At 44.5% G+C, this 144179-nt stretch overlaps 1 pseudogene; it reads right to left on the bottom strand.

Annotated features, from left to right (window-relative positions):
* Positions 1-122334: 122334 nt before the first annotated feature.
* On the bottom strand, positions 122335-123463 carry LOC146789761 (uncharacterized; annotated as a pseudogene).
* Positions 123464-144179: the final 20716 nt, after the last annotated feature.

The following is a 144179-nucleotide window of genomic DNA, read 5'->3' as shown; positions in this document are numbered from 1 at the left end:
TTTTTAAATGCTAATTTCTAACTATAATGTCCCTGAAACCTATAGGTTTTTCAGTGAATTTCAAATGTTTTTTTAAATCCTAATTTCTAACTATAACGTCCCTGACACGTGTGGTTTTTTCAGTGAATTTCTAAGGTTTTTTACATGCTAATTTCAAACTATGCCTACAGAGGTAGGACATGTGCAGAAAGAGGAAGAAAGGCACAGACAGAAGCAAGAGAAATGCAGAAAGAGACAACAGAGGTACAGAAAGAGGCCTTGTTGCAAAGCTATTTTGTGCCCTGGACACCCCCCAACTTTTTGCTGACTGGTACTGGTGGTAACTGACTCTGAGCTCTGCGTAACCAGGCCCTGAGCCAGAGTTATGCTGAAAGACACTTAGAATACAGTGAAAACACCTACATACAATAGGGTACACTATGGGTTGGGGTACCTCTGTGATTGGCATGATCTCCGCTATAAGGCCCTAGTACATAATAGGGAAGGGGGATTAAAACTACCTCTAACTCCCTAGCATATAATAGGGCATGGCAGTTTAGAGGCCAGCAGCCCTTTTCTGCACTTGCATGTGTGCATTGCTGAGCCTGAGGTCAGTTTAAAAGTAGCCCTGCATGTGCAGAAAGAGGCAAGAGAGGTGCAGAAAGAGACAAGAGAGGTGCAGAAAGAGGGAAGAAGGGTAAAGAAAGAGGGAAGATGGGTACAGAAAGAGGTAAGAGATGTTCAAAAAGAAGCAAGATAGGTGCAGAAAGAAGCAAGAGAAGTGCAGAAAGAAGCAACAGAGGTGCAGAAAGAGGCAAGAAGAGAAGTTCAGAAAGAGGCAGCAGAGGTGCAGAAACAGGCAGAAGAGGTGCAGAAAGAGGGAACGGGGTGCAGAAAAAGAGAAGAGGGTTGCTGAAAGAGGCAAGAGGGGTGCATAATTTTGCAAGATAGGTACAGAAAGAAGTGTAAGAGCAGTGCCGTAAGAAATAACAGAGGTTTAGAGGGAGGCAAGAGGGGTACAGAAAGAAGCAAAAGAAGAACAGAAACAATTAAAAGAGATGCGGAAAGAGGCTAGAGGGGTACAGAAAGAGGCAAGAGAGGTACATAAAGAGGTAAGAAGGGTACAGAAAGAGGCAAGTGGGGAGCAGAAAGAAGCAAGAGAGGTGTAGAAATAAGCAAGAGAAGTGCAGGAAGAAACAACAGAGGTGCAGAAAGAAGCAAGACTAGTGCAGAAAGAACCAACAGAGGTGCAGAAAGAGGCAAGAGGGGTGCAGAAAGAAGCAAGAGAAGTTCAGAAAGAAGCAAAAGAGGCACAGAACGAGGCAAGAGGGGTGCAGAAAGAGGCAAGAGAAGTGGAGAAAGAAGCAACAGAGGTGTAGAAAGAGACAAGAAGAGAAGTTCAGAAAGAGGCAGCAGAGGTGCAGAACAGGCAGAAGAAGTGCAGAAAGAGGGAACAGGGATGCAGAAAGAGAGAAGAGGGTTGCCGAAAGAGGCAAGAGGGGTGCAGAATTTTACAAGAGAGGGACAGAAAGAAGTAAGAGCAGTGCAGTAAGAAATAACAGAGGTTTAGAGGGAGGCAAGAGGGGTACAGAAAGAGGCAAAAGAAGAACAGAAACAAGTAAAAGAGATGCGGAAAGAGGCTAGAGGGGTACAGAAAGAGGCAAGAGAGGTACATAAAGAGGTAAGAAGGGTGCAGAAAGAGGCAAGTGGGAAGCAGAAATAAGCAAGAGAGGTGTTGAAATAAGCAAGAGAAGTGCAGGAAGAAACAACAGAGGTGCAGAAAGAAGCAAGACTAGTGCAGAAAGAACCAACAGAGGTGCAGAAAGCGGCAAGAGGGGTGCAGAAAGAAGCAAGAGAAGTTCAGAAAGAAGCAAAAGAGATGCAGAAAGATGCAAGAAGGGTGCAGAAAGAAGCAAGAGAAGTTCAGAAAGAATCAAAAGAATCACAGAAAGAGACAAGAAGGGTGCAGAAAGAGGCAAGAGCAGTGCAGAAAGAACCAGGAGAAGTGCAGGAACAGGGAAGACGGGTGCAGAAAGAGGCACAAGGTGTGCAAAACAAGCAAGAGAGGTGTAGAATGAAGCAAGAGAAGTGCAGAAAGAGGCAAGAGAGGTGCAGAAATAGGCAAGAGAGGTGCATAAAGAGGCAAGAGAAGTGCAGAATGAAGCAACAGAGGTACAGAAAGAGGAAAGAGGGGTGCAGAAAGAGGCAAGAGAAGTGCAGAAGGAAGCAACAGAGGTGCGGAAAGAGGCAAAAGAGGTGCTGAAAGAGAAGTGCAGAAAGAAACATCAGAGGTGCAGAAAGAGACAAGAGAGGTCAGAAATAAGAAAGAGACGTGCAGAAAGAAGAAACAGAGGTACAGAAAGAGGCAAGAGGGGTGCAGACAGAGGCAGGAGAGGTGCAGAAAGAAGAAAGAGGGGTGCAGAAAGAGGCAAGAGGGGGCAAAAATGTACAAGACAGGTGCAGAAAGAAACAAGAGCAGTACATAAAAAACCAAGAGAGGTGCCAAAAGAGGCAAGAGGGGTGCAGAAAGAGGCCAGAGACATGCAGAAGGAAGCACCAGAGGTGCAGAAAGAGAACTGTAGAAAGAGGCAAGAGAGTTGCAGAAAGAGGGAAGAAGGGTACAGAAAGAGAGAAGAGGGGTGCTGAAAGAGGCAAGAGGGTTGTAGAATTTGGCAAGAGAGGTACAGAAAGAAGCAAGAGCAGTGCAGTACGAAACAACAGAGGTGCAGAAGGAGGCAAGAGGGTCACAGAAATATGTAAAAGAAGAGCAGAAAGAGTTAAGAAGGATGCAGAAAGAGGTAAGTGGGGAGCAGAAAGAAGCAAGAGAGGTGTAGAAAGAAACAAGGGAAGTACAGGAAGAAACAACAGAGGTGCAGAAAGAAGCAAGAGCAGTGCAGAAAGAACCAACAGAGGTGCAGAAAGACACAAGAGGGGTGCAGAAAGAAGCAAAAGAAGTTCAGCAAGAAGCAAAAGAGGTGCAAAAAGAGGCAATAGGGGTGCAGAAAGACTCAAGAGCAGTGCAGAAAGAACCAAGAAAAGTGCAGGAAAAGGGATGAAGGGTGCAGAAAGCAAGAGAGAAGTAGAACAAAGCAAGAGAAGTGCAGAAAGAAGCAACAGAGCTGCAGAAATAGGCAAGAGAGGTGCAGAAAGAGGCAAGAGGAGTGTAGAGTGAAGCAACAGGGGTGCAGAAAGAGGCATGAGGGGCGCAAAAAGTTGCAAGTGAAGTGCAGAAGAAGGAACAGAGGTACAGAAAGAGGCAAGAGAGGTGCAGACAGAGGCAAGTGAGGTACAGAAAGAGGCAAGAGGGTACATACATTAACAAGACAGGTGCAGAAAGAAACAAGAGCAGTACAGAAACAACCAATAGAGGTGCAGAGAGAGGCAAGAGGGGTGCAGAAAGGGGCAAGAGAGGTGAAGAAAGAGATAAGAGAACTGTAGAAAGCGGCAAGAGAGTTGCAGAAAGAAAGAACGGGATGGAGAAAGAGGCAAGAGAGGTGCAGAAAGAGGAAAGAGAGATGTAGAAAGAAGGAAGAAGGGTGCAGAAAGAGTCAAGAGGGGTACAGAAAGAAGAAACAGAAGTGAAGAAAGAAGCAAGTGAAGTGCAGAATGAATCAACACAGGTGCAGAAAGAGGAAAGAGGGGTGCAGAAAGAGTAAGAGAAGTGCAAAAAAGAAGCAACAGATGTGCAGAACGAGCCAAGAGAAATGCATAAAGAGATAAGAGAACTATAGAAAGAGGCAAGAGAGTTGCAGAAAGAAAGAACGGGATGGAGAAAGAGGCAAGCGAGTTACAGAAACAGGCAAAAGAGATACAGAAAGAAGCAAGAGCAGTAGAGAAAGAACCGACAGAGGTGCTGACGGAGGCAAGAGGGGTGCAGAAAGAGGCAAGAGGGGTGTAGAAATTTGCAAGAGAGGTGCAGAAAGTAGCAAGAGCAGTACAGAAACAAACAAGAGGGGTGCAGAAAGAGGCAAGAGGAGTGCAGAAAGAAGCAACAGAGGTGCAGAAAGAGACAAGAGAGCTGTAGAAAGAGGCAAGAAAGTTGCATAAAAAGACAAGAGATGTGTAGAAAGAGGGAACAGGGGTTCCCGAAAGAGGCAAGAGAGGTGCAGAAAGAGGGAAGAGAGGTGTAGACAGAGAGAAGAAGGGTGCAGAAAGAGTCAAGAGGGGTGAAGAAAGAAACAACAGAAGTGCAGAAAGAAGCAAGAGAAATTCAGAAAGAAGCAACAGAGGTACAGAAAGAGGCAAGAGGGGTGCAGAAAGAGGAAGAGAAGTGCAAAAAAGAAGCAACAGAGGTGCAGAAGGAGGAAAAGAAGTACAGAAAGAGGCAAGAGAGTTGCAGAAACAGGCAAACGAGGTACAGAAAGAAGCAAGAGCAGTACAGAAAGAACCAACAGAGGTGTAGAATGTGACAAGAGGGGTGCAGAAAGAGGCAAGAGGGGTACAGAAATTTGCAAGAGGGGTGCAGCAAGAAGCAAGAGCAGTACAGAAGCAACTAAGAGAGGTGCAGAAAGAGGCAACAGGGGTGCAGAAAGAGGTAACAGAAGTGCAGAAAGAAGCAACAGAGGTGCAGAAAGAGACAAGAAAACTGTAGAAAGAGGCAAGAGAGTTGCAGAAACAGGCAAGCGATGTGCAGAAAGAGGGAACAGGGGTGCAGAAAGAGTCAAGAGAGGTGCAGCAAGAGGGAAGAGATTTGTAGAAAGAGGGAAGAAGGGTGCAGAAATAGGCATGAGGGGTGCAGAAAGAAGCAACAGAAGTACAGAAAGAAGCAAGAAAAGTGCAGAAAGAAGCAACAGAAATGCAGAAAGAGGCAAGAGGGGTGCAGAAAGAAGAAAAGAATTGCAGAAAAGAAGCAACAGAGGTGCAGAAGGAGGCAAGAGAAGTGCAGAAAGAGGCAAGAGAGTTGCAGAAACAGGCAAAAGAGGTGCAGAAAAAACCAAGAGTAGTGCAGAAGGAACCAAGAGTAGTGCAGAAAGAACCAACAGAGGTGCAGAAGGAGGCAAGAGGGAAACTGAAAGAGGCAAGAGGGGTGCAGGAAGAAGCAAGAGCAGTGCAGTAAGAAACAACAGAGGTACAGAAGGAAGCAAAAGGGGTGTAGAAAGAACCAAGAGACGTGCAGGAAAAGGGAAGAAGGGTGCAGAAAGAGGCACGAGGGGTGCAGAATGAAGGAAGAGAAGTGCAGACAGATGCAACAGAGGTGCTGAAAGAGGCACAAAAGGTGCAGAAAGAGGCAAGAGAAGTGGAGAAAGAAGCAACAGATGTACAGTGAGAGGCAAGAGTGGTGCAGAAAGAGAGGTGTATTTTTTTGATAATCAATTTTATTGACATTTTTAAAACCTAGAACAAAGAAGGGCAGCCAAGGAATACACAGTACGGCAAAAATCATCACCTTCAATACAATAGGAGGCACAAGCCAAGGAAATCTTCTGTAAGCACAGTGTGTCCTGTAGAGGGAAAGGGAAGTCGTATGAAGGAGGAGCTGACACAGACTTCAAAACAATACATTTAACCACTTGCCCCATATCTTTTCAAACTTTTCAGGGCATCCCCTGGCCTCAAAGAGGGGTTCCTCCTGGGCCGCGCACCCATCCACCCCTTTGTGCCATTTACGAACAGTAGGACGCCCAGCTTGGGACCGAGCAGTGGCAATATTCCGCTTGGCAACCGCCACCGCAGTACCTAAGAAGCGTTTGTTGGCTCGAGAGCCATCCAATCCATCAAAGACTCCCAGGAGGAGGTATAGGGGGTCGTGGGGGACCTGCCATCCAAGTGTTTGTGTAAGTTCATATTCTACACCCTCCCAGAAGGAGGTAACACCGGGAAATTGCCAGATCATGTGATAGAAATTGGCCGGGACATGGCCACAGCAGGTACAGTCAGGTAAGGGACGCAAGCCCGCCTTGTGTAAGCATACCAGAGTCAGATATGCTGTGTGGAGGTAATAGAGTTGTATAAGGCGCAATTTGGCTGAGGTAGTTAGAGTTTTGGGTGCCATGAGGGCGTCCCGCCAATCTGCTTCCTCTAGGGGGCCCACCCATCCCTCCCATCATTCTCGCAGCGCATTTAAAGTGGCCGGGCTGTTGTTCACCAGCGAACAATAGATCTGTGACACTCCCCCCTTCCCCAAGTCGCCCATCATGACCTACACCTCAAGCGGGTTGAATTCGGGAAGTGAGGTACTGGGGGAAACCTGTGCCAGGAGGGCGTGGCAGAGTTGCAAGTATTTGTAAAACTGTGTCGGGTAGAGGGAGTGACGTTGGTGAAGATCTGAGAAGGCTTGGATGTGGTCCCCAACCCAGACGTCCCCAAGAAGTGTAATGCCAATCCGGTCCCACTGGCATAACCCACTGAGGGTCCATACCTCTGACAGCCAGGACCCGTGCCACAGGGGGGTATGTTGGGTGAGTTTCTTGTCCCAGTGTGTGTAGCGCAGGGCCGAGCGCCATGCTGTTAGGACCGCCCTCGTGATGGTTGGAATTGTCTGTGGGATAGGGGAGCTGTATAGGTAGGCCTGCAGTTGAGGGAAGTCCATGGTCCCAAGCTCAATCCGGTAAGCCGGGTCAGACCACCCCTAGCAAACCAATCGTGAACAACAATAAGCAGGTTACAAGGTAGTAGAGGTGGAGGTTGGTCATTCCCATACCTCCATCAAAGGAAGGTATCCAACAGAGGGCCAGAGCCATGCGTGGTCTGCCATTCCCCCACAGGAACTTTGTAATCACACCATCAAACTCACAAAACCAACTACCTGGGAGATGAAAAGTAATGTTCTGTAAAATGTATAAAAAACGCGGAAGGACCATCATTTTGAAAAGTGCTCCTCTACCAAGAGGGTTAAGCGGGAGGGACTGCCAACGTTTGAGATCGGATTTGGCTTTTGTAACCAAGGGGTAAGATTGAGAGCCCATTTCAATTCAGGGAGCAGGATTATCCAAATCCCCAAGTATTTAAATGCCTGTCGCCGCAGAGGGATTGTAGACTGCCAATCAAAGCAGGACCACGAAGAGTTAAGGGGGACCAAAGTGGATTTCGCAGGGTTGAGTCACAGGCCCGAGAGGTCTTCGAAGGACCGGAGCACCTCCAGACAGCGCAGGCCGGAGTTCTCTGGATCGGCCAAGAAAAGCAGAACGTCATCTGCATACAAGGCAATTTTGTCGGTCTGCTGGGAACCCCAAGACCACCCTTGAATCTTGGGATCAGTACGTATGAGGCATGCCAATGGCTCCTTCGCCAGTGCGAATAAAAGTGGTGAAAGGGGGCAGCCTTGGCGGGTGCCTCGTCGAATGGGGAACGCCTCAGAAAGGGCACCATTAATCAGGACCTTTGCCTGAGGGTTTGAGTACAGGACCTGAATGAAGCTTCGAAAGCGGGGGCCGAAGCCCATCTCGATCAGAAAATCCCCTAAGTAGGACCAGTCTACTGTATCGAAGGCCTACTCAAAGTCTATTAGCAGTAGGGCTAAGTACAGGGTGAGTCGGTGGCAATGGGCTAAGGCCAAATGGAGGCGGCGTATGCAGTGTCAGGTGCCACGTGCAGGCATAAAGCCGCACTGGTCGGGGTGGATAAAGTCATGTAACAAGGGTCTAAGACGTAGGGCTAGGACTGTAGTGAACAATTTCATTTCAGGGGTAATAAGGGAGATTGGGCGATAGTTCGTACAGGAAAGGGAGGGTGGTTGAGTCTTTGGAATGACCACGATGGTGGCCACGTCAGTCTCGGAAGGGAAGGACCCCGCCTTGACCACTTGTTGGAAGAGATCGGTGAGAGGAGGGACCAGTAGGTCCTGATATGCCACATAGTATTCCTGTGGGAAACCGTCAGGCCCTGGCGTCTTCACGGAGTTTAATAAGGAAATAGCACCCTGGATCTCCCCTGGGGTGAAGGGATGGTCAAGGTCCACCGAGTCAGACTGGGAAAGACACGGAAGTCGGACATCCACACGAACCAGTACTGCGGCCAAAGATATTGCGGGGAGTTGAGACGGGTAGAGCTGGGCATAATACCCCGAGAAGGTCTGGGCTATGGCTGCAGAGGTACAGTGGTGGGTACCGGTGGCATCATGGACTTCGGGGGACAATCCTGTTAGCTCTAGGAAAGGAGACCAAGTTATGAAGCAGTTTGCCGTTTTTGTCTCCACACCCATAGAAACAGGCCCCAGAAGAGCGCCAACGCGTCTTGGCCGAGTCAAAGGAGATTTGACGGATCTCCTCACAAAGCAGTGCAAGTTGGCTGCCTGAGTGGGCATCCGCCACGGCGCCAGATGCGGCCTTCAGTCTCGTGGCCTGCGCTTCGAGCTGAGTCAGGTGGGCGGTCTGTTCCGCCCTCTTTGAATGGACTAGACCTCTGGCCACCCCACATATGGTGGCCTTCCCGGCTTCCCACAGCGTGCCGACGGAGGGGACCGAACCTGTTTTGGCCAAGAAATAGTTTCATAACTCTAGCTCGAGCACGTCTTTAGTCTCTGCGTCCTGCAGAAATCAGGCATTAAACTGCCAGACCAAGTGTGTCCCCCTGGAGGAGGTACCGAAACAGAGAGAAATAGCGGAATGTTTTGAAATGCCTTGTGGAAGGATAGAAACACCGGAGATCAGTTGGCAGTCTGTGGCGGGAAGAAGAAGCAAATCATTATGAGAGTGGGTATGGTGAGCTGCGGAGGTATGAGTGTATTGTGTCACCTGGGGGTGCCATAGCCCGAGTGCAGATGACAAGTCTGAGAATCGTTTTGAACAGGTGAGGCATGAGGAGAAGGGGGTCCCTGTGGCCTCCAGGGCTGGCTGCAGTACCACGTTAAAGTCCTCGCCGATTATGGTATGGCCGTGGGGCAGGGCGGTGATCACCTCCATTAGGCAGTGGAGGGTAAAAGAAAGCATGGCGGGGGAATGTATATTGAGAGGAAATTAAAGACCTTTCCCTCGAGCCTGCCGAAGAGGGATATGTAGCATCCCTGTGTATCAGTCGAGACATGGTGGGTGTGAAGGGGAGCCCGCGCCGGATCAATATAGCCACCCCTAGTTCGGCGCTGCGGTGTGAAGGCTCGACCTCAGAGCAATGCCAGCCGGGCAGGGCAACACACAGGAGTCAGGCCAGCCACCGCAGAGGGTTGCAGGCAGAAAGTGGTTTAGCACCGCTGGCTTCACAGGGCGGTGATGCTGCAATTATTGCTAGGATGCGGTGGCCGCAGCCACCTTGCAGCCGCGGAGCAGAATCCAGGACCAGGTGCTGAGGGGCCAAAAACACCAGCCAAGCAGACCAGAGTGACCCCCTCAGCATAGGGAACCACCACAGGGAGGTAGGAAGAGCAGATGGCTGGTGCTGGCAAGAGAATGTGAGGCGGATGACGGAGTGGTCCGGAGCACTCTTAGAGTGCGACCGCCATCTTCACGCCTCAAGCCACGCCTCCAAGAGAGGTGTATTAAGAGGCAAGAGAGTTGCACAAAGACAGAAGAGGGGTTCAGAAAGAGGCAAGAGGGGTGCATAAAGAAGCAAGTGAGGTACAGAAAGAGGCAAGAGAGGTGCACATAGAGGCAAGAGAGGTGTAGAAACAGGCAAGAGAAGTACAGAAAGAGGCAAAAGAATTGCTGAATGAAACAACAGAGGTGTAGAAAGAAGCAAGAGAAGTGCAGAAAGAAGCAAGTGAGAGGCAGAAAGAGGCAAGAGAGTTGCAGAAAGAGGGAAGACGAGTGCAGAAAGAGACAACAGGGGTGCAGAAAGAAGCAAGACAGGTGCATAAATAAGCATGGGAAGTGTAGAATGAAGCAACAGGGGTGCAGAAAGAGGCAAGAGAAGTGCAGAAAGAAGCAACAGAGGTGCAGAAGGATGCAAGAGAACTGCAGAAAAATGCAAGAGAGTTGCAGAAACAGGCAAAAGCAGTACAGAAAAAGGGAACAGGGGTGCAGACAGAGGCAAGAAAGGTGTGGAAACAGGTATGAGGCAAGAGGGGGGCAGAAATTTGCAAGATAGGTGCAGAAAGAAGCAAGAGAAGTGCAGAAAGAAGCAACAGAGGTGCAGAAAGAGGCAAGAAGAGAAGTTCAGAAAGAGGCAGCAGAGGTGCAGAAACAGGCAGAAGAGGTGCAGAAAGAGGGAACGGGGTGCAGAAAAAGAGAAGAGGGTTGCTGAAAGAGGCAAGAGGGGTGCAGAATTTTACAAGAGAGGGACAGAAAGAAGTAAGAGCAGTGCAGTAAGAAATAACAGAGGTTTAGAGGGAGGCAAGAGGGGTACAGAAAGAGGCAAAAGAAGAACAGAAACAAGTAAAAGAGATGCGGAAAGAGGCTAGAGGGGTACAGAAAGAGGCAAGAGAGGTACATAAAGAGGTAAGAAGGGTGCAGAAAGAGGCAAGTGGGAAGCAGAAATAAGCAAGAGAGGTGTTGAAATAAGCAAGAGAAGTGCAGGAAGAAACAACAGAGGTGCAGAAAGAAGCAAGACTAGTGCAGAAAGAACCAACAGAGGTGCAGAAAGCGGCAAGAGGGGTGCAGAAAGAAGCAAGAGAAGTTCAGAAAGAAGCAAAAGAGATGCAGAAAGATGCAAGAAGGGTGCAGAAAGAAGCAAGAGAAGTTCAGAAAGAATCAAAAGAATCACAGAAAGAGACAAGAAGGGTGCAGAAAGAGGCAAGAGCAGTGCAGAAAGAACCAGGAGAAGTGCAGGAACAGGGAAGACGGGTGCAGAAAGAGGCACAAGGTGTGCAAAACAAGCAAGAGAGGTGTAGAATGAAGCAAGAGAAGTGCAGAAAGAGGCAAGAGAGGTGCAGAAATAGGCAAGAGAGGTGCATAAAGAGGCAAGAGAAGTGCAGAATGAAGCAACAGAGGTACAGAAAGAGGAAAGAGGGGTGCAGAAAGAGGCAAGAGAAGTGCAGAAGGAAGCAACAGAGGTGCGGAAAGAGGCAAACAAATGCAGAAAGAGGCAAGAGAGTTGTAGAAACCGGCAAAAGGGGTGCAGAAAGAAGGAACAGGTGGGCAGACTGAGGTAAAGGAGGTACAGAAAGAGGCAAGAGGGGTACAGAAAGAGGCAAGTGAAGTGCAGAACGAAGCAAAAGAGGTACAGAAAGAACCAACAGATGTGCAAAAAGAGGCAATAGGGTTGCAGAAAGGGTTAGGAGAGGTACACAAAGAGGCAAGAGGGGTACAGAAAAAGGCAGGAGGGTGTAGAAAGAAGGGAGAGAACTAGAGAAAGAAGCAACAAAGGTGCTGAAAGAGGCACGAAGGGTGAAGAAAGAAACAAGAGATGTGTAGAAAGAAGCAACAGAGGTACAGAAAGAGGCAAGAGTGGTGCAGAAAGAGGAAGAGAGGTGTAGAAAAAGGCAAGAGAGTTGCAAAAAGAGGGTGCATAGGCAGGCAAGAGAAGGGTTGAAAGAGGCAAGAGAGGTGCAGAAGGAGGCAAGAGAACTGCAGAAAGAGTCAAGAGAGTTGCAGAAAGAGGCAAGTGAGGTACAGAAGGAGGCAAGTGTACTGCAGAAAGAGGCAAGAGTTGCAGAAACAGGCAAATGGGGTACAGAAAGAGGGAACAGGTGGGCAGACTAAGGTGAAAGAGGTGCAGAAAGAGGGAAGAGGGTTGCAGAAAGAGGCAAGTGAGAGGCAAGAGAGGTGCAGACACAGGCAGGAGAGGTGCAGAAAGAGGGAACAGGGGTGCAGAAAGAGGCAAGTGGGGTACAAGAAGAAGCAAGTGAGGTGCAGAAAGAGGCAACAGAGGTGCAGAAAGAGGCAAGAGAGTTGCAGAAAGCAGAAGTGATGAGCAGGAAGAGGCAAAAGAAGTATAGAAAAAAGTTGCAGAAAGAAGCATAGGAAATGGAGAAAGTGGCAAGAGAGTCGCAGAAAGAAGCAGGACTGGTTTCCACACCATTAGTACCTATTTAACACCCACATTTAGTAATAAGTAACAGGTGACCATTCTAGGTTTGCAAAGGGCCTCCCACCACGCTGTAACACTTGTTGCTGCAGTTTTGGTAGCGTTTGAGCCATGTGAGCTAGAAACAAGGTTTTTCAGTTATTTTCTAAGGCTTTTTAAATGCTAATTCCTAACTATAACATACATGAAACCTGTGGTTTTTTCAGTGAATTGCGAAGGATTTTCAAATGCTAATTTCTAACTATAACGCAGTAGTCATGTTTGCAGAGTGGTGCAGAAAGGGGGCTGGGCCTCCGACCAGCTCTCAGGAATTACGCTGCGTAGGACTTACCGGAGGTACCAGGAGCTCTTCTTGGCCCCCAAAGTCTCTCAGGAGTAAAGTGAACTTCATTTCCCAACCCATAGTGTGCCAGGAGGCGTGTATGCAGAGTGGTGGATAAAGGGGGCATGGCCTCCATAGACCTCTTAGCAATCCCACTGTGTGGGACTTACTGGAGGTAACAGGAGGAGTAGTTGGCGCCCAAGGTCAACCTTGGCGGCCAACTACACCTTCTATTACCTCCAGTAAGTTTCACACTGCAGAATTGCTAAGTTCTTATAGCAGGCCATGCCCCCTTTTCCCACCACTCTGCAAACACGCTCCGTGGGGTGCTCTAGGAAGGGGATTAAAGTTCACTTCGCTGCTGAGGGTCCATATGGGCCAACTAGCCTAACTGATACCTCCAGTATGCCCCAGATAGTGGGATTGCTGACAGGTGGCCACAGGTCACGCCCCCTTTCTCCACCACTCTGCAAATGTACCTCCTGGCGTGCTCTTGGTTGGGGGGATGAAGTTCCCTTGCCTCCTGAGTGTCCCTGGGGGCCAACTAGCCCACCAGGTACCTCCAGTAAGCCCCACACAGCTGGATTACTGAAAGTGGTCCGAGGCCACTCCCACTTTTTACACCACTCTGCAAACGTGCCTCCTGGCACACTGCTGATCAGGGTATGAAGACCACTTGTGTCCTGAGGTCCGTTTGAACTGCGCTGCAGGAAGGGGGCGTGGCCTCCAGCAAGATTCTGTTTTTTTCCCTTTTTTGGGGGGTTGGAATGGGGGCTGTGTGGCCCCCTTCTCTCAATATTTTCTGGGCCCTGGGGACCCCATCCCCAGGACCTGCCACTATTATTTTATTTTACGTTGCCTCGTTTTTCTATTTTTTTTAATTCTGGAGGGGGGCTGCGTGACCCTCCTTTCCTAGTCCACTTCTGGCCCCGGGTGCCTGGCCTCAGCATTGGAGACTGTGGGGGGAGCCCCAATGCCCCCATGGTCCCTGCTGGCTCCCCGCCTTCTGCGGGAGCCGGCAATGCTATTGGACAAGGGGAGCTGCTAACATACAGCTCCCCTGATCCAAAAGCTATTCTGCTTTGCTTCGTGGAAGGGAGAGCAGGTTTTCTGCTCTCGCTTCCACGAAGCAAAGCAGAAGTTTGCTATGACAGGGCAGGAGCAGTGCTCCTGCCCTGTCATAGCACACTGCAATGTCCCAGGGTTGGGCACCCCGGGACACTGCTGGAGCCAGCCCTGGGGGGTGGTGGTACCCCGGGCCATAGAGGGCTCCAGGAGTTGTGTGAACAGCCCTGGGAAGGCAGTGGTCCTCCCCGGGGCCGCAATGGACCTCCATCTGTAACTAAAGGGAGGTGGTGGTCCCCTGGACAGTGTGGTGAGGGGCAGGAGCCCCCCACACTTTCTAAATTTATATGTAAGCCCTGGGGGGGTGGCGGTCCACGGAGCTTGGGTGGGCCCGTGAGACCCCTGCACATAACTACAGATGCTCCGGGGAGGTGGACGTCCCCCGGGCAGTGTGAGGAGGGTCAGGAACCCCCTCACACTTTTATTATTAATATTTAAGCCCCAGAGGTGGCGGTCTTCGCAAATAATTACGGATGCCCCCGGGAGGTGGCAGTCCCAGGGCTGTGGAAGGGCCGCGTGGCCTCCGCACATTAAGAGCAAAGCTCTTAATGTACTTTGCCCCACAGCTCCAGAATGATCCCTGGGACTCTGGGGGCCCCCACAGGACCCCACACCATAATTATGAATTGCCCCAGGACCTGGCCTACCCGGGGGCTTAAAACAAACTAAGCACGGGAGCCCGGGCTTCGTTTATTTTTTTCCGTCCGGATTCACGCACACAGTGTAAATTTGGCCAAAATTATTTTTAAAATTGCCTTATGGGACCCCCGGATCAGGCCTAGGGGGTCAGGGTCTACCCTGCCCCCTTTTCTTGTTTTTTATACTTTTGTTTACTGTCTTGTGACTCGGTTTTACAGAGTCACAAGATGGCTGCCAACACTTCCTGGTTTGGAGTGTTGGCAAAAACAAGGAGATGATAGACGGATCGCTAAAATTTTCAGACACTCACACCCAGTCACATATCTGGGTTGAATCCATCATCATTCTTTAGCTCACTGCGCCAACTCAGTTCAGACCCAGCTATATCCAAATCAGTCTTGACCCTGAGCCTCATGGGAACAGTCAAAGCCCGAATTGCCAAGCCATGTCTTCCCTGAACCGGAAACAAGCATCCTCGGACCGGTTTCTGGGTGACATTCTTCATCAGCCGGGCTAGCTTGAATCCAGTGGCAAAGTGAGCAAGGGACCCACGTCTACCATGCCAACTTAGGGCGAACAAAGCAAACATAAGGAGATAATGGACGGAGCGCTGAAACTTTTCAGACACTCACCCCCAGTCACAGATCTGGGTTGTTGGCAGCCAATAACAATGAAGCTTGTGCTTGAGAGGATTTGTGAATCCTCCTTGGCCCTCAGATATCGATATTTTTATTTTTTGAAATTTCTCAGAAACTACTGAACGGATTTACCCCATTTAAAATAAAGGGCGCTTTCTCAACCAAGGGCTACCTTTTTTCCAAATTTGGTGTAATTCCATTCAGCAGTTTGGACTGTAGCCATGTCTAAGGTTCATATGGAAATTAACATTGAGAAAGCACCTTTTGGGACCCCCCTTTTTTCTCGGCCCCCCTTGACGATTCACCCCGAAACTTTCAAGACAAGAGCTGACCTGAGTGAATCATTAGTTTTTTTATATATACACACACACACAAAAGGAAGCAAGGAACTGCCAATTATCACCATCTCATATGAGAAATAATTTGTGCTCCGTATATCAGTGTCACATTAAAATTACCTGTGGTTACTCATATCACAACCCAAGTGGGCATATATATGTTTATATACGTGCTCAAAGCAAGCTAACTTAATAACTAACCATGTCTTTCAACTTCCATCCTATTTGTCTTGCCCTAGAGACCTACTCAAATTGTATTTCTATAGTTTATTACCATATTATTATATGTCCCATTCACCCTTTGTCAAAAGGGATTTCAAAACATGTACATGAAAATATATTGTGCTCACATAACTTATGCAGTTTTCTTACTCCATATTTTCTGGCAGCTTTCAAAAGTTTAATTTCCATATGTAGTGTGGAACTGACAATTCTTCTTGGACATTTAACCTCTCCAGGTATCTTGTATGCAGTTCAATGATGAACCTGAATTCAAGTTTACCCTCTGCAATTTAATTCTGCCATCAGCCCTTCTATTTGGCAATACCCTCTCAATACCAAAAAATGACAGTAAATCAGCATTAGAACCAAGTTCTTGTGTAAAATGTTGTGCTACTGGATAGGATGGACTCTTGCTCTTAATTGCCTGATGTGTACTTGTTAATGAATTGGGAAGATCCTACTTCCTACATATTGTGCCCCACTTGGACATGGACATAAGTATATGCAAAGATCTGAATTACTCGTGAGGCATTTGTCAATTTTCTTTTTTGTCCACTTAGAGTGTAGTAATCCTTTACATTTATGCTATTCATACATCTCCCACACTTCAGGAATCCTTTTATAGGCCCCCATCCAATTTTCCTCTTCTCTTGGTTTCAGATCACTTTGTATCAGTAGGTCCTCAAGTGACTTGGATCTCCTACACGTGATGAATGCAGTTCTGCTCAGTTAAGTTTTCAACCCAATTGGCATAAGCTAACTTACTTAAAAATGCCTAGTACATGGTACCCAGGCCTATAATTTAAGCTCTTCCTCAAGACAGGAACACTTATTGTGCCACCCTGAGTGTGACAAAGTAAAACATGTCTCTAAGCCTGCCACTGCAGACTAGTAGAGCAGTTTTAAACTGCTAACTCAACATTGCCATTTAAACTAACGAGAAAGTCTAGACCTCCCTTTCAATTATATATGTCAGCCCTACAACAGGCCTATCAAGTCCTAAGACAGAGTGCTGTATATTAAAAATTAGAACATATAGACGTCCTAACAGTAAAAAACTCAATAGCGAGTACAGGGTTACACACACACAACTCAGTGGTGCTAACCATTGAATGGGATTTCTAAAATTGGTACTTGAAGGTATCAAAATAATCGATACATGAAACCAACTTGAGCCCAAGTAGAATTTAATATAACTTTTAAGTAAAAGGCAACTTTAGAAAATTACAACTCTATTGCCCAATCTTTCCAATGTCTATTCACAGATGCTGGCCACACAACAGCCTTCTGCTTTCCTGGGAAGAGGTGTAAACAACTGTCAGGAAAGCAAATAATAGAGGACTGCCATTAGAAGAGATGTTACCTTCTCCTGGTGAGAATCCACACAAGGTGTGAGCCCATGAGGCGAGCTTCAAAGGGGAAGCTGCCTTTGAAGGACAAATGGTGGACACACATGAGAGGGGTTGCTCCTTTGTCTTGGTAAACATGTCGTCTATGGAGACAGAGAGGGGTAAATAGTTGCCAATCTGATCTTTCCATGGGTGTGTCGCCCCCCAGGTAGCCACACCTCTAGACTTGGCTACTCCACACTCCAACAGAGAGGTTCTGCTTTTTTAAGTGTGCACAGAATATTGCATTCTGCGGTAGCTAGATGCCACACATGGCAGAAAGTTCTCCTCAGATGGCTAGTAACCACTCCATCCCATGAGAGAACTTTCTGGACATAAATATGGCATCTCTGAGATCCAGATCTCAGATCATGTCTGCACTGGAGCGAAGACGATAGAAGGATTGCCCTTCTGGTCCTTTGACCTGGCAAGCAAGGCTGCACTGACTGACGGACTGCACCTGCTGATCCTTGGGCTAGCACAGAGAAGACTATGGGGCATATTTACCACAGGATGGCGAAGCGTGGCCATTCTGAAAATGCAGAGATGCGTCGTATTCACACGCATGTGGTGCACCCTTGTATTCCTCCTAGTGCATGCGTTAAATCTAGCTGCCTAGCACCAATGCAGGCACTCTTGCACCATAGTGCGAGGGTGTCTGTGTTGGGGGAATGATTGTGTATGTGCAGGAAGGTGTCTCTTCCTGCATATAAACAATCCAGATTGCTTGTGTGTGCTGCATTGTGCAGCACACATAGAAGCTGCAAATTGTTATTTTTTTAATGCTTGTTTATGTGCACGAAGGGACACCTTCCGGCACACACACAATAATTCATGGCGATTTTCTGTTTCTATGTGTGCTGCACAATGCAGCACACAGAGAAACAGCACAAAGGATGAGAAAATAATATTTTATCCTAGTTTTGCCATGTTAAGACCAGGTTTTCCTTAGTCATAATTTTGGTGTTGCCTCCTATATATGTCACTCTTTTAAATAGTGGGCAGCATCAAAATCAATGGGTGTTACGGCACCACGCCCACTGCAACACCCATTGTCCACTCCTTTCATGCTAAGTGTAGCGTGAAAGGGGGCTTATTTACAAGGCGGCGTTAAACCTTTTAATGTGGCTTTACACTGCCTTGTAAATAAGGCAAAGGACTTAACGCCACAGGAACATCAACAAAAGTGATGCTCATGTGGTGCTAAGCCCTTGTAAGTATGCCTCTGTGTCTGTTGTGATTGGCTAATCGAAAAGTCACCCCCAAGCCCCAGACAAAAAAGCTACTGGGCCGCAAAAGCTGAAGTGGCCCCCTTGGCAAGTCAGTAGCCACAATCGTTTGGCTGCCACTGACTGCTAACGTGCAGCCTGGGAGACGAGTCCTGATTTTCAAAAGTTGCACCCGAGTCTGCTGGACCCGGGAGAGTCATCAAAGTGCAGTTTAACCAGCCTAGATGGACACTAGCCTCCAGTAAATGGAACAACTGGTTTTGCTGTGACTGTAGATCAGTAGACTAATGGCAACTGGACTTTTGCTGGACCCACCAGGACTTCGAGGGACATCGACCTTTGTGGCCAAAGTCCCCCCTCCAAGACTGTGGATTGAAAAATAGCCCCAAGAAGCCCCTCATCAACCACACAGCATCCTCTGCATCCTACAGCATGTGAAGCATCCTGTATCCCTTGCATCAGGACCATTCCATGGAAATCTATAGTCCCTTGAACTGGACTGGAGACTGCTTTGGCTTACTGGCCCCCTTGACCTGCTCCCTTATGGAGTTGGTCACACAAAACAGGCTGGAGTACCCAAACACAACACTTCAAAAGTTTTCTTAAGTTTCCACTGACTATGGTAATTGCCAATGCTTGTTTGCATTTATAGTGAAAAGCAGTGATTTACCTTTTATATAAAAATATATATCTCCGGAATCCTCTGGTCAATTTTGTTCATATTGGTGCCTAAAAATTCATAAAAAATAAGATCTATTTTTATGAATTGGTATTAGATTTCTTTCATGCTGTGCGACTTTCTTATTTTGTTGTTTTAGTAGCTCTAAGGGCCATATGCATGAACACATTTTGCCATAGACACAGAATGGGCAAAACCCTTTGATGCATCTGGCCCTAAATGTTTTACACTTGTTTCTTTGTTTAAGACTGACTGCTCGAAGCCACAGCTACCCAGGTTTGAGCGTATGTTTAACAAACAAGCCAAACTGGACCCAGGATGGCATTGTGAGTGAATTACACAGTGGGGCCACACAACCACACCGATAATACACCACTTTCCTCACATACTTTCATTTAGGTTCTATCTGAGCTACATTTTCTTCTACCTCTGATGAGCTCTCCATATGGCATACTCTATTTTAGTTAAACTGGGTGTTGGCTGCAAGCATGTAAATGCTGCGGCCAGCTGTTTCTTTTCAGTATATACTGGTTTCTGGTTGTACACTGTGACATGTATATCAAGGAAGCCTATTTGTGAGTCATGTATATGAAAAGTGACAGTTACATTTTAGTCATTTTGACCTTGGGTTTTAATGAACCTTTCTGTTGAACTGCTGTCACCATATTAGCAGAGGCGACTCCTCCGCTATGGCGGAGGAGCGTCACTCCCCGCCAGCACCCTCCAAAACATGAAAAATAAAACGATAATAAAATGGGTTTGAAACCCATTTTATTATCATTTTATTTTCCTTGTGCCGAGCCTTGGGGGCAGGGCCACAGTGATGACAGGCATATAGGGGAGTAGTATGTGCACTCCCTTCACTGCACATGATGGTTTGGCCAGCCATCTAGGCCGGCCAATCTGTCATGCGTAGGGAAAGTTCTCCCCAACCCAACAACACAGCTGGATTGGAGCAGGCACAGACTCCCAGTCCTTCCTGGAGGGCACTCAGGCCAATCCTGAGGCTGATCTCATGCATGAGTGCAGCTTCAGGATTGGCCAGAGGGCAGTCTGGGAGACTGTGCCTTCAGAAGAGGAGAGGAGCAGGCAAGCGTGACGTGATGGTGGAGGGCAGCAGGCAAGTTCTTTTTTATTTTTTACATTCTCTCCCTCGTCCCCCTTTCCACCCCTTCAACCCCCTGCCCCACTTCTTTTTCCTGACACAAGCCACACCTGTATATTAGAGTGTTTAAGTATCTGATCCATATCATCTCATGCTTAGTAAATTCCAGATCACCTGCTCTTCCCACTTCCTCATGAAAAAATGGAATAGCTGGGGGCATAGCAGTTACCCATTGCAGTCCCAGATGTCGGTCTAAAATAATCATGTTAAAAATATATATATTATTAATCAAGCAGAAAAAGGTAACTTCTATCAGCATATTGCTGTGTTCATATAAGTACAATAGTCAGCTCATAAAAAAGGGCCTGCATGAGATGAAAACTTGTTTATGTACAATGCATGTGTAAAAGGATGTGAGTGGCATCTAGTGCGATCAGTTAAAAGGATGTCTTCCAATTAATTTCCGAATTTAAAAAAAATCAGTACTGTCACATTACGATGGGAGATACAATGTAAATGACAACATAAAGTGGGTAAGGTAGATTGCTGTATTTTCCAAGAGGCTACCTATCAATGCAACCATACGTGTCCCAAGTTACTTAGATGGACGTTTGTGTACCTTTGGTAGACATTATAAGACAGGATTGTTAATTTTTAAAAAATTGATATTCATCATAGTGTAACCATTCTCTCTTGTTCTACTCCGACAGTAGATCATAATGTGTTTACGGTGTCCCAATATTTTGATGCATGGATACTCGCATGGCAGCCAAAGTATCTAAATTGATGGTATGCTTCCTCCTTATATTCTTTGATACTCTAAAGAACATCATTACCACCCTTGTCTGAGGTCTTAAAAAACTTTAGCACCAAAAACTCCTCAATTAATTACATCATGGAGCAGTAGCAGCATTCATCATTCCAATTCCAATTCAAAAACTTTATTTCGACAATTAAGTCATAAAAGTAACATACATCAGCCATCAGTATCAACATAAATTAAAACAAAAACAATTTTCAGCAAAAGACCAAGGCGAAGGTTACACTAATCACAATTTAAAATGAGCAATATTAAGACTAATATATACCTTCAGCTAGACACATTTCATATCTAGATATCAATAAATGATTACATTTGGGTACCTATTCGTTGAATACTTTCGTACGGTTCTGCCTGGACCGTATTATCCAAGCCCACTTTATGAATTTGGCCATTGCTATTGCAATAGTCGGGCTTGGGTCAGTACACAAAATTCTTAATGCCTCCTCGTGCTTTCTGGTGCCTATAAGCCGACAAACGGGTAGCACCCATTTTCTACGTGGAAGCACGTAAAGGGGACAAAAGAACAAAAAATGACTCAAGGATTCAGGTAAATCTCTACAATTCGGACATTTGTCCGTTGATCCTTTTGTCCATTTTGATGTAAATATGCAAATTGGAAGGGTACCTATCCTGAACTGGAAATAGAGTTTACGATCGGATGGAATTTCGATCAATCCCCAGTATAATTCAAGTCTAGGGTAGGCCTTAAATTCTAGAAATCTGGCTGTTAGTTGCGATGTACTCCCTTTGGAAGCTACTTCCATAGCGATCATTTCCCAGTACATGTTTTTCAAATTTTCTTTAGAAGGGAAAGCCGCATTTTGGGGGTCATCCCATAACTTATTCAATCCTAGTCTATAGAGCAACAGTTTGATAGACCTCAGCCAGTCTATTTTGCGAGAGATATCTTTATCCATTATTTCCTTTAGGCCCAAGGCATAATGTTTAAGCTCCTCTGTCGACCAGACCCTACGCCAATATAACAAAGGCCGCAAATTAGCGGTATCTTGTAAAGTTTTCAAACCAAGGTCCCAAAAAAGAGGTAATAAAGGAGTGCTTTGAGGCGCGCCAACCACTTTTCGGATAAACGCACTCTCCATGACATTCAGACGTTTTGGGTTATTGCCATACCCCCATAACTCTGACCCATATAGAGATGAGCTTCGTACCTTCATTGAATAGATTTCAAGGAGTGGGCCTATTGGCTGTGTTTTTGAGGATTTGAATCTCTTCAGGAGGATGCCTGCCTGTTGCTGGAACTTCAAGATGGATAAATCTAAATGGCTATTCCAATACATGTTCTTCTGCAACGTGACTCCTAGATAAGTAAATGCATCGACCTGCTCCAGGGGCGAGCCGTTCAAAGAGATTACACCATTAAAGGGTTTGTAAGATCTGCACGGGTTAGGGCCATTGAGAACCATAAACTTTGTCTTGGAAACGTTTATTTCCAGTCCACGCAGCAAACAAAACTCTTCGAAGCGTCGGAGGGTGAGCTGTAGGCCACTCGGAGTTTTAGAGATCAGCAACGTATCGTCGGCGAACATGAGGACTGGAATTCGGCTACCAACCATAGCCGGTGCATCCGAGGGGACCCGGGAGAGGAACTCTGCTACCCCGTTCACGAAGAGCGAGAACAGGGTCGGTGCCAAGACACATCCCTGCCGGACTCCCCGCTCCACGGGGAAGCACTTCGTTACCTCACCCTGACGACCCCATCGGACCCGAGCAAAATTGTCCTCATGTAGGCGGACGATTAGTGCCAGCAATTCCGGTGCCATCCCCAACTCCTCCAGTACCTGCCAGAGTTTGCTACGTGGAACCAGATCAAAGGCCGCCCGCAGATCGACAAACACGGCATACAAAACCCCTTTTTCTAGGACCACCGTCCTCCAGTAGAGGACAATAAACCTAAAAATCTGATCTATGGTGCTGGTTTTTGGGCGAAAACCAGCCTGGAGGGGACTTAGAATGTTGCTAGCCTCCATCCATGTCTGGATCCTGCCCAAAACCAGACGTCCCATGATTTTTTTGCATAGCATCAATCAAACTAATGGGTCTGTAGTTACTGGCCAGAGATTTGTCCCCTTTCTTGTATATCGGGACAATCTCAGCACCTTTCCAAGAATGGGGGATCGGCATTCCCTGTGCTATTGCATTGGCTAGGTTTGTAATGTATGGACTCCATCTTTGTCTGTCGTGCAGGAATAAATCGGCCGGGATACAATCCATGCCAGGAGCACGACCCTGGGTGACCATGTCAAGAACAATGCCAACCTCCTCTGTGCTGAACACAGGACTGTTATAAAACAACCTCTCCTGGGGATACGTACTAACGTCCACATCACCTTTTGAGTATTGTGGCTTAAAGATTTTTACCCAGGAGCTCTGGGGAACGTAGTTATGGGGGCTATCAGTAATTTCGCCCTTCTTCCACTTAAAGATGTTCCAGAATTTCTTCTGGTTTTTATCTGTACATGCTGCTTTTAAATCTTGCCACTCACACTCCTCCCATTCCTTTTTTGCTTTCCATTGGGCCTTTCTGTAGAAACTACGGGCTGTTTTGATCTTAATTGGTTCTTTTGTTTTAAGTGCAAGTCCCAAATTTCTACGGGCTTGTTTACAGGAGGCATTATACCAACCCTCCTGTTTGCTTCTCGCAGCTTGTTTTCCCAAGAAAGGCCTACAGAAACAGGATTTGAGTTTGGCAAATAGTTCTTCGTGTATATTACCAAAAGCGGCTAAGGGACGGCTATTATGACTCACCGCCCTTATAGACATCAGAGCCTCTTCGACATAGTTCTCAATGCTGTCTATAAGATCAGGGTGCTCTGTAACGTTATTCCACTTAAGGTGGCGTTCATCATTTGTTAGAGCATCAACTGGACCTACCATTTCTACAACTCGGTCCCTGTTGGATCCCGTCCCAAGATTAAAAGTAGCAACTAGTGGATTATGGTCGCTTTCGATCCGTATCTTAACCTCCATATCCACAAGGGTATGCCACATCTCCAGGTGGACCAGGATATAATCTATATTACTTGCCCTGATACCATTGTTAAACGTCTTGGTACATGTCCTATCAGATGTGGTTCTGCCGTTGGCCGCCCTCAATTGGTTGCCTAGGCAGAACCCTTTCATGTACAGAGCTGCCTCAGTCCATTTACTCACTATCTTTGCCTCGAGCTGTGGGACACCCCATCTTAGGTCCTCATCCTCAGTTAAAAGCAAATCTTGTGGCCCTAATGGCTCAAAAGTTGTGTTAAAATCTCCGGCAATCAATGGGAGCACATCGTCAGGGCTGGATTCCACTAGAATGCTTAACACTGACATCACCTCAGATTTTTTTCCGCCTGGTAAGCCCCTAGCATATACATTGTATATATCGATCTTGAATTTTAGCGGGCAAGTCAACCTGATGCCTAGAATATCGTCACTCTGGGTTAAAATAGGTTGGATATTACACTGCATGCTTTGCTTAACCCAGATGACCAGGCCTCCAATTGGCTGGCCCTTAGGCCTTTTTCCCGCTGGGACAAAAAAATTCAAGTAGCCCAACATGAATACAGGCTCTAACGTCCATGTCTCCTGAAAAAGACAGATATTATGCTTGCTAATGAAATCTGCCCAGGCTGGGGACGATATTTTTGATCCCATACCCGCCACATTCCAGGATGAAAACGATACATGTCCCATTAGGCTAGTTTCCACTGCAATACTCCCAAGGGCTGATATTTGGGAAGGAACTACATCTGATGGAGAGCATGATAGTTCCTTAATACTTGGGATTTCCATTTGATGTACTGTTTGTTGGTCTCGATCCCTGTCCCCGATAGGATTTATTTGATCAGGGGACATATCAACCATACCTTCACCCACAGTTCCAGACTGTTCACGTTTCTTTAGGCCTTCTTCTATTTCGAAAGCTACATGAGACTTTACATGATTATCCCCTGCCAATAGAACTGTATTTAACATGTCACAATTAGAATGACCATTCATCATTCCATTATGTTAAAGAAGCTAAAATATAAAACGTATAGGCTATGTCCCTAAATGATTCACTAATTCCTTCATTTATATTTCTTTTCATTTTACTTAACATTATCTTAATAAATCTAAATAAATTCATAAAATAAAGGAATATTAAAAAAATTCAATATATAATCTAGCCTTGCCATGAATGAATGAATACATTTTATTGGTCAGCTAATTAAAACTTTTGCACTTAAAAAAATCATTGCAACAACACCGTCAACTGGGAACTTCTTTTCTATCTATCAAGCCAACACCATGGTACAGAACGTCAAATGCCAAAAGCAGCTCATCAAGTTTTGGCACTTAAACAATGTAAACAGCAGATAAGTCTCTTTATAAATACATTCTGTTCAAAAGCACTTTAAATCAAAATTATTATACCGATTGAAAGAAGAAACTTCTCTTGAGATTAAAGTGCGGGTTGTGAAAAGAAAGTGCATCTCACAAAAAAAAGAACAAAACATACTAAAAATTGAATTGCAGCAGTTTTCCAACATTTGAAAGAAATCTCGTTTTTAAAGTGCTAGTTATACAAAAAAAGTTTACCCTCAAGAGTATTGGCACATATTTTAAACATTCCCAAAATTTAGTTATATCAATTTCCTTCTGCAGTTCGCCATTCAGGCCTCAGTAATTACGACAATGAGGTTTAAGGATCCTACCCCACTGTTTTTTTGTATCGAAAATACGGTCCGATCTTCGGTCATCTGGGTTAACAAAGGTTGTACCATTAGCAGTTTTCTTTCGGCTAATACTATACATTTAAAAAATCTTCCACTGAGCACTGAGTCATCTCCTTGAAGGGAGTCTCTTAGTGCCTGGTTAAAAAGTGAGAATATTGTTTCTTTTAGTAACCATTTTCGTTCTTCCATCAGTGCTGGGCATATGAATAAAATGTGCAATGAATCCTCCCTCATGCAATTGCACAGGCGACAAGCTGTCTTAATAGATGGTCTTATCCAAGAAGGGGACTTATGTAAAATAATAAAGCCACCCAATTTATAGCCCATCAGTTTCAGTTTCGCTTTCATGCCAAAGAATTGCCTCAAATATCTTTGTGGTTTCAAGTGGCTATACGTACCAATCGTCATCCATGCATAGGACCTTTTGTCTATCATTATAGAGGTCTTTTTAACCACTGAGCTCACCACTTTATGAAAAGCAGCTTGACTGATAGAAAGCGCCTGCCCACACTGGTCCAATCTGCAGCCTTTGCCCGGCATAATTCATGGATTCGCTTGCTTGGGTTTTGCCTGCGCTGAAAACTGCTTTCCACAAGATGTTGTTTAGTGTGCCTTCCTGCGCTCTTTTAATTTTATAACACATATATGCACCCAGGCTTGCCAGGTTTCATCTGCACAATCTGAATTCTAGCCTTAGATGCACTGGGGATGGATGGCATAACAACCAGAACACCCGTCTGTAAATGCCGAAAATCAACTTTTCAATGATTCCTACTGCCCTCCCCTAAGTGCTTCCAAACCGTGTGCTAAGGTGGGGGCTTGTTTCGCAGCGATGACCTGTGGCAGAGGTTGAAGAGACCGGCCATTTTGAGAGTTCCTTAATCTGCAGCATGCAGCTAACAGGGTATTGCTCCTTTTCATTATTGAACGTTTGTGCACTGCAAATATGCCTCTTGCATCAAACATTACCCCAGGTACTTTTACTCCAATACTGATTCCAGCGGGTCATTGTTCAAATAGTATATAGGCACTGGAGACCTCCCCGTGCTGACAGACATTTTGTTTTATTCAGATTGACTTCTAACCCGTGTGCTTCTGATAACTGTTCTGTGGAGATTATTAGCCTCTGGAGGCCCACCTTTGTATGGCTTAGCAAAACAACATAATCAGCACACATCATGTTTGAAGCGTTAAAACCAGCCACCTTTAGGGAGTTCCAGTTTACCTTCTTAAGTGTTACTGTTAGATCTGCCAGGAATACATTGAAAAGGAACAATTCAAGAGCAAAGGTTTGTTTCAAGCCATTGTTAGTGTGCATTTTCCATGAGAAGGTTGTTCCCGTCCCAACCCTGATTCTTATCATGTGTCGGAATATGAGAGCTGAATAGTGTTCAGGAGTTTTGGTGCAATGTCACCTTGCTGGAGTTTGTACCAGAGTGAGATACGCTGGACTGCATCAATTGTAGACTGAAAGTCCACAAAACATAGATGTAAGTTCTGGTGCTGGAGCCTTGGCTTGTCAATTTTTAGGGAGAGCATTAAGGTATTAGTTGACATTCCTGTATCCCTGATAAAGCCAGTTTGGTTCTGAGGCACTAAGGATTTTTTCTCTGGCCATTCAGTGAGCTCAGCCAATAGCACTGATGCAAAATATTTTGCCTCCACATCCAACAAAGCAATCAGCCTATTATTCAATGGCAAGGATTTGTTCCCAGCTTTATAAATTGGGGTTATTATCGAACTCCGCCATCTCTTGGGGATCACCTGATGGAAAAAAACATAATTGAAGAGTGAGCACAGATGTTTTCCCCAGCATTGCTGATTTTCTTTGAATATGGCTTGTGAGTTGCTGTTGGGGCCAGGAGCCCTGTCTCGGCGCCCTGACATGATTACGTTTGTGTCGGCTTCCGAGATGATAGAATCCTGAGCAAAAGGGAGTTCTAATCCAAGAGGGTCAATGGGCATTTTTGTGGTCCCTCTGTCTGGTGCCTTTACATCGCAAAACGTTTCCTGAAGGTAAACCTCCCACAATTCTTCAACTATGTTGGATGATGCTGGTGGTGGAGTCCCACTGCGTTGTTCGCGAGTCTACAAAACTCACGTGCATTTTTCCTTCTTGAGGCTTCAAACAGTTTCTGCCAGTACAAAACGCTCTCTTTTTTATAGTCCTCCCATATTGTTTTTTTATGAGCCTCTCAGCTTTCTCAAGCTAGTCGAATGGGCCAGAAGTATGAGCTTGCTTTGGGATATCCTCAGAGCATGATTTAGTTTCTTTATTGCTGCCGCCATCTCAATTGATTGTTTCATGGGGTGGGCATATAATCGAAGATTTGTGACTTCATGGCCGTATGTTTTTACAGGCATTAGTTCAGAAGGGAATTGGGTCGATTGTGCCATCGTATTTATGTTGGCCATAGTTATGTGCTCCCATAGAGATCTTGAACGAGCTTCAGTGTGGGTGATTAAGCTTTCTGTCCATTTGAGCTTTCTGTAATTTGTGATGGTGATCATGCCAGTTTCCGGCTTGGCTTGAGCATAGCGCTGATGTCTTGCATTTAGGTGGATCCCTTGCAGTTGGTGTTGCAATTGGGTTCCGGCCATTCAGTATGTCCCGATATTTTGCTTTTTGGATCACCTGGTTTTTGACTTTTTACTTTGGGTGAGTCTCACTACTGGTGTCTCACCCACGGTAATCACATGACAAATGGATTGCGCGTGTTTACCCACAGTGCCTGCCTTTTAGGATAAGACCACTGCGATGCAGCAAGGGTAAGGGGCACTTGGCAGGTTGCACGTGAACACGTGTGCACACATGTGTACACAAATTAGCGGGCTGCACATGGGAGACTACTGTAGTGCGCAGCCCGGTAACTGCACACAGGTAGCCTGAAGCAATGGGGACTCAGCAGAATTAGAGGAACCCCCTGATCTTCCACACAGGGCTGAGGACTCTGACCAGTTGACCCCAGGAACAATGGGTCTCCCCAAGGGCCAGTGAAGCTGGTCCCTTTACTCTCTCTGAGGACCAGTTGGTGGAAAGCTCTGGACATTTGCGCCTAGAAACCAGGAGGAAGGCTGTTGCAGGGAGCCAAAAGAACCAGCTCACTTAGGAATGCACTGCACTGGGGGTCTGCTGCAACTGCCCCAGGTAGATAAGCTTGTCTCCAGGAGTAAAATGAGCCCAAAATTATCAAAATCTGCCAAACGGCCCAGATTTATTGCATTTTAAGTTTAGTGACCTTTGACCTTTCCTCGCAAGGAGTGTGTGGGGCGCTGCCACATCATCATGTAAATACCACTGGGGTGGCCAGGGCCTGGGGGTCAGCGCAAAGACTAATGTAAATTTCCCCCGGGAGGGGGCATGTGTAGGGGCCTCCTCTCCTTACTCCCCTACTTGCCCAGGGACCCCATACCCAGGCATACTCTTTTCCGGGGGCTGGGATCCTATCCCTGACCGCTGCAAACAAATGGGGGAGTACCACCGTGTGGCCAGACTCCCGGTGCCGTGTCTGAAAGGGAGCAGGAGGCCACCACAGATCGCCACGTCTAACTTCAGAAGCGAGCAGTCAGTGAGACCTTGCCGGCTCCTATTGCAGGGACGGAAGAAGACTGCCTGGGTGGGGAGCCAGCGAGGGTGGCCAGGGTTGGGCTCCTTGGGCTGCCCCCACATGGAGTGTGGGATGCCCATGTGGGACTCAGCACCCCTTGAAAAGAAAAAGGCTGCGGGTGTGATGCTATATGGCCAAGAAAATTCCAAGTAACCCGAAGGCAAAAAATGCAGCTGCTCTCTCTGGCACAGCAGGAGAGCCGCTAATAAAGTTTTCACTGCTCCCCAAGAAGTGCCCCATAATGCCCTGCGGGTCTGAATTATTCTTGACTGTTTTGGCCCTAATTTTGGTTGTTATTCTGTTTGGGGGGGCCCTCGGATGGCAGGGTCGCAACCAAGAACATCAGGAAGTGTGCAGTTTTCCCCAGAAATGGACTTGAGGAGTCCCCACCCTGAGTTTGGTGGGACTCAGAAAGATTAACCTCTCCCGGAATTTTTTCATATTTTTAAACACTCCTAATGTTGGAGCTTTTGTTCCACAGTAAGGAGCGCTATGCCTTCTAGGGGCTATGTCTGTGGTTGCAATTGTTATGGCCTGAAGGTGATTAAATGAAGTGCATGCCTTGAAACTCTCTCCAGGGGTCAAGTGTATGGCTGCAATGCAATTTTATTACAATATGATACTCTCTAGGGGCTGATTTTATAATTGCAGTTCTATGGCTGAAAATTATCTAGAAAAAATACATAAACGCATAATTTGCTCACTTTAAATGTGTTATTGATTTAACAATGTTGTCAATAATTAGGGATCAAAGTGAAAACGATTTAGTAACATTAATGGGTGAATTTACACAGGATTATTATTTTTCATGGTTGCATTTAAGTACAAAATGATGATTTAATATTTGGATTGTTACTCTTGAACCTTGACATAACCAATAGACTCACAATGGGGCATATCAACAACAACCGGCGATAATTATCTCTAAGCGCACTTAGCGCTAGGATAATTATCGCCGGCTAGCGTGAATTTTTATCGCTGAGATAGCGTGCTATTAGCAACGCTTATCTCAATAGCGATAAAAATCCTCACGCTAACTGCCAAACGTGAGATTATCGCTGGAAACCCAGCGATAATCTCACGTTACCTTGTTGATAGGGACAGGCAAACTTAGCCATGATATCCTCCTTCCATAGGATATCATGGCTAAGTCAGAAAAATACCAGACGTAAAAAAGCAGCGTTAACCGCGGTTAGCGCTGCTTTTTTTGTCTCTAACAGGGTTAGCGACATTCTTGATAATAGGAGAAATGTCGCTTAGCGACATTTCTCCTATTATTTTACTCTGGAACACCCCCTTTGCATCTCATTAGAGATGCAAGGGGAAGCGTAGAGTAAAAGGGTGCTAACATGCAAATTTGCATGTTAGCACCCTGTTGTTGATAGGGCGCTAGTTTTATCTCTCCTTTTTTGGCTTTTAAAGCCAAAAAAGCAGAGATAAAGCCCTTGTTGATATGCCCCTTGATATGTTTGTGTAACCCCTTAAGGAGGGTGAAAAGTGATTATGCCATGTCATATATGGTTTTTTCCATCTGCCAATGTACATATTTGTAAATTTTTGCAGAGTGTGCGTGTAATAAATGTACTTCTCCTTTTTCTAAAGAAAAAGTATGGACTGGACATCATTTATTGAGTGTTATTATTGCGTGCCAGTGAATGGTGATTACTAGCCCACACCGCCTCCCCAGAGTAGGCCTTGGACTGCTCTGCCTCACTACCCTGAGAGAGTCAAGCGCTACTATGGGGTGCTTGGTTCACAGTGAGGGGATTGTGGACCTATTATTTGTGCAGGTCACACAACTAATAACCCAACTTCCTACAGTTGGTGATCACTTTCAAGGCGGGTATCGATCTTAAAATATGTTATCATTTGGTACAGTGGTAAGGTCACCAAGGTATAGCCAAGGGTCGAATCTGCTTTCCCTGAGTGGAAGGTGTATTCTGCTGGCACTATTTCCCCCTTTTAAGGTCCTCAGGTCCAGGTACTTCATGTCTTCCATAAAGGTCTGTACTTCCTTGACAGCCGAGTTTTTAAAGGTGGTATCTGCTGGGATCGTTTTGAATGTCCATTGCTTGATCAGCCGGTACCTCCTATAGCAGGTTCATATTGAAGTCCCCTGTCAAGAGGATACATGGTGTAGGTGTATCTGTTGTTTGTGCTATGATAAAGGCCTTCAATATTTCAATTGTTGCTTTCTTTTTTGCCAGTGTGTGAATATAAACATTTATTATGAGCAGCGGGTTAACATTGTATTGAAAGCATTCCGACAGCTGCACGGCCTGTAAGTTTGGAGTGTATACTTGCATCTCTGTTACTTTACTGTTTATATCAACCAATACGTAGATGGCAAGACCACCTGCTGGGTGTCCCCGGACATATGAGTTTTTACTGCCGGCATGTTGAATCCTACGAATGCCAGGATATGTGAGAGTTAGTGCCCATGCTTCCTGCAATGATACTAGGTGAAAGGTGTTAATGTATGATGACAGGAAATGCCCTTCTTCAATATTGCTCTCTATTACCTCCATGTTCCATCAGCAAGTTTTCAGTTTTTCCAATGGCTGAGATACAGGAATTACATTTTCTTGTCAGTGGCTAGCATTGCAGTTGGCGCTACTGTGCAACTCTAGTTACAAAACGGTTAAATACCGGAGGGTCAAAGGGAACATATTTAAAGACCGCACAGGATTGAATCCCCAAACAAAGTACTAAAGACACTGAAAATCCTGAGGTCTAAAATGGCAAAGAAAAAAGGTGGTCTGTGAAATGAGGAACAAAAGCCTAATGTACGTGGTGCAAGGGCGAACCCTTAGAAACGTGGTAGTTCACTCACCCCGGGTAACAAACCCCATCACATGGGATTCTCATCCCAAAGAAAAATCTCAAACTCTCAGGGGGCAGCAGGCCCCTCAACGAGAGGTAAGAGCTTAATGCTGTTTGTGTTATGCACCGAAAGGTGGAGTAAATCCACATATGAACTGGGTGTGAGTGGGGGGTGCAGTGCTGATGAAATAGTAGTGCAATAGGAGTGTGTTTAAAACTAGTTACGGGACGGCCAGGAGGACTCTCTTGGACACCGCCGTACCGATGCTAGATTAAAAGAAGTGAAAGCCCCACTAATTCGATGTAATCAATGGAGCAATGTACAAGATGGTGGTCAACATGTTTCAGCCGTGGCGCCTAACTTGGCTCGGCTTTCATCAGGACCTGGTAAGCTACTGCAAAAATGAAAAAATGACATAACAAAGGATACAGAGGGCACCCTCAAATTTGCTTGTAGGGTGTGCGTCTCCTCAAGGATACAAACATCACCCGTATAAACTGGGTGGAAAATGGACCTCCACCTGGCAACCGCTCAGGAAGGAACACCGCTCTCTCCGTCGGGGAACCGGGCTGGAATGAGGCTCATTCCAGCCCGGTTCCCCGACGGAGAGAGCGGTGTTCCTTCCTGAGCGGTTGCCAGGTGGAGGTCCATTTTACACCCAGTTTATACGGGTGATGTTTGTATCCTTGAGGAGACGCACACCCTACAAGCAAATTTGAGGGTGCCCTCTGTATCCTTTGTTACGTCATTTTTTCAATTTTGCAGTAGCTTACCAGGTCCTGATGAAAGCCGAGCCAAGTTAGGCGCCACGGCTGAAACATGTTGACCACCATCTTGTGCATTGCTCCATTGATTACATCGAATTAGTGGGGCTTTCACTTCTTTTAATCTAGCATCGGTACGGCGGTGTCCAAGAGAGTCCTCCTGGCCGTCCCGTAACTAGTTTTAAACACACTCCTATTGCACTACTATTTCATCAGCACTGCACCCCCCACTCACACCCAGTTCATATGTGGATTTACTCCACCTTTCGGTGCATAACACAAACAGCATTAAGCTCTTACCTCTCGTTGAGGGGCCTGCTGCCCCCTGAGAGTTTGAGATTTTTCTTTGGGATGAGAATCCCATGTGATGGGGTTTGTTACCCGGGGTGAGTGAACTGCTACTGTGCAACACCCATGGGAGCCATGCCTAATCCAGTGTATCCACAGTTAATTTGCACTTCCACTCGCTTTTCCTGTCACAGTTGGTAACTACCACAACTGATGATGAGAGTGAGTGGCTTCTTGCTCCTCAGCACCAATATCATAGGAGCACCTTTTCCCATTAGCCTTGTGCCTGATTTCTCAGAGGTGCTGTCTACTACCAGCAACAGTGCAACCATGCATCTTTGTTGCCTTCGACTTGGGGCTATGAATTATGAATATGCTATTTCCTTGTGTTGTATAATTTCTATGCCCCACTTCAGAAATTTCTTTTTTCCTTCCAGACCTGCTGTGTGATTTGGGTATTTACCTAAGTAATAATGGTATATTCTTCCAAATTATTCCACGCTGGTCACCAGAATACAAATGTTAGAATGTGCCATAGGAAAGGCATTTCCTTGGTCATAAGTAACATTGAGCCCCTATGAATTACGTTGTTCTTTCCCTGAGACTTGTATCTAGGGGAAAACATTTATTAGATCCGCAAAGTACAGGTGTTTTGCACCTTCACTTCCTTCTGTTCCTTGCTCTCACCTACTGAGTGGCTATGGTCAACATTTGGTGGGAGTCTTATTGTGACATGGGGGAGACACTGTTGCAGGGTTACTCTGTTGACTCTGTGATGCCTGGTAGATCTGGAGGTACCTGGCTTGTACTACTCCAAGTATAACATCTTCCTAGGCTGGTGGTTTTATGAGCTGCAGTGCTCTTTGGTCTGGACTTAAGATCTAGTGTGCTGCCCATTTGGTGAATTGCAGTGGTCACATTTTCACACTGTCTAATTGCTGTTGGTGGTCTTTGGGTCCGCCAGACTCAACTTCCAGAAAGGAATGCAGGACGTCGCAGTCTGTATGACCAACAGCTGCCTGAAGCTCAATGCCGAGAAGACAGAAGTCCTCGTCCTCGGGACCACCCCTTCAGCATGGGACAACACCTAGTGGCCCACTGCCCTCGGCAGCCCACCTACTCCCTTGAACCACGCCAGAAACCTTGGCATCGTACTCATCATCTCATCCCTCTCCATGAACCGACCGGTCAACGCCTTCCCCTCCAGCTGCTTCAACACCCTCTGCATCTTCAGGAATATGTTCAAATGGATCTCCCCCCAAGTCAAGACAGACAGTCACCCACGCACTCATTACCAGCAGACTGGACTATGGAAACGCACTCTACGCCGGCATAAACAAGTCCCTACTCTACAAACTCCAGACGACACAGAACACCGCCGCCAGACTCGTCCTCGGCATCCCTTGGCACGAGCACATCAGCCAACACCTAAGGAAGCTCCACTGGCTCCCCCTGGAGAAAAGAGTCACTTTCAAAATCCTCACCCACACCTACAAATGCCTAAACAACACCTGACCCAAATACCTCAATGACAGATTCACCTGCCACATACCCAAAAGAAACCTCCGATCAGCCAACATCGTACCGGATGAAACCCCGCGCATTCACAGAGCCAGAGCAAGCAGAAGATTCTTCTCTTACATCATGTCCAAAACCTGGAATGAGCTCTCGGCAGGCGTCCCCTCCCTGAAAGCATTCAGGAAAACTCTCAAGACCTGGTTCTTCAGCTAAACAGATCTGCTGACCCCCCATACCCACCCCAGCGCCTTGAGACCCTCTCAGATGAGTAGCGCACTTACAATTCCCTGGTAAATTGTTTCCTTCTAAGTAACCTGCGGTTCTGTTTCCATCTCTTGTACACTGAGGACTATATTAATAGCCAAGTCCCGCAGTGCAGTGCAGCAAGTCACCTTACTGCGCTGCACTGTGGGACAGGGAAAGGGCAGAAATGCATCGCATTTAAGTCAATACAGCACATTCCTGTCTTTCCTGTGCGCTAGCACCCTTTTAGCTGCCTAGCGCAAACACAGACACCCATGCACCCTGGTGCAAGGGTGCCTCTGTTGGAAGGAGGATTGTTTTTGTGCAGGAAGGGGCACTTTGCTGCACATAAGCAATCACCTCAGGTTTTTTTCTCTTTCTATCTGTGCTGCAGAACGTCTTTATTTCTCCTCATTACACCTCACCTGGGGAGTTGTAGGGCTTTGGAGCATTCCCATGTCTACCACTTCTGGTAAATCTGGGAATGTGTCAAAATCCATGAATGTTTTATGGGAACACCAACGCAACCTCCCTGGGGCAGAGTAATGCAACACAGCCATTTGTGCTGCATTGCATTACTCAAGATTTATGAAGCCACTCAGGGCTACACAAGGTGGCCTTAAGTGACTTCATAAGTCTCATTTTTAAGTTGCATTGCTCCTGCACCATGTTGCATGGTGCAGGATCAACACAAAGGGACATGACACCCCCCTCTTTTTTACATTACAGTAGTTTTGCAAGGTGGACCTTGCTAATGTTGGAGAGCTCCAGCTTGCTCCTGTTGCTGCGATCTGTGTTGATGGCTCCTGAGCTGGAACTATTTGTTTGAATGCTGTCCTGAAGATTGAGTATATCTGATCCAGCTGTATGGTTTTGTCCCCTTGAGAGGCATGCTTATTGTGGGCTTTTCTTTGTCATTTGGGCTCCTTTTGGGATATTAAAGGAATAATGCATAATGGTAGCCTCCGGTCTTGTAATTAAATCAGGTATTCCAATAACATGAGGAGATCTCTTGGGAGAGGCCATTTGATACTATTATTAACTGGATATTGATGCAGGTAGTTTGTAGATTGTTTTTTTTTGTGGTTGCGTTGTTTCTGTCTTGAGTTGGAGTTTTATTTCATTCAGCTCTACCTCACGTGTTGCAGGAAGGGTTGATTGTTTGTCAATCACTGACCGCAAGTACAGGCCACTACCGGTTGTACCGCATCTGCTTTTGCTTGCTGAATCAAATGATTTTAGGCCCCTATTTTGATATCTCAATATCAAGAATATTGTATATCCATAATGCGCAGAGCACTCCATGCCATATCTGGGTGACAATTAGAGTGTCTACCCAAACCATGCCCGTGTCCAAATTTGTTAATCAGAGACGCCCAAAAGCAACATCCAAAAAACAGCAAATCCCTACAATGAGATATCTTCATATAGATCACACAGTCCTCATAAGTAAGAAGAGCAATATTCATAATGTTCCCATAAAAAATCGGTATTAGAGGCCAATTAATCCATAGAAGTGTCATTTGTAATGATCTTGATTGACTTGAACTACAGAGCGAGGTAAAACAAAACAAGACAAGGTCCCAACAGAGAAAAACCACAGGAATACCACTCTGGCATTCATGAGGATTCCCAGCAGGAATGCCCTCGAAGAAGACTTTAAGAGGGGCCATTGAGGTAGATGGTGGAGCGAGTCTCAAAGTTGGTGAGCTGGATGGAAAGAGATCTACGGTAGATGGGGTGGGAGTGTGTTCAAAGGTGGGTGGGCTGAGTTACGAGGGACGACAAACGGCCAGATTTGTTGATAAACTGGACAGAGATGCATTTGGGTGACACACAAATACAATTTAAAAACAAAACCTGGACAACCACATAAAAAACCTTTGTGTGGTCTAGGTTTAATGCGTATTGGGACAATCCTCAATAAAGTTGCCCTTTTCAGGTGCAGTGATTTCGAATGGCCCTTTTGTACATACTAATCTTTCATTTATCCCACATAACCGCGGGTTTTGCAGGATAAATGAAGTCGACAAATGTCCACACAAATAACATTTGTGTACCAGTGTAGGATATCCCACAAAGCATTTTTGAAAATGAGCCTTCCCATACAGAAATAAGTCGGGTTTAAATATTATTTTGTTATTAAAAATGAAAGCAATAAGTCAAAGCAAAAATAATAACTAACTTTTATTGCATGTATTCCTTCTTATCCAATATAACTGTGTGGGGCCATCATTGATCACTATATGTCAAATTACGTTAGTCTAGCCATAAATACATTGCCTGCGCGCATTTTTTTTTTATTAAAAAAACTGTTTTCGTTTAATGCTTGAGACACTGTTATTTACAACGCCGAAGAGTCGAGTCTGCCCTGAGAGTTATTAAGCTGTCAGCCACTCTGCTTTGATAAGTGATGTCCACCTTCGCCTCAATGTTAAGTGGCATTACTCGAGCTTAGTCATGTTTGAGAATAAATTAAAACTTGCTTGAGAATTTAGTTCAAATTGGCAATAATACAGATTTCCGTTGTATTGACTTATCAGCAATATGCATACATTTCATTCGTTTTTCCTCAACCCTTGTTACAATATCTGACCAATCCTATATTCAACAAGTTTTAATGTTCCATACGATCAATGTCTAAAACATACAATATTGGGGAAAGAGGAAATCCTTTTCATGTGTCAACGATTATTCCTGGTGACCTATCACCTCGAAAATATTATATTCCACATTTGTGGAGTTATGGCTCACGGCACCCACTTGTCAGCCTCCTGAAACGCAAGAAATGAGTGACACTTTATCCATGGGTCTAATTATCTTTTCAAGGAGATCATTTTGCTTGAGAAGGAGATGTCAGCGATTTTGAAGGATGCATCTAAAGCAACCTTCTGGGATCTGATTCAGTGCACACACATCTAATACTGGGGACATCATTGTAGAACTAGGTCTTTGTTTCTATCTCCCTTACCTTTGTGGTGTTGATAAGTCATCAATATTAACAGTAGAATCAATTACCATCTAAAGATGCAGAAAGGCAGTATCAACAATCAATTCAATAAAAAGCAGCACGTGTCACTATTGCAGTTTTACACTGCTCTATACATATATTTTTTTTTTGCAGACATATTACGCAAACTTGACCCGAAGGTATTGGAGCACATTGCATGAGCACCAGTTACGTTACACAAGGCCACACCACATACATTTTGTTTTGGGTAGGCACAGGGAGATTAAGGCCCTGATTACTTCTCAAATTTATTTTTTCCTTCCAGACCTGTTGTGCGATTTGTTTATTTACCCAAGTAATAATGGTAGATTCTTCCAAATTATTCCGCGCTGGTCACCAGAATGCAACTGTTAGAATGTCAGTGTTACTAATGTGCCATAGAAAAGGGATTTCCTGGGTCATGAGTAACATTGAGCCTCTGTTAATTACATCGTTCTTTCCCTGAGACTTGTATTTAGGGAAAAAATGTATGTGATCTGCAAAGTACGGGTGTTTTGCGCCTTCACTTCCTTTTGTTCCTTGCTCTCAGCTACTGAGTGGCTATGGTCAACATTCGGTGGGAGTCTTATTGTGACCTGGGGAGACACTGTTGCAGGGTTCCTCTGTTGACTCTGTGATGCCTGGTAGATCCAGAGGTACCTGACTTGTACTACTTCAAGTATAAGACCTTCCTGAGCTGATGGTTTTATGAGCTGCAGAGCTCTTTGGTCCAGACTTAAGATCTAGTGTTCTGCCCATTCGGTGGATTGCAGTGGTCACCTTTTCACGCTTGTCTAATTGCTGTTGATGGTCTTTGCGGCCATTTTCCTTGTAGGTAACCTGCGGTTCTGTTTCCATCTCTTGTACACTGAGGACTATATTTATGGCCAAGTCACGCAGTGCAGCGCAGCAAGTCACCTTACTGCGCTGCACTGTGGAACAGGGAAAGGGCAGGAATGCATTGTATTTAAGGCAATTCTGCGCATTCTTGCTTTTTCCCGTGCGCAAACACAGGCACCCTTGCACCATGGTGCAAGGGTGCCTCTCTTGTAGGAGGATTGTTTTTGTGCAGGAAGGGGCACTTTGCTGCACAAAAACAATCACCTCAGGCTTTTTCCTCTTTCTATCTGTGCTGCAGAATGTCTTTATTTCTCCTCATTACACCTCATCTGGGGAGGTGTAGGTTTTTGGAGCATTCCCAGGTCTACCCCTTCTGGTAAATCTGGGAATGTGTCAAAATCCATGAATGTTGTATGGGAACACAGACGCAACCTCCCTGGCACAGAGTAATGCAACACAGCCATTTGTGCTGCTCTGCATTACTCAAGATTTATGAAGCCACTCTGGGCCATGCAAGGGGGCCTTGCGCAGCTTCATGAAGAGCATTGCGGTTGCACCATGTTACATGGTGCAAGATCGTTACAAAGCGGCTCATGAATAGGCCCCTTAGTGACTTATTTTGTGCCGAAGAGGCATGCCGCACCCCCCTTTTTTACATTACAGTAATTTTTGCAAGGTGGACCTTGCTAGTGTTGGAGAGCTCCAGCTTGCTCCAGTTTCTGCGACCTCTGTTGATGGCTCCTGAGCTGGAACTACGTGCTTGAATGCTGTTCTAAAGATGGAGTATATCTGATCCAGCTGTATTGTTTTGCCCCCTTGAGAGGCCAGGTTGGTTGTTGTGGGCCTTTCTATGTCATTTGCGCTGCTTTCTTGATTTTTAAGGAATAATGCATGATGGTAGCCTCCCGTCTTGTAATGAAATCAGTTATTCCAATAACATGAGATCTCTTTGGGAGAGGTCTGTGGACTCGACCTACTCTGAGGTTGGAGGCCGTTTGATACTATTATTAACTGGATATTGATGCCGGTAGTTTGTGAATTGTTTGTTTTTTGTGGTTGCGTTGTTTCTGTCTTGAGTTAGAGTTTTAGTTCATTTAGCACCACATCACGTGTTGCAGGAAGGGTTGATAGTTTGTCAATCACTGACTGCACTACCGGTTGTACCACGTCTACTAGTGCTTGTTGGATCAAATTATTTATGGCCCCTATGTTGGTATCTAAATGTCAAGAAAATTGTATATACATAATGCGCAGGGCACTCTATGCCATATCTGGGTGACACTTTGAGTGTCTACCCAAATCATGCCAGTGTCCAAATTTGTTAATCAGAGACGCCCAACAGCAACATCCAAAAACAGCAAATCTCTACAACGAGATATCTTCATATATATCACACAGTCCTCATACGTGAGAAGAGAAATATTCATAATATTCCCCTAATAAATCGGTATTAGAGGCCAATTATTCCATAGAAGTGTCATTTGTAATGATCTTCATTGACTTGAACTACAGAGCGAGGTAAATCAAAACAAGACAAGGTCCCCAACAGAGAAAACACCACAGGAATACCACTCTGGCATTCATGAGGATACCCAGCATGAATGCCCTCCTAGAAGACCTTAAAAGGGGCCATTGAGGTAGATGGTGGAACGAGTCTTAAAGTTGGTGAGTTGGATGGAAAAAGATCTACGGTAGATGGGGGGGGGCGTGGTGTTAAAGGTGGATGGGGAGAGTAAGGAAGACCCACAAACAGAGCATATTTGTTGACAAACTGGAAATAGATGCTTTTGAGGGACACACAAATAGAATTTAAAAACAAAACCTGGACAACTACATAAATATGTCTTGCTGGGTGATATAATAAAAACCTTTGTCTGTGTGGTCTAGGTTTCATGCGGATTGGGGCAATCCTCAATAAAGTTGCCCTTTTCAGGAGCAGTAATTTCGAATGGCCCTTTTGTGCATACTAATCTTTCATTTATCCCACATAACCGCGGGTTTTGCAGGATAAATGAAGGCGACAAATGAGCCTTCCCTTACATAAATAAGTCGGGTTTAAATATAATTTTGTTATTAAAAATGAAAGCAATAAATCAAAGCAAAAATAATACCTAACTTTTATTGCATGTATTCCTTCTTATCCAATATAACTGTGTGGGGCCATCATTGATCACTATATGTCAAATTACGTTAGTCTACTCATAAATACATTGCCTGCGCGCATTTTTTTTTTATTAAAAAAACTGTTTTCGTTTAATGCTTGAGACACTGTTATTTACAACGCCGAAGAGTCGAGTCTGCCCTGAGAGTTATTAAGCTGTCAGCCACTCTGCTTTGATAAGTGATGTCCACCTTCGCCTCAATGTTAAGTGGCATTACTCGAGCTTAGTCATGTTTGAGAATAAATTAAAACTTGCTTGAGAATTTAGTTCAAATTGGCAATAATGGAGATTTCTGTTGTATTGACTTATCAGCAATATGCATACATTGCATTCGTTTTTCCTCAACCCTTGTTACAATATCTGACCAATCCTAGATTCAACAAGTTTTAATGTTCCATAGGATCAATGTCTAAAACATACAATATTGGGGAAAGAGGAAATCCTTTTCATGTGTCAACGATTATTCCTGGTGACCTATCACCTCGAAAATATTATATTCCACATTTGTGGAGTTATGGCTCACAGCACCCACTTGTCAGCCTCCTGAAACCCATGAAATGAGTGACACTTTATCCATGGGTCTAATTATCTTTTCAAGGAGATCATTTTGCTTGAGAAGGAGATGTCAGCGATTTTGAAGGATGCATCTAAAGCAACCTTCTGGGATCTGATTCAGTGCACACACATCTAATACTGGGGACATCAATGTAGAACTAGGTCTTTGTTTCTATCTCCCTTACCTTTGTGGTGTTGATAAGTCATCGATATTAACAGTAGAATCAATTACCATCTAAAGATGCAGAAAGGCAGAATCAACAATCAATTCAATAAAAAGCAGCACGTGTCACTATTGCAGTTTTACACTGCTCTATACATATGCATTTATTTTGCAGACATATTATGCAAACTCGACCCGAAGGTATTGGAGCGCATTGCATGAGCACCAGTTACGTTACACAAGGCCACACCACATTATGTTTTTTGGGATAGGCACAGGGAGATTAAGGCACTGATTACGATGCCGGTCGGACCCTCGTCCGACTAGCACTGAGGCGGAAGCAGGACTGCCCGACCAGAAGTCGTGATCCTGCTGCCCTGATTTGGAGTGGTTGCAATGTGTATATTTTCTATTCCGGCATGTGCTGCGGGCTGCAGCACACGCCCCAATAGAAAATAAACACATTAAAAACATCCCTGCACTATGTAGCAGGCACCATGCATGGTGCAGGAATGTTTAGGGGGGCCCCTAGGCCCCGTAGCAGAGGGCCAGGGTCCCTGCAAGAGGCTCCCTAAGCCACTTTCTGCCCGCCTTTTCATGGCGGTTCAATCGCCATGAAAGGGCAGGAGGAAAGGGACATTGTAATCCCTATGGTGATGCCTGAGCAGGCACCGCCCTAATTGTAGGGATTACTAACCCTCCGACGCCTCTATGAGCCCGTCGGAAGCACGGAGGACGGTCCCTCCGCCAGATGCCTCCGCCCGCTGCAACATAATGCTGAGGGTGGACTGCAGGTGCCAATATCAGTGGGCCAGCCACCGACGAGCCGTCGTTGTCGGACTCACTGACATCGTAATCAGGCCCTAAGTGATTTGCCCAGAATCACAGGATGCTGAGCAGACACCAAGGCTTGAACCTGGTTCCCCAGCTCCAAAGTCAACAACCCTGGCCTTAAGACCAGATCCTCATCCTATTAATGAATTCATTGATTAACATTAATCAATGTTCAGTTCAAACTCATTTTATCAAGCAATGTGATCTGTTTTGAATCAGTATCTGATTTTCCTTCAGGTGCCTTTCCGAAAAAGCATCGCAATTTGTTTCTGGTGCCGTACACAAAATATAGGGCATGTGTACACCACCTTCTCTGCTGTACATCACAGAAAAAGGAGATTGCCAGCCAGACACATTTGAACTATCTTGACACACTGCAGTGTGATTCTCTGTTTCTGAGAACACAAAGTCAAATTAAGTCTACTTTCTGCATTAATGCCCTTCTACAGATGTGAAAGTTACAGTTCTAATTTATTTTAAAGAACAGGAACTTTGTGATCAAAATTATGATTTGAGAGTCAAAAGGTTTTTGTATGTCACCATCACAGGTGAGAAAGATTAACACGAAAATACACCAAGACTTGTGGAATAAGTAAACGGAAATATTTATAGTGCGAAAACATATTTGAAAATTAATACATCTGAACGGCAACAGCGCCATAAAGAGAGAACAAAGGAAGTTACATCACACTCCCATTTTAGCGGTCTCTCTCCTCAAATTAGGTGCTAATTAAACTGACCTAGATTTCTTTATGGTCACAAATTATCATAAAATGTGGGTCAGGAGAGCATATAATGATATAACCGAGAAAAAGAGAAAGACAAAAGGCATGGTTGCCATAGAGAAGGGAAGAAGGTTATTTTCTGAAGAAGCCCCTGCGGGAGAGTGAAGGCATCTGCATAAACCCTTGTATGAAAAGATGGAGTGTTTCAGATGGGCTGCATCTTAAAATAGCAGAAAACTGTATATTCTATGGATTATAGTTCCTTTCTTTTGTAAACGGAAAGGTGTTATTATAGTGTTCTGTACAAATAATGTATGGTGTCCAGGTCATCCCAAAATTAGGTAGTCGTGCTTTGCATTTTACAGAATGGATTCGAAATGTGGGGCCTGACTCACAAAGTCAGAAGTCTATTTGCTGAAGGTATCTCTTACAATGTTGCTAAATCACAAGGATTGCATGGAAATGTATGTTAGTCATGTATTTCTATGCATACTCCTTCCAACATATTTTCTTCTGTGGATTGTATAGAGAGACAGTAATACGAAGTTATTAGTATAATGGACACTTGTGTTAGTTGTTTTACTTTCGCTCTTGGTGATAGCTTTTTCATACACCAACACAGAAAATGGAGGTGTCCCATACCCTTTCCCACTGAGGAAATGCACTAATTTCTACTTTTTTGTAGTAGTATTTTGAAAAGTGTTTTCTGGATGCGAATGGCCATACAATGTTTGACAATGAGAACAAGGTGTAGACTTAGGGACTCATTAGGAAAACCCTGGTGGCCACATGATAAAATTCAACACCAAGGTATTCTATTTTCATCATGTGTGATAATTGTATGTACGTATTGGTATTTATAGAGCGCAAACCTAGCTCTGAAACAACGGAGCGCTTTATATAGCGCAAAGGGTAATGAGACATCTACAAGATCATGTACATCAAGTGGGAATTAATTAAATACATTTTACAGACATTTAGGGATAGAGAGATTATGGGCCTGATTATGATCTTGGCGGATGGAATAGTCCATCACAAATATGAAGGATCCTGTCTGCAGTATTACAAGTTCCATTGGATATAATGGAATTGTAAATTGGCCAATGGGATGACGGAGTAACTCTGCCCACCAAGATTGTAATCAGGCCCTATCTAATTTCCTGTGAATTACAAGATGTTGAGTTTAGAACCGTGGAATGTTGCAGGACACAAGCAGACTTGTCTCTAATGAATGGATTGAATATATTAGATGCTTTCAGGAAATAATGTCCAGCGAGTTATGTCTTCTACATAGGCATTTAATTTTCTTTCTAATCAAAAGGTCTAGTTGGAGGTCTTAGATCTTGAGTTTGGTTTTGACCAATCTTGCAAAAGTGAAGTTATTGTAGTGAAATCTGATAGCATTCTTCAATAGAATAGAACACGCTACAACGCAAACTTTTACAACGTATGCCTTTACAACACGGTTTTTACATCGCAACATCCATTACAAAACATGATTTTACAACGCATGCCATCACAATGCAATTTTAAGAAACTACACTTACAACGCATTCCATTACAACGCATTCCATTGCAACGCATACCATTACAACGCATAAAACTTTTAGGGCAACAGTAGTGTAAGTGTTGGATAGTGTAGGGGTAAACATTAGAATTCCCACTCCAGTGAGTGCAACAGTAGGGTAAATGTTGGATAGTGTAGGGGTAAAAATAACTGTTTCCCATTACTTACCTTATAATGCATTGTAATGGCATATGTTGTAGTGGCATGCGTTGTAATGGCAAGCGTTGTAGTGACATGTGTTGTAATGGCTGCGTTGTAATGGCATGCGATGTAAAGGATGTTGCGTTGTAATGACTGCACTGTAGATGTAGTGCGTTGTAATGACTGCGTTGTAATGGTTTTTTCCCTGTTCAGTTACTTTTGTGTGATTATTTTTAATAGGAAAGTATTTTAACACCTATTCTTTTACAGTACCTATGTTATTGATCACGTATCTTCTGCTAGGTACGTCTATAGTTTGTCAAATGTGTTCATTATGTTGTGTGAGGACTTTGATGCCGAGTACCCGAAGGTTAGCCTATAGCTAAGTGGACACACACCAGAAGGGTGCCTGTGCTGTTCCAGCTATACGGCCGACAGATACACGAGCTACATTTCAAGTCTATTTTACAATGAAATGAGTGGGCAAACAGCATAGTTGCTTTGCTGATAATAATTTTGAAGCTAGGGAGGCATGTAGGTAATAGCATATGCAATTGTACATACAAAATGTTTTTATAGATTAATATCATTTGCTTTCCCTGAAAGGGAGAATCTTGATTATAATCTCATTATTCCTGTTAGCACTGAACCATGTTGTTTTTTTAGGTAACTACAATTCCCTGAGGGGCGAAATTACGGATTGCTGTACGTGGAACAGCAAGGGTCCACTTAGAAACAATGAATTACTGTGGTAATGTGTAATTCCAGGTCCGATTGCAATAGTAAATCCTTATTTTCCCCTGATTATTTCTTTTAGTAGCCAAAATCACTGAGTGATACTAAACATATCTGCAGTGTTCGAGCAGATATCGCAAGTACATTTTTCACGGGACCTATCGGACGTACAGAGAGACCCTGATTACTCCACAGGAGAAGCCTCCTCCAACAACATAAGAAGATTAAAAAAAATGGGATTGTAAAAATCGATCAATATTATATTCCAGAGTTCTGCACACTGCCTTGAAATCAATCTCAGAGCATTCATCATAGAAAGCAAACAATGCTCAGACTCTACCTAGTTTTGACATTGTTGAATTTTTCATGAAGGAGGCTCCAGAGTGACTTCTAGACCAGTAAGGTGTCACACCACAACTGCTAATAAATGATTTGAATGTTACCAAGAGCAAAGGTAGCAGTGCAGGGCTCATTCCTGACTCAAAGGGCTGATTTGGGGGCTACCCTCCTCATTTGGAGATTAATTGAACTTCAGTTATCCACCGATAGAGCCCTCTACGTAAAATTTGTTCCGATGGGCCAATAGAGTGAGGGCCACCAGAGGATGGACATTACACCTCCGGCCCTATTTATGGTGGACGGTGTAACGTATATTTTTTTCTTGTGCATCACTGCCGGTAAAAAACTGGTGGTGAGGGACATAAAAAAACTACTACCCACACCATGGAAGAAAAGTGGTCTGATGTACGGCCATAAAAAACGACTGCGGCTGTTCGCCATACTTTTTGTATATTGAAATGAACTAGTGTGAGAACAGTTCCTTTAAATATACAGAGATGACCATTGGGCTGGTGGTCGTCTCTATGTCTGACATACAGTGCCATCAGTCAATAGCTAAATCAGACCCTCAGGTCTGATAAGTCAAAACAAGCCAGCATAAAAGCTATGTAAGATAAAAGTAAATGAGAAACATCTTGGGGCAAAGCCTGGAAAGTCTTTTTTGTTTCTAACACTTTGAGCACTTTAAACTCTTGAAACAAGTGGCAGCTGCCTCAAAGGGCTCAAAAGTGGATGAAGCAATGGATGGTGGTATTTCCCCAGAAACCTGGGTCAATCATTATTCTAAATGCTACGTTTCTGATTTTCTTTTATACCTATTGTACATTTTCCTCCACTAAAGATGTTGAGATAAAATATTTGCACCTGGCTATGTATCCCTCCTTGAGGAGAAAGTTTCTCCTGTCTTTTCCTTAACAAGGGTTATTAAATCCTTTAGTGATAGACAAGGGTATAACTCTCCTAAATGCCATCTTGCAGTGCCTGTTTAAATGAACAATTTATACAATGAATCAGTTCCTTCCTCTTCTTTTAGGAAATCAGTTATTATACCTATCCTCAACAAGGGAGCAAGGAAAAGGTAATATTTAAAAAGACTGTTTCTTGAATTGATTCCATCATTAAAATTCTTAGATGGATCTTACTGATTCTTATTTTGGAGAGATATACAATAAGGGAACTTTGACTGATGTTCAGCATGGCTTTAATCAGGAGATAGAAATTATTCAGGAGGACTTATTCGTAACTTACTTATTTCCGAATATGAAGTATACAGTTTTAAATATACAGTTAGAAAATATATTATTATATGGGTTTCATGGATTTGGCATCTACATTTGACCTAACACTTTCATTACCAGGATGTTTGAGCATCTCAAAGCCGGAGCTTTGAGATCAGCATTAAACACATACTTCTTTGGTCACTTTGTACATCTTTACAAACTACTTGTTTTTCCAGCACGATCTAGGTATTGTTACACACCTTGTATCATTGTTGCATTGCTTCATAAATATATACAATGAAAAACACAGAGATAACATAGGGGCATATCAACAAGGGCTTTATCTCTGCTTTTTTGGCTTTAAAAGCCAAAAAAGGAGAGATAAAACTAGCGCCCTATCAACAACAGGGTGCTAACATGCAAATTTGCATGTTAGCACCCTTTTACTCTACGCTTCCCCTTGCATCTCTAATGAGATGCAAAGGGGGCGTTCCAGAGTAAAATAATAGGAGAAATGTCGCTAAGCGAAATTTCTCCTATTATCAAGAATGTCGCTAACCCTGTTAGAGACAAAAAAAGCAGCGCTAACCGCGGTTAACGCTGCTTTTTTACGTCTGGTATTTTTCTGACTTAGCCATGATATCCTATGGAAGGAGGATATCATGGCTAAGTTTGCCTGTCCCTATCAACAAGGTAACGTGAGATTATCGCTGGGTTTCCAGCGATAATCTCACGTTAGCCTGTTAGCGTGAGGATTTTTATCGCTATTGAGATAAGCGTTGCTAATAGCACGCTATCTCAGAGATAAAAATTCACGCTAGCCGGCAATAATTATCCTAACGCTAAGTGCGCTTAGAGATAATTATCGCCGGTTGTTGTTGATATGCCCCTTAGTTTTTATATAACACATTTTCTCAATTTTTTGCTGCTTTTCTGAAATGCAAATCCTAGAGCGCAGACCAAGAAAATGTTGCACTGAATATCTGGAGTCTGACAATACTAACTATATGTGTGCTTTCCCAGGGATAATCATCTACACTATCAATTATGTAATAATAGTGCAGGTCACCTAACTATGGCAGAATCACATTTTATGACGCGCTGTTCATTTGATGACGGATAACAAATTTAGGACTATACGTAAAGTACAAAAACAATGTATTTTCTAATTTTTTTCAGACCTCTCTTGACCTTACTGGTGGCCAGTAGGACACGCTGAATGTGACATTTGTCAGATTTTAAGCATTTTTCTTCCTACACATGGTAATTCTCTCTAGTCTATCTCGAGGAAGACTTGACCTCCAAATTAGTTTCTCTGGGTCTTTTGAGAATGGGAGTGCCAGACATATATGGATTATCCTTGGGTTTTGAATATCCACAGGCGATAAACTGGGTGCAGTGTATTTTGGAAATTTGGACGACACATGTCAGCAAAATGCTGGTTTAGGCAACCAGTCTTTTAAGTACAGGTATCATCCTCAGGCTGCATCGCAACATCCCAGAACCGTATACTTTGAACATCTACTCATTCTAAGGTTTCTATCACTGGGTACCAGACCTCCCTCACCTTGATCGACTGACTAGAAGATCATGTCTAACATTTGCCAGACTTTTAGAATTTATTTTCCAAAACATGACAATTCTCTCCAGTCTCACTCGTCTATGAACATAACCCCTGAAGGCATGACCCCTAGTGTTATTCCTTGTGATCTCCAGAGCATAGGAGTACCAGACATGTATGGGCTTTGAATGGGTTTGGGTTGGTGGCAAGCAGTAAATTGGGTGCAGTGCATTTTGGAAATTTTGAAAGCAACTCCTAAAGAATGGTTTTTGGACAAAGGTCACACCCCTGGGGTGAATATAAACATACCACAACCATCCTAGGGTTGGTATTGCTGGCTGTCTGATCTGCCTTGGCCACATTGGATATGCAAGTTTCATATTTCCTTGCATAGAAAGCAAGTTTTGTTCTACTTTGCTCAGGAAAGTGCATTATGACCTGGTGTATATATATGTTCTTTTTTCTTGGTCTCACAAGTGTAAGGAAACCTCATATGCATACTTTTACATATGAGCCCTGTTTTCTCCTGTACATAAATTGAGCCTTTCTTCCAGTTGAGTCTTTGAAGCTGGTGGGATTTAGCTCACTGTTTGTTTCGAAACCCTGTGCCAAACAAAAACATTCCAGAACTATATAGCTTCAACCTCTGCACATCTAAAGGTTTTCCTCATTGGGTGCCAGATCAACCTCACCCTGACTGGCTGGCCAAAAGGTCACGTTAAATATGTCAAATCTGTGTTTTTTGCCATGCGCTTCCATAAAGCAAATATATGTTGTTTGCCTCCTTCTCCCAGAAACTTGTATGTTTTTCTGGTGTGACGATACCTAACATCCATAGCTTCACACTGGACTCATTTGCACTGAAACTGGGCCTCTCCAAGTGGACCCTTGAAAACTGTGTAGTCTTTAGACCTCTCTTTACTTGGTGAAAAACCCCAGTTCCACAGGGAAATATACCACAACCATATATTTTTCATATCTGCCCATCTTAAGGTTTCTATCGTTGGGTGTCCCTTGTCGTGATTGAATATGCAGATTGTGGTTTTTTTCCATGAACTTGCATAAAGCAAGTTCTTTTTTGATGCCCTAGGCCCAGACCATGTTTTTTGAGCAGGCACATGCACATCTTTTTTCCCTGGGTCTCCAGAGTGTCAGCCTCCTTAACATGAGGAAATAGATTAATATTGTTTCTTCGGCACATGATCACGAAAGTTATGCGATACTTGCGAAATGATTGTTGCTAAATTTGCGTAAAGCTACTGTATGGTCCAGTAATCTTCCAGTATCATGAATAAAGAAAAGTTATAAAAAACCATACCATATATTGACATGAATGCCTAAAATATTCCTTCTTGTAAACTGCAGTGTTCTACATCGTACCCCACTTCTGTATAATATACAGGAATAGTCCATCAATACAGAGGTCATGCTTTCATGGCAAGTGAGAACAACTCTTTTCTTTCAGCTCATCATCCAGCCTTTTTGCAAGCATGCCTTCTTTCCAGTAGATGACACCATACTGGCACAATGCCACTCTGTAAGCCTCTGGGAGGCTCGGTTCTCGAACATGTCTGCTTCTGTCATAACAAATTGGTCATAAACCATACCAGAGGTGATAGAAATATGAAACTTAAAAAATCTCGTCTTGTGACTCTTTGATTCACTCTAGCAGAGGATATATGGATTGTTCAGACTCATTTCCACACTGTAGATGCACTGTGTTTAATACCATACTATAGATTTTCTTGTCACATTGTGTGGGTACGTCATTAGATCTGATCAGTTAACACCATCGATATACTGGACATACAGAGTGTTAGACCTAACAGCCTTAGGGTGGCCTTCCCCCCAACGTTTTACCTACCTCCTTCACATTTTCTGACCTTGTTTTTACTGGCTTTAGGACTCTGTGCATTTTACCACTGCAAATCAATACTAAAGTGCTTGTGCTCTCTCCCGTAAACATGGTAATATTGGCTCATCCCCAATTGACATATTTAATTTACTTATAAGTCCCTAGTAATGTGCACTACATGTGCCCAGGGCCTGTAAATGTAATGCTGCTAGTGGGCTGCAGCACTTATTGTGCCTCCCACTTAAGTAGCCATCTAACCATGTCCAAGGCCTACAACTGCAGAGTCTCTGTGTGCAGCTAACACTACCATTTCGACCTGACAAGATAAACCATGTTTGCTGATTGGCTTCTTTTTACATTATACTTAAACCTGACAAAGGGCTTGTAGCCTGAAATGCATTGGGTGTATGTTATTACGTTTGCCCAGGATGAAACGTGATTTTCGACATGCTGTGAAATAAAGCCTGGACTGGCATCTCTCATGCATTCAAAGATTGGAATCATGTTGCCTGTATATGAACTTTGAAACTTTTGAAGAAAATGGAATAGAACTTGGATTACTTGGTTCAAATTCAACTAATGTTACTAGGCTGTGCGTCTTGGGCCTGGTGCGCTCCTTGATCACCATCTAGTTTATGGAATATTAACTTTGCTGTGGGTAAGGGCATAAACCTAGTGCTGCATGCCAAATTCTTGCCTTTAAGCGTCTTAGGGGCATATCAACAAGGGCTTTATCTCTGCTTTTTTGGCTTTAAAAGCCAAAAAAGCAGAGATAAAACTAGCACCCTATCAACAACAGGGTGCTAACATGCAAATTTGCATGTTAGCACCCTTTTACTCTACGCTTCCCCTTGCATCTCTAATGAGATGCAAAGGGGGCGTTCCAGAGTAAAATATTAGAAGAAATGTCGCTAAGCGACATTTCTCCTATTATCAAGAACATCGCTAACCCTGTTAGAGACAAAAAAAGCAGCGCTAACCGCGGTTAACGCTGCTTTTTTACGTCTGGTATTTTTCTGACTTAGCCATGATATCCTATGGAAGGAGGATATCATGGCTAAGTTTGCCTGTCCCTATCAACAAGGTAACGTGAGATTATCGCTGGGTTTCCAGCGATAATCTCACGTTAGCCTGTTAGCGTGAGGATTTTTATCGCTATTGAGATAAGCGTTGCTAATAGCACGCTATCTCAGCGATAAAAATCCACGCTAGCCGGCGATAATTATCCTAGCGCTAAGTGCGCTTAGAGATAATTATCGCCGGTTGTTGTTGATATGCCCCTTAATTTTTTGGGGACAAATATGAAGTGCATTCTACCACTACTCATTCTGATATATCTTATTCTGTCCCGCCTGATTTTGTTTTGCCCTGAAAGGTTGAAATATTAGTTACATACTACTGCACATCGGAGGACTCCTGGGAAAATCGAGTTGTATTCTGTGCATTAGCAGTAGTCATCTACATTCAACAGCAAATAACGACTAATTGTTCATTGAGTATTGTGTTCTTTTTCATATTGTTTTCTTTTCAATGAAAGGGTGCATGTTAATATTTGTGATTGATGCACTACTAAACTTTGTTCATTATTTTCTTTTTTATTGAAATTGTGAGGGTGCTACATTATCAGATTTAAGGTTATAGTTTATTGTTAATTTAAGCAGCAATCATTTGTTTTTGCGGTTTTTATAATTGTTGTGATTAACATTTTTATTCGTATAGTCTGAGGAGAGCTTGATATTATTTTCATGTAGTAAGCATGGTGAGCACGGCATGATTCACTGCAGAGTGTCACCTATTCCTTTTATTTTTTTGGCTCAACTTGTGGTCGCGGGCTTGAAGATTAACTCCACAGCAAGTTCAAAAGGAGTTTCCACTTGTCTTGTTCACAAAGAGTTTTCTAACTACCAGTTTGAATGGAGGAGAACTGCGTTTATTTTAGGGATGGTGCAATGAGCGGCTAAGCCGCCAATAATGGTGCAAATATATTGGTTTCCACACTGGGTTTAGATTTTATCTCTACACCTATCATAAGTGGAGCACATGGTTATACCCGGCTTATTTTTAGTTTGATTGCATGGTTCCTCTCATTCTCAATATCAATCAGCACAGGATATTTTTAATTTTGATGCACCTGGAGAAGCATGAAGCACTGATCACTTCTTGCTATTTTATTTTTTGAAGAAATTACTTTGCGCGTCTCAAACAAATTACGCATTTTCTGTTTAGATTATTTACAGCATGTCTTTGTGGGGTTCATGCCATGATTGTCAACATAGTGAATGCTACAACATATTTAACTACTATCCCTGTCTTTAATCTGTTGAAAGGTACTAGACAGGGTTTTCCCCTCTCCCCTTCTCTATTTATCCTGAGCCTGGAGCCTTTACTCCATAAAATTAGAACTAATTGTTCAAGTGCTGGCGTCATAAAACCACTGGGAAAAGATTGGCTTATGCCAATGATATTCTAATTTTGACAAAAGATGTATCCCAGTCTATTCCTCCCTTACTACAGACAATGGATGAATACGCTCAGGTTGTAAGCTATAAACTTAATAGGAAGAAGTCTGAAATCCTGGGCCTGAACAATCTCTGTAATGGTTGAAGTCCCAAATTCCTCACTTGGTGGTGTCGTATCAGATTTGAGACCAACAAGATGAAGGTAACTCCGATAGTCAACTATCTCGTAAATATGTTACCTCTAGCATTATCCGAAGAATTCCACCAGAAACTCGAAAGGCTGCTAAACAAATTTATTTGGCAGAACAAACAGCCTAGAATCTCCATAAAGAAAATATACTTACCTGTATAGTTATTAGGTGTTAATCAGGCAGACTTAAAAAAAAAATCTGGCAAGACAAGGTTCTCTTTGGTTTTCCCAAGTGATGGATTATATCCCCACATGGTTACTGATTGAAAAGGAAATTCTAGGAGATCTCCACCTCATAACTCTGTTGACTAGCAAAAGAAACCTCATTGGCAAAATATATCATTACCAATACCAAAAGAGCTCTACTGAAAATTGACTGGCTCCTTGAGACCCCGATTGCCCAATCTCACATGATCTCACTCTGGAACAACAATCTAAATCCATGGACTACCTGTATTTTGGAGCTCTTGGGCAGCTATGGACATTACATTTTTAAAACACTTTGGCTCCCCGCAGATACGTCTTTTATTCAGAGAACTATGCCAGCATTACAAACTGCTAGACATAGACCTTTATGACTTTCTTAAACTCAAAGTCAGCTTATCTAAGATCAAGTGCTCTGTAAGAGATCCCTCTCTCATCAGGACCATACTGTCCATTAACAAAACTGGCCACCAATCTTCTAAGTTTCTTCATCTCTTAAAACCAGACTCTACTTTCCTGACCTCGAAACTTCAAACAAAATCAGATTTCACTGAGAGTATCTCTCCAGACTCTTGCCAGCTAATTTGAAAGTCAGTTGTCTCCCACAAAATGTCCCCCTACCTCTCCCAAACAAATTTGTGGCTCCTTCATAGGATATGTTGGAATCCTGCCTGCCTCTATAAACTGTCCTTTAGAGAGAATTTAACGTTTTGGAACTGTAAAAAGATACGGGGGACCTCCCCCACTCACATTCCCACTGCAGCACGGTCTCACCATTCTGGGATTGCATATTTGACTTCATCCATACACTGCTCAGAGTTCATCTGAAAATACATTTTCTTTCCCTAATTCAGGGATTCGTAGACCCACCGATCAAATGACATAATGGTAGATGTCTAGTAGACATCCTACTAACCGCGGGCTGCAAATCCATTCTTGCTAATTGGAAAAACCCAACGTCTACCTTCGTTTCAACCCTGGTTGAATTGGGTTGCTTTCCTAAGGGGGCAGATAACGTACTCTTCAACTCACTAATTTCTAGCATAATCATAATCATCTCTAAAAGGGACTGAGATGGATCCCCTTCCTCTGCATCCTCATACTTTCAATACTCACACTAAAATTGGAAACAGTCAATGGAAAATAGTGCTTGCGTATTTCTTCCACAGGCTGCGTGCTCTGCTCATCTCACTGGTTTGATAGCTGGCCTCCTGGTTGATTGGTCATTTGATTAATTGGTGATCGGTTTTGAATATCTGTCATTGCCTCTCCACTGCTGAATGCCTCCAAGGGTAAGGATTCTGACCCACCCTTTGAGCAACTTGCTAATAGCGGATAATCCTGCTTAGCTGCTCTTGACAAACACTACAGATTGGGGCCATCCTGCACCATCCTGCAGTGGAGAAGTGTGGCTCAATGATTAGAGCGGCAGACCCTGATGCAGAGGTCTAGCCCGGGACCAGGGTTCAATTCCCCGCCTCGGCGGGTCTAGGGCTCAAAAATTCCACGGACCTGATAATTCTCGCCTCGGTGCCATTCCAATCATGGAGTCCCACTCTGCAACTCTGGGCAATAGCTTGCTTAATCCCCACAACGGCCCCCACAATGCTAAGGATGCCTGGCCTCCACCTTGGGGGTGCCCAGGAGTGGACGCCTCACAGGGAAACCCGGGATGGGTTCCACAGCGGTATTCGTACAAGTGCCTTGAGACCCTTGCGGGTGAGTAGTGCGCTATACAAGTATCAATTTACATTTACACCAGTGTAGCCCCCCTTACTGAATCTGTTCTGCAATATTTGAACTGGCACAGCTGCGTCAGTGACAAGAGAGAGGGCCGGAGAGGTAGCACCTAAATATGGAGCTAGAGCGCTTGCTGTTTGTCTTGGATATTTATCAGGGGAGACACTCAACAATTCTTTACTAGCCTAAGCCACCTGAGCTAGAGACTTGATTGGTGGGGTGGGTTTTGACAATATGGCACTCTGCAGATTATTAACATCTTTTTTTCTCCTCCTTGGTGCAATGGAGAGTGCAACTCTTCACCTTCTGTATGGTGACAAACTAGCAGCTGAGTTGTTGTCCTCCCTCCCATGACACGGGGTCCACATAGAGTAGGAAAGTAAAATAGGGGAGAGCCTGCCCAACAACCCTCAGCCAGTTGGTGGAAAATGCACTGCTCCAGCTTAGCGCAGCCCACTCTACTTACTCTCCCAGTAGGAAACCTGGTGGCTCTACCATGTTGCCTTGCTGCAGCCAGTGCCAACCTTCATGTCCTAATTCAACCACCACTTGTTTCTTCATTTTAACTACTGGCCATTAGAGGGCCATGAGTAAGACTTTGATGCCTCACTTCGGTGCTCAAATGCCCCTGGGCCCCAGGGTCCAGGTTGCTGATGCAGGAAGGAAGGAAACTCGCCGAGCTACCAGAGTCCTAACAGTACCTCACCTTCGACTCAGAAGGAGACCGCCACACGTAGTGAAGGGGAGGTCACCGGAGAGTGTCTACCTGCAGATAATGTGGTCTCCGCCCACCCGCATCTCACTGACCTCTTCTCAGGGTGAAACTAGCCCTGGGTTGCAAGTGTTTATTTTCAGGTAGGATCTGGTCTGGTAGTTTAGGCTGGACTATTCCCATTGGAGCAGGATCAATACTAATTTGCATATGGCTGGGTTCAAACTGAGATGGCATGGTGAATGAAAAACAATGGTCTTGCATGTAACCTGAGCGATTGCCAGCGGTTCAGATTAATTCAAGCATTCCATCCATCACTTTGTTGTTGTGGCAGGTGATGCCCTAAGTGCCGTAGGTATGCCCAGATATGGGTTCTATGCTCAGTGTGCCACTACAACCAAGCTATACCTGGCTAATGAGCCCTAATCAAGGTGAAACTGTTCCTTGGTTGCTTGTGTTCCTGTACAGGTAGGACCTGGCCTGACAGTTCGGGCTGGACTGCTCCTATTGGAGGAGGGTTAAGACTGACTTGCATATGGTTGGGTCCAAACTGAGGTGGCATAGTAGGTAAAAATTGATGGTCTGGGATGCAGCCTCAGTAATTACCAGTGCTGAGATTAATTCAAGCATTTTATCCTTCAACTTGTGTTGTTGTAGTTGAAGTCGTAAGTGGAACAGGTACGTTCAAAGGTGGGTCCCCTGCTCACTGTGCGCTGGAACCAAGCTATACCTGGCTGATGAGCCCTAATCTGAGTGACACCAGCCCTAGGTTGCTTGTTTTCCAGTTCAAGGAGGACCTGGCTTGGCAGTTCGGGTTGAGCTGTTCCCACTGGAGCAGGGTCAAGACTGATTTGCATGTGGCTGGTTCCAAACCGAGGTGGCATGGTGGGCAAAAATTATGGACTGGGATATGGTACCAAGCTATTGCAAGGGACTTAAATTAATTCAAGCATTGAATACATCACCTTGTTGTTGCAGCTTAAAAGTTTCACACGGAGGACTCCTGTCAGTTTTTATGTCCTTACAATGACAGCCAAATAATGTAACATGCTACCCATCTACTAATGCACTTCACAACCTGATCATGGGAATAAAACATGATACAAATGCATCTACAATACAATTACACAAGAGGAACTACCTTTGCAGGCATATTAATTGAAATTAACAAACACTTGTCACAAATACTCCTGCAACCCATGACTGACATGTTTAGTATTAGAAGCCTTTAAGAATTAAAACATGTGTAAATCTAAAATCATGCCTGTGGCTAAGCCATCTAGTGCCGATTCATGATTTCTTTGGAGAATCAGATAATTAGAACCCCGTGAAGATGTTAAAGTGACTAGTGTTTTGCCCTGTTTAGTTTGAAGATTCTCACAAGCAGTTCTTAATAGATGTTTCCCCTAGGAGGGTCCAAAGGAACGTTCATAAGCAAAAGCCAAACTATGAAAAAATGACCAATCACTTTACAGTTATAGTTCAGTCAATCGAGAGGCTTTTTCTTGGAGGTACAATTTTTATTAATTTATTTTACACTTTTTCCGATACATCTCAGTTCGATATATAAATAGGTTTCAAACCAAGTAAATTTGAAGAAGAGAGCATAGCATCATGGGCGGCTTTTATGCCTGTGATTGAAAGTGTTAATACATTAAATCCAGACCTATCTGCTTTGTCAATTTTTTTTATGCATATACTATCCAGTAGAATAATGTTGCGCTATCATGATATCGCAGCCTAGAATGTGGACTACCAAAATATTGTGAAAGTAACTATATATAGGTAAGTTTATATCTATCACTGTTAGCGTCACATTTACATACCTTAATGATATATGTATTGTCAAGGTACATACATGTAGAGTTAATGACATTAAACCTATACTTAGCTGTGTATACTTACCTTCACATCATTTTAGATGTGGCTATTCTGGTTGTTATTTTAGTAGCACAATATTTAACATTTTATATTCAGGCCTTGTTCTCTACCACCTAGATGTAGGCAAAGTCCTGCTCAGTGGCATACCAGAGAACCGCCTTCACGCTCCTTAAAGACATCCTTCATGCAGCAGCATGGCTCATCAAGGAGCTGGAGGAATCCAATCACATCACCCACTTTTAAACTGGCGACCCTAGGAAGCCCAATCATCTTCAAGTTCAACTGTATCATTCACAAAGCACTCCACACCAAGACCCCTGTTTCACTAGTTAATAAACTAATAAACTAAAACTATCTGGAGGTCAGCACCAGATGAGCAGCTCTGACTCTATCAGATTCAAGACTAAAGACTGAAGGAAGGAAAAACAAGAAAATAATACTTCTCATCCTACGCCCTAGGATCTGGAATATCTTCCTCCTGAACATCAGAACAGCACCAACTCTCCTACGCTTCAGGAAGGAATTGAAAACTGACCTCTTCCACGACCATTACCTCTGGTAGGCTGACGTCTTACCACTTCCTCTAGCCATACCTCCTATCTTTGTTTCCTCCCAGCATGTATCATGACAGAGGCTTGCCCCATGTACAGTGCTATGTTGCTTGCCAGCTAGGTTTGTGCTTTAGAACTATCAAAACATACATAGGTACAGACAGTATCCTGCTTGCCTAGACGTTTTTACGATAAGCGTAGTCTGCATTGTCATCAATAATACATATCTATCTTGGCCATGAGTGAAAATGAAAATGAAAATACTTGACAAGCCTTATTTTGGCCATAATCAAGTCATTTTAAACATGTTTTGTGGGCAAGATCACTTCTCTGTGGCCATACTAAGAGGGGGTTGTATCAGGCGATGTGTCCCTGTGTGGGTTGCATTGACAAATATGTGGCACTGGGGGCACAGCGTGTTCCTGCCTTTTGTGCATCTGGCACTGTTGGGCTTGAGTTTATGAAAGTCTAATCACCTTTAGACACATATTACTAGCCCATTGACAAGCCTGTGATGGCAACTACCATACACTGTCCAAAGAGTTCACTGAGCAGTACATGTCACATGTGCATAGTGCCCAGTTCTGAGGTTTCTCCTACAAACATTGTAGCAATTGTCTCACAGGCATCCTTACTCCTCAAGTAAATGCTGCAGTTGGCACTGAAGCCAAGTATTTTTATTTTGGGTTTTCAAAGAACACAGTATAATCTCTAGAAAAGTCTCTAGGGCCATTAAAAAGAAGGGTGGAAGCCATAGGAAACAAGAAATTAAAATGATACATCACTATTAATTGTATTGTGAATTAATCCCATAATAATTTAAATATGTTCAGTAATTACAATTATTTTCTAAAGTTTAAATTAAACAATAAATTTACCATAAAGAAAAAATGACATGATTTAATAATTATTAAAAGTGTTGTATGGAAAAATCATAAGCAATTTATGTTGTTTTCAAAGTGACATTAATTTTCAAATAAAAAATGTTTGTTAAAATATGTTTTACATAAATAATAAATATGTACTATTTTAAAATATATTTACCATCAATCTAAAATTATTTTTATTTGCAACTTTTTTAAATAATGTAATTTAATTAAGAATATTTCCTACTAGGTCTTATTAAAGTACCTACATCCATTATTTTCTTTGAGATGATGTTGCAGTACCTGAGATTCCACCCCTCAGTCTTTACCATAATCCCTCTTTCTGTGTCTGAACCCTCAAAAATCTCAATCACCATTCCATCCCCAGCCTAATCTGTGTCTCATATTAGTTCTAGTCCTTGACGTTACTTGCACCTCTTCAATGTAATATCCTCAACACAAACAATTTCTCCCACCCTATCATTATGTCTGATTTCAAGACCCATATTTGCAACCAGGAGGATATTTACAGGTCACTGATCCAAAAGACAAATACCAATGCCGCTGAGTTCTCAGTCCTGGCCTCACTTTGTATGATTTTGTATTTATAATACTTGTAATTCGCGTGACATACTATTATGTCACTTTTTATGTTATACTACGTTATGTTCCAATGTTTTCCGTAAACTACCCTAAAGAACTCTACTGAAGCTATAGTTCATCATGACTTCACACAACATATAGAACAAGTTAGCATGGACGATCTCATAAAACATGTCTAAGTTATTCCCAAAAGCTGAATGGTCTTTAAACAAGCATTTGCAATGCAATAGGTCTCGCATTTACGCAAGTTTGAGCTATTCGCATTGTAAATTACAATGTCTTTTATTTATATTTTGGTTTTTAAAACAAATAAAAGGCATTGACCTTTGCAATGCTAGTAGCTTAAACTCTCGCAAATGCAAGACCTTTTGCATTGCAAATGCTTGTTGACAATTACCAGGGAAATTAATTAAAAAGCACATCCCGCTTCAATCCTAGCTGCTACAAGATTAGAACAATTAGCCCACTCCTTTTTTCCACCACCTCATTTCACGTGGTAACAAAATGGATTTTTCTCCTTGAATGTTTGGGACTCGCTATTCATTATCTCTTCTCTGTTAGTAATTCTGTGCTCCTGCTTTAAGCGGACCCATTCTTTAGTTTCCTCCAGTCTTGCGAGTGTACACGGATACTCTTCTGTCAGGCCAGGTCCATTTTCCAGCCTGGTTACTCAAAGGGGCCACCAAAGCAATTGATTAAAAAAACATACTCAGCACACTCCAGCTATGTTTTTCTTCCAATGTGGATTCCTGAATTTGGTACTAGTAGCTAGCCACATTAAAAATCACCCCAAATGCTGCCCGACTGCTTTCTTAAGTTTTTTCTTATTAAGAGTGACTTATAATGATTTATAGCTTGCCTCAGTGGACATTAAAGCCCATAGCGGTAAAAGACAAAAATAACTCGCCAGGCAGTCTTTATTATCATGTGGTAGACAGTCTGTACACAATAACACACTGATGGTAGTGGACAGGGGTATTCAGCACCTCTCTATCATACGCACCTTTCTTATTCTCTGAAACTGGAGTGTTCTTCGTGCTAGACTTTACTCACTACAGTAATGTGCAAGAAGATGTCCAAAGGAAATAAAACTATCACGTGGAAACACATTTACTCTACCGTGACCTCGGACTCACAATAAAGCACCTCTGAAGTGAAATTCGGCTGACCCCGAGGGTTCACCATTTAAAAAGTGTATAAAAAAGTGTGAAAATAGAGGGGACACTTTTACTAGGGTGCTGCAGTGAATACAAGATTTCCGGTAAACGTTCGGCAGGTGTGTGGACACACATGGATGTAACACTCGGACACACAAGGGCAACACACAGACACTCACCCCGCCCCCAAAAATGTACAGAACCAGTGTGAAAAGAAACGTGACACTTTTACTAGAGTGTTGCAGTGAACAATTGATACCAGGCAAACCCCCAGAGTGGGTGTGGAGAAACAAGGATGCAACACAAGGACACAAAACATTTTTAATTACTCGTATAAGTGAAATCCGACTCCGAACATGTCCCCGGGGCAAACAGCAGCTGCAAGCAACGCCTCCTTCCAGTTCGACTGGCAAGGGGGGGGGGAATTTGGGGGCATTGTTGAAAAAGCGGCCACTATGAGAAAAGCGTGCCCTGATTACAAAATAAAATAGTCTACATCATATATTTGTGACGTGTCTATTATTTGCTTTAGTGCACCAAAAGCTTTTACGCTTCTACGAGGAGAGCCTTCGCCTCTCCTACCCGTCTCTGCCCGGCTGGCCCTCAGAGGAGGATGGTAGGAGGCAACCCAACGCCAGCCCCCCTGGATGCCAGCCAATCAGAATGATGGACAGGGCTTAAACTCCACTTCTGAAATATTATGATTACAAGAAGCCTCGCAGAGCGAGCTGCGCATGCGCGCTGCAACGCAGGTCTGCGAGACCTAAAAATAGATCCAGGTCAGAAATTGTCCATGACACATGCCTGAAATAAGAATAACTTACTGCCAACTCTTGCATTTTTAAACTTAAGAATAAGTAGAATGGGGTAGAGGAAGAACATTGTTTTTAAATCAGTTATTAATATATTTTCCCCCTCCACATTTCACATTCACCACTGACCTCTGTACACATTCTGCTGCCTGTGGTCTAATATGCCAAACTCGTAGAATGGATAGTGGGCCTGCTAAGAAATAAACTATTGGCAAAGTCTTTGGATGATTAAATTGTTAAACATGTGGGATTTGTGACTGATTTGGTTGTACTCAACAATGGTAAGATCATAATGGAGAAGTAGTGTTCACCCTGAACCAGGGGAGTAGCGGAGGTGCTCAGTTGAACAAGCATTAGAAGAGTATAAGTCTAAGTAGCAGTATTCTTTTGAACAATTAGGGATATTATGCAGTATCAGGAACAGACATACATACTATGGCTCAGATTTACAAACATTTCGAGTCTGGTTTGCGTTACTTTCCTAGAGTATACCCAATGCAATTTGTTGAGGTGAGATTTATACTTCCAAAACACATCTGGATTTGCATTCAATAGTAACCCAAAGTTGTGCTATACGTTGCCTCGCATTACTTTGCATCAAAGGAGCATTCCATGGGTGGTGCATAGGTGTTCCAGTGCAACCACTCATGGGTTTTAGCTCAAATCTCACAAAGAATGTAGAAAGGGATTTTTGAGCCAAAATTCTAGGCCTCTTTGAGGCAAGTGAAATTAGTTTTTACACTATATATATATGCATTGCACTGCATTGCACACATACAAAGTGGTAAAAGCCTTAAATCACACGTTTTGTACTGGATGTGACCCGTTTCAGAACAAAACCTATACTTCAGACGCAGACATCCTTGTACTATGGAACAAATATGTCTCATGTCTCAGTTGGCGCATGGCTGCTTAAAGTGCACCTGCGTAGGGAGAGAGCTGACCAGCAATAAGGGAGAGATGTGGCGCAGCGGGCAGGGCAGCTGACTTCGATTCACAGGGCTCATGGTTCGGTTCATGGCAGCAGCATAGGTCAGCATCGTGTGACTTCGGGCAATAACTCACTTAATCTTCCAGACGGCGCTTAAGGCAGTGATATGTTTACGCCTTACAAATAGAAAATATTATTATTTTATCTTAGTAGATATGGTGCTGTTCTGCTCTCTGCCTTTCATGCAATGCAGTGCAGCAACTTTACTTACTGCCCCGCGTTCCGTGAGAGTCAAATCTGCACCGATGTTTTCTGTGTGCACTTCATGGTAGGATTCACAAATTTGCAACATTAGACCTCCCCTGGTTCGTGGTTATACCTATTGAATTCTTTATCCTATTGATTTTAGACATGATGCTTATTTTATACAGTAGAAGTAAATGTGGACACCCTGTGGATACCCTGACAAGCAACACTCACGCCTGATGTTACAGCTGCAAGGAACACGTGGCGAGCGAGGTTTTGGCTTCACCGCCTTTTGCTGAAAATGGCAGCCTTTTAAAGGGCAAATGAGCAGAAAGACCTGAGAAAATTGTAAAAAGGTGAAGCTAAAAATAGCACCTTGTATATGACAGCAAGCATTTGTTCATGTTCTGTTTCTGAAAACCGATGCTTAGGTCAGATTGCAAGAGCTTCATGCCTGCTTAGAATTTGTTGCTGGGGTCACATAAAAAGCACCTTGCAGGTCACGCCCTTGCCATTGTCTGGAGTTTAATTGGCAAGTGCACCAAAGATTTTATCAAGCATTGTAACAAAAGTGTTAAAAAGGCAGCCTGCTTAATTAAAGGTGCACATCAGTTCCTTCAAATTCCTGCGTGGCAAAGAGCTTGACTAATAATTTCTGTTATGTTGACTGTTGCCTCTTTGGTACTTACCGCATTATTCTTACAAGAAATATGTACATTTAGATCTAGATAGTATTGCTACTTTTGGAATCCATAGAAATGTCCCCGTGTACTCCAGGAAATCTTTTGTGTTTTCCCATTTAGGTTTGTCTGAAGGCTCATCTGAATGCGTATTTGCACATAAAATAAAATTGAGCGTCTGAAAATGTCTTGCATGTTTCCATTTGCATAGAGAATATATTTTTGTTGTGTCACAGAATCCAATTTTGGAGGTGATACTTTCCCATCGTGGATAGATTCTTAATCCTGTCCTTGAAAGGAGTGGATTTGTGACTGTTTCCAAGGTGGGAATTAATTGTGAAAACGTTTATAAGTACTATAAATCATATAAATACATCTGTATTAAAAAAAAGACCCCTTGATTTAGAAATGAAGGCGCTTAGGGAGGAGGGGTCAGTCACAATAGCTTTGGTAAATGATTAGAAAATTAATTGCCAGGTTCTGTCACGGCACTCAACTCAAGGGAAAATTTTGTTTTGGGCCTCAGAGAGACCTGGAGGTCTGTTACAAGCCACCCCATTAGCCTCTTTTTGCACAAAAGCACACTTACCTGTGTCACTCATGACTGGAATCATCGGATTCTCCTCAGTTTAATCGAGGATTGATATGTCTAGTTGATGGTGAAAGCAGATAAATTGCATTGTCTCCAGGGAAACACTGCTATGGGATGTATTATTTCTGCATTCTTCGCATGTCCTGAAAATGTCTTCTGAATCCCTCTCCTGTGCATTTTATGCATTTGTTTTGCTTCTGTTTTTGTATGTTGTGCTGAAGACCAGCTGGTATCTTGCACAATTTGCAATCCCTTGATAACAAGACTAAGCAATGGCACAAAGATGTTTTTAGGTGGCTCTTTGGCAACTTTGAGTTGTGTGGCCACCCCACCATGATATCTTGTTCTTGTGATCTTTTCAGTTGGACTCCAATTATCTAATACCTTGTTGGGAAGGTCTGTGGTTCTGATTGACTTTGCTGTACAGGTTGATGCGATGGAAAAAGTGACCCAAAAGAGGAGATCCAGAATTGAACCCATTGAATCTTATTTCAGTTTCGTTGTGGAAATGTGAGAAACTTGCATATTGACTTTGTTCCTACATTCAGTTGAGGCCTCACCTTCAACGGCAACCATTAGCCAAGGGGAGGCTTGTGTATGATCATATGCCTCGCCATAATGGTCACAATGGTTGCATTCTTCAATTCATTGTGTACCATTCTTGCTCATTTTCTGTCTGACCTGAGTTGCAGGATTCTGTAGCACCATGCCATTATGCATCATACTTGTTTAGCAAAGCCTCCCATTTTCTGCAAGCAGCTCTTGTTAACTACCATGGACCAGTTTAGATTAAGCTTCAAAGTACACAGTTTGTTTTACTAAAGTACTGAGTATCGTATGAGTGTCACATGTAGGGGATGAACTTAAAAGAGTTTGCAGCTGCCACAAGAATGGCTGTCCCACTTTCTATCAAAATTGGTTTACCTAACTATAGCATTGTTTTATTCGTTTTTACGGAAATACATCTGATCTTCACTTCTAGCTGTACCTTAGTATGATGAAAGATGGCTTCCTTGCTAGAAGAAGCATTTTGCACATAGCAGAAACCTTTATGAAATGAAGAACTCTTTCAAAAACACAAGATGAGTATAAAACATAGTTATCTAGAAGATACATTAAACTATATTGTCTTCAGGCCCCACAAATGTATTCTTTGACCTAGGTTCACATTGATAGTCTTTCACATACTTCTTTTTTCTTCACCTTGCCCTCAGCTGCTGTTCCAAATACATCTGTACCAGCTTCAGAGATGCAAGCAGGCTACAAGTGATTGTCACTTCTTGCACAAGGCTGTATTGCAAACCAGCAAGGGAGGTACGGTCACTATTGAGTGAGCAAGGGTTAAAAGGTGTAGTACCTTGGCTGAGCACTTTACTCAATAGCCTAGGGGCAAATTTGGCAGCATTCAACTAATTTGGGTTCCTAGAAAAGTCCATGTTGTCATCTGTGTGAGGATCAGCATAGGAAAGGACCCAAACTGACTAAGCAAGTTGACAGATGCTCCACGGCTAATTATTCATGCAGACAATCGAGCTTACCAAGAGGATGACCAACAGTCTTGACTACTGTAGTACCTACTCTGTACTTTGGTCCCTAAATGTATAGATATTCCCACCCCATGACATGTTCCCCTACATTTGTTACAAATCTACATACAAAAATCATTGTTTAAAAAAAATGAAAGTTTGAAACAAGAACTTTTGGATGTGATCTGTGATTTTATACTTGTAAAAAGGCTGTCTGTGCATATAACCTGATTTTATACACACAACAAATTTGATTATCGAGCCCTTTGAGATTTTTATTTCTGGACTACAAATCTTCATTCTATTATTAATAAATAACCATAAAAGCACCCATATAAAAATACATGAGTACATAATAATAATAAAATTGCATGAAACACAAAATAAAAACGTGATAAAAATATTCTATAGTGGTATAGAACATAAAGCAATCACAAGGGATGATAACCTATTCAGTGCCTACCAAGTCAGAGCAATAAACAGTTTCAAAGTTGCACGTCAGATTTTAAAAACATACCAACCATACACCAAACTTCAGGACTTTTTAAAAACTGAAGGTAGAGAAAGGTTGGCCTGCACCTGTTAAAGTGCTGTTTGCACAGGATGAGGGCAAGAGACTTGTGCCATAGGGATGTATAAAACTTACAGAAACAACAAAAAGTAAAAGAGTCTGGGCAGATGCGTCATAACACAGAAAGCCGCAAATACTGGAGGGGTCATATTGCTCAATGGGTAATCTCAACAGCCACCAAATCAAGTCCAATCAGAACCTGGTCAAGAGTGCCTCAACAAAATCAAATGCATCGTTATGAAGCATTGGGGTATTTTGAACACTGGCTCCACGCACATTCCATGGCCACAGTTTGCCTTCACACGAACCCAAAATTTAAAGGATCTCATGGTACATACCAGACCATGCACGAAATAGACCCACACACAGAATACCCTTTGGGCTCTCCGTCCCATCACAGGACACTAACCCTGTGGGTCCTTGGTCCTGTGGCGGGTGTTCATTCACCCAACTTCTGAAAGAGATCAAACTGGGTGCTCGTTTCACCTGGACATAAAACCATCACACCAACTGCAAAACAAGAAATTTAGTTTATCTGATCATATGCCCATGCAATCTCCATTATGTGGGTATGATGATGATGATGGCATAAAAATAAGGATCAGGGAACAACGCAGTATGATCCTCTGCGGATGAAGCACCACTAAGGTTTGCAATTATTTTAGTGATCCCAGACATTCTCCTGATGACCTAAGTTCGACCATCTTAAAAACCAACCAAATGTGGAGCACATCCAGTCTTTTCAAGAAAGAGCAATGCTGGGTTTACCGTCTTTGCACCAACAATATGGGCCTAAATGATGAGAACTCATGGTGTGATGTAAGACCCCATAATTCTGAATTTCGTACCTCCGCTTTAAGCCAACCAGGGATATATATTCATATTCTCTCCTTCACATGGGATCCATCTCATCAGTGTCGGTGGTCAGTGGAAATATCGATTTTTAAATATCAACCTACATTAATATCGGGTTTTTAATATCGTAGGGACAGTATACAGAAGTCAAGAATATCGTTGACCAGAATATCGACCCCAAGGTAAGTAATATCGTTTTTTTAAATATCGAAGTAAGTAGTATCGTAAGCAAAGATATAGTTGTCAATAATATCGATTTTTTTTGTGTTATGTATTGTAGTATATATTTTATATGTATGTTAAACATTTTTTTAATGTATTTTCATCAATTTTAAAATAATTGTTTAGAAATTAGTAAATTTGTAAATTTTACATTTTAATATCAGAGAGGGTTGTGGGTTTATAGGGAAATAGGGTGGGAAGTAATTTAATTATAATTAATTAATGAATATGTTTTTATTAATTGGTATTGATTATTAATTAATGGTAAATCAATTATTAATTGGTAATTAATTTTTATTAATTCACTAATTATATTAATTATAATTAGTGTATTATTCATCTTTATTTATTGTTATTGATAATTCATGTATTGTTAATTAATAATTAATTGGCGATTAATTTTTAGTAAGTGATTAATTGATAATTACATTAATTATGTGATTTTTTATGTGCAGTGGGCTGTGGGTTCATAGGGGAATAGGGTGGGAAGTAATTAAATTAAATTAATTAATGAGAATGTTTTTGTTTATTGGTATTTATTATTAATTATTTGTTAATTAATTATTAATTGGTAATTAATTTGTATTAATTAGTTAACTATATTAATTGTAATTAATTTATTCATATTTTTTACTTATTGGCACTGTTAATTAATTTATTGTTAATTAATAATGAATTAGTGATTAATTATTAATTGGAAATTAATGTGTATTAATTAGTTAATTTGTAATTATATTAATTATAATTAATTTATTATTTATTATTATTAATTGATTAATTGATAGTTACATTAATTGTTTTTTGTCTGTGTAGTGTATTGTGTGTTAAAGTGGGAATAGTGTGGGATGTAATTTAATGTTATTTAATTAAATATTAATTTTAATTTATTGGTACTTATTAATAATTATTTTGTAAATTAATTATTAATATATTATTTTTTTATAAAAATGTATTTAATTGATATGTATGTTAATTTAACCCCTACGCTATCCAGCGCTGTGCCCACAACGGCAGGCCAGGCTCGTGTGGGAAGGGGTGGTGGGAGTGGAGGCAGGGGGAGGCGAGAACCTGACCAGCCAGCTGAAGGGACCGGTATGTCACACATACACAATATCATGGAGGCATACCGGCGTGACACCAGGGAGTTCAGCCAGGTAGTGCTGACCCTCGCAGAGATCAAGAATGAGCAGGCCAAGCAACACGCCAGTCAACAAGAGCACCAAGGACGGATGGAGGCAAGACTGGCTGAGCTCCTGGCGGTGCAAAGGGACATAAGCCATTCACTCCGTCGGATCGCGGACAACATGGGCAACCCTCCCTGTGCCACCAGGCGAAGACCACCACCAGCCACAGGGAGGGAGGAGGAGGAGGAGGTCTGGGGTTGTGGACTGCCTCCTGAGTGTGGTTGAGGAGTCTGAAGGTGATCCTGCAGCAGACAGTGAGCCATTCTAGCTATCTCAGGTGGACGGTGATGTGGCTGGGGCTGGGGATGTTGAAGATGAGGTGTGCGGATGCACCCTGGATGTGGACAACTTCTCCTGCAGTTTTGCTGTTGTTCTACGTAGAGGCCGGTGCTGTAGTTGAGCCGGCTGGTGTCGTTGACCTGGGGGACGGTCTGTCTTGCCTTGTAGTGGATCTATCTGTGGATCATTTGCAGCATGCGGAGGGTGTTGCAGCATGAGGTACAGATGGTGGTGAGTTGCATGGTAATTGTCAGCGATGGGTCCATGATGAACACCAGCTTGCGTGCGTGGCCACTGGGTGCTGGTGCGGTGCCCAGACCAGTGGGACACAAGGAGTTGACACAGCCGTAAGGGGACAATCCTCAGATGATGACCTCAGTTCTGTCCAAGTCCAGCCTCAGGTCGCTGATGTTCAGCCATTCATCAACGGATCTCAAGCCTTCTTGAAGTTTGGATCTGGCAATGGCTGGCTCTTTGGTGAGTTTGAGGAGCAGCTGGGTGTCAATGGCATACGAGATGATGATGAGGTTGTGTGCGCATGTGATGGTGGAGAGGGGGGTCATGGAGACATTGAAGATTGTCACGCTGAGAGAAGAGCCCTGGGGCATGTGCCACATGTCCTCAGTGTACTACATGCTGCAGGGTGGAGGCAGACTCCCTGGGCCTTGCTGGTGAGCTACTTTCTCATTGAATCCTGGGCCCTCCTCTGGATACCAGTGTTGGAGATGTGTGAGCTGACAGTATGGTAGCACATGGTGTACAATGCCGTTGAGAGGTCAAGGGGGTGGGCTCACCATTGTTGATCAGGGCAAAGTTGTCATTGGTGGTGGCAATGATGACGGTTGCAGTGGTGTGATTACTGTGGAATATGTTCTGGTGCCGGTTGCCTGGAGCTGGTTGTGTGGAGGAAATATGCCAGTTGCTTGTTGAGTGTCTTCCGGATGACATTTGCTAGGTAGGGAAGCAGGGTGATGTACCAGGAGATCCTGCGGTACTGCCGTCCGTTGTTTAAGAAGGGCCTGGGTCTCTGCATGCCTCCAGCACCCATGGAATGTGGCCAACTCAAAGGAGACATTCAGGACGCGCTGGACGTGGGCTTCAAGGATGGGGAATGATGTGGTTGAGATGTTGTGTGGGAAGGGGCCTGACGGAGAGCCAGAGTGGATGGTGCACATGAGCCAGGTGGTGTACTTGCTGCTGACGGGAGTCCAGAACCTGAGGGGGGTTTGTCCTGCAGATGATAGTGCTGTCTGCCTCTGTGTGCAAAGGCTGTTGTGTATGGCCATGAGCTAGCTGTGCTACAAAGTTGCAAGGGATGTGATCTGCCTTGTAAGGGTGGGGTGTCTTGGATGGAGATCTGCTGTCAGTTCACTCACAATGCTGATGAGCTCCTTGATGTTGTGTGTTTTGGTGTCTTAGCACTATCTGAAGGATCTCCACTTGTCCTTGCTGATGCTATGGTGATGGCTGTGTGTGGTCTTTTCCAGGCCTGTAAGGTAAATGGTGGCTCTTTGTGTTGCAAGGTGTGCACAAGAGTGCGGCTACGTCTGCAGGAGTCCAGTAGGTCTGCCTTGTCCCAGGTGCCTTAACTATTGTTGTGCTTCACAGGAAAGTCCGTCAATGTGGAAAGATTGTTGAATCAGTTGCTGATCCAGTGCATGAGGTTTCAGGGTGTTGCGTTGGTGTTGTTTTGAGTGTCCCACACAGCTTGTCTGTGGTGACTTACATCAAGCATCTTTGGGGGATCGTTAGCAGGGTGTGGGGCAGTGTGTTGCTTGTCGGAGACGTCGATTAAAATGTTGATGGACCAATGATGGATGGTGGTGAGGTTCTCCTCCAGCCAGAAGTTACTGGCCCCCAGCCACATGTAGCCTGTGGGGGTGAGGGCGTGCATGCGATGTACGTGTTGATGGCTTAGCGCAATTGTGGATGTAGGCCTGGATATCTGTAGATGAGTGTTACTCTGAGGGTTGCCAGAGAGTTGCTGCAAAACCGGATTTGTGACTCTGAGGGTGTACTTGTGAATAAATTGCAATTCATCCTCCGGGATTGTAGGTGCCGTCCCTGCAAGTGATCTTGTATCCGTCTGAGATGGCAATGAAGAAGTCGTGTGCTGAGGATGCTTATGTCCAGGTTACTGTCATGAATGTGATGTGTGGGCCTGTTGTGTTGAGGAGGTAACAGAGTCCAATGGCGTGCTGGTGGACAGAGCGGGTGTGGAGTAGGAGGCACATGACCTGGTTGTTCTGACAGGGTCTGGTAGGCTGGGCAGCGCTGTGTAGGCAGTTGGAGTTGCACACTCAGCATGCGAAGGTGTCGTGTGTGCGCTTAGGGGTTGCCTGATAGCAGGCGGATGATTGTGTGGAGGACATTGCTTGGAGGTTGGCTGCAGCATGAGCCTGTTGTGTGACGTGGGTCATGCAAAGACCAGAGGCTCGGGCACTGTACACGTTGCAGGCGCACATGGTCCTGCCTTTGGCACGGCGTTGGCGCAACAGTGGCACAGACAAGCTGCTGGCTGCATTAAGAATGGGTGGAGGGGGGAAGGGAGGAGCATTTTGGAGGCGTGTGGGTTGCAGAATCATGGCACTCGGCGGGGCGGTGCCGCAGGTGAGGCAGCAGCAGGCGGAAGGGGTGAGAAACTAGGCAAAAAGTAGCACACAAAGACAAGGAGGTCAGAAAGGCACAGTGCAACAGGTGTATGGAAAGGAAGGAGTGTCAGGTAACTCATGGGTCACTACGAGAAAATGTATGACCAATCACCAAAAATGACGGTCACAGGGTCAGGCAACAAAATGCGGAGCTGCGCACAGGAGACACACCATCAGCATGTGTTCACGTCCCATTGTGTGGAGCAACCTGCACAAATACTTACACAACCAGGGACTTCATGCACAATAGATATTATTAGCCATGAAGAACTGCATGCATGTTGCCGAAGTAGACATGCACATATGCTCAATATTTGACAAGTATGCCATAGATGACGCATGCAAACTGGCAAGAGAGCTGCAGTGACAGAGATGAGGCACTTTGGATTGTGCTGAACACCTTTATTCCACATACACACACAAAGGGAAATGCATCCATGTGAACAGACTCACAGGTCAGTTGACAGAACATGTGAGACATACGCTTGACCCCCCCTTCACGACACGGATGATGTCAATCCCAATGAACTGGCACACAAGTCAAGGGGATGAGCCAAACAAATCCTGCTGCACACGGAGAGGCTGCAATTCCCCATAGAGCCTGTTGTTGTGATGTCCCACACTATGTCCACCCGACGCATCCGCAATGTTTCAGAGGTAAGGTTTACACACATTGATGCCTTCATCACACGCCCCACTCCACTACAGATGACAGTCAAGAAGGGTGACTATCATGTCATGGGAGTGATGCTACATGTTATATGCTCCATGGTGAGAAGACATGTATGCATGGTACCACAACATGCACAGAAGCAGTCCCACACATTGCCAACCCGTACCACCACCAAACAGCCTTGCTGCTATCCTTACCCAAACTGACATTTCCACATGTCCGTGCATGGAACACTGATTCAGCACACGCTGCAATCCTCATGAGGAATAGCAGGAGGACAAAGATGACACGAGCAGACAACAGGCGCAAAAACCTGGGAATGACAGACACACAAGAAGTCACCTTAAAGAATTCTTGCTGCACACAGGGACATTTACAAAACATGAACAATGTTGGACACATGTAGATTTCAAAGAAAGTCTCTTCGCAAAACTGTGTGGCATGAAATCATCACTCGAGTGACACATCAGAACACACATCAAAGTCACTTTGAATTCAGTCAGCTGGACACACACATTGCAACACATGCTACTCAATGCTACAAGCTTGCACACTCATACCCAGTGACTCACCATTATGAGAAGAAGTTGCGTATGAGCTGACTCCGGATATCATCCTTCTCCTCCTCCTCATCCTAGCCTCGTGAGCAAGCCCTTGATCCTCCACGGTTGGATGTTCCTGCTCATCCGGATCCAGGATGAGTGGCACTGACTTCTCAACTGCCATGTTGTGCAGCATGCAGCACACAAGGAGGATTCGGCAGACCTTCTCCGGGGCATAAGGGAGGGACCAGCCTGTCTTGTCCAGGCACCGGAATCGGCTCTTCAGGAGGCCAAACGTCCTCTCAATCACTCGCCTGGTCTGTCCGTGTGCATTGTTGTACCTATGATCTGCAGCTGTTCTTGGGTTGCAGAGAAGTGTCATTAGCCATGGCATGTTGGGATATCCAGAGTCCCCTACATGGAAACATCATGTAAAAAAGTGGGTCAGGGGATGCTGTAAGAGCCAAAGATACCGTAACACACAGGACAAACAGAGTATACCCACCAACAAGACATGCTTGTTCGTTGTGCAGCCGCAGCATCATTTGTGGCACCCTGCTACGCCTCATGATGTAGGCATCGTGTGCTGATCCTGGAAAACGTGCACAGACATGGGAAATCAGTATGTTAGCAAGACACACCACAAGGGCATTTATCGAGTGGTAATATTTTCTATTGCGATAGGCTTGTTCCTGTGCCTGTGGTGGTACCAAAGCCACATGTGTACCATCAATGGACCCAATGACATGGGGCATCCCTCCCAGGGCATAGAAATCACCCTTGACATCTGTCCACTCCTCAGGAGTAGGAAATGTGATGAATTCATCAAGGTGCTCCAACATGGCTGCTAAACCATCACGCAGGACACGGCTGAACATTGTCTGTGACATGCCACCAACATCAGCTATGGTGAATTGAAACATACCTGTGGCAAAAAAATGTAGGGCTGCCATCACCTTCATCTTTGGGGTCAGCGCAGTAGGATACCTGTGTCGCGGTTGGAGGTGTGGTGCCAGCCTGTCGGTCAAGTCCTCAATCAACTGTTGAGTGAATCTGTAACGTCGAATGCAGGCACGTTCCCTCATGGCAGCCAAGTCTGGCATTGGTCTTGGGACAGGCGGTGCCCTGCAAGACATTGTTTGTAAAAATGAAGATTGAGAATCTGCCAATATCAATGTCAATGAACATAGCACATGCTACACTGCTAATACACATCAGGTAACTATGGAGTCGGTTGTGTGTGCAATACATACAGGACACATATGCCAGCTTGCTGGCACTCCTACAAAAAGCCAGATACACCTGTTGATTGTCAAGTCTATATGACATGCCCTGAAATGAGTTGGTGGCCCGTCTGAGTGAAGAGCCACAGATAGCACCGGAGTGACACACAACCACATAGCTGCATAGGAAGGATGTCATCTCATCCACACAGCTGACTGCAAGCCACACGCACAGGTCACAAGGAATGTCAAATGTACATATCAAACACATTGCGAAGAAGGGGTGCACGTGACAAGAGAAAGACACAGCCATTGAGACAACGCAGACATGTATGACTGGGAAAATATGATGTTTGATGCACACAGACCCTACAGCGGTGGGAATCAACATGTGGCATGGTGTGCGTAGATGTGTCCCATGCCCATCTCCACACAGACCCATGTTGTATGCACTAACAGCAGATGCAGTTGACGGAACACTGACATCAAGCTCATGGGAACACATGACACACACCTGACATAGTCACAAAGGGGCACGCAGATCGTGACATGTCAGTTGTCCCTGTCCCTGGCATCAGGAGACAGGTGCAGGTGGTGATGACTGTGCCATCCCACTGCTGCTGTGCATGACACAGTTGTACTACAGACACACATGTGGCAAGTGGCAAGGTGATGTGTGCCACATAGTGCTCCATCACACATGACATGTGTACACAGGTCATCACAAATCAATTGTGCAACTAGATGAGATGACCTGTGCAATATCACTGGCTGCCACACCTATGGCCTACACATAACAGTATGCAATGACAAGTACTTGATCGACTTGTAGCCTTCCATTCCTGGCATGTGTGCACCTGTATTACCATTGTAAGTGTGTGAAATGCGTACCCGTGGGTGTCTAACACACTGTACTACTAGTGCGTACCCGTACGTGTGAACTAGTGCGTACCCGTAGGTGTCTAACACACTGTACTACTAGTGCGTACCCGTACGTGTGAACTAGTGCGTACCCGTAGGTGTCTAACGCACTGTACTACTAGTGCGTACCCGTACGTGTGAACTAGTGTGTACCCGTAGGTGTCTAACGCACTGTAACACTAGTGCGTACCCGTACGTGTGAACTAGTGCGTACCTGTAGGTGTCTAACGCACTGTACTACTAGTGCGTACCCGTACCTGTGAACTAGTGCGTACCCATAGGTGTCTAACGCACTGTACTACTAGTGCGTACCCGTACCTGTGAACTAGTGCGTACCCGTAGGTGTCTAACGCACTGTACTACTAGTGCGTACCCGTACGTGTGAACTAGTGCGTACCCGTAGGTGTCTAACACACTGTAACACTAGTGCGTTCCCGTACGTGTGAACTAGTGCGTACCCGTAGGTGTCTAACGCACTGTACTACTAGTGCATACCCGTACCTGTGAACTAGTGCGTACCCGTAGGTGTCTAACGCACTGTAACACTAGTGCGTACCCGTACGTGTGAACTAGTGCGTACCCGTAGGTCTCTAACGCACCGTACACCCGCTATCATCGCGTGTGTTCGCTTCGTTTCACCAGTGCACTTGTGCCGTAGGGGTACGTGTGAAACGCACCGTACACCCGCTATCATTGCGTGTGTACGCTTCGTTTCACCATTGTACTTGTGCCATAGGGGTACGTGTGAAACGCACTGTACCTGTGTGTGGATTTCAAAATTACATACGGGACACATAAGGGACAAGTATTAGACCCTATATGCATGCTGGTTGTCATGGAGACAGAGTTTTCAGTTGAAAAGTGTCGATCATGTTTCCTGGCCACAAAATACAATGTTGCAAAGTGGTTGTTGACTTGACATGATGCTCAGAATTTGAACGATGTGAATGCTGTCATTTTTGTATGTTTAAAGTCATTGGTGTATGTTTAAAGGGATTGGAGTAAACGTTGGATGCGAATGAGTCTGACCAATCACTATGTACTCCTCTAAATGAATGCCCCTCAGCAAGACAGATATAAGGCAGCCAGAACCCATGAGAGGGCACTTGCCTGCACAACTTTCCAGTCGACCACACTTCTGCTGTCTCTGCTTCCCCTGGACCATGTCACGTACTGTGGAGAGGGCCCAGCCATTCACCCAGGAGGAGAATGAAGCCTTGCTGGACGTCCTCCTCCCACAGTACACCAAGCTGTATGGGAGACCAGGAGTGCAGGTGAGTGCTGAGTCCACTAACTTTGCCTATGCACCTGTTGTGTGACTGTCAATATTGTGTCCAGGTGGGACAGACATGCAATGTTGTTTAGAGTAGGTCCCGGGGGGGGGGGGGACGTGCTGATGTCTCTCATGCAGAACATGATGTAGTTCCTGTGTGCACTCCTCACTTGCATTGTGCTTACTGTGACTTTCACTGCATAGTGCATTACACTTTCAGCCTGGCAAATCCTTGGTGTTTTTTTTCCTATTGTCCTGAGGTGATTCAGTGGTCCCCCCGGTGTGACAGGTGACTGTACCCACAGATATGTATGAGTTGAGTGGCCCTGTGGTGAGAGTGTCCAAATGATGTGTACGACCTCATGGACAGTGATGTGTGTGAATGTTCCTTGTTATGTGGGTGAGTGTCTATGTGAAGTGTTGCACCACAGCTGCATGGAGGAGGCAGCAGATCAACCCATCTGATGTGACAAGTAAGCCGTGCTGCGTGTCTGACTTGCAGAGCTAGCATAACACCTGTGACACCCCACCAGCAAGTGGCATATGTGCAGAGTGAGGGTTGTATCCGATGTTGTCAATGACAGGCGAGTGATCTGTGCTTGGGTGTGTCTGTCTAGTATGCTGATGGTGCGTCAGTGGAGTGGGACATGTGACTGCTTGGCACGTGCTGGCCTTCAGCCTGCTGTTGCATGTGCTGCACAGTGTGTGACATGATCAGTGAGTGTGTCGCACCCCTCATGCCAACCTGTTGACTTTCAATGCCATGTAGTGCATTGGGGCTTGCACACAGGCCAATTTCTTATTGTGTATGATGCAATTCCTGTCTGCATCCTATGCCCTGTTCAACATTTCAATGATGTTCAAATGTGTGTCTCTGGGACATGTAGCAGGTGTATTGATGTTGTGTCACTTTGTCATCCTGACAGGTAACTGCCTACGAGAAGGGCGTGATCTGGAAAGACATCGTCATGGCCGTGAGATCTGAGGGGGAGCATAGTCGGCAGCTGCCACAGGTCCGCAAGAGGTGGCAGGACATCCGGAGCTGGACCTGGCGGATCGCCCGGGTCTAGCTGGGGCTCGACTGTCCTCGCCCCCACGGGGCCGCCGACGCCTGACCCCCCACATGAAACGTGTCCTGGCGGTGGTATTCCCTGAGCTCGATAGGTAGTTACAGGAGAGACTGCAGAAAGGAGGGGGTAGGTACATGGCTGTTTATCGTGTTATGTGTCGCCAGCTTTTGGATGTGCTCTGTAGCCTGGATACACTCCCAGAGTTAATATGTGCAGTGCATTTTCTGTTCCCCAATGTCACCTGGTGCTCTTTTTCATCCCTTCCCCTCCTAGACATGTGTCCCCTGGTCTGTGTGTAATCACATTTGCACATGGTCATCTAGGGTGGAAGTAAATCTAAGTGCACATTGCTTTCAGCATCATGTGGGAGGGTGGTCTGTGACTTGGGTTGGTACCTTGCCTGTGCCATGACCTGTTCACTATGTTGGGGGTCCATATTTGTTGGCACTGATGATGATTCTCAACATAGGAGTGTGAGCTTTCAACTGAAGACCATTGCAGCATGCATGACCAATTTTGGGGCCTCAGACATGATGTGCATGAGTGGGAGATATGCATATTGCCATGACGGTTGAACATGGTACAGTCAGCTCATTCCAGGACCACGGAGCAGTGTGCCCACTACAGTCCACTGAGACACCCTGGCCTCCTAATCATGTGTGTCATCCAACACTGTGCACATTCTCTGTGTGTTCATCATGGCTCTGCCTCTGTGGCATTGTTCCCTGGCCTAGTTAGTATTTTGCAAATGTGTTCTACATGTACATGGACAGGGATGCACCATTTTGCTTGTACATACTCACACTGGGCAGTGCCTGTGTGGCTATTCACAACAATCTGTTGATGGTTGTTGATCACAAATATGTGTTGCCAGCCCCACGAGGTGATGTTGTGTAAATGAAGCTATTTTTCCAGCACAGTTATTGTAACCCTGAATAAGAGGTGTCACTTCTTGATCTGTATCAATCACATTGACTCAAGCATGGGGTGGGGTATGCGGGAGAGGCATACATGTGCAACCCTGATTTTTCATTGCCAGGTCTGACTTGTGTGTGAGACTTGGCTGTACAAAGAATCACTGTGCAGTGCCCCTGTGATGCTGGCCAGTGCCATGCTCATAAATTTTTAGCACCTGTGTGTGGTTCAGATGCAACACTGTTTGGACTTTGTGTGCTGACATCTGTGTGTACATTCTGGATTGCCATGAGGGTGTCCCCATAGTACAGCTAGGCTTTTTTTCTACCCAATTGCAGGCCCATTAGCTTATGCATTGTCCTGGGTGTGGACATGTGTGCTACTCAAGATGACAGGCAGTAGGTCATATGTGTGGCCAACTGTGTAATGAGGTGACTGATGGCCATGTGACAACTGACATAATTCAAGTTGTTACTCTTAAAAAATTGTACCTTGGCACTCACAGCACTTGTCAACAGTTCTTCATGTTTTAAAAGTGGAAATTTGATGATTTGTGTTAAGAACACTGATGTGCCTGCATGAAAAAAGTCGCCCAAGGAAGTGCACACCAAACGACATTTCCACTTTCATGGAACACACTGGCACATTTTCTAAGAACCCACTGTTAGAATTAAATGGTGTTGCAGATTCTACATATACATGTTCCCACGGTGCTCTTGATTTTGTGAGACTCCTTTGTTGTTGGTGATACAAACTGACGAGTCTCAAGACATCAAGACCTCCGTGGGCCCATGTATATGTACTTTCTGCAACACCATTAATTTCTAACAGTGGCTTCTTAGAAAAGGTGCCAGCTTCTTCAATGACAGTGTAAATGTACTTTTGTGTGCACTGCCTTGTGCGACATATTTCATGCAGGCACATGAGTGTTCTTTTCACGAAATGGCGAATTGGCACATTCAAAACATGTAGATTGTGTTAAGTATTGTGAGTCCCAAGGTAGCAACATTTTTTCGTTTTGTGATCCAAAGTACTTACAGGTCTCTGAGTGTGGTGACACCTTGCGTATTGAGGTGTGTCAGTTTACATTGGGTGCACCACTACTGTTTCTTACAGGTTAAACAAGAGGTGGCATGACTTCATTGTATTGTTGTGCTCACCGGTTCACAGACACTAGCTTCTCAGTGTATTTCTTATTCAAGTTGTGGCCTTTTGTGTTCTTTTTTTCCTGGTGTCCAAGTGGCATAGTGGGTCTACCAACTGGGAAGTACAGGCCTAACATATGTGCGGAGTTATCTAGCCGTTACTCATGATGAATTGCCTGATATGCACTGTGACCAATTGTTCTTGTGCTCATGTGTCAGAAGTATACAGGTGAATGATGCATTTCGGTTTCTTCTCCTTTCCCACAGCATCTTCATCCGCAACCGAGGGAGACACCTGCATGGACCTGGAGGAGGGACCCAGCAACTGTGCCACCAGTGCTGTGGAGTCAGAAGGAGCCAGTGGCACGGAGGGCGAGGGGAGTCAGTCGGAGAACCTGTCTGGAGGCGAGAGCAGCTACGACGCCGACGGGTCCGAGGCTGACTTCCCTGAGGCGGCGGAGATTACAACACCAACTGGCAGCATCCCCACATCTGTCCCCGCCTCCTCCATTATCATCTCCGCCCTCCCAGTTGCTCCCATCCCTTCTGTCCGTGCAGAGTCCCACCATGTCTCCTTCGGCCCAGGCACCGCACCCCCTGCTCCTGTCACCTCTGCTACCCTCAGTGAAGAGCCTGTGGACATACTGCGGCAGTTGCAGGTTGGGCAGGCATCGGTGCTGACTGACCTCCATGGACACACTAAACTGCTCACACAGATGGTGTCGTTCATGGAGGGCATGTCAGCTACGATGTCTGACCAACGCAGGTTTCTGCGGTCCATGGACTCTTCCCTGACTGCAGCAGTTTCTCTACTGCAGAGCTCTGTCCCCCCCTACCCCTGACCCATCCACACTGCCCTCTCCCACGCCTGCCCAACGCACACCCAGACAGTCACGGGCACGCACCCCACCAGACACATCCAGCACACCCCCAAGTAAGGCACAGCGCACACCTCCTGGCACGCACACTCAGGGGGATGTAGGCACACCCACAGGGGCTGGGGGCAGACGACATACACGCAGCCACAGTCGCAGTTCGCAGTCCTCACAACCCTGTTCCTCCAAAACCACTCCCCTTAGCTCCCCTGCCAAACTCTCACCTACGGAGTCCTATATGGATGAGCTGGGCCTCACCCCCACTGATCACCACCCCACAAGTGGGCGAGGAAGTCCCCGGGCATGGGAGTTGAGTCCCCCACCATGTCCACACCCTCCCCCAAGAGCGCTGCACCCCATTCCTCACCCACCACACCCTCCGTTGGCCCTGGGGTATCTGCAGGTGCAGGGGTTAGGATGGAGGCCCTAGCAGCAGTGTGCAGCGCCGTGCTCACCTCCACCTTTGGCGCTGCCCCACCCCCTGTGGTGGAGACGTCCACCCCTGCACCCACCACACCTACCCCTCCCCCTCATGTCCCTGCAGTGCCTGGTCCTGCCACAGATGATGCCCCCCCCGGTCGACGAACCTTGAGGCAAGGTAGGGGTGGGCGCGGTCCCCTACGTCCACCCTTGGACTTGAGAAATGGACTGGCCATTGGCATTTGTACATAGTATCTTTTAAATGTATTTATTGTTGGTGCTGAATAAAGCCTTTTCTTTTACTTTCAACACTATTGCATTTCAGGTACTTGATGTTGGTGATGAGGCTCCGGGAGTTGGTGTTCTGGTAATGTGTTAGGGTTCAGAGAAATGTTTTTGTATGATGGTCATGAGGTGGACCATGGTATCTGTGTGCCATCACAATGTCTCTGCAAAGAATCATTGGTAGTGTGTGTTCATTTAGTTTTGAGACATTGTCCCAAGGAGTGTTCCTTCCTCTGTGGCACCTGACATCTTCCCTGCAAACAGTTGCACAATTGTTGTGCTGACCTGTGTCCACATTTCCTTTGTTGGTGACTGATCATTTCAACAATGGCCATGCCTGCTCACCGATGTCTCCTGCTGAATCGTCTGTGCCATCCTTGCTAGTCACTATACTTGTGTTTTGGGTATGTAGGAATGCCTTCAGGGACAAATTGGCCCTTTTCAGCGCTATGCATGTGTGTAATCACGACCTACCACATAAATGGTACTTGTTATGCAGGGTATTTGGGCACCTGACTCACAATTGTGGGCATTGTATCTGGTGGAATTGAACCCTATTCCTTCCAGGAGAGACAACATCTTGGTGGCTGGACCAGCACCTGTACATTCCTAACACTCCTGCGATGTGCGTGACAGTGTGTGTTCACTTTGGCTATCTTAGTTTTGTATTCAGTTATATGACAATACAGTCTGTTGACATGAAATCAGGGTGTGTATTGTGCTGCATCCGCCATGGGTGGGTATGCATGTGTTATATGTCCTCACAACCGCATGTGGTGTGTCATGCAGTGTGTGACAGACATCCATCGACCTGGGAGTGGGACCCTGCTGTCAGTGATGTGTTGTAATAGCACTAAAATCATAGTCCAAAGTTAGGGATGCGTCCATACCACCATGTAGGTGTGGTCATCTGATGATGATGTACACCCCCCCATATCTCTGTCCACTGCTGGGAGTCCTCTGTACCCACCCCTCATAGGTCTGGACACTGCTGGGAGTCATATGCACCCACCCCTCATTTCTCTGTCCACTGCTAGGAGTCATATGCACCCACCCCTCATATCTCTGTCCACTGCTAGGAGTCATATGCACCCACCCCTCATATTGCAGGCCACTGCTAGGAGTCATATGCACTCACCCCTCATATCTCTGCCCACTGCTAGGAGTCATATGCACCCACCCCTCATATCTCTGTCCACTGCTAGGAGTCATATGCACCCACCCCTCATATTGCAGGCCACTGCTGGGAGTCATATGCACCCACCCCTCATATTGCAGGACACTGCTGGTAGTCATATGCACCCACCCCGCATATCTCTGTCCACTGCTGGGAGTCATATGCACCCACCCCTCATATCTCTGTCCACTGCTAGGAGTCATATACACCCACCCCTCATATCTCTGTCCACTGCTAGGAGTCATATGCACCCAACCCTCACATTGCAGGCCACTGCTGGGAGTCATATGCACCCACCCCTCATATCTCTGTCCACTGCTGGGAGTCATATGCACCCACCCCTCATATCTCTGTCCACTGCTAGGAGTCATATGCACCCACCCCTCATATCTCTGTCCACTGCTAGGAGTCATATGCACCCACCCCTCATATTGCAGGCCACTGCTAGGAGTCATATGTACCCACCCCTCATATCTCTGTCCACTGCTAGGAGTCATATGCACCCACCCCTCATATCTCTGTCCACTGCTAGGAGTCATATGCACCCACCCCTCATATCTCTGTCCACTGCTAGGAGTCATATGCACCCACCCCTCATAGTGCAGGCCACTGCTGGGAGTCATATGCACCCACCCCTCATATTGCACGCCACTGCTGGGAGTCATATGCACCCACCCCTCATATTGCAGGCCACTGCTGGGAGTCCTCTGCACACACCCACGCACCCCCTTGGAGCAGTACACTGCTGGCCTGGACCTACACACACACCAATATGAAGGTAACATGCTGGGCCAGTCCTCTAAGCCCACATTCCTGGCCTGTGTACGCTTCGTATCCCAAATGTACTGGTGCCGCAATGGGGTACGTGTGACATGCACCGTACCCACACATTCATTGCGTGTGTGTACGGTCTGTATCACTGTTCTAATGGTGCCGTAGGGGTACGTGTGGTACGCACCGTACCCACGCATTCATTGCGTGTGTACGGTCCGTATCACAGTTCTACTGTGCCGTAGGGGTACATGTGGTATGCACCGTACCCACTCATTCATTGCGTGTGTACGGTCCGTATCACTGTTCTAATGGTGCCGTAGGGGTACGTGTGACACGCACCGTACCCACGCATTCATTGTGTGTGTACGGTCCGTATCAATGTTCTAATGGTGCCGTAGGTTTATGTGTGACACGCACCGTACCCACGCATTCATTGCGTGTGTACGGTCCGTATCACAGTTCTACTGTGCCGTAGGGGTACATGTGGTACGCACCGTACCCACGCATTCATTGCGTGTGTACGGGCCGTATCACTGTTCTACTGTGCCGTAGGGGTAAGTGTGATACGCACCGTACCCACGCATTCATTGCGTGTGTACAGTCCGTATCACTGTTCTAATGGTGCCGTAGGGGTACGTGTGCAACGCACCGTACACGTCCACTTCCGCTGTTGCGGTACGCAGGGGTTGCTGGCCATGCCCCCCCAAGTGACCAGACCCTGGTGGTAATGTATGGCCTCCATATTATAGGTTTGGCTTTGAGTATGGGGTTTGTTTCCTGCCCTTCACCCCCACCCTGGCCCCTGGGTGTTGTTCTCACCTTCTGCGGCGTGTGCGTCGGGTGCGGTGCACCAGGTCATAGGCCAAGAGGATGACACGTACGACAGGGTTCATGGCGTGTACGTCGCGTACCGGGGCTCCGTTGCGTAGCGATTCGCGTCAGACTCTGCTTTTCCGGCTGTGTTCGACTCCCGTAAAAAAAGAGCCGTACGGAGTGACGTAGGGACGAATCGTACTTGCTGGGCTGGAAACAGCTGCCTGAATACGTCCGGACGTCGCGTATAAGCTGTTCCGGATCAGAATCGTAGTTTTTTTTAACCCGTACGGGCTTTTTACGAAACGTACGGAAATAGGCTTTCTGTACGAATCGTACTTCCTAGGTTGTACGGAAAGTTTACCGGGTACGAGTCGTACGGGGTATACGCTCCATACAACGATTCATACAGCCTTTTTACAGGATCGAATCGGCCCCCGAATATATCAGTTATTATTTTTTAAATATGTTTTAATATTTATATCTAATAATTTTTTTAATTATATGTATTATTTACTTATTTTTACATTATTATTGATACATTTAAAAAAACAATATTTTTGACTTCGATATTTCTGTGTCTATATTTTTGGAGGTCGATTATCTGTCTGTCGATATTTTGTCAGACATTCATCAGTGTAACCCTTTACCACAATGGCAGCACCTCTTTAAATGATTAATATGCCTTGATCCCACTACTAACTCTCGTCGTTCCTCCAACTGACATACAAAATTACACTACCTACTCTGTTCTCACCCTTACAGTAACCCAAACTCGGTATGAGGTAGCCACACATAAATCCGCATGTCAGATCTGGTTATGAATAATGCCCGCAGTTCATCCCAGGAAAATGTATCTTCAGTGTATCATCCACTATGAAGACCTCCATATTTTAGTTGAGGTATCACTTCAACCTGAAGCTTCAAGATGCACACGTCTTATAATGGCCACCGCATTAATATGACAACTCTATGATACCTACAAGCGGGCCACCACAGTAACACCTGGGCATGCCCATTTCTAGGTCTGCCACATTTCTCCTGGTCCCTTTATTTGAGGGCCAACACACAGCCTGAATATATCTTTCCACACTACCTAATCAGTTAATCATCTATAAGCAACACCACACATGCTGCCTATTGAGCACAAACATTATTCTTTCACTTTCCCCAGGGTCAGTCCTGGTATATTACTGAGGGTTTTTTGTGCACCACTACATGTTACATCCCCGCTCGTTGAATTGATGATGGCCTGAGTAACATACAGGCATAATCAATGACTACACTATAAGATGGCTGCCACTTTAAGACTGACTTGAAATGGGTCCGGTAACTTTCCTTGACTCGGGCCTGCCTTCACTACCATGAGCACGTGAATTAACTAATCACGACTCAACCATGTGGCTGTACACAACACACATGAAGGGAATTCCCGATCAGCTGCCCTTTAAAAATGGCTCACCTGCTCTGCACTGTCTTAATCCAAGTGAGCAGAGGAGGGTAGATCTCCCACACTTCTTGAACACGAGCCATTTAAGTACGATTGTCTCAGATGCATTCCCAGTGTTCGTTCTGAAGCTTGGCTCCTTGGTTCCATTGACCTCTTGGTGTGTGAGCCTGACTGTTATTAAATTTTCATTATAGTTAGCAGCTATGCGCTAAAATCTGTTCCGACCATTGGGACAATTTTGATTGATCCATAGGGTAAGATTCCCTGTTCAAACTTAAGATCACCAGTCACACCGGTCGATTCACTGTGTGACACCTGCACAGGTTTTAATTACATGTTGTGTGTATTATGCCTGTTTACTCACTTACCAGGTTGTGTATATTAGTCTGTCCTCCACTATCCTCACCATTTGGCAACTATTCAGTGCCAACCACCACATGTGCATGTCTACCATTGGATACATTATGGTATTGCATACTGGGACAGTATTGTACCAGTTATGCAGAATATATGCTCATTGTGTTTTCCTACTATTTTCCTTTCTTTTCCAGGTTGGACAATCTTTTTGACTGCCTGTGTGCCATGTCAAGCAACACTGCCTAAGGTATAGGTCAGTCACCCCTCTAGCAGGCCTTACCAGACCAATGGCACTATATCTCAGGAGTGGGAATATTGGCATGGGCAGACATGCCCCTACGATATTTAAGTCTATTCTTAACATTTTAAGTGCCAGGGAAGCCACAGAGAGTACATAGACTGGAAACTCGACAACTCGATTTCCCCAGCACCATGATGGCTTCACTGAACCCAGAAGTGTTTAGCACCAAACAACTCCTTTTAATAAACCCACACTGATGCCAGTGTTGGATTCATTAGGACCTGTACCCAGAGAGTACCTCAGATGTTCCCCCTAAAAACCTACCCACCCTGGTTTGGTCTCTGACTGGCTTTAGTCTGCCACCACCAGACATGTTTCTGGACCCATGGGCAAACGTCCTTATTCCCTAAGGCCAGAAACAAAGCCCATCCTGGGCGAAGGTGTCACATCTTCTCCCCCAGGCAGGTACAGGGTGGGAAAGGGAAGCTTCAAAGGGCTTTCCACCTTTGTAATGTGACCCCAGCCTCTGCTACTAGCAGCCCCTGGTTCAAAGCCCCACTTTTGGTGGGAAAATTATGTGAGAATAGGTGGTGCACCCTCCATCGCCAACCCCAGCCGCCGAACACCCGCACGCCCTACCCCACCCGACAGAGCAGAACGCAAATACCTCAGATGCATACTACTCAACACCCGCTCCGTCCACAAGCACGCTGTCAAACTCTGGGACCTACTCAACTCAGCCTCCCTGGACGTCACCTTGCTAGACCTGGATGAACCCCTCCTCGGCACCTGACATTGCCATAACCTTCCCAGATGGATACAAGATCACCAGAAGGGACCGCACCAACAGACCAGTAGGAGGAATCGCCATCGTCTACACGAATACCCTCAGAGTCTTGGCCTGCACGACAAACACTTCCAGCACCGCTGAACACCTGCACTTCCAGATCCACACCGACCTCAACACCACCCTCAGAGGAACACCCGTTTACAGACCCCCCCGGACCCCAGCCACAGTTCATCGACGCCATCTCTGACATCGTCAGCACGCACGATCTTGCGTCCACAGACTACATCTTCCTCGGAGACCTGAATTTCCACCTCGAGAACACCAACGACAGCAACTCCGTCCCTCTGCTTGATAACCTCACCAACCTCGGACTCAAACAGCTCGTCACGACCCGCACCCACACCGCTGGACACACGCTTGACCCCATCCTCTCGGCCAGCAACCACATCACCTTCAGCCACACCACTAGAACTCCACTGGATCGACCACCACTGCATCCACTTCACCTTCAAGAAACCCACCGCGCACCACCACCCGCTACAGATCCCCTACCGCAGCTAGAACAAGGTCACGGAAGACCAGCTCATCACCGCCCTTGCCCGAGACCCACCGACAAACACCACCGACACTGACACAGCCAGCAGCAACCTCAGGCAATGGATCGACGACTGCGCCAACACTCTCGCCCGATCAAAAAACCTACAAACAGACGCACCAACAGAAAGGCCAGCTGGTTCACCACTGACCTCCTGGAATCCAAGTGGACTTGTCGAAGACTCGAGAAAAAGTGGTGCCATGAAAAGACACCGGACAACCACGCAGCCCTAAAGAATGCTGGCTGCAAGCACCACCAACTCATCCGAGCCACCAAAAAGGACCTCCTTCAAGGAACCCCATCGACAAAAAGGCACACAACAGCAAAGAGCTCTTCAACATCTTGAAGGAGCTCTCCAACCCCAGCTCCAACTTCAATGACATCCCGCAGTCGCAAGACCTATGTGACTTCCTAGCCACCTTCTTTCACCGTGAGATCGCAGACATCCACGACAGCGTCAACACCCAGACCCTCCCTACAGCCACAAACACTGCAGTCTCACCTCCCCCCAGCCTCACCAACCACCTGCTCTCCTGGACCCACATCAACGACGACAACACCATCAAGACCATGAACACCATCCACTCCGGCGCCCCATCCGACCCCTGCCCTCACCACGTCTTCAACAAAGCAAACCGCATCATCGCACCCCAACTTCAGAAGATCATCAACCGCTTCTTCAAGACCGCCATCTTCCCGGAAAGCTGGAAGCAAGCCGAGATTAACGCCCTACTCAAGAAACCCACAGCGGACCTGAAGGACCTCAAGAACCTCCATCCCATCTCCCTTCTTCTGTTCCAGGCGAAAGTCATCGAAAAGATCGTCAACAGGCAACTGACCCACTTCCTCGAGGAGTACAACATCCTGGACCCGTCCCAATCCGGATTCCGCAGCAATCACAGCACCGAAACCACCCTCATCGCTGCCACAGATGACATGAGGACCCTACTGGACAATGGCAAAACCGCGGCCCTCATCCTCGTGGACCTCTCAGCCACCTTCGACACCATCTGCCACAACATCTTTCGCAAACACCCACAGGACGCAGGAATACACGACAAAGCCCTGGACTGGATCACCTCCTTCCTCACCGACAGAATCCAAAGGGTATGCCTCCCCGTTTCCGCTCCGAAGCCACCAAGATCATCTGCGGCGTGCCCCAAGGATCATCCCTCAGCCCTATCCTCTTCAACATCTACATGGCACCGCTCACAAACATCGTCTGCTCGCACAACCTCAACTTTATCTCCTTTGCGGACGACACTCAACTGATCCTCTCACTCACCAAATACCCTGTCACCGCCAAAACCAACCTCCACGAAGGAATAAAGGCCGTCGCCAGCTGGATGCAGACCAGCCGCCTGAAACTTAACTCAGGCAACACAGAGGTCCTCATCCTCGGATCCACTCCCTCTGCCTGGGACGACTCTTGGTGGCCGGACGCCCTGGGAGCCGCACCCACACCCACGACCACCCACGCAACCTGGGGTTCATCCTGGACTCATCGCTCTCAATGACCCAGCAAGTCAACACCGTCTCCTCCTCCTGCGTCAAAACCCTCCGCATGCTCTGCAAAATCTACAGCTGGATCCCCACTGGAACCAGGACAGTCACACAGGCCCTTGTCAGTATCAGATTGGACTACGGCAACGCCCTCTACGCAGGGACCACGATCAAACTCCAGAAGAGGCTCCAACGCATACAAAATGCCTCCGCACGCCTCATCCTCGACATTCCCCGCCACACCCACATCATTGCCCACCTGAAAGACCTACACTGGCTCCCAGTCAAGAAGAGGATCACCACACAGCACTACACAACGCCGGACCAGCATACCTCAACAAGCGTCTCACCTTCTACACCCCGAACCACCAGCTTCGCTCCGCCGACTTCGCCACCATCCCACGGATCCACAGGACCTCCACCGGCAGCAGATCCTTCTCCTACCTCGCTGCCAATGCATGGAACACCCTCCCCACAAGCTGCGACAGACCCAGGACCTACTGGCCTTCAGAAGATTTCTCAAGACCTGGCTGTTCGAGCAGTAGCTGCACCCCCACCCCCGCTCCGCGCCTTGAGACCCTCATGGGTGATTAGTGTGCTCTACAAATAAGTGATTGATTGATTGAAGGTGCAGGAGGGGAAGCGGAGCACATTTTTTAGTGCCCACCATCTTGAAGATGGTTGGACTTATCCAATTAGGGCTAGGACTATTCCCCCCTCACATAGGATGGTGGCATAATAGAGGGTGTAGACACCTCTGGTATGGGACCCATTGGTCCCTACCTGTCACTCCCCTGCAATGCCCCATTGCTAGTATTTAGTTGGCACCTCCAGACCCCAACAGTTAGATTACTGACAACCTATGAAGCCCAGTCACCAAAGAGCAGCAACAGCAAGTAAGAAGAAGAATCAGTGACTGACTCGGCACCAGCCCTGACAGCCTGTCTGCTGCCTTTTGCCCCTGCTTCAAAAGCCGACTTGTCCTGCAGGCCCAGTGACCTTCAAAACACTGGCTGGATTGCCTGCCTTCAATAAAGATCAAAAACTCCTGTGGACAGTGGACCTGTCCAGAAGAAACCATCTTTAAAGAACAAGAGCTCTGGCCTGAGGAACCCTGAAACTGCCCTACGGACCCACCTCTGCACCCAACGCCCACGGCCCGAGTCAAAGAGGGTCATGGGACCTGTGAAGGTTCCCTAGCGATTCTGAGCAAGAGTCCATCATGGATTGACCTCTGCCGGACTCCATGTCATCGCCTGCAGCCTTTGCATGACAACTCCCCTAACAGCGATCTGCTCTGGTAAGCCTTTTCTGACATCTAAGGACACCGCTGAACACGGAAGCTCCTAGGCCTTAGGGAGCTTGACCAATTGTGCCCCTATGTCCCCAAGCATCAGTCCTTACCTGGGCAGCTGTAGGTTGTCTTCGTCCAGCCTCCTGGCCATGATCTGGAGACGTTTTCCCAAAACAATCTCCCCATTGATGTGCATTGGGCACCCGATGCTGTGTTGGCACTCTGCATCTAGCTGCCCCTGTGCCACTGAGGGTGTAAGTATGGTGCTGCCTTGTGCCTCCCCTTTTGCTTACCTTAACCCCCGGGGATTGGGCTACTAAACTATGTTACTTACCTGTAAGCAGCATCTCTTTGTTTATCCCCTTTCTCCGTTGGATAACATTGGTGCTGTGTTGTGAATATGAACCCTGCACCCAGCCGCCCCTCTGCTGCTAGAGGTGCAGTGTTGTTACCTCCCTGAACCTTGTCTGGTGCTGATTCTTTATCCTGAAACCCAAGACTGTAAGTCATATACTTACCTTCAAAACTGACTGCATTCTTGTTTTGCTCCCATAGGTTAGTATTGCAGAACTGAAAATTGCACTGTGTCCACTTGTAAAGTGAAAAGTATTTCCTATGAAAAACGTAGGTACTGTTGAACGTAGATCTTGGTCTTGAAATAAACTTAGAAAGAAGCTTATTTTTCTGAAATGGATGTGGATTCCTTTTTGAATCTTGTGTCATTTTTTAATCACTTTGTGTATAGCACACGTCTTTTTTAAGTTTGAGTTTATTAAAGGAAAAAGAAAATGGTAGAGGGGGGAAGGGGGCATAATCAACATGGTAAGTATTACACATAATAAGCAATACAATGGGAGCTCTCAATAAAGGTAGATATGACAAGCATGAAAAATACAAGCAAACCTATATATAAGAAAATATCATATAATACAATAGAACATAATGTCATAACAAAGTGTAATAATATAGCAGGAAAAATCAACTCATGGTGGTTTACGTACCTCAACAGTGTCAAGGTCTAGAGAAGCATGTGTTGGGGCAAAGGAGGAGAGATAGGTTACCAAAGGGGACCAGATTAAGTCACGTTTAACTGCTAGGGAAACGGGAGATACGAAATTGGTATCTAAGCGATGGTAGAAGCAAACTGCATTCCACCAAGAGTGGTAGGAGACATTTGCCGCCTGTTTCCAATTAGAGGTAATGGTATGAAAAGCCACAGCAATTAAAAGGTCAAGTAATAGATAGTGGGGAGGTGATCGTGGGAGGCTTGGTGATAGGGAACCTAGGAAAACTTGCAGAGGGGAGAAGGGAATTTGAAAATGGAATATCGTTTGTATTTGCGTCCAGACTAGGTACCAAAACGCGGAGATAGGGGGGCATTCAAACAACATATGTTTGAGATCTGCAACAGGACAAGGACAGGACCAACAAATAGAGGATGTGTCAGGTGAAAAGCGGGATAAAGTGTGTGGGGTACATAAAGTTCTGGTATAAATAAAATATAAGGTTTGGGTAGTATTAGCAGCTCTAGAGGTTTTATGAAGTTTAGTCCATATTTTGTCCCAAAAAGACAAAGGCCAATCCTGAGCAAGATCCAATTCCCATGCAGTCTCAATTTTAGATTTTAATCTGTTAGTAGAGAATTGAAAAGAGTTATAGATAGCAGAGGCCGATGGAGATGTTTCCAATAATGAGGAGGTAGCTTTGCGATCCAAAGGAACAGCGTTAGATGGAGCCAAGGAGCGAAGATATGAAATCAAGACTGGAAGTAGGGCATTGTATTGTGATCGAGCAGAGGAGGGCAGTGAAAAAGAGGATTTAAGATCTTGAAAAGAGACAGGAGTGTCTTGGGAAACTAGTTGGGAGATCCAACACAATCCTTTAGAGTACCATGTCTTCCAAAAAATAGTGTGATTACGTATTTTGAAGAGAGAGTTATGCCATATCGGCTGTTCATGAAGGGAGAGAAAAGACGGATAAGATGATGATATATAAGGAAGAAGAAGAGTGCGAGAATGAGAGATAATAGGAGAGCGAAAGCGTACCAAGGGAGACGTGAAGGATAAATACTCACGAAAAGTAAAAGGGGAAAGAAAAGAGGATTCCATACTTAACCAGACGGGCGGATAATACGGAAGGTCAGAAGAGAACCATCGGATCGATTGTTTCTAAGAAAAAGCTTGATGATATTCTCTGAAATCCGGAAAACGTACGCCAGATTGGGTCTTATCTTTGCGTAGTGAAGCCAAAGCAATCTGAGAGCGTTTACCATTCCATAAGAATTTCAACAACAAGGAGTCAAACCGTCTAAAGAAGGAAACTGGAATATGCACTGGAAGCATGGAAATGGTATATAGAAGAAGAGGTGATAACATCATATGGAATTGAGCCGACCCCACCAGGACAGAAAGAGCGGGTTCCAACGTTGGATAGCCGTGTCCATTTTCTTGAAGATATAATCGAAGGAAAAATTTGAATGTATCAGACAAGAGAGGGGCGAACCAAACACCTAGGTATTTGATCTTAGATGGTTGCCATGAGAAACCCATTTGGGAAAAGAGATGTTTTTGACAGAGAGGGTTTAGGGGTAGAATCTCGCATTTATCAGCATTAAGACGATAGCCAGAAACCGCGGAGAAGGAGGACACTTGTTGGAGGAAGGAGGGAATAGAGGAAATAGGATCAAGGCAGTAGAGAAGAATATCATCAGCATAGACCGACATTTTAACCCGACGTGAGCCAAAATTAAAACCAGAAATACTGTTGTCCATACGAATTCTGGTAAGAAAGGGTTCCAGGGCTAGAACAAAAAGTAAGGGGGATAGAGGACAGCCTTGTCGTACTCCCCTATGTAATGAGAAGTAGTCCGAGGTCATTCCGTTGACAAAAATGGAGGCCTGGGGATTAGAATAGAGTAAAGAAATAATAGAGATGAATTTGGAGGAAAGGCCGACCCAGCGTAAGGCCTGAAACATAAAGTCCCAACCAATCCTGTCAAAGGCTTTCTCCGCGTCTAAAGAAATAGCCGCGAAGGGAAGTGACAAAGAGGGAGCCTTGCTAAGAATATTAAGAAAAACACGGGAGTTGTCAGAAGCGAGTCGGCCCTTGACAAAACCTGACTGTTCAGGACCAATGAGGTCGGGTAAAAGGGGATCCATGCGTAGTGCCAACAGTTTTGCCAAAATTTTGTAATCCGTGTTGACCAGGGAGATTGGTCTGTAGTTTTTACATACCGAGTGGTCCTTATCTTCCTTGGGAATTAGACAGATTAAAGCCTGTTGAAAGGTGCCACTGGAAGAACCCACCGCAAGGAAGGATTGGAATAAGAGTAATAATTTAGGGAGAAATAGAGAGGCGAAGTGGCTGTAAAATTCAATAGTGAACCCATCAGGGCCTGGAGATTTACCATGTCGTAATTTAGAAACGGCATGAGAGATTTCAGAGAGCGTAATGTCCCGTTCTAGATCAGTGAAATCTACATGAGAGGTCGAGGGGGGAGGAATTGAATGAAAATATGAAAGAAGATCCGTAGTTTCCGGAATGTGTTCGGGGGTATAAAGATTGTCATAGAATTTAACAAACTCAGAAAGAATGTCTTTATCCTTAAAGCAAGAGATCCCAGTGGAAGTCTTAATGGACTCAATCTTTGAACGCTCCTTCCTTATCTTTAAGTAATTGGCCAAAAGTTTCCCCATTTTGTTTTTACCTCCATAATATCTGGAGTTACATTTTAACAAAAGATTAGAGGCAGCATCAGTTGTAAACCTATTGAAGGAGATTTTTGCATCAATACGTTTTTTAAGAGAAGCCTCAGAATTAGAAGCATGATAGTCAAGCTCCAAAATCTTAATATTGGCTAAGATGTGTGTGGACTTGGCTTCTCGAAGTTTCTTGCGTCTGGCTACAAAATTAATAATAAAACCCCTAGAGGCTGCTTTAAAAGAATCCCAAATAGTAACAAAAGAGGAATCAGGGGTATGGTTGAGAAGAAAAATTTCTGTGGCGAAGGCAGTGAATTCAGAACAAAAAGTCGGTTCTGTAAGCAAGGCATTATTGAAACGCCATCTGCCAGAGTGGGGGGGAAAAAGGAAGTAGGTCTAGGTCCACATGAATTGGGGCATGGTCCGAGATTAGGATAGAACCAATATCTGAACGAATAGCGTGTTGGGATAAGGACTTGCTAAGGAAAATATGGTCAATACGGGACTGCGATTGATGTGGAGGGGAGTAAAAACTATATTCTCTGATATCAGGATTACACAGTCTCCAAATATCCACCAGGGCATTATTTTGAAAGGTGTTAACAAATTGAGAGTGCATCCTAGAGGGGACAAATTTAACGTTGGAGTGGCGGTCAAGGAAGGGATCGATAATTTGATTACAGTATCCCCCAAGAAGTATATAATCTCCAGAGAGGGAGGACAACTTTGTTGAAATAGAGGGCCAAAAATATTTATCAATTCCAGTTGGGGCGTACACATTAAAAAGAGTGATAGGAATATTATCTATAAGTAATGTAACAATAACCCACCTACCATCAATATCGCATTCATGAGAAATTGAAGAAACATTTAACTTTTTATGTAATAAAATCACAACACCATTCTTCTTGGAAACTGTGGGGGAGCAAAAAACATGACCCACCCAACAACGTTTAAGCTTCAAAGCCTCCGATTCAGAGATGTGACTCCTGAAGGAGGGCAACATCAGATTTAAGTCTCGCTAAATGTGATAAAAGCCTTTGCCTTTTAATGAGATTGTTTAAACCCTTAACGTTCCATGATGTAACACGGAATGGAACAGCAAAGTGAGACAACTGACAGCATCATGCTTGTTATTGCAGAAAAAATAATTTGAAAAAATTGAGAAAATTTAAACAGAGTGATGAAGGGGAGAGGGTAAAAGGAGAAGAAGCGACGAGGGAAAAAGGAAAGGAAAGAAAAGAAAGAACCATTATGAGAATAATACTGAGTACAAGAAGAGGAAGGGACAAGGAGGGGTAGAGAGAGGAAAGGGGAAGCACAAAAAGAGAGGAAAGAGAAAAAGGTAAGAAGTCAGTTATAGAAAGAAGGACAGAGACAAAAACCAACAAAAAGACAGTACACGTTCGAGACGAACGACTGAGAAACATACTTACGGAACGAAAAACTCAAAAACGAGGATGGGGCGATGGCGCCGGGAGACAGCGACGACAACATCCAGAGCACACAGACAAACCTCAAATACCATGGGTACAAAAACGCACTGCAAGAAGAATAACATGACACATCAGGAAGGAGGAAGGCAATGTCTGTAGAAACAAAAAAGATATGCGATGAGAGGAAAAGACGTGTCACAGGAAAATAAGAAAGTACTAACTACAATTGAGCTATACTACACTTCACAACACCACAAAAGGGGCACGTGAGAGCAAGAACAACTGTAGGACGAAGAAACAGTCATGGTTTAACAAAACATGGACGTTAACAAAGAGACAACAGAATCATAAACCATCGAATTCAAACAAGGAGGAGCAGAATATGTCAACCAGGTCTGGATACATCCATAAAGTCTAGGCCATGTCGTTGGAGAAACGCCTGTAAGGCCACAGGATCTTCATACGTGGTTGTTCTGTCCTTATAGGTGACCTTGAAGAGACAAGGATGTAGTAGACCATATCTGGCGTTTAGGGCCCGCAGCTGAGGCCGCATGTCCAAAAATGTTTTCCTACGGTCTGCAGTAGCCTTGGAGACATCTTGTGATAGATAGAGGCGATGACCTTCCCATATAATTTGTTTCTTGAGCTTGGCGCCTGAGAGGACTTGTAAGAGGTCAGTGAATTGTAGAAACAGCATGATGACACCTCTGGGTTTACTAGTGGTCCTCGGGCCAAGGCGATGAGCTCTTTGAATATTGATGGAAGTTAAAGTTGGAGCATCTAAGATCTTGGCCAGAAAGGATTGGAAGAAGATGGTGGGGTTTGACCCTTCTGTAAGTTCTGGAAGTCCATAGAGGCGTAGGTTATTCCTGCGATTCCTGTTTTCCAAATCCTCCGTCTGGCGCTTAAGTAGAAGAATCTCCTTCTCTATTGATGGAATGTGGGAACAAGAAGATTGTAAGGAGTCTGTGTAGGATTCCAAGGACTGAACACGTGACTCCAAAGATGACCATTTCTCCTGCATGGCCTACATGTTCTTGGTGGTAGCCTCCATGAAAGGTTTGAACGCACGGAGCTCTTCCAAAATTAGATCCATGGAAGCGGATGAGGAGATACTCCCTGGGGATGGTGGGTCCTTCTTCAATCGTTTAGAGGAAGCTAGAGAGGAAGACAACTTTTCTTTATTGCGCGATTTTGGAATGGCTCCCCGTATTGGATCTGTTTTTGGTGTCGTGGCGTCCGCCATGTCTCGAGGAGAAGAATCTGAATCTGAGTCCCCAGGTAGTGGAGAGGGAGTAGTCAGCTTTAAATTCCGGAGTTTCCCCATGAAGATTTGTGCAGAAATCGACGGTTACCGCCCCGAGGGATGGCAGACAAAGATTCTGAGGATGCACGATATGTCCGTGAAAGGAGCTTGTAATCAGACACAGATCAGAAGATCTATAAACGCAAGATGTCGTGTCGATTCCGGGAGCCTACTCTGACGTATCCTCTCTCATCGGTTATTGACCATGTCCCTTCAAAACTCGGAATGATACAATGACCCAGGTATCAAGCACATATGTCCTCTTTTGCAAGATCCAACTCCATTCACTATAACATGCCTTCGGGTGTAGTGAAAGACAAGAAAAGTGCACCATACATCAAGAAAGAGTTCTTTCAGTTTATTCACACTTTCTGTTGAAGTTATCTGAAATCTTGATATTACATTTTTTCCTCATTTGCAATATTCCACAAAATAAACTGCAAAGGTTTTAAGGTTGGGTGCATCAGAATAGTGTATATATTTAAAGAATTAGGTGCAATTGGATATAAAAGACGTTTTTTCCCCCACAGAAGGAGCAAAGTGAAACACTCCACAGAAACCATTCCATTCCTGGTTATGAAATTATTGTTCTTGACATGTTTGAGGTAACTGGACACTAGATGGCAGCAAAGAACTATTGAGCAAAGAGAAAACGGTCACAATGTCATATTTCTGAGGGCTTGTTAAAACAAAACAAGCTTCACGGGGAAATAGGTGCTTATTGTGTGAGAAAACGGCAAAGAAGAGGCAGTCCATTATGTCAGCAGACGGAAGCTCCAGGTAATTAAAGAGAAGGACCGCAATGCATGAAGAGCTCTGTGAGACCAAAGCGCGGTAAAATTCCTGTCAGCGCGAGACCTGAAATGGCGGCCGTTGATGTGACGGAACCGCTCAACTTAAACGAAAAAAGATAACGGCTCTTGCATGATGTTCCCGCTGTTTAGAAGTATTTAATTGAAAGCAGCTCTGCTTCCGACGAGCGGGACGCGTTGATAGAGGTTCGTGTATGCGGTCAGCACCGCGCTCGGATCGTCGTTCTCCCCCGCAAGCAGGGAGATCTAAGGAGTGTCCGCCATTTTCTACGGGCGCAAGCCACGCCCCCCCTATAGCACATGTCTTACACTCCTCTGTGTTAGGCCTAAGGCTCCTCAGCCACACTACCACAAATAGAGCATGTTGGGTTTTCATAGAAGCCCAGTACACTTCTGGGGGAATCTCTGAACTCTTCATACAATATAACCAATTATATACATACATAAAGAGCCACCTTCCCACAGCTCTGCGTTATCTTTATAATAGATCCCTGTGGACACAAACCTCCTAGTGATACACACTACCTTTATGGTTTTCTTATCCCTTGTGGCAAAGAAAAAAGGGATGGGTTGTCAATCTTTATGGACATCATACTGATGTAGTTGATCCAGGTGATGTCACCCATCGCCCGGCACAAGACAAACAATCTTCAATGTCCGCTTTATTTAACAAAACATGGAAATTGTGCCACAGTGATGCCCAAAGTAATATTGGCACAAGATTAATGCAATCCTCCACATAGTCTAATCCAAGCTCCTAATGCACTGCATAACGGGCACTATAAGCTGGCATATCCAGTAAACGCCTGCGGAAACTATTGTCTCCTATGTCCCTATATCCCCATATTCCTGCACCATATGTTAAAACTGGTTTGCAATTCCTTTTATATGTCTCCAACAAAGGGACAATTGTTTTTTTACCCAGCTTTGTTGTTATGTTAAAAACAGACCCCATTGCTTGTGGAAAGCTTGCTTTCCGATTTGGAGTACATGGATCCTACAAGCCAACATAGTCAAAGGCGAATCCCAGGCAAGGAAGCTGAGTGACACTTTGCAAAGTGTTTCCCTTGATTTCTAGCTAGCACGTTATTAGATTTTTGGGGCCACAAACCATTATAAATGTTTTGGATCAATTAGTCTCCAGGTTTAGCTTCTCCATGAACTCAAAAAAAGTATCTAAAAATATTTTGAGACCTTTGGGGGTTCTCGCTAGTAGTACTGCATCATCCACATAGACGAGTGCAGGTACAGGTTTACACTTGACTAGCGCATGTCCTGCCTATTAAAGCTGGCTCAATGCCACTAATGTAAAGCAAAAAGAGGATGGGGATAGGACACACCCTGGTGCACTCAGTGGATAAGTGGGAAACAACCAATACATTCTCCACTATCCCCATACTACACTGCGGTAGAAATATCTGAATGCAGTGCATGTAGAAATTCCACCAACATGGCCTCCACGCCCATGAGGAGTAGGATTTCCCATAGCTTTGACTGAATCACACTGTGAAAGGAGCAGGAAAGGTCAATGAAGGCTATATAACTAGGACTGCATTTAGCAACTGTGGGCCAAATTTACAAGCCCCTTGCGCCAATTTTGCGTCATTTTTCCCATGTTAAAAATGACGCAAAAGTGGCTCAAGGGGCTTGTAAATCTGCCCCTGTGCATTTTCTTATGGTCAAATGGTCAAATGTAGGTTAAAGCATTGCTCCAAAGTCCGCAGTCCAGGCTTGAAGTCATATTGCACTTCAAAGATAATATTTGACTCAGCAGACCTATACAGGAGCCGATCAAGGATGGAATGGCTAATTATCTTTATAGTTGAGTCTAGTTAATGGCTGGTAGCATTTGGGGTATTGACATTCCCCTTTTTGGACACTGGTACAAAAGTAGCTGATCTCACAGATTGTAGGAAGCCAGATCTATATGCTGCATTGATACAATTTGTCAAAAGAGGACCCCAAAACTAAAGGGTGTCCTTATAAAAGCCAATGGGAATCCAATCAGGGCCTAGAGCTTTGTCCGAAGGAGTTATACGTATGGCCTCCAGTACCTCCTTTAAGTCAATTGAGATATTAATAGGGAATCTAGGTAGCTTTGGATCTGTATGCACACATGCATTACTATTAACCAATGGGGACTACATCCCACAAAATGGGAGAGTCTTGCATCAGGGTCAATGTTCAGTCCAAGGATATTCGTGGACACTTTAGAGAAGAGGTTGGAGTGAACCACCTGTTAAAATGTCTTAGGTCCCGATTACGATGCGTAATCACTGATTCAAATTCCCTTCCAATGAGGCATTTCGATGGGCTTGGTCAGAAGGGAATCTGAATTAGTCTTCCGAATGGCTTACAAGCCCGTCCGCCATTCAGAAGGCCGACAGTAAGTTTCCGACCGAGGGATTACGATAGCCGTCTCCCACTGCCTCTTTGTGCTGGCCTTTCCGGGACAAAATGGCAGTGGGAAACTGCTATGGGGCCCCCCCACGTGCAAGGTTGCCGAATGGTGGCCTAGAGGGCACCTATGGTGCCCCCCGTGGCAGGCACCTTGAGGTGCCTGCCACAGGGTGCAGGGATGAACTACACCTCTGCTCTTTGCTATAGAGCATGCATCCTGTTTGGAATGCATGCTCTCATAGCAAAGTATAGGACAGGGTTCAGTTGCATACTAATTCCTGGGCTGGAACCGACGACTGGAGGTCGTTCAGTTCCAGTTCCAGAACGATGCTGGACGGACTCGGGTCCGTCCAGCATCGTAATCGGCCCGAAGTATCTATTTGTTAATTGGAACTGAGCAAATTGTCCCAAACTTCGCACTCTGGTTCAGACTTCCTATTTTTCAAAGCAAACCTTTAAATCCTTTTTTAGGAGTCTATATTGTCCCTATTTCTAGGCGAGTTTTTTATGACTCTTTGCAGCCTGGCATTTGCATTCCTACAACGCCCTTCAAACCATAAATCCCTGCCCCCTCTATAAATCATCTAACTGGCACAGCACTTTCTTTATATCTGCTCTTGTTTCCTGAATTCATCTTTTCATATTGTTTCACCCCTATGCAGCTTTTCAACTTGTATAAGCCAGTATCTTATTTGATGATAATTCCTATTACATGTAATTCAACAGTTTTTACATTTCGATAACTGCCATAAAATAGAAGAGGGTATACTTTGCATCATCTGCACATGAAAAATCTTTTTGCTGTTCTTATATTGGTTTAAGACATTTTTCTGGCATTGTTATATTTGCTGTTAGTTTCAAATCCTAAATTAAAATTCTCACATTTGTTTTTTACATCACAGTGATGGCACTCGTTAAATATTCAATCTTTCTTTTCCTTCTTCCCTCATTTGTTGTTTTCTTTCTTTCTTTCTCAAAAAATGTAATAGTATCAATACAGTATTATCTACTATGGAATGGCGGGCAACCAACAGGATTAGAAGAATTATGTATTTATATTCAAAACAACTATTATAAAACATTCTTTTATTCATTTTTTGAAAGTATGTTTATTTGTCTTTATTCCCTGCATAGGTTTTTCCATTTATCGGTTACACAAAATGCACGTATCTTCTTATATTATTGTACATTATCTCACTTTATAACGTATTTTCCCATTATCTAACGCTTATGTGTCACGTTATGTTTCCTATGTCACTTCATTCTTATGCATTCACTGATCCTCGCTCCCTGATTCTCAATTTTTTCACCAAACCCTATACAATTTGCACTTTGGTTCCTTCTCTCTAATAGATGTATGAGTAAATTCACCCCGCATTTGACTGGATTTTGTCTCCAAAATTCCAACACCCTCTCTAAAGGATGCATCATGTCCTTTTGTTTATTAATTAAGTGCTGCTCGTGTCATACATTCTATTTTGAGGAACAAAGCACTACAATTAAACATTATTATTAAATTACTCCTGTCTAGTGCTAATTGGCGAAGAAAAACAGCTGAGAGGGGATTGAATCACGCGCTAATTGATGTTAAAATCATCGAAAATAGGAGCCAGCAGGAGAATTAAGTCTTTTCAGCGCCTCCTTTTAGTCCTCTTTCCCAAGAAAACACAACTTTGGTCTTAACGAAATCCTCTTATCTCAACGAGTGCATATTGCAGGCATTTTTAGCACATGCATAATTTGCATTTCAATAAGAGGAATTTGTAGTTTATGGGAGCATGGGTATATTGGTGTGTTTCGATAGGCCTTATTCTGCACAGTCTCTTAGCAACAAATTACAGTGCGAATGCTGAAACAAAGGGATTTTCCGACTTGCACTTTTCTCTCAAGTATGCGTTCACTGTACATTTCCCATTGTGAATAACGCATCTTCCCCATGAGGTGGCAATCTTCCATTTTCGTACCAGCAATTATGATGCATGTTTTTGCCACTGCAAGACACTATTTCAAGCAGCAGCTCAGAAAAGGAAGGCTGCAGAGAAATTCATTTCTATGATAATACATTTTATGAGATCCGTGAAACTGCTAATGAGTGGATTCCTGGTAGCAAATGCCTTCTCCCTGCAAAGATGATATGGGCATAATATTTTAATGCTTCACACATTTTTAATGATGTACAGTAATCTGTCCTCAGAATTTTTGGATTGCTCAATGTGTTCTGTCGCCTTCACCTTTTATTGAACTCCCAGTCATGTGACAATTATACTTTCAGGAAAAAGTGTAGCAGCTTAGTGGTTGGGAGCACAGTGTCATCAACCGCACCAACACTGTATTTTTTTCCACATCATGATATTTAGTGACACTGTGACAAAATAAATTTCCAGGGGCAGTAGCTATATGTGGGCACATGAGCAGCTCAGTATCAGTTACAGCTGGTGGTGGGGCAAAGTGGCAGGGGAGGGGAAAGGAAGATACAAATAAAAACAAATTAAAAAAACATACCTGATTGCCCGCCTCATCAATGCTCTTTTGGCTCCATTGCAGACACAGGCTCCAGACTGCCTTGCGGTCAAACCTAACGCTACTCTCTTGCAAGAGAGCAGTGTCGGGATTGGCCGGAGTCGTCTAGATTTGTGCTTCCAGAGATACAGGGAACCTGGACTTGTTGTCAACGCAGCTTAGGCTGGAGACAGCTTCAGCGCGCAAGTCAGTTTGACCGTCCTCAGACGGCCGGCTAAACCCACATGCTTACTGACAGTGCACCTACCACTCCCCCTCATGCCTGTCATCCCCATGGCCACACCCCTAGACTCAACACTATTGTGTTAACCCAGGGACTCACCAAGATGGTTCAATCTGAATATAAACACACTTACAAATCTTGGCGTGGAGAAGCCTTGCAGCGCTAGAGAGGTTGACGGACCTTTTCCACCGTAGATGAATTAGACCTCTTTCAAAATATTCAAAATGCCAACAACATTTAGGTTTGCTGATTAGTCAATGATGGGAGGTTGGTGAAGGCTTCAAAAATCTTTATTTATCATAAAGTTAGAATCTCTAATGATCTCTATTCAGTTTAGTAAGTTTAAAAACATATAAAATAAATATGGTTAGAAGTCAGTATTAGAAAAATACACAGTGTTCCGTAAAGAAACCCAGTCAGCTAACAAAAAACCTATTCTAAATAGAACTCATAAAGAGGTCCTCTGGAGAAGAGCGAGTATGAGATGAACCTTTCATTTAGAGTAGTTCAGGAAACTCAACCGAGTTCCCTACAGCTGCAGTGCCAACTGTAAATAAAACTGTGATCCTTTCAGTAGCATTGATTACTAATAATCCAAAAGTCATCACCTAAGGGAAATAGCTAAGGAAATCAACTCTCCATAAAGAAGTGTCTCAAAGCAAAGAAAGATCCAGCAGAGGGACTAATAGAAAGTCAAAGGAATGAAAAATGATGTGTAAGGGTAGTGAGAGAATGAAGATGAGGAAAAAAATGCACTAACTAGCTAGGAACACTCATTAAAATAGAGTGATACTTTCGTAACAATTCTGTAGGCGTCCTCAGTCAATATCCAATGAGAATAGTTCACAAGGTGGTGTCATTAGTCATACAATGTTTCTTCTTCTGATTCCCACAGTCTGTACTATCATCGACATGATCGATAAAATTGTTACTGCATTTGGACATGAGGGAAGGTTTGCTCGAAAACCTTCTTACCAAAGCTAATATCTGCACTATGAGCTAGATGTGTGAACAATGGCTAGTCAGCAATATGAAAGCAACTATCAATATTATTCAGAAACAGCATTTATAAATGTCTCTAAGTCATTGTTTAACATAAGCAGTTTCAATAAGCTCTTTGTATTCTAAGATATGATCTAATATGGGTGAGGAGCTCGATGAACACCATGTTACCATCAGAATATTCCTTAAGGTTGTCACTAATGCTAAGCAGTTTTTCTAAATGTCTTATTCATGTGACTGTGAGCAAGAGGCGAGTGAAAAGACTTTGGGCCTTGTTAATATACACATTAAGAAAATGCTGCATGGTGCAAAATGTTTTTGAAACTTGCATTAGTTTACAAACATTCTCAATCCCACAAGTGATTAACTAATGTATTTTCAAAGTTTATTTACTAGGATTTTAAACATCATGTGTTAACACTTTTCCTAGAAGTCATTTTTTAACATAAACATTTCTAAAGCATTTAAAGCATTTTTAAAGAGCAATTCTACAACAGTAAGTCGGTTTTCTAAATTCGTGCTTATTTCTCCCAAACTCCCTCCTTTTTGATGATGTAAATCATCACCATAATTGGGTTTCACTTTCAAATTTGAATCTAAATTGTGGTTTCGTCCTCAAGTGTTTCCTGTCTTTTCCTTTTTATCCTCCTTGTGTGTTGTACTATTTTCATATAATCAACATTCATTATCCCCATTAAACCCATATCCTTTTTTAAACTCTTTTGTTGGTCAGAACCTTGTCTTTTGCACAATAAATATTGGCAGCTCAGATATAAGACATACTGGGAAATTAAACATGATTGTATTATTAGTCTAGGCATTAATTTAGCCTTTATTAACTCCTTTCCAGCCATCAAAAAACAATTACCAATTGTATTTAGTCCTTCCCCAAAATACTCATACAGACTTGGGTGCTGATTCGGATCCTGGAGAAACTGGGTATGAACCGTCGGTCGGAGTGTTTTCTCCGTCCGACTCGTACCCGGGGAAAAAACATTACAAACATGCAAGTACGATTCGCACGGAAACACCATTTCCGTACGAACCGTAAAAAACACCGACCGACGAAAATATCCATACAAATGTGATCCGGGAAAGCGCAGACGTGACGTCAGGACGCATTCCGGCTGCGTTTCACGAACCAGGAAGTACGATTTGAACCGACAGCAGTCCGGACGGCAATATTTTTACGGCACCCAAAAAGTGCCGGAAAAGCTAAGTACGCCGCGATGCCAGCGGAATAGGGGGCCCGGTACGCGCCGTACCCCCCCAGCTCCCGCATGTACACCCCGAACACCCCCCCAGCCCCCGCATGTATGCGCCATACCCCCACCCGTGTATGTACACCAGTGTAGGTACGCCCCGAACCCCCACCCGTGTACGTACGGACAGACCCCCACCCGTGTATGTATGGCGCGAACCCCCAGCGCTACGCGCTGGAGGTTTGCGCCGTACATACACGGATAGTCCTATTTTCCTATCTGGAATGCATCTAACACTCATCAGTACCAATAGTAATGCATCTGGCCATTTCAGTAATGTCGAGCATGTGCTTTTGCTAACCTGGAATTTATTGTTATGGCCATTTTTTCAACAATGCCTGACACTTCTGGTCTGTAACCGTAGTGTAACTTTGTTGAATCTGTAATGCAGCATATAGCATGTTCATCACTTCGTTATTGAAGTTTTCCCCTCTATCTGACTCAAGAAGGACTGGCATTATGAATCTAGGTATGATTTCTTGCAATAACAGTTTTGCTATAGTGCGACTCTCATTTCTCCTTGTTGGGTAGTCTTCCACCCATCGGGAGAATACACAGATAATCACAAGGCTATATCTCAGCCCGTTTTGAACAGGCATCTTGATAAATTTCATATGTAGTCTATTGAAAGGATCACCTGATCTTCTAACAGGTGTCTTTTTCCCTATATTCAGTTGTTGACAGGTGACATACAGAAGAGGTTCCTCTGGTCGCCCCACTGCTTTTAAGCAGTGCCAAGCAGAAACATAAAATGATAATAGCATAGAGTTATTCTCATTTTATTCTTCATGTCCGGCTGCTTAGCGGGCGGGTTGGGCTGCTCTGCTCTTGGAGCTGGGGAGGAGTGGTGTGCCCACTCCTAAGTGTGCATTTACTGTTTGGTCGGCCCTCTCGGGCCACCCAAATCAGTCATGCACACTTTCCCCGTTCTCCATGCAGGATGCATTACATGGGGAACATGCCTACCACTTCAGCCCCTGGCTCAGTGTCGTGTCACGGTTCTCAGACCAATCACAATGCTGCATTGCAGTGTTGTGATTGGCTTAGGGGAGGGAACCAAGCAGCCTGCTTCCTGGAGTCGGAGGCAGGGTAGCAGGAGCAGAAACAAGGGACCCGGCCTGAAGGTACATTTTTTGAAAAATTCCCCCGTGCCACCCCTCGTGACCGCCCGCCCACCACCCGCTAGCTATGCTAGCCACCACTGGTGACACATCTCATACAATGCTCAGTAGCAGTTTTCAAAATCTTGGCTCGAACCAAGTCTGTGCGCCCCACCTCGGTATAGACATTATGAATGACTGAGAGCCCTCCCAGGATCTGACGTAGGTGTAGGTGTGTCAGGTGGGTTGTGATATCAGCTGTCATGTGTTAGTCATGTGTCAGGGTCCTTGCCATAGTATCTAGGGCTATGGGGTGTGTAAAATTGTAGCCCTACCCGTGGCACACAGCGCTTCTGAGTCCAAGAGGGCATGCCAGGGCATGTTCAGACTTGTGTCAGGGTCTCATGTCAGGTTCACCACAGGGTGAGGCAGCGGAAATACACAACCAACCCCCAGCCCCACGACTGCCTGACCCAAAGGGTTGGTCAAATGCTGTTGTAAAAAAATATTCATGCAGCCCATGTACAGCATGGAGATGCGAGGATGTATCCTGCCTTAGAGCAAGGCATCTAAAAACTGCAAGCCATAGCAGCCTTTGTGAGGGAAAATTGTGTAAAGATCAGATAAGTGTGTCCAGCACGCCCAAGGGGGTTTCATGCAGCACATGACCAGACTGGAGCGAGGAGGGTGTATCTCACCGTAAAGCAAGGCAACGGAAAAAACTGCAAGTCACAGTGGCCTTGGTGCGGGAAAACTGTGTAAAAGGTAGATAATTACGGCCAGCTCTCTCAAGGGTATTTCATGCAGATACGCCTTTTCTAGAGGAGTTGCTACCACCAACCCTATAATCTTTGCAGTCCTGGATTTTAATCTGTTCTTCAAATAATGACCTTTCAACCTGTTTTTTTTCTGCTTTCACAGTAGCAAACAGGTGATTCTAAGTGAAACCCAAACCCCCCAACACCTATTTCTGTGCCCACCCCTCACCAAATTGAGGCCTATGCATAATTAGCAAATGTCCCATCCCATGTATAAAATGCCTCCCCAAGCCCCCTCTACACACAAACAGTCACAGAAACAGCCATAAACCATCTATTTTAAGTTTGAGGACCTTTCAGACACCATCCTCCAAAATGGAGAAAAGCGTGGATCAGAATAGTAGTGCACCAACTGATGCTGCAGCTCAACTGTTTCAGGTAAATAACTGGGGGACATGTTTTATATTTACTATGTATTTTGATAGATATTCAAACCAGGCGAGGTTTGTATTTTAATGTGTCTAATCCTGCACAAAATTGCTGGAGGTTCAGGGTGGCAAACCTGCTAGTAATCTTAAGGCTTTTATAGCTCCTAGAAACCTTTTTTCTAGGTGATCATTGGTTTTGTAAGGGGGACAGAGCATGCAAAATATACGAAACAATTTAAAAATTAAAAATAACACAATGCTTTCATGTACTTAACCCAAATTGCGGCCTTTGTGTGTGGTCTCTGTGGTTTTTTATACTCTGGATCCTGGGGCTCTGATGTGGCCCAGGGCTACTGTGTGTCTGTGGCCCACTACCGTCTGTTGCCGTAATACGATGGCCCTGCCGGTCCAAAGACGAATGCATAGAGCTTTGGTGGTTTTTAGTGGTGTAGTCCTCCTGGGAACCGATGCCAAACAATACATCAACCGTCCTTGGGTGGGTGGTGGTGGCTTTAGAGTTCTGTGGTAGGAGATGCCACAGCTGAGTATGACATGATGCCAGACTTAATCAGTGATGGCACAGGTGGTATGTGCTTGGAAGGCATATGTTTAGTTATTGGCATGATGGCAATACCCCCGGGTAGGGCGCTCTGGTCAAGCGAGCCCCAGCAGCAGATGGGTGGAGCCTGTGCTCTACACACTGCTAACATTTCGCTGCAAAGGGTGCCAGACTCTAGGCCCATAAAGCTTTCCCCAGAGGGTGGCTGCGGCCCATTCCCCAGAACCTCTAGGGCCCCAGCAGAGACCTTCAAGGACCGGAGGGGTTGCACCTGCCTCAGGGACAGCACCCAGCAACCTGCAGACCACACAGCTTGTGCTCAAGCAGTTTCATCCATCCTGTAGCAGCCTCTCCCTTGTGTGGTTTGGACTGGCTGAGGCAGCTTGCAGTGCCTCCTCTGAGCACTCAGTGTCATCTTCACCTCAACGGATGTCCCAGGCATAAGTGGCAACACTGAGTCCGAACTCCTGTGCCCAATAATGGGAGAGCCCAGTAGGGGTCGAGCCTCAGTGGCGCTGCACAGAAGAATCATCTAGGTTTCTTCCATGGTTGCCGTGGCTCTACCATGTGGGCTGATCTGCCGGTGGTGGAGACCGGACGCAGCTTTCCTTGTCAGACCGGCCCATGGCAGGCGAATAGAGGAACTCCCAACCGCACTCCTTCGTGAACACAGTCACTTCCTGCTGATATCTCCCAGGGCCAGCTTTACCCTTACGGTGCCATGGGGCTATGGTAGGATGCTGGCGTGGCCACATGTCCCTCGTGGCCAAGATGGAGGGCGAATGGCTTCAGGGCCAGCCTTCTGCGTCCTTTGCGGAAGGAAAGTCTCGCCCCTCATGATGTCATCTTTGTGGGACAGCGTGGGTAGGGCCTTCCTTTGCTGAGGATGCGGGAGCCGGCCCTACCCATCCTGATGCCGTTGTTGCCAAGCGCAGTGGGATTCCTTGTTAATTACCGCAGCATACTAATGCTTTACAACCCCTGGGCCGCATTAGCAGCCCGGGGCAATGTAAACGCAGCCTGGGGGCTGTAAATCAAAATGTGTGCTGCTGTGTTATTTGCCTCTAACATGATCAAGGCATAAATAAAATTGTAGAGATAACTATGTTAATTAATGTTCTTCCTGGACAGAGATCGGGGGTATGTCTAGTTGAGGTTATGAATCAACATAAAATATCACTGAGGATTAATAGGCCTGCCGCAAAGAATGTGTACCATGCAGACTACAAATTGCATATAACATAAAGAGGTCAGGGAGCTACCGTTTTTTCTAAGAGACATCCTTGTGTTACTTGTAGTTTATAAGTAAAATCCTAACATAGAACTGTGAAATATTAATGGTCATCAAAGAACAGCATGCGCACTGCAAAGTATAGATTAGAGCATAGACAATTGTTGCAAAATGGGTTAATTTGGGTTGAAATTCATTCTTATTATTTAAGAGAACGCCAACTACGGTGTTGCATTTTAAATTCTGAGTTTGTGCCCTTCCAGACCATGCAATTTTTAACTATACTGTCTACCATTAGGGGTGACCTGTGGCTCCTATATCTTGTAGTCTTCTGGAACATGTAACATGTTCTATACATTGATTTAAACATGTATGATTGATTGGCCCTATGTAATGTGTGTTATGCAAAGCGTTCTGACACCCTATGTTGGAATGTGTTCTTCTATATAACTAATTAAAGATATCGGAGAGAAACTGGTTGTGGAGACTTGAGGTGACCCTGTTAAGAGGTGATGGTGAGAGGTCCTGGTGTGGAGGTGGCCACCACTTCCCCCACAGTTGATTGGAGATGACCGCTAGCATTGTCGCCCCAGGTGCCACCAGCATTAAAGCCAGCCCTGTGCTGCACTGCCACCCAAAATGTTTTTAAACACTTTTACTTCATAAATAAGGGGGGGGCTGTGTTTTTGAAAAAATAAAAAATTAAATGTAAGGATAACTCTGGTGGTTAATGGAACCTTTGCAGAGAGATGGGAGTGTTGTATAGTGGCAGTTTTCATGCATCTAAAGTAGCGCAGGTGTTTTTGAAGTGTCTGTTGCATAAAACGTGTACTGCGCAGCTCAAATTGTACGTATAATGCAGCTTGTTCACTGGGTTGCTGCTACTCGTTACTTGAAGTTTATAGGTTAAAATCCTAATACAGAACAGGTTGCTATTAACTCTCACAACAAGCTGTATGCATAATGCAAGACCTAGTTAGCTCTTTTCCTCATCTGGCATTATCCTAAGGTTGGAACAAAATGTTAATTTTTGTATAAAGTTTTCTTGTTTTGCAAGGATTTATTGAGAGTGGTTGCATTACGTATATTATCTTGATACCTGGGTTGATTGTAACCATGTCTCTTATGTATTACCCATGCACAATCATTTGCAAACTGTGAATGTGTTTGTAGATTTTGCACTATGTTAAACCTGTATTAGCGTTTTCTGAGGTAATTGTAATAATTGGTAATGCCTTGAATATTCAAGTTATTTTTGGAGCAAATTTGTCTGTTTTACACCACAGGACCTCCCTGAAATTACTTTGACTTGCGAAGAAACAATCGCCTTTTAGCAAGGTAAAGAGTTTTAGACTTCTATAGTTCAGAGCCCCTTTGCTAACAGCTGTGTCTCAGCACCTCAGTTTTTCTAATTATATTCTTGCGTATGTGCGTTTTTTTACACTTGTCAAGATTTAAGTGGCGGTCAAAGCGCTACAGCAAATCCTAGAGGCTCAAGATGTCGTGATCTGTGTACAACCTAATCTTGCTCTTACAGGTAAATAAAAGGACCCTGATGTAAACGTTGTGTAATCATTAGGCCCTGCCAGTCCAAAAAACCCATAGAGGGCCGATAGGAGGGGGTCCTCAAAGAGCAGTCCAAGTTATTGTACTATACTGTTAATATGTGACATTCATTTATTTTTCTTTACAGTTCCCATGGAAGTGTAAAAGGACGGCGTACCGCCACAAAAGGTTGAACAGTGAGTAAAAAAGGCGGTCCAAAAATGAAAGTCTTCAACCTCTAAAGACGGTCTTGCCACAAAGAAAGGTACGCCGCAAAGGAGCAAAATGCAGAGTCAAAAGAACCCTAATGTTTTTTTTCTCTCAAGCAGCTTATTCCTCCAACATATAGTAAGGGATATCAAATGTGCTTCATAATTTAGCCAGTAGTGGGGGGGGGGGGGGGGCATGCTTGAGGGACTGTAAACAGTTGTACACGGTGTTCTATTGATTTTTACTAATATATATTTTTATGTTTACATCGCAGAGCAGACATAAAACGGTACTGTGTGTCAGGACAAACCGAGTGCTGGTTCTGCAAATAACTGTCCTAGAACAGGTACTGACTTTAATCCACACAGCGCTTTATATGTAAAACCTACAACCAATACATTGATCACTCCTACATGAACTCTATATTTGCCTAGGGTTGGAGATCCCAAAGTGTATCCTCTCCCAGCTGTCGACACATCAACAGGGACTGAGTATAACCATTGAAGGGGATCGTGAGCTATGCGAAAAACCAAAAGGAAATTGACTTTCCTTAAAAAATTGTAAGAAGAAGCTGTTGGTCCCTGAGGTATAATCAGTTCCTTTAGATCTATCCTTACAAAATGCCCTTACGCCTCAGACTAACAGGCTGGCCTTTGAGATACAAGTAAAACCTGCAATCAGTATATTGATCACTCCTGCTGGATCTCCATTTCTGCCTAGGGATGGAGCCCCCAAAGAGGGTGCGATCCCAGTCGCCACCAACACACAAGAACAGGGGGTAGGTAAAACCATTGAAGGGGATCTCGAGCTATGCAAAAAAAGAAAACTGAATGGCCTTTCCTTAAAGAATCAAAAGAAGAAGCCGGCGGCCCCTGAAACACAATCGGATCCTTTAGAGGTGCATATAAACAAATACCTTTACATGCCATAATCTGCAGGCCTCTAGTTCAACGTCTGAGGTGTTGAATGTAAATGTGCTCCCCAGAGGCCAGTCCTCAAATCTTTCTATAACTATTCTGCAGAGTCTTTGGGACTCAAGGCTTGAAAATGATCAAACATAGATTAACCTTATTCTGCATGTATAGGGCTTCTTAAGGCACCAACAGGTGCAGTGGAGAGTTCTGAAACAGCAATTGAAGTCGTGCACAGTGGTACTTCTAGTGTAGACCCCAGGGGTAGTAGTCAGCTGTTCAGCAATCATCTGTTCCCAGACCCAGAGGTTCCTACACATCTGCTGCCCTGACCTTTTTTGAACAGCATTTAAGCTCCCCATACACTATGCCCCCTGCTACACTGCCTACAGCGTGCAATCCCACCAGGCCCCCCTCAAGTGTAAATATGCCATCATCCACCTGAACATACCCCAACAGTAGTAAAGGATAGAGCGGGTGTCAAAATCAGAGTTTTGAATCAACGTCTAGTGGGAAACCATCCTCTGGAGCACCCGGGTGCTCACATTGGGATCCTGTTTTTGTGATCCCCCAAAGTCCTGACCTTCAGAAAGGTGCTGGTGGTGGTAACCAGAGAACTTTACTAGGTGCACTTAGCGGTAATATACACCCTACCCCAACGGTCTCCGCTAATGCCCCAGAGTATGATTTTTTGGACCATAAAACTGTACTGTACTGAGGGCATATATCAAAGACATACGACAGGTTGTCATAAAGCTAAAATCCAAGATGAACTATAAGACCTTAAAAATGGGGAAGGCGGGAAGCCAGAGAAGATCTTTGAAGGATACCCAGAGGGAGATAATTCAGATCAGATGGTGGAAAGATGTAGAAGCTTGTGAATCACCCGCTGTAGACATTGGGGCTATACCAGCATGCCTAGGCCTACGTCACTCCCTACACAGTGACAGTTCCACATTTATTACTAAAGCTGTCCAGAGGTCAAAATATAAAAAGAAGGTCCATGATATACTTACTAAAGGCCTTATGTGCTTAAGAGTTCTCAAGAACAAAACTCAGTTAGACACCATCGACCAAGGCCTAAAAGTTCCATATACATTGGCAGCGCCATCTAAATCCGACCCTATCAGTCCTCAAAATACAGATTTATGAGAGAACTTCACGAGCTCCAGACGTTTGAGGCAATCACGGGGTAAATTTGAGAGACTAGAATACCCTGAACACTCAGAAGGTCCAGCTGCTGGGTCTTTAGTCTGGGAATCTGCGAAGACCCTGCTCACAAATACATCAGCGATAGTTCAAATAGGCTGTGGGAGGTTGCCTTAAAACAGGTGGGAACAGACAAAAGTGGATTATTAGTGCTAGCAGTGCAGGCTTTTATTAAGTTAATTAAAGAAAGCCAGAATATGTGCTACATGGAGGCACAAAAAAACATCTGCTCAGAAACATAGTCAACCATCCCAAAATGATTCACCTTGCGAGCTCATCATCCAGCACCATTCACCCATATGATGATTCAGAGCCTGTGTTTTCAGAGAGCGTTAGAAGGTACAGGCGCACTGTAGAGAGATTTAACTCTACAGAACATTGCAAATAATTCAGGTTTGTTAACCTAGATCGCATAAACTCTTCTGATCAAGGGGTTTAAGCTATCATCCAGGCCATACTAACTCTCATAGAGCAGTTGTTACATATTGTGGGTCCTTATGATTTCTGTCAACTATGCTTCCACGGGCAGGGCATTACCACCCCATTGTTACATTGTTCACCAGATGAAGCAGCGCGATGTGTTTAACGCTGTGGAATTTCTAGGAAACCTCTGTGGCCTGTAACAGAGTAAGGCAGAAATAGTCACCTATGGAACCTTCAGAGTCGATGGCCCTTGTTGTTCATGGCTGTGAAAGGGGTGTTTTCAAACCATTAAAGAGTATCTTGTACAGTAAAATCATTAGAAAGAAACAATGTTGGTTGCTCAACTTTAACAACGGAGCGTCCAAAACATGTTTGGCGGATAGTATAGCCGGGTTATTGTTGGATCACAGCACCCCTGAAGCGGTCATTATGTGTAGAGCGGCAGAAGCCGATGAGGTGCTTGAAATACCTCACAACAGACTGGTAGGCTTTGTAGACCAAGGACTGTTTGAGAACTATTTTGCCATTACGGTGAAACTTCTTCACCACAACGGTTCTTGGAAGTACTTCAAAACTGGAGACTGTTTACGTCCTCCATCGTAAAAATCACTTTTATGGCAACTTGAACTTGAAGGGTGTTCTGGGAGCAAAGAATGTGTGTGCCCATTGGGACCACATCTATGACATGCAGTGAAATCACCAGTGTGGAATGCACTGAAAATGTGTCAAAGAGATGGTTGCATCGTAGTCGCCGAACAAAAGGTGAGATGTCGCACCAGTAATCTGTTTTGTCGATCGCAAAACCGTTTGAGCATACACAACAGGGTGGTATGGTGTATCCTTAAAACAGAGGTGCGGGCACTACATGGCCGTAGATCGCAAATGCAAATGTATGAAATGTCCCAGGTGGAAGGCATTTTTTCAGGCAGGCACAGAACACATATTTTACATGATTAAAGGGAGGCCGCAGACCAAAACTGAAGACTACATAGTGTTCAATATGGAGTGTACACAAGAGAGGGTGTACACCAACCTAACTATATTTAAGCTCATCATCTAACTTCCGATGACAACTGGGAGATTGAAGGCTGCTCATGTGTGAATGATTTCTAAAGCGCGTTCATACAGCCAAAATTCAAAGGGTATACCATGATGGCCCATAACTCAAAAGCTTATGACTCATTCTTTATTTTGCTAAATATGATTTGTGAATTATCACCCAGGACTCCAAACTGATGCTGTTAACTGCTAGACATTTACAAAAAAATGTCATGGAAACCCTGAATTTTCTGCCCATGAAATGAGCAAGTTGTCAAAGGCCTTTGGTTTTCCGGGATGTAAAAGTTATTTTCCCTACTTTTTTAACACCTGTGCCAATCATAATTATGAGAGCCCCATGCCACCGCCTGATAGCTATGGTGTTGGTTATATGATGCCTGAGAAGAAAGAGAGTTTTCTACAATGGTATGGGGAAAGCTGTGAAAATAAGCTTCATTTTCAAGCAGAGTTGAAAGCTTATTGTCACGCAGATTGCAAAAAGCCTGCAATCTCTTCAGAGACATTGTGATGGAGATGACTAAACAGGAAAAGGTTTTGAAACCAAACACACCCAAGATGACAAAATCTAGAGAGTACATAGACCCTTTTCAAAACATTACGCTGACTTCCATATGCATGTCTATCTACACCACATGTTGTCAAAAGCTGAAAGAATAGCTCTATTACCCCCGACCTCTATAATGACGAACAGAAACATTATTCAACCCCATCTATCCGATGGCTCAGATATGTCTCTGGCAAGGAGAACATCTTCATTCAACACACCTTACAGGGTGGTGAATACCGTTTGGGTCCTTATTACCTAGATGGGTATGCCGTAATTATGGGCATGCCAACGGCCTTTGAAGACAACCGGTGCTTTTACTACGGTTGTCTGTTTTGTTACAAACCCCCACGAGTTTAAGAGACTGTTGGGTGCCAAGTTTGAACACTTGAACAGACGTACTCTGTTGAAGGCTCAATATGTTGAAAACTGCAGCTTTGTAATGAGATCCTTATGGGAGCATGATTGGATCGAAATACTACCATCTGATGCAGAAATCGGCTCTTTCATTAAGAGTCACAAGTTTCGCAAACCTTTGGAGCTCCATGATGCCTCATTATGGGGCACACAAAGACTAGTACAGGACCATGGGCGAGGGTGAGAAAATACATTATTATGATTTCACGAGTCTGTACCCATTTGTGAACAAGCTTAGGCCACCCCACCATCCTATATAGGAACTTTAAACCCATAGACGAATACTTTGGGCTTATTAAATGCCTAATCTATCCATCCAAGGGGCTTTACTTTTTCATGCTACTGTACAGAGTCGATGGTAAGTTAATGTTCCCACTGTTTCGAATATGCACTGATAGTAAAGAGCACACACACTGACATGCTAAGGGTGCTGGCGGCGACATGTTGTTAGCATAGAGGTACAAGAGGTCTCTGGACAAAGGGTACCGACTTGGTAAAATACTGGAAATTTGGCACTTTGAAAGCACTACAACCCAGCTCCTTTCTGAGTATATTAACTTATTTCTCAGAGACAAGCAGGAGGCATCTGGGTATCCAGAATGGTGCAATAATGAGTTCTCTATGCAAAAGTACATTGATGATTATACAAGAGTATACAATTGAGACCAGATTTCATATAGGTCAAACCCGCCAACTAGCCAAACTCTATCTTAATTCTTTATGGGATAAATTTGCCACCCAGCATACAAACTTGTCAAACACAACCATCATCACAGATCCTGACAAACTATTTACGTACCTTTTTGCTCCTTGTTAATCTATGTCCAACTGCGAGTTTATCAATGATGAGACCGCAGCTCTGTGTTGGAAATACACAAAAGAGTGCCCCACAACATGTAACAATATAAACATCATCATAGCATGTTTCAAACCATTCATGCTCATTTAGAGCTTTACAATGGGATGGATAAACTTCAGGACAGGTATCAGACTCATTTATTTTTGTGAGTAAAGTAGGCAATGAAGACCTCCACTAGATGATTATCCAGGCGATTTTACCAGCAAACTCAAAAAAGATGAGTACATCGTTGAATTTACCTCAGGCCCCAAAGCCTATTCTTACAAAATGACAAGCAACAAAGTATGTACGAAAGTCAAAGGCATCACTTTAAATGTTAACAACACCCTCAAAATCAATTTTGATAGCTTGAAAGATCTAGTGAACAAATACTCTGCATCGGGCGACCGTGAAAATGATAAAACAATCATTGTAAATCAGTGTAGCATAGTCCAGTCCAAACAAAGGTGGGCAGGTGCAACCCAACCCTTACAGAAAACCTTACGCGTTGTGTTTGCTAAAAGGGTCCTGACTAAGGACTACAAAATCCTGCCGTCCGGTTATTAATGGTACGTTAGCGTTGCGATTGCCCACCACTGGTTCACAAAATATCGAGTCAAAAAACATCTACATACTTATAATTAAAATGACAAAAATATTGGGAAAAATATAGTTTTCACTAATATAGTTGTCTAAAATATAGATTTTTAAATATATATAAATTGAACTATTAAACATTAGTTAAAATAAATATTAATACTAATATAATGAAAATAAAATATATTTAATCATTGTTTTGAAAAAAATAACAATTATAATTATTTAAAAAAATAAAACAAACACATATATTAATATGCATATTTTTATTTACATATATCTCATTTAAAGACATACCCAAATGAATATTTTTAATTTATATTATTTTTGAATACTTTTTTATATGTAATGACATAAAAAATAAATATAAATGCACATAACCAATAAGATAAAATATTTAAAAAACATTTTATTTACAAATGAAACACAAAACCCACACCTCAAACTTAAAAAACAAATATATACTATTTACATAAATAATTAATAATAATGACAAAATAATTATAAATTAATTATAATTCATTTACTTCCCACCCTATCCCCCTACAAAACCCACAACCCACACCTAAAACTTTAAAACTAAACATATTAATTATACATTTAACATAAATAACTATCAATTAAATAATTGATATTTATTTAAAAATCTTTATTCATTAATTATAATTAATTTACTTCCCACCCTATACCCCTATATAACTCACAATCCGCCTAGCGAAAAAAATATTCATTTTACAATTAACATAAATAATTATCAATTAAATCATTTATATTGGTTAAAAAAAGGTATTAATTACTTTTTATTAATTTACTTCCTACCCTATTCCCCTTAAACTCCTCAACCCGCTAAGGTACTAAAAATTACAAACCATATTAACAAACTAACAATATTTGAACAAACATTTTAAAACACATACAATTGAGATATATATTAAAATACACAAAAATAAGCAAAAATTGATATTATTAACAAGATTTTTAACATCGATATTACTTACATTAATATCGATATACTTGCTCATGATATTTCTGTGTCACGATATTTCCAACTCAATGAATGTGTCAGTCGATATTACTGATTCAATATTTTGTCTGAATACCCCCACCACTATGGACATCAGATGGCAACATCCATACTCCTGCGTTTTAGCAGGCCCCTCAAATTGCAGTAAAAGTTATTTTATAAAGAAACTGTTAGAAAATGTTCCAGGGGTTTTATCCCAAACCCATAGCAATATTGCATGGCTATATTCATGCTGGGAAGATCTTTATATTGAACTATCCCTAAGGCTCCCATACATCAAATATATAGATGGCATACCTAGTAATATCAACGACAATGCTTTGCTACCCAAGGACGTTATAAACATGGTGATTGTAGACGACCTTATGCGTGAAGGTGGGGATCATCTAGAGATAAGGAAAGCTTTTACTCAATATTCATGTCACCGCAATCTAAGCATATGCTACGTTGTGCGTAACTTGTTCTCCAGGGGTAAGAGTGGTCGCTTTATAGCTCTCAATGCCTCATACCTTGTTGTTTTTTTTTTTAAAACACTTGACAAATAACAAATATCCATTATAACTAAACAAATGTCCCCTGGGAACACATTGTTTTTCTTGGAAACCTTTAACGATGCTACTGAGAAACCATACAGTTACTTAATGGTAGACTTAAAACCCAATACTCCACAGGACTACAGACTGCGTGCTGGTATCTTCCCACCTGATATCCCAGTCACTTACACACCTAAAACCATATCCAAAGCCTATTAAAGAACCGTTTAAAAGCCTATTGTAACATTTACACTCTAAACCTTATAATAAATGTCATGATTTAGCCATCTTAAATATGCTAGCAACAGCTAGCCCTCAGCAAAGAAAGGCCATCCTGTGCGCTGCTTCGGATGATTTAGTGAGTGCCATTTCAGAAATCGCCCTAAACACCCTAAAAGGGAATATCCCTATATAGGAGCGTCAGTTCAGAGTGCTGAAGAAGAAGTGCCACCTTGTGAAGAAGCTAAGTATAAACGGGCTTCCCTCATCTCTAAGAAGAAACTGGTAAAGCAGTCCGGTGGATTTATAGGATCTTTGTTGGGTATGGCTATACTGCTAATTACAAGCCTCCTAAATGGTCAGTGATGGATCACGCCAGAAAGCTGTATGTGGTTCCTCGCCAACACCGGGAACAGTTGGAGCCGGCAATGGGCGACCCCTGGGATATACTGAAAAATGATATGCTACACCTGTATGCTGAAATTAAAGATATTTTGAACCGTACTGATTTAAAACCTCACAACAAAGTCGGCTTTACTCCACCACCCTTCAGAACTTTTTACACTATTATAATCAGTGGAATACTGAAAAACAAAACGGCTGACTCTATATATCCCTGACTCTAAACTGCCTTCACAAGCCCCGGCAATGCCTCAGGCACCACCACAACCACCACCAACTCCAACCTCAGACACTTTTGTTGAAGAGATTAAAAAGAAATATAAGTCAAAGGTTTAGAGGGACCGCATATATGTTGTTGAGTAAAATGGCCGCTCCTAAAGACCTGGCCTCATGGAACTACTGAGGCGAATTCCTATACAAGGGGCAACCGGTTGCTGGCTCACTCGTATGCGACCTAGTCAAAGGTCTTACACATGCCAAAATACTATCACCCCAGAACATTCCTAGAGGTTGGGATCAGTTTCTGCTCGCCTCAGCAGAACTCAACGATCATCGGTGATGCTGACTACAGATATATGCTTGAAAATTTGAACTCCTCCATCCCCCAGTCGCCAGCCGCATCTATCCTTTCCAAATTATCCTCCTCCTGGAGTACACAGATCTTGACTGTGGAACCTAAAAAAAAAGTTCAAACCGCACACTTGGCTTACCTCCTGATGTTTCTTCTGACTTTTGAACCGCTGTATATTTGTGGATGTGATTGATGTGCATAGTTTAGTCCTCCTTAACCTTTTGATGTTTTTGTTCTTTTTATTTCTTTAGCAAGTTTATCAGTGTCATACTTGGACTAAAAAACTGTTTGTAATAGACACTTTTCAGTGTGCTTCTGTCATCTTTTTATTTTAGACAGTCATCTTTACACATACATGTGTTTCACGACCTTACACATTTTACAAAATGTGTATTCTGTTTTAACAACGCTTGCTGTAGACCTGGGGTTTTCTTTTACATATTTTACAGCAATACTGTCATTGTTAACAAGGTTGTTAGAATATAGATTAAAAAAATTGTAAACATCATACCCACTGACATATTACTAATAAAATATATACAGTGTTCTCCGCATGTGATGGCTAGAGAATCCTGTACACGCATCTTGTTCTGCTCTACCCGAGCAGCAGCTTTTTTCACATACTTGAATATAGGCACTATATAGATGCTATGTTGGGGTAACTTCTCTGAACTGTCAAGCACTGTAACCTTGTCTATATCCCAAAACAGGGCCGCCCAGTGTGTTCCGCCATTGTAATGTGGAACTACATTAAAGACGAGAGAACGGGGTGTTTTTACCCCTATTGCCCAGGTAGCCCGTCCTTTAGATAAACACCTAAAAAGTATTTCTTAGCGTGTTTATGATGGATTAACTACTCACACATCTGAACCGTGTCCATTTCATAATGTTTTAAAGATAGTCAAACAGAATCTGTCTGGCTTGATTGACCTGGATGACGCTGCCAAATACAGAGAATACAACCATGTTCACATTGGCAGCCAAGGGTTGACTAACACATATTTCAGCTTTTAGATTTCCATTTTTGATTAAGTTATAATGGTCCCTGTCTTCAATGTCTGAAGTCACATCGAATGCGAACAGCGTGTAGCCAGCCCCATAACCTTCTCTTGACACAACGAGTCGCACAGGTGTTTCCCTTTAATAGAAACCATGCCAAGATATTCCCTGGTACAATTAGAGGTTCCAAAACTGGGTGTGTAGGTTTATGCAGAAATCACAGATTGAAATTGAAAGGGTTCGAGGTATATAGGCCGCTAAAAGCAGTATTGTCGACAAACCCTATGATAATAAGTTTGGATGGGTGCCCAAAAATACATTTTACTGTTGGGTTAATCTGGTACCTGTTGGGATGCTGAATATCTTCACAGCTACTCTTTCAATGGCATTCTTGGCATTCAATAGTTGCAAAGCACTGGCATGAGCTAGTCTAACGCTTGGTGACACTTTCACTCACTTTACAAACAGGCTAGCAGACAGTATGACCAGTTTATACTGTTACGCATCCTCCTGATGAGACAAAATAAGTCCTTGTTGTGGTTAAGTTTGATCTTAAGATCGATGCCATTGATGAGCAGTTTATATTGGAAGAAGAGGTCTGAACGTATATGTCCTAGGAGGTCAAACTGTCTCCTACCTGCATTAAAGCTCGCTCTTTTTAAAAAACCATGATTGTCACTGTCCAGTTCCTTGTCCTCAAAATGTCCTTAAGCATCTTTGTAGAGGAGCCCCTCTGATAGCTGGGTGTCCAGGGCGTCACTGCTGTAATTCAGAATACTCTCAATGTAAGCCCTATCAGCATACGTTATCACTTTGAGTGATGAGTCTATCTCCTAGGTTAATGTCCACCTGATTAAAAATGTTTGCAATGGGGTAGGTGATCGTCACCACTTTAGCGTTGTTCACTATGTTGGAACCATCCGCTTTTACGATTTCACATACAAGATGTCGCAGAGTGGGAGGGGTGTGGCGCAGCAGCCAGAGCAGCTGAACCAGAGCACGGGGCTTACAGTTCGATGGCCGGTGGCATCTCTGCTCAACATCATATGTCTCTGGGCAATAGCTCACTTAAACTCCCCAACGCCCTCCGTGCCTTGAGACCTTAAGGGGTGATAGACTCGCGCTTTACAAAATATGGAATATTATTTATTATTAGAGTGTTGTTGAGATCCAGCTACATATCCGTGGACACTGACACATAAATCTCGATGGTGCCACCGGCGTCAAAGTGTCTAGAGTTGATACTTCCATGAAAAAACTACTTTCGATGCTGGTCTGAGTGGGTTTTAGAGAAAACAGGTCTAACTCTGAGTTAGTGCATTGGCCCGAAGCGCAATATATGAAGGTCATGTTTAAAGCTGGTGTTGTTAAAAAAGTATTTTCTTTAGAGGATATTCTCTTCTTCTTCGAAGCTTTCTTCAACCTAGTGGATCGTTTTTTGGGAGCACTTTTTGAAGAGTGACGTCTTTTATTATAGGGTGCAGGTGGTCCCGTGCACTTTGAAGATATGTGCTTTCTTTTAATACTTATGCGCCGCTTGCACACCAGGCCCACTCCTTATTGGGGATGTTTATTCATGCGCTCTGCAACAGCGCACATCACTGAAACCACCACATCCTGTGCAATGTTTGTAGCCACTGCTTTAACGTGGGGTTTTGCAATTTTGTAATCTCTTCTCAAGAAAGGCTTAGCTCTTCTAAACAAACTATGGAATAAACTCCTCAAATGGGCCCCGTACATAACAGGTATCCCTTGAAAGTATGGCGGCCCTCCATATCCGGCCTGGTTGCTGTAATAGTCCTTGTACATACAAGGGTCGCCGTATGTTTTAATGATCACCATGATGCCTTCTTAAGGGTCGATGTCAAGTCGCGGCCTTTAATGAAGCTTAACAATAACTTTCCCATATTTAAAGGACACCGGCTCAGACTGATCATCGAAGATCATTATTTTAATAGTGTCAAAGTGGCTTTAGAAATTGCTACATAGTTGGGCTTGATAAATTGAATATTACCCATCGTATTATTTTCCCCCTTAACCTGTACCCTCCTTAACAATGGTGAATCACTATCACTTATCCTCTGCCCCTCTATGATGTCGCTAAACACGTAGAGTGAATAGAACTCACAATTAAATTAGGCCACATAGGAAACGGCTCGACCTGGCTTTTTATATCTTGTACGGTGCCTAACACCCTTCTTAATTTACCCGTACAGTTAAAGGATGTATCATGATTTGGAGCTTTAAGAATCACCTTCCTTCTAATGTTATCTAATGCTAGCTGAATATTCGTATACGTTTCAATGTTAACTATGGATTTTTGATGGCCTAGCAACAACCACTGCGACAGATGGGTAATAGCCGTGAGGATAGCGCGCGTGGATGCTCAGCATTGTAAATGTATTCCATGTTCTGGGGTATTGGATTTCAGCTAGGGCAACCTCCCAGTCTCCTTTCCGGTCCACAGGTTTAGCCAATTTCATGGTACAATTAGAAATTTGATTGTTGGGGGACAGGTCCTTAGAGGTGTTGGACGGCAGGGTAATATAAAATGGCTTTGTCTCCATCTTGACGCCTACAGTGAGACCTCCCGTACTCGCACACCCTGCAGGGAGCTGATCAGCACCCAACTGTGACATTTCTTGGTCAATCCCTGCCATTTAACAAAAACCTCACAAAGTTTCAAATAACGCAGAGATACAGGGTGTATTTCAGCTATTCTTACTTTAAGCAACACATATACCAATCTGGCAATGCAGATTTATCTGGGATGTATCTTCTGGGTATCTTGCGCGGCAACCTTCTCATGCTTGTCCTAAAAGTGAGTAAGTATGTAACGTTAAATAACACAATGATGCACCGCTACTTGCGGACTAAACATCACACATACGTCTTTCTATGACCTTTCTATCATTCTTCTATCAAAATACGGACACATACCTTGCATACACCCAAGTTTTGAGCTTGGTTTACTCAAGTATTGGATCTCTTTGAGCGTTGCTGATAAGACCTTAATCATATCAGGGTGGACATATTTCTTTTCCTTTGACAGCCCATAAACCATCCTTAACAGTAGATATACCTTGCTAGGGTCTAACAAACTACATATATGACAGATTGTTCTTGATGTGTATGAGTCGCATGGACACTCATGAGCCTCCTGCTGTGGGTCATTAATTTTATGACCGTAACAACGGATATACTAGTCATGTTTGACACAGGTGTTCACAACAGTCGCAGTAAAACCTTTAACAGGCCAAATGGCATCATAGGGGACACCTGGAGTTTCCTTTTCAAAGTATGCGCTATTTTAGGTACAAACAAATTTCTCATGAGGCTCTTTGCTTTGACTTGTGGTACTTTCAGACTGTTTTGAACAGCATAAGCAGTCAAAATGTATGTTGTTAACCTTTGAAGGCTGCCCCTCTACAATGCTTTCTGAAGTTCAAAAAAGAAAGAAAGACACATAATTAGATTAAGAATAAAATATCACCATATATAGGTGAAGTGCCTGTAGAGATTTGATACAAACCTCGGAATGTCCCTGGGACCCGGTAGCGGCTCTGAAATCTTGAGAGTCACAAAGGTCGATCGAAGCATAACCATCATTGCAGCTTGCGCACGTCTGCCGCACAATGACAGTCTCTGCAACCACTTCCTCCAGAAACTCCTTATCTTCACAGACAGGAGACTTAGGAGGAACTATAGATTCTTCACCATGTCGATGAAATTGTTACAGCATTTACTTCGTAAAGCTTCGCTGAAGCTGGTTGACCCCTTAATAGGGGATATCAGTTGAGGAAGCTCCTCGAGACTGAGTGGTTCCATCGTATGACAGATGTCTTTGCTAAAGCCTGTGACGTTGTGACTACCCTCTTTAGGGACGCTCTGCTGCACGTTCCCATTCAATACCGATGGTTTCAGGCTACAATAGTATCTATTGATAGCACCCTGGCCTCCAACGAAGGGTGTCCTTTTGATGAGGGGGCTGTATCTCTTCATAATGCCAGAACAATCTCTTTCATTTCAGCGACTCTTGGTTGTTGGATAGACCACTTAGAAGCTCCTTATATCTATTCTAAGCACCCCAAAAGAGACGCACACCTCTACATCACAGCGTGGTTACCTGATCTCTAAGGGTTCTGGTTTGCTGAGGGCTGCAGCATAGCCCAAACCCTGCTGTAGGTCCATGAACACGTGACTCGGTGACATCACAACCAACTTGATCCCACCCCCAAGGCACGTGACACCACGCCTACACCTACGCCAGTTCAGGGAGAGCCCCCAGGGGACCAGAAGACCTGGTCAATCATGACGTCACTTCCGGAGAGGGGGAGACAACTTTCACTTTTTACTTGACGAGCAAAGGTATCCCAGTATTCTAATCATCTCTCCTTAAATGTGTGTATCTGTGGTAGTGTCTAGAAATTGGAAACAAAAAGCTGTCTGGTAACACTGGTCTCCCATCCCCGACATACAAATATCATTTGCATTTTTCATGCAACCTGCTCGGATCTACTGATTCTGTTCAGCTTCTGACACAGTTTCCTGTACTCTTTAATTTATCCAAGTACCAGTTATATCTATCATCATTGCGAAAGCACTCTCTTCATCAGAGTTGCAAGTGAAACCATCATTTACTGAAAAACCTCAATTTATTGTACATGCAAACAAGGCACAATACCTCGCTACAGAGTAGGTGTATCTATTGCCTATGGCAACGTATCCACTGCCTGTTTGGTGTCCCAGAAATTTCACCACTGCAATTTCTTTGGGCAACTCCAACGCTTCAAGAAGATCCTTAGATCCTTCGCATTTTGCCCATTTCTGATAGGGGAACCTGTGGCAGTCAAAAAACCTCTATGCATCCATAATTGCCCGAAATCATGGGCTACACCAAAACCATATCAACTGCCCATAAAGATAGTGACTCTCAATTGAGCAGTTAAACTGCAGGAGTGGGTAAGGGCAATTAATTCTGCAATTTGTGCAGAGAAAACCGAATAATGCCAGGGGGCTTCCACCACATAATTTATAGTACACATAGCATATGCTGCTCTCAGTGTGCCTTCAATACTTTGCAGGCATGCGCCACCAACAAATAGGACATAGTCTGGCTCAATTAGAGGTTTATCTTAATATCCGGACATGGTTTCATGCATAGCTCAGTGACACTTAGGCAATCATGATCAAAATCATCATTTCTGTATTCCGATTCAATCACAGGAAATAGAGTCGAAACATTTAACACTTTACAACACCTGATTGTAACATTATCCTATGCAAGCAGACTCTGTTAATATTTTCTGAGTCTATTGTGCGTCAGATACTATGTTTTTGTTCTGGTAAGGAACAGTTCAACAGAATGTGGTGCAATTACAACTAAAGGATGTCCCATCACTATATCTTCGCTCTTTTGAAGACTCACACTCACCATGTCCACTGCCTTCAAGCAGCCATGGAGTCCTGCAACTACAGGATCAAGGATAGTAGAAAAGTAAGCCACAGGTCTTCCGGCTCCTCTATGCATCTGTGTTAACACCGAGAGTGGGCACCCATCTCTTTAACTGAAAAATAAGGTCAATTATTTTGTATAGCCTGGCATTCCTAGAGCTGGGGAATGACACAATTTATCTTTCAGCTCTATGAAGTCTCTGGTGCATTCAGCACCCTCAAGGGATCGGATCAACCACATCCTGGTGTGTCAACCTCAGTAGAGGCTTCGCCATTAATGAAAAATCTGATATCCATTATTGACAATAGCCAACCATTCCCAAAAACATACTGAGCTCTCTCTTTGTTCATGGTGGATTTATTTGTTAAATGGCTTCCACTCTTTCTGGTGACTCCTTCCTTTCCAGATAATGAACCTCTTTTTGACAGTACTGCAGTTTACCTGGAGACACTTTGTGTCCATTTCCTCCCAGATGATTCAATAATGCAATGGTGTCATTTTTGCAAGATTCTCGCATATCTGAAGCTACCAGCAAATCGTCAATATACTTGATTAAAGCTGAGTCACATGGCATTTGTAGAGACTTGAGATTTCTCTATAGAATCTCATTGAAAATAGAAGGACTCTCTGTACACGCTTGAGGGACACGACATCAAGTGATTGTTCTCTGTTGGAACACAAATGAAAATAAGAACTGGCTATCTTCATGCAGGGGCACTGGGAAGGAAGCCTGACACAAATTAATGACCATAAACCGTTCTGCAGTAGAGGGAATTAGAAAAATCAAAGAAGCAGGGTTTGGCACAGTGGAACAACAAGGCACCACATTATCATTTATTTTTCTCAAATCCTTCAGAATTCTATATATTCCAATTGGCTTTTGGATACCCATTATAGGTGAATTACCAGGACTGCCAATTAGTTCTTGCAGAATGCCTTTCTGAAGCATGCCTTCAATTACAGGTTGTATCCCAGTAATTGTCTCCGCTGACAATGGGCAAGGTGGTGATCTGGGAAAAATTGCATTTTGCTTTATTTGGACCCGTACTGGTCCTACACCTTTTATGAGTCTGATGCCCTTTCCTGTAAAATCCCTGACCAGCATTTACAGTTGCTTTGAGATCTTCTGGCAATTCAGCAACAGTTAACAAAGTAAACATTCCTTTGTCAGCATTTTGTTGAATGAAATCGACAACCTCATCATGAGTTTGAAAAGCAACACCATCCGGCAGTCAATAAATTGTGCAATTTAGTTTACATAACAAATCTCTTTCTAAAACGTTCACTGGGCTTAAATCACAAACCACAAATTTATATTTCTCTTCAAATATCCCTATTATGACTGGAACTTCTTCTGAAATTGGATTTGACATCTGTTTATTGGTAACCCCAACTTCTTGGATCGTTCTTCCTGAGAGAGGTAAGTTTGGAACTTCCACTGTTCTAAATATGGATCATGTAGCTCCTGTGTCAATCAAAAATGACACATCATGACCACAGACATTCGCATCTACATATGGGCCACTTTGGTCTACCTCTAAGACTGCACCAAGTACACAATCCTCTTACTCTCTCAGACACTGTCATTGTGAATCATCAACGCTGAACTCATCAAATTCAAACAAAGGAAATTACCCAAACACATTGTGACTCAAATTCTGAATTTGCGACACTGCATCTTGACCTTGATTTGGATTTAATTTCAGCAACTGGTTTATTTTCATTCAGGTAATCCTATTTGACCCGCTTTAATGGCTATCATTTGGCTTTGATTCTGTATTGGGTTTTGCATTTGTCATATGTATATGCTCTGACCTGTCATTCCCTGGGAATTCTCTGCTTGTCCGGTAATAATGTCAGGATTAAATTGACATTCTCGTTTCCAATGCCTCACCCTATTACAAATATGACAGACAGTAACTTTTTTAAGGCAGCAACATCTGTTCCTGATCCCACACCTGCAGGAACACCTCTACCTCCTCCATGAGACAATCACATGCTATTTGGATTTGCTGCAAACCCAGATTGTGGAGCAACATCTCCCTGCATCATACCTTGACTTCCAGCCAACAACAGATTTTGAAACCCTTTCTGAGCTACCTTCGTTTGAGCCAACATCTTTATCATACAAATTCTCTTTTATTTTCCTCTGCTTCATTTCCAATTTGTCACTGCAATATTTAGCATAACGCAGAATCTCATCAAGTGATTTTGTTTGCCAACAGATGACATTTTGCATAATGTGGAAACTATATTTAGGTCTTAACTGTAGAACAAATTGTGACACAAAAATCCCAATATCCTTTTCTGCAGGATATTAGTTTGCACTATGCTGTTTGAAACCCTGCAACAACATTTTGTTATATTCATGAACCGTTTCCTTCGTCTCTAGGGTCATTCTTTTACTTTTCAGGCAATCAATATCTTTAGGAGCAATTTTCACTTTCAGAAAATCTATAACTGTCCTGTACTTTTCACCACTATTGGTGTTGGAGCACTCCTTTTCTCTCTGAGGCTCAGCCTTCAGCCACTGTACAGATATCTTACACTCTGACCACAAATCTGCTGGAACCGCAATGTCAAAGAATGTATCCAGGTCTTTCTACAATACTTTCAAAATCTGAAAAAACCTTTCCACCTGATCGTACCACTGCATTGGCTTGTCTCTCAGCTTTGGGAAATTGTTTGTGAATGTAGTCGAGTCACCTCTAATTCATGGAATATGTACATAAGCACCTCCAACTACTTCTCTCAATGGATAGTCTGTCACTTCTTCTATTCTGCTTTCCCTCGGTTTCCAGACATAAACATGTATTTAATCCATGATTAGTAGTCATTTTATAAGCTGGAGTACCCTCAGAAGGCAATTCCTCACCTTTTTCGAACAGGAATAGTAACATCCCATTTCACAAATTTCTTAAAATCCTTAAAGCATTTCATTTTTAAAACTTCATTTATTGATTTGTTTTACGAAACTGAATGTTTTGATTTGGGTTCTGTATTTGTCAAAATTGTTAATTGGCAATCAAATAGCAGCTTTAATTTTATAACTCCTTTATCCAATCCGTGAACAGAGCTCAAATTGACAATATCCAATACGTAGTGCTGCACTGATCACCAATCAACCAATGATAGCGTGAAACACACCAACCCGCCAATCACAGCATGAAACACTATGACATTAACTTCTCACTCCTCGCAGCATTCACCCTCCTTCAAAATGTTCTTCTTCTTCGCTATTTAAAAACACTTTTCTGGCCAATCCTGTTTTTAACCCTTGTTTTCTTAGGAAGAACCCTTATAGATCTACACTCACTCAAGAGGATTCAACATCGCAAGTGAGTTTTTAACCAGCAAAAAAACACATCAATTAATGCAGTTTCACCCTAGTGTGCAGTAAAGTTTTACCAACATTAACAAATTTAATCAGACATCAACATTTGTCCCTATAGTTATCAATGGAAGTGATAGTACATCACACTCCACAACTACTAATCTCTTTGCAAAACAAGATTAATATCCCGGGATCTTTCTTTTTCTTGGAGGGTGAAATCAACTTCTCAACTACAACAACTTCTTAATACTATTCTCATGATTTTTGAATCATCTACAAAGGAAGCGCATTCACTCTGCTCTCACAATCACAATATAATTCTCCCCATATTGATACTCACAACACCAAACCGTGACCACCAAGACCGTAACTGCTCGTCACTCTATTCGGATTTGGGCACTGGAAACTGGAATCAGGAATTATATAAATATTTTATGCATACTCATTATTTAGCTCTATTCTGGGTGTTAAACCATCAATTCTTCTAACAGAAACTGGGGAAGCCCAAGGACTCATTAAGATGGTTCAATCTTAATATACACCCACTTATAAAACTTGCAGTGGAGACTCCTTGCGGCTCTGGAGAGGTCGACGGACCTTCTCCACCATAGTTGAATTAGAGCTCTTTCAAAATAATCAAAACATCAATGACATTTAGATTTGGCAATTAGTCAATGATGAGAGGTTGGTGAAAGTTTCAAAAACCTTTATTTATCATGAGGTGAGAATCTCTAATTATCTTTATTCAGTTTACAGAAATATAACATAGATTTGGGTAGAAGTGAGCATTAGAAAAATACACAGTGTTCCATAAAGAAACCCGGTTAGCAAACTAAAGGAACTACTCTAAATCCAAACCATATAGAGTTCCTCTGGAGAAGAGCGAGTGAGAGATGAACTTCTCATAAAGAATAATCTGGAAACTCAGCCTAGTTCCCTACAGCTGAAGTACAAACTGTAAATAAAACTGCAATCCTTGCAGTAGCATTGATCACTAATAAGTTTTACTCCTCAGAACTCTGCGAAGTGACAGAAAAACTCGGCTGTGCTCTGAGAAGGTCCACCAGTGGCGGAGTATGTTAAGTTGTGCTGCTCGCACTGATTTTAAGCACCAGAAGTTTGTCCCACACTGTAAAGCCAGCGCAAACTGCACTCCACATCACGCCAGAGGGCGCTGCTGCTTTCTGACGCTCAAGTAGACATTACATTTTAGCAGAAGTTTCCTCAATGTGAGAGGCAGATTTCTCAGCACGAGGGGTGGCGACCTGTCGTGACAACCTGCATTGAGAAATCTCACCGAGGAGGTCTAGCAAATGATTTTTCTCTCGCGAGCATTCACCAACTTACCATTGGCAAGTCGTCACTTCGCAGAGTTTTGTGGAACTCCGCACACAGCACAAAGTGGGTAAAACTCTGTTATCTGCACCAGAAGAGCGGAATTCTTCGCCCACCTCTGACTAATAGTCCAAAACACAGTGAGTGAATCGTTTTTCAAAATTCATGCTCATCTCCCTCAATGGAGGAAAAGAAAATGACAATTTGCATGCTTTATTATCGTTTTATTTTTCAAGATTTGAAGCTGCTGGTGGGGGTGCGACTCCTCTGCCGTAGCAGAGGAGCCGCCACTGCTTAGTACAAGGCCTGGCTGCCCCATCAGGCTCCAGATCATGCTTTGTTTTAGGTGAGGGTATAACTGCGCCTGTGCTGGGTGAGGATACAGTTGACCTTGAGTCACAAGGAAGAGAAGTAGCTCCATGAAAGGAATGAAGCCTGCCCTCATCATGGGTGATATTTTCGGCTGTGTGGCGATTACTGTTGTGGCCCTGACAAGGGCGAACTCAGCGCCATGGGTATTAAAGGTCTGGAGACAGGTGGGGCTAGCACAGTCAAGGTGTAAATGGGTGGGTCTAGGCTTGGTGTGCGTTACTGGACTACACCCACCTTTTACATTCTTTTCACTGAGAATGGGTGTTGTGAGGGGCTGGGGAGGAGTATATCAGGCAGAGTGATTCACATACTCCTCCCCAACCTCTCGTAGCATCCAGCCAGCAGTGAGCAGCACAGCAGCAGAAGCACAATCTGCAATACAACCCTTATCCAGGAATGAGTCATACGTGCAGTGCACTTGAGTCACTGACTCTGGTTCCTGTCTTGGAATACTCCTCCAATCTCGGACTTCCCCTACAACACATAACAGCAGCACTTTGCAATGTGACGCATGGGGTGAGTCACATTTCTACGAGCCTCTAACTTGCCTGCCGATGGAGCACTCAGCTGGGTGGAAGTGGTAATACCAGGCAGTCACTACAGGGTCTCTCTCAGCCGTGCTGCTGTGCTGTCCCCAGTGTTAATTTGGGCCGATGTTTGCACTTATTTTTAAACACCGGCACTTGTTTATGAGAGAACACCACATGGTGATGTTCTCAGCTTATTTTCTGATGAGCACAGCACAAGTGTTTAGCAGTTCTATGGAATAACAGAAATTACACATTCACACTTACAGGCCATCCCTACAGCTTGGAAGGACCTGGAATTACCCAAAATGTCACACTTCTGTATATGTGCTGGTTAATTGGTAATGCTGGCACTGCCATTCAGGAGCAGTGGTACATTCTGCAATAGAATATCTTGGGCCCTAGACCTTATATTTTTACAATTTAAGCACTGGTTGTCCCACTGGTACAATTCTACTGTAAGCCTCTCTGGCTGGCCTGAGTGCACCACTGCAGCCTCTCCTGTCCTCTTTTATTCAGATCAGGGTTTGGAGAGTAGAAGGCGTGTTTCATCATGATCCTCCCTCGCATTCTCCATTCTCCCATTCTCCCATTCTCACACCTTCTCTTCTCCTAATCACAGAAACGTATTATGGGAAGAAAAGTAAATCAGCCCTGAAGAAGACTACCAGAGAGATGCATATTGAATAATCTGAAATGCTTTCTTTCTGTCTGTCAATGACCAGAAGTAATTGAGTCTATAGGAGCCATCACAGCGGAGGTGAAAGGTCATGATGAGACCAGGGTCACACTAGGCCTAGGCACTCATCAAAAAGGTTGCCCACATTCCCAAATGGTTAGTATTTTTTTTGTAGCTTTATATAGTGTTAACTTGGTCTGAAGGCATTGGAGCAATTACCATGAGCACCAGCTACATTGCATTAACTCAAATTCATTTTTATTTTAGGTAGATTAAGTGATTTGCCCAAGAATCACTGGATATTGAGCTGACACCAGAACTCAACGTACTTCCCCAGTTATAACGTCAGCAGCTCTGATAACATAACGCTACATCCCGTGTTTTTCAGGGAACTGTGACAGAGCTGACAACACCTGGCCACCAATGAGGTCACTCCTCTTGCTAACCCCCTACCCATCCCATTACTGCCTTAGGATATTTCCTAACAGTCGAGAGGGGTCAAGAATACCACATGGCTGATGCTGCTACTCCAGGGGGGAGGCTTGGGTAAGAATGCCCCCCCCCCCCTTTTGAGGCCCCCGCATACTCCCATCCTCCCCACACCTGCCATGGCCTGAAAGTGATGGCACAGCAGGGGAATGACACTGGTTCTTGGCTGGGTCGGCCACACAAAGCAGGGGGCTGAGGTGAGAAAGCCCAAGGGCCAAACAACACCTGGCCCCCAACCTCAGTTTGACAGCATGGCAGGGGAGTGCCCATGATAGTGGTGACACTTCACAGTGGCCTGTCAGGTACCAGGGAGGATAGTAAGTATCTGTGGGCTGGTTTACAGAGGCCCTAAAAAACCAGGCCACAGATTACCCTGAGGCACAGGCCCATCACCCAATGCCCAACTGCCAGCCTTTCCAATCCGACCCTGGATAAGACCATACTTGGCTATTAGAAATTACCTATGGGGAATATTCACAAGAACGTGTGCTAAACATCTCCCAAAAATGTTAACACAACTTTACACATCGCAGCCTATCGCAGGAAAATAACCCCGTGTCAACGTGGAATTCACAACATGGCGGTACCATGTGATAGTTCACCGAAAACGCGGCCAATGTCCACGATACAACCACCTCGACGAAGATAAAAACACAAACCTCAACGTGAAAAAACATGCGATGGACCAAAGAGCGATGAGGAAATCAGCGATAAGCAGCGCCAGGCCTGCAATACACACATGTCAGGCGGGAAAAATCACAATAAAAGTAGAAAAAACACTCAAACACAAACTGACCAACACCCAAGCACCATGGAGGCAGCCGGAGCATGTGCGGTGGACGAGCACAACCCCACAAGCAACCTGGATGACCAGCCTGGGACCTCGGGGACAGGGAAGGGCAAGGACAAGAAGAAGAGGAAGACGAAGTTCAGTCCGCAGGAAAATAGGATCCTAGTCATGGAGGTGATGGAACACCATCAACAACTGTTCGTCACCTCCAACGTGTCATTTGTCACCAAAAACGGAATATGGTGGGACATCGTGGACAAGGTGCATGCCGTCAGAGAGCACAAGAGGTCAAAGGACGAGGCCAAGAGGCAATGGATTGACATCAAGCGGAAGACCAAGGAGAAACTTGCATCCAACCAGAAGGCAGCAATGCAGACTGGAGGTGAGAGCCCAGCGCCACAGCTGGTGCTGGATGACATAGAGGAGCAGGTGTGGAGACTGTGGCCGGAGTCGGGGGACTGTACACTGCTCGACAGGACACAACACAACCGCAACATGGTGACTGACCACCAGATACTGGGGGGACGGGTGGAGATGGCCACAATGGCACAGATGCACAATCAAGCAGAGCATAGTGCACAGCCACAATGACTCTGGGTCATGGCCCTGATCCACAGACTGTCACAATGTACAATGCCATGCTGTCTGAATGTCAACATGTACCATGCGGCTACATACATGTGGACACAATGTAATACACCATCTCCCCTTTACATTGCAGGGGCACCGTCAACACCACCTGCAGAGGAGTCCCAGCCACTCTACACTGATGATGAGGAGGACACCGCCAGCATAGACACCCAAGCCCTCCAAGACATCATTGACATCATCCGCAACTCACCTCCAGGATCAGGGCAGCCCAGCTGCATCAAGGAGACCCCACCCACTACCCAGCAGGAGGCTCCCACCACTCCGGCAATCTCCCAAGACCCCTCAGGAACAACACATGGCCTTCCAACGCCATGTGCTGGAGGGCCAGAGGGAGACGGCTGAGCATGTGCGGGTGGGGTTCGGCATCAAGGCTACAAAACTGGACGCCATCCATGGGTGTACAGGGCCGCTCTATGGTCTCCAACGAGCCCTGACTGACATTGCTGGAGTCATGACAAGGAGAGAAGAACACCTGTCCGCTCAGAGTGGCTCCAGCGATGCCAGCCATGAGCTGGCACACATGTGGAGGCTCTTGGAGGACATGGTGCGGATGGCAGCGGAAAGGATGGTAGCCACCGCTGCACATCAGCGAAATATAGCTGGGATCTACCATGCCCTGCAGATCCACATCATGGCATTGCTGCTACAAGGCGTGGTGCAGATGAATGCTGCTGCCCCACACCATCCACATCTCTGCCCCCTGGTGTGTCAGTGCCTCACAGTGTGGCAGGCATATCCACTCCGGCACCTGATGTGTCAGTGCCACACAGTGCGGCTGACAATCCTCCTCCGGCCCTGATGTGTCAGTGGGACACAGTGCCACAGCCTGTACTGCAACATCCACAGGTGGGGTAGAGCACACATCCGAGGATGAGGTCGTGGATGGGTTTGAGTTCGGAAAGAGGCACTAGCATTCATTTCCACCACTTGGTCTGTTTCTGCTTGGTGCCGCACATGGCACCATGACCTACCACTGACCCCGATACACTCCACTGCACTCACCTTGGACCGCAACATGGACTGCAATTTCCTGTTCGATGACCAATGACACGGTGACCAGACTGCGTACTGTACCTTTCCTCTTCCGCAGTACTTGTCATCCCCGGATGGACTCTGGCTGGCCCTCCACGGGCCCATATTGTATGCTGTGCTTGGCATGGCCATGTACCGCTCCAGCTGTAAAACTCCACTGGATGTGCAATAAACATCCAGCAACGCACTGCTGTCTCATGTCTTTCATCATTCATGTATGAATGCATGGATGGATGTAAGGACAGTGATTCCCCTTATGTCAATGATGCTCATCTAGTGGGATGCCAGTCACAGTGTGCTACATTGCTTATTGTGTTCCAGGTGCCGTGGACACTACAGCAGGGACAAACGCATTAGTCACTTCCTTGTCCGAACATGGACTGAACCACACCCAGATTCCCCGAGTCATTGTTGCAAGCCCTGCGCTGGTCCGGCGTACGCCAGGCCAGACCATTCAACTTACGCTCCAAGGGGGGGTCCACATAGCTACCTGTCGCAGGCGTTCTCGCTGGTGGTGTGCAGGTCACTGGTCTAGTTGTAAGCATGTCACGGCCACTCCCTGAGGGCAGGTTTGCACAGACACCACACACATCCGGCACAGGCGTCACAGGCCATGTTACCCTGCATATATAAGGGGCCAACAACGTCACATTCCCCTTTGCCGGTGGTGACTGGATGGCGGACGCTCCACGGTTCTCAATCATAATGGGCCCATGAGTTGTCGCACACAGGGTTAGTGGCACCCGAAGCCTTGCGGCCGTCATGGGCTTACCACCACGTGGCGCTGGCTGGGGTTGCACAGGGTTAGTGTCACCCAAAGCCTTGTGGCCGTCACGGGCCTACCAGCACGTGGCGCTGACTGGGGTTGCACAGGGTTAGTGGCACCCGAAGCCTTGCAGCCGTCACGGGCCTACCACCACATGGCGCTGACTGGCATTGCACAGGGTTAGTGGCACCGAAACAGCTGAGCGGGTGTGCAGCCTGCGAAGATGATGTGTACACTGATGTGGTCTCCGTCATTGATGACTCAGGACTCAGCGTCATATGTGGGATCTGCTGGGCCACGGGCGGGTCTGCATGATGTGGACCATGCCATGTTGGCGGGACCGGGGCCTGGAGCTTGCACGGGCACGTGGTGTACCCACTGATGGACACACCGGTGGCAGCAGGTGAGCAGTGGGGCCTGGGTGCGTAGGGGCAGCGGTGTCTCTCTCTCTCTCTCTCTCCCTTCCCTCCCTCTCTCTCTCCCTTCCTTTCCTTCCCTCTCTTTCTCTCTCGGGCTTTCTTTCCTTCTCTGTTTCTCTGTGTCTCGCTCCTTTGATGTGCGCATGACAAACGTCCTGATTTTGTGCTTTATTTTCCAGGCTGTGACGTCGAGTTGTCCCTGACGGACCCGACAGGAGTCTTCCGCATTGGAGTTTTGTGTTGTGTTTCAATAACGTTTTTGGTTGTTACTTCAGTGCTGTGTGACTGTTTCTCGTTCTTCTGGCCACACATGTGTGTTTATTTTTGGCATTGTGCATCATCATGCACTTTTTGTGGCTCTTGTGTCGTGCACAGTATGCGTATGTCTGGTGGCGGGTGGGGAGGAGGGGCTAGGGGTGGTTGCGGTGGGTGTTGTGGCCCTCATGGGTTTCTGCGTTGCATGATCATTGTCTCCATGGCATCTGTGGGTCTTCCGGTGTGGCTCTTGGCTGGGCTCCCTTTTATGCTGCAGGTAGGCGTCCTGCTTAACACCAGCAAAAGGCAGGTGTTAATTCCCTGCTTCTACTGTGGCTTATCGCCTGTTTTTGGCTCGCATTGCAGATCTGGCAGTTCGTTGTGAAAGTGGTGTTGTGGTTTTTTCATGTGTTTTTGCACGGGCACGCCTACTTTGCATCTCATTAGGGTTAGTTGGTGGTGTCCACCGTGGAGGTAAATTTTGGGGCAGTTATCGCGGGAATACTGGTGAATTCTTCAGTTTGCACCGGCTTGTGAATGGGGTGTTCTCCACTCCACTTTTGATGCGTTAAGGTGGAGATAAATCGGAGATAAGTCCTTGTGAATATCCCCCTATGTCTTATGATGACACATATAATGCATATCAGATGTATCTGTCTGCAATAGCAGACATAAGGTTTACCTGAAGCCTGCTAGACAGGAGTTTAGCACATTGCAACACTGACAAAATTGAATCATATCTGTGGCTGTGGGGAAACTGGCATGAAAGCCATGTGATAGCTGTCAAAAGGAATTCACACATACGAATACACATTCTGTAATATACAGTGTGTTTTTTGTGATAGGAAAACTTCCTGTTCCATCAAAAGCAAGCTGAGCACGTTAACTGCATCCATCCAAAATCTTTGATAGTATTTACACCCCACCACTTTCTATGATCGCCAGCCTCTACTGTTTATTTCAGAATTCTCAACTGAACGAAGCATGTGTACTTCATAGCATATTTCTCTTTCTCACTCAATCCCTCTATGAGTTAATCTATGAGTGCACATTTTGCTTACAACTGTTTTCATTCGATGTTTGCAAAATGTGCATTTGTTGCACATTAGATCTCGACTGTTTTGAATGTTTTTCCTTTAGGTTAGTCATTTCTGATGTATCTGACCTATTTGGTCAACTGAAGCAAGGAAATAAATACTCATCCCCAACATCCTATGATTTGATAACTGTTAACTATGGGCTGGAGACATGAACCTGATTCACAACTCACTTGCCAACTACGACATGTGCAGTTTATGCCTAGGTGTGCTCTTGGCTCAGCCACACATCCACTCACTGACCACTCAACTCAATCAGCTTAAGTTCAGAATGACATTCATTTTAGGAACAGTTATGTTTTTTAGACATGCTGAGCCTTGTATCAAAAGCGAGATTTACTCACACCCGTGTTCAATGGTGAATTAAAACTACTATCTTCGCCAACATCTTCTCACTGGTGAGTTGTGGCAGGGCCAGGTGAGTTCTCGACCTTCCTGGGGAATATACATGGGAGGAGATAAACAAAGCATTCTAGTTCTGCGGTCCCTTCCATGTTGCATCAAGGTTAAGAATAGTTTCCCATAAATAACAGTAATCATACTGTAAATACAGGGGGGCAGATTTACAAGCTCTTGTGACATCTTTAAGGCAAAGTTGCGTCACTTCTGTGTCGTAAACAATGCGCCACTATGCAACATATTTTCAACGTGACGCATCTAGGGAGATGCGTCACGTTGTAAAGCCCTGTGCTACATTATACCTGCGTCAGGTATAATGTATGCAGGGTGGGCGTTCCGGAGCAAGGAAGCCCCGTAAAAGTGACGCAGTGAAATCTACAAGATTTCACTGAGTTAGTTTTACGACCCCGCTGCTTCAAAACCTTACAACTGCTTGTAGCAGGTGTAAGGAGTGAAGCAGCACAGCAAGTATAGGCCACCCCTTAGCGGTACTGGAGTTGCGTTGCGCTTGCGACACGACTCCACTACTGCGTCACCCTTATGCCGACAGATGCGTCACGCATCTGTCTATCCCTGCCCCAGGGTGAGCCGCATTGTAAATGAAGCGCATCCATGGTGGCGCAAGGGTTTTTTTACATCACACAAAATAACTGCCTCATCCCTGCTAATAGGCAGGGATGCACCAGTTATTGTAAATCTGCCCCAGGATGTGTGAGTGACAGGGTGCATGTGAGTGGACAGATGCATGAAAGTATGTGGGGGTCATGAGGTGTAAAGTCACATGGGTATTTTTACACTGGAAGCAACAGTCTCATAAAAACTATGCGAAGCATGAAACTCCACTAAAAGTGGTGGGCCAATTATTGAAAAATCCACAAAACTAAGCTTGTGTGGTAAAGACTTTACACAGCCCGATGGGTGGGCAAGTTGATGTCAATCATTACAAGCACCCAAGTTGATGCAAGTTGGGTGTTGCATGTTGATAAGTGGCTGAATAAGACAATGAATGCTGGTTACTGATTGAGTTTGTGCCAGTGAGGTCCAGAGTTCCCCTGAGTCTTCCTTGACAAGCTTAACCAGCTAGTTAAAGTTGGCAATGGCCATCTATTTCGTTTTTAAGTCCTAATTACAATTGCCCCTCTTATGTACTTATTCACTGCAGAACAAATAAACGCAGAGTTTAAGAGCTGACAATAAAAAGGTCTACACGTCCAATAGCCCTAAACCAGCAAACCTGGTTTTACATTCAGTTTGCATTGACAAACCAACACACGAGAAACAAGGGATCTTTGTTTCCATTGCCCCCTTTTTTGTAAAACTAAGCATACCCTATAGAATACCTACTCTAGAATGGATTAGACGATTCCTATTATATATTAGCAGTGGGAACCCAGTGCAAACGTGACTCGGTTTCAACACATTGTTTAAGAGGGAAATAGGCTCTAACAAGATGGTTGTCAGCCAAATCATTGAGACCTAAAACATTCGCAGTGTTACAGATATAGCTTATACTATGGGTCTTGGCAAACACCTTCAGAATTCGGGATAGCATTGAAAACTAATCAGGAGCAGTTAGTAGATAGATTTACTTAAAAAGGGAGCCTCAAGGCAGGTTTGGCTAACCTGATACTGCTCTCTATAAAAGGCAAGGTCACTGCCTCATGACAAACTAAATTAGATATAGACGTTGTGAGGTCCGGTAGCCTTTTCCTAAACTAATTTTCTTCCACTTGCAGTTTCCCTATAGACGCAGCATTCCATTGGCATTTTTCCTTCTTAGGCTGCTGAAGGGAACTGCATATGAACTGCAGAGTGGAATAACCCTACTCCTGAGCACATCCATCTTCATGTGTTACTCAGACTTCTACTGACCCTACTCATCAACCACCCATTAAGTAATTCTGAATGAATAACCAACACATAATTCACTAGTATTGGAGCGCTAGCTTTAATAGAGTATTTACAAGTATAATTGTCAATATTTAAATTTTTCAATCTTCACTTAAATGATCATAGTTTTTCAAGGTAATATGCTGCTGCTATAAGGAGTCTGCAGAAATATAGAGATTGGAATCCTCTGCTTGGAATGGGGAATGTATTTTTTGTGGGAGACCACAAGGATGCTGTATGGACAGGTTGAGTTTTAACACTGGCTGTCCTGGGGACTTATTAGGATGTCGGTGGGACTGCTAGCGACAGGCTGTTGGTAGGTTTCCCACCGACATCCAGGATAGAGTTTCAACTGCTGCATTACAATGCTGTAGGTCGGATCTCATCAGTTGGATGGACAGACCGCAGCAACCGACAGGCTCAAGGAGTCTGTCAGGATGGCAGTTGGATTCCTAATCTCTACAAAGGGGTGGTGCATGGGCAGGCACCACCATAGGGATTAGGATATCCCTTTCTGACTGCCTGGTCATGGGGGGTCCTACCGCCATGAAACGGCAGCCGGAAAGAGACTTTAGGGGCCCCTAGCAGGGCCCCGTCCCTTGTGGTCACTTGAATGTGGCCTGGGGCACATGTGATGCCCCCAAACATCCATGCACCGTGTACCAGGCACCACAAGGTACCTGGCACATGGTGCATGGATATTTCAGAACTGTCCTTTTCCTCTTTTGCTTGTGCTGCCGCCATTTTCTAGGGCCGCAGCAAAAGCCTATATGAAAAAGGGCAGCTTTCCAATCACCTGCAGAGTGGCTTCATTGTAATCGGGCAGGTGGGACCACTGAAGGACTGGGTTATTCTTAAGACCCAGCGGTGCCAGGGAACAACACCTGAAACCTTCGTGGGTTACCTGTTCTGGCGTACTAAACACAGAGACACGGGACACTTCCAGCGACGTCAGAGATCAGCGTTTATTTACTGCAGGGATACAGAGGTCACAAGAAGTACACAACGTGTAGGTTCTCGGATACTGCTTCAAATTCGTAGAAGTGGGTCGGTCCTTTTATACAGGTTTTTGCCATAGCGCAGTATGGCGAACAAAGGTTACAACTCAGTTCCCACAACAAACTTCAAAAGGGTCGCGTTCATGTTTCAGGAGGCCGGAACATAATTACCACAGTCTTGCCGGTTCCCAACTGTAAAAACATATTTCCTCCGCAATAAACACATCCCATCCTAACCATAAACATATTAAGAGGAAGGACGAAAAACAGATGCAAGGAAAGGACAAGGATGCACAACAGGTTAGAAAAGAGTGTTGGGGGCAATAAAGGAAACTTGATAGAGGGGTCAAAGACCTCGTATCTAATGTATGCATGGCTGAAACAATAGACCGGCGCGGCAAGATGAGCCTCGAGCGGGGCCATCTGCCTTAGTCGTGTCGTTTCCCTCATCATAAAAGTCACCTCAAAGAAACACGTGTCCTTCGTGTAAGCTTGAGAGTCCCAGGGTCACGGAGCGGACAAGAAGCCCGTTCGCTGGCTACCTGAGGGCAAGAAACAAAATGGATGCTGTATCTAAAATGGAACCCGAGGGTTCAGATGAACGAACCCAAAAATGAGACGAACCATACGTGGCTGCATAGCGAAACTGCGTACACCCATTATACTCGTCATTTGCGGTTCGTAGATACCAAACTCATCCATATTCGTTACCACTCAAAAGTGCGGTCCCGTGTCATACGGAACCTCAGACCCTCCTTTTGCCCTCATGTAGGCAAGCACTAGTCAAGATCTGAATCTATGTCAATATTCATCAGATCGTTCAGCTGCTGCTGGAACATCATCCTATTCATCAATGTCTCCTTGGTAACAGATGGCCGCCTTATACACGTCGCAGCACATAGGCCACATAAGGCAGGACCACACTGTACACAAAGACAACACGTGAACAGAAACGTTACAACAGCCCCTACGATCATTAGAATCTTCCAACCCCAGGTTGACATTAGGCCCCACAACCATCCTAGGAGCGTCCAATTACCTTCGTCCACGTGTATGGACTCGGAAATCTTGTGCAACTTCGAGATGGCTTGGTATACAGTTGGAGCATTGTCAGGAATAAAAATGCAACAACTCGAATGGATAATTTTACACACACCCCCTCTATCCGCAAGAACAACGTCTAGAACCATATGGTTCTGCAACGTCATGAGTCTATCCGCCTGTAGTTCAGCTGTTAGATTACCAAGGGCATTTGCAGTAATATTAGCAGTCGACTCAACTACACGGGTCAACTGTCTTAGGTTCCTACTATTAACCATAGGTCCCCAAAACGGCAAGAAACCTTTAAAGAAGTCTCCTGCTTCTTGACCAGCAGTGTCCTCTTTGCTAATAACGCCTCTCACGACTCTAGTTCTGTGGTAGTCTGAAGCAACTGTGAAAGTCGGAGGTAAAAGATTCGCAATATAACAGGTACCCGAAAAGTCGCGGGGTAACCATGTATATGCGCGTTCATAACATACAAAATAGGTGCCCTTAGCAGTCAGAAAAACAGGGGAGGAGAGCATGGGTAGAACATACGTATCAGTGCAAGCACTGTTCCCAAGCTGCGCTCTCGGATTTCGACCCAAACCTTTCAAGCAGAAATTACCAAGGTGCGGTACAATCCATATCGGGGACGAGCTCTTAAGCTGTCTATCACCCACTGACGTACTATACTCAGTCTCACTCAGATCCTTATAGGCCTGCACTTCTTCATCTGGAATGAGTGATGCATCAAAAACATCTCTATCCAGATCTGCTATGGCTATCGCCAAAGGCTTGTGGTACGGCCCAGGACCAAAATTGACAGACCGTGGCTCTCGACTGGGGTAGGAATCTAGTGCACTACGGAACATAGTTTGGAATGCTCGAGCTGAACCCTGGGAGCTGTAAGGAAGGACCAAATACGGAATACCCCTATCCATAGTGTGTGGCATTAAACCACATACCCAACAATTGGTAGTATTCACCACCAACTGATGCTGGTGTAGAAGTTGAACAAAGGAATTATTCATGAATTCCGCACGTCTAACCTGCTCATGCTGAGGCAAAGGATGAAAGGAATGTGGGGAGACAGTGGTGAGGGAACTTAGGTTAGGAGAAAAGGTAGGCGAAACAGAAGGCAAGAACAACGATACTCCAAAATACACTCCACCCACCAATAGGATAGATAAAGTCAGAAACAGTAGAAACACCTGAAACAAAAAACATTTTGTTCGTACAACCCTCCATAACTCTAATCTCTGTGCCGACACCCTTTCTTCTTCCAACAGCTTAGAGAATGCCATCCTCTACAAACCGTCCGTGACGTACTTGACGCACTTCGTTCTGAATAGCGATTATCAATCCCCAGGAGTTCCCAGAGATCGACAAAAGTAACCGACCTAGCGTCAGAAACCTGCTAAACAGAAAGAAGTACCCTCACGGCCCTACGGTAACCCGGATGGAGAGGTTTCCTCGAAACGTTCAAATTTATTACAAATCTCTTAGCAGTGGAAAGGCACATAAAAACTCAAAAAGAAAGGATGTAATTGTCCATAATATTCGTAACGTCAAAAACCACCGTACTATTAATTTTTATTAGTACTTGAACGAAGAAAGTATCGATTTCTTCCAGGTCGAGTTTGCTCTACAAACAATTGTTCAGCTGGCGCAACAGGATTCGATGAAGTGGACAACGAGTCAGACCTTGGGTTTTCTGCCACAGATGACTCCACATATGGGTTTGGCAGTGACGAATCCTCATCCACAAGTTGAGCGTCACTAAACGGCACAAAGTGCAAAGGAGTCTCAGTTTCTGTGGCCGAAATCCCAGTCCTCACCCAACCGTCAGTTGGTAAGGGGATCGGTACCTTCTTTGTGTGGCTGGCATGGACCCAGTTTTTCCGGCCCTCCAGTCGAACCGCTGTCCTCGTCGTCAACAAAACTTGAAAGGGTCCAACGAATCTTGGCTCCAAGTTACGTTTCCGACCAAAATTTCGGGTAACCACCTAGTCCCCTGGCCGGAGCTGGTGTCCAGAACCCTCTGTCTGCGCCGGTAGAGCTTCAAAGACCTGTTGATGGATTAACCGTAGTTTAGTGGTCAAATCATGCAGATAATCAATCAACATTGGATACTCAAGACTATCAAAAGCCCTAGGCCTCGGGACTCCCCAAATATTCGCAGGGCGAACGAACACAATCTCATATGGGCTAAGCCCTACTCGAGAGTGTACGGTTGCTCTGGTCGATAGGAGAGCCAGAGGCAAGGCATCAGGCCATGACAGACCAGTCGTAGCTTGAATCTTAGCGAGTTTCAGCTTCAGGGTACCATTGTACCCTTCAACCAAACCCGCTGCCTGAGGATGATTAGCACTGTGGAATTTCTGCCGAATTCCAAGGCCCTTACACACACTCTGCATCACACTTCCCACAAACTCGCTTCCATTATCCGACCACACAATCCGTGGCATTCCGTACCTAGGAAAGTACTCCTTCAGCAGGATTTTTGCTGTGGACAGGGCAGTATTATCCTTAAGAGGATAGGCCTCAATCCATCTGGAGAACGCGCAAACCACAACCAAAACATACTTCAGGTTATTGCATCTCTCCATATGGATAAAATCCAACTGGATAACCTCAAAGGGACAAGCAGGAGGAGCGAAATGACCAGGCGGAGTGGGGGTACCTTTTCCGGGATTGTGCATCAAACACACCATACAATTCTTGACCACTCTTTCGGCACACTTAGCAATACCCTCATTCCTCCATACAGGGGACAAGAACTTACATATTCCTTTCGCACTAATATGTGACAACCCATGAGCCATCGTCACAACAGCTAATACATACGCATCTGGTAACATCCACCTCTGACATTCCGTCAGGTCAACCCAACATCCATGCATATCCAATTTTCCTGTACTTTCTTTCCACTTGGTTTTTTCAGCTTCAGTAGCTTCGTTCTGAATTGCTTTCACACTCTCAACAGTATTCTCACACATACCAGTCTCCGTCGGCCACCTCACTGAACTCGTGGCATACATTCGAGTCGCAAGATTCTTAGCCGTTTCTTTAGCAATCTCATCCGCAAACGCATTACCACGACCAACATCATCCGTCACTTTCCGATGTGCACTACATTTAACGATCGCCACTTGTTTAGGCAATGTAAGTGCATCCAAAAGATCATTCACAAGCTGCCCGTGTTGG

Source organism: Triturus cristatus, chromosome 10 (genome assembly GCF_964204655.1).
Source record: "Triturus cristatus chromosome 10, aTriCri1.1, whole genome shotgun sequence".
In the NCBI taxonomy this organism is placed as follows: Eukaryota; Metazoa; Chordata; class Amphibia; order Caudata; family Salamandridae; genus Triturus; species Triturus cristatus.
Note: the sequence above shows the minus strand (reverse complement) of the source record. Positions and strands in the feature narration are given on the sequence as shown.